The sequence below is a fragment of the Lithobates pipiens genome, unplaced genomic scaffold, assembly GCF_037356315.1.
Source record: "Lithobates pipiens isolate NorthernLeopardFrog02 unplaced genomic scaffold, aLitPip1_a1.2 Scaffold_18, whole genome shotgun sequence".
NCBI classification, from domain to species: Eukaryota; Metazoa; Chordata; class Amphibia; order Anura; family Ranidae; genus Lithobates; species Lithobates pipiens.
Window position 1 is genome coordinate 2,809,208 of NW_027507758.1, and position 137,482 is coordinate 2,946,689.

Below are 137,482 nucleotides of genomic sequence, written 5' to 3' on the forward strand. Positions count from 1 at the left end.
TCCCTGAGGTTAAGGGATTCATCATTTCCACCTAAAGAGAGAAAAAATGGTCAGATCGTTTATTAATGTTAGACAGAATCTGTGGACATTTAAATGTTCTTCTTTTACATATAAAAGTGAATGTCATCTGCATCATTAGAATCTTATGTTACATGATTTGTTCTATGTTTACCATCCATGGACAATATGGTGGTTCTCCAGTCCCTGGAGGTCCTTAGTTTCAGAACAAGGAATCTGATGGGGACACCTGCTGTGGAGGGATCTGATGGGGACACCTGCTGTGGAGGGATCTGATGGGGACACCTGCTGTGGAGGGATCTGATGGGGACACCTGCTGTGGGGGGAATCTGATGGGGACACCTGCTGTGGGGGGAATCTGATGGGGGCACCTGCTGTGGGGGGAATCTGATGGAGGAATTTGATGGGGACACCTGCTGTGGAGGGATCTGATGGGGACACCTGCTGTGGGGGAATCTGATGGGGACACAGCATATATCTCCTCTAATAGTACATACAGTATATATCTCCTCTATCTGGTATTCTCAGAGTGGATTGGAGATTTTGCTCTCTAATCATATAGTTGGTTAATTATATTTATTATTGTATAGAGATATTTAAGAAAAAAATTACCTTTTTTTTTAAAACTTTACATATTAACTAAATTATACACCACAAATTTTAAGGTCATTAATTAATCAATCTAAACTATAATCAGCCAACTAATTGCTTATGAAAATAATCATTAGTTGAAGCCCCACTGTGTGTATATTATATCACAACGCATGTCACCCCCTCCCCCCCACATATATATACTGTATATACTGGAGTATAAGCCGAGGTATCTGATTTTACGACAAAAAACTAGGAAAACGTATTGACTTGAGTATAAGCCGAGATGAACAATGCCCATTTGCAGCAATAGGTCCCCCGAAACTTCAAACTCGGCAGTTAAGGGTCCCTAGAAGCCCCCTATCTGCAGCCAACATTTGGGGTCTCTGGAAATGACATTGCTGCAGATGGACACAGTTGACCAACTTTGGTGCCCCGTTAGGAGCCCCAGCTTTGTTGCACGTTGTAGTGCTTGTTCCACTGTGTTTGCACACCAAATTTGGGGCTTCTAGCACCAAGTGGCCCCCGAGATATGGGGCCCCAAAGTAGGTTTGGAAAATGTCATTCTCTGCTGCAGAAAAGTGCTAGACTGGAGTAATCCGAGGCTCGGCTTATACTCGAGTATATACGGTATATATATATATATATACATATATATATATATATATATATACACACACATATATCACTCCGCATGTCACCCCTCCCCCCCACACATTATATATATATTAAAATTTATAAATAAATATTACTAACCAATAGCGAAGCTCGGTGGGAATTTCAGGTGCTGGAACATCCAGAGTCCCAGCATGACAATTATATTTCCTTCTTTGTTGGTGTTCAGAAGGTTCCGTATCTGACAAACGTTCATCATCCGAAACAGACACATTATTCTGTTATCAAATAATGAGCAAAAACTGCAGAGAATACAAAACTCCGTCCTTCTACCTCCAATCTCTATCGCAGTCTGAGGACCAACTGACACTGCTGCCAGATATCATCACTTGACTCCTCCCCCTGCTGCCGATGACATCACCTGACTCCTCCCACCACTGCCTTATATGGACGTGCTAACCGTTTATGCAAATGAGGCACCTGGGGTTGCGTTGCCATGGCAACAACTGACCTCACTCTATGTGACTGCATTGTAATAATTATATATATATATCACCCCAATAATAACATATATATATATATATATATATATATATATATATATATATCACCCCAATAATAATAATATATATCACCCTAATATTTGTATATATATATCACCCCAATAATTATATATATATCACCCCAATAATAATAATATATATCACCCTAATATTTATATATATATATATATATATACCACCCCAATAATTATATATATATATATATATATATATATATATCACCCTAATAGCAATAATATATATATCTATAAATATATATATATATATATATATATATATATAAGCGGGGGATGGGGGAGGCGGTGAAATATGTTATGAATGGTGATGAGTTGTTTCATTTATTGATCATATTTGGGTTGGAGGTTTGGATGTTATAGCGCCCCCTGTACCCCATTAAATCTAAGATTTATATTGCTAGGGGGAGGGTACAATTACTATCATATCACAATGATTGGGAGGGGGAGGGGGGTCACTTATTTCTGGTATATATTATATATCCAGTACCAGCCAATAATCCTCCTCCATTACCCGACCATTCCTCACTATACACACCTCTGATTGCCAATAGATCTATCAATCCCCCACCATACAATATATGTTATATCACTTTATTACCCCCCATAAGAAAGAAACATCTGTCTGTATAATCACTGGGGGGGGACACCAATGTTGGTGGTTATAATTGCTACCAGTGACCCCAATGTTGGGAATTATAATTTCTACCAGTGACCCCAATGTTGGGGTTTATAATTTCTACCAGTGACCCCAATGTTGGGGTTTATAATTGCTACCAGTGACCCCAATGTTGGGGGTTATAATTGCTACCAGTGACCCCAATGTTGGGGGTTATAATTGCTACCAGTGACACCAATGTTGGGGGTTATAATTGCTACCAGTGACCCCAATGTTGGGGGTTATAATTGCCACCAGTGACCCCAATGTTGGGGGTTATAATTGCTACCAGTGACCCCAATGCTGGCGTTATATTTGCTGCCAGTGACCCCAATGTTAGGGGTTATAATTGGTACCAATGACCCCAATGTTGGGGGTTATTATTGCTTACAGTGACCCCAATGTTGGGAGTTATAAGTGGTACCAATGACCCCAAAATTTGTGGTTATAATTACTGTCAGTGACCCCAAAGTTGGGGGTTATAATTGGTGCCAGTGATCCCAATGTTGGGGATTATAGTTTCTGCCAGTGACCCCAGTGGGGCAGTTATAATTGCTACTGGTGACCCCAATGTTGAAGTTATAATTGCTGCCAGTGATCCCAATGTTGTTGGTAATAATTGCTGCCAGTGACCCCAAATGATGGGAGATTTAATTGCTACCAGTGACCCCATCGTTGGGGGTTATAATTGTTTCCAGTCACCCCAATTTTGGGGGTTATATTTGCTACCAGTGATTCCAAAGTTGGGGTTTATAATATCTGCCAGTGACCCCAATGTTGGTTGTTTTTTATTGCTACCAGTGACTCCAATGTTGGGGGCTATAATTGCTACCAGTGACCACAATGTTGGGGGTTATAATTGCTACTGGTGACACCAAATATTTGAGTTAAATTTGCTTCCAGTGACCCCAATTTGGGGGTTATAATTGCTGACAGTGACCACAATGTTGGGGGTTATAGTTGCTACCAGTGACCCCAATGTTGGGGGTTATAGTTGCTACCAGTGACCCCAATGTTGGGGGTTATAGTTGCTATCAGCGACCCCAATGTTGGGGGTTATAATTGCTACCAGTGATCCCAATGTTGGGAGTTATAAATGGTACCTGTGACTCCAATTTTGGGGGTTATAATTTCTTCCAGTAACCCCTATGATGTGGGTTATAATTGCTACCAGTGACCCCAATTTGGGTGTTATAATTGCTACCAGTGATCCCAATGTTGGGGGTTAAAAGTTCTACTAGTGGCCCCAATATAATTGGCGCCAGTGACCCCAATGTTGGGGTTTATAATTGCTACCAGTGACCCCAATGTGGGGGGTTATAATATCTGCCAGTGACCCCAATGTTGGGGATAATAATAGGTGCCAGTGACCCAGATGTTGGGGGTTATAATTGCTACAAGTTACCCCAATGTTGCGGGTTATAATGGCTACCAGTTACCCCAATGTTTGGGATTATAATTGTGGCCATTGACCCCAAAGATTTGAGTTATGATTGCTTCCAGTGACCCCAACGTTGGGGGTAATAATTGCTACCACTGACCCCAACATTGGGGGTAATAATTGCTACCAGTGACCCCAATGTAGGGGTGTATAATTGCCGCCTTTGACTCCTCTGTTGGGGGGTTATAATTGCTACCAGTTACGCCAATATATAAATACCAGACTGGTTTAACTTTCCTTTGTGTTTTATTCAGTTTGTTTGTGAGTAGGTAGGTACATTTCTAAAAGACAATGTCATATTGACGAGGGACACCTACCTCCTCGAGGGGGATAAGAAATACAAGATAATAATGTTATTGTGGTAACATCAAATTCTATGGAGATCCCTAGAAAATAATTCCGTTATCCGAAAATAAATCTTCATGAAATAAAAAATGATAAAAGAGGAGAATGAAGAATAATTGTAAAGATTGTTCTGGAGATCCGACTTCTAACAACTAGAATATAATTCCTGAGAAGAGGAGAAATGATGAAGAAAGAAGAAAAGAATCTGAAGATGGGAGAATGAGCAGCGTGAGGAATGTGCTGTCCAATGGGAACGCTCGATTTACCGCGCCGATCGCTTCCGTCTCCTTCACAGCGTCGGTTCTGGTCCTTCGGAGCGGCGCACAGACCGGCGGAATTCCCGATACGAGTCGCTTCCGTCGGAAATATTTCCAGCATGTTCTATTTCTAGATCCCTCAGAAGAAAAAGAGTCAGATGAGGCCCAAACACCTTCCGATTATCCGACGGAAAGATTCCGTCCGACCTTTTCTGTCGGAAAGTCCGGTCATGTGTACCGGGCATTACAGCAAACAACCCGCTACATAGTGCGAGGTTCAACCTCTTTTCTTCTCATTTTAATGAGTGGCCACGAGTCTTGTTATACTGCTGAGGTCACCAGTCCAGTATATATATATTGTGGGGTCACCAGTCCGATGTTCATATATTCTGGGGTCACCAGTCCGGTATTTATATATTGTGGGGTCACCAGTCTTGTATGTGTGGGGTCACCAGTCTTGTATTTATATATTGTGGGGTCACCAGCCTGGTATTTATATATTGTGGGGTCACCAGTCTTGTATTTATATATTGTGGGGTCACCAGCCTGGTATTTATATATTGTGGGGTCACCAGTCTGGTATTTATATATTGTGGGTTCACCAGTCTTGTATTTATATATTGTGGGGTCACCAGTCCGGTATTTATATATTGTGGGGTCACCAGTCCAGTATCTACATATTGTGGGGTCACCAGTCCGATATTGATATATTGTGGGCTCACCAGTCTTGTATTTATATATTGTGGGGTCACCAGTCCGGTATTTATATATTGTGGGGTCACCAGTCCAGTATCTACATATTGTGGGGTCACCCGTCCGGTATTTATATATTATGGGGTCACCAGTATGGTATTTATATCTTGTGGGGTCACTAGTCCGATATTTATATATTGTGGGGTCACCAGTCTTGTTTTTTTATATTGCGGGGTCACCAATCCGATATTTATATATTGTGGGTTCACCAGTCTGGTATTTATATATTGTGGGGTCACCAGTCTTGTATTTATATATTGTGTGGTTACCAGTCTTGTATTTATATATTGTGGGGTCACCAGCCTTGTATTTATATACTGTGGGGTCACCAGTCCGGTATTTATATTTTCTGGGGTCACCAGTATGGTTTTTCTATATTGTGGGGTCACCGGTCTGGTATTTATATATTGTGGGGTCACTAGTCTTGTATTTATATTTTGTTGGGTCACCAGTCCGAAATTTATATATTGTGGGGCCACCAGTCTGGTTTTTATATATTGTGGGGTCACCAGTATGGTATTTATATACTGTGGGGTCACCAGTCCGGTGTTTATATTTTGTGGGGTCACCAGTTCGGTATTTATATATTGTGTGGTTGCCAGTCCTGAATTTATATATTGTGGGGTCTCCAGTCTTGTATTTATATATTGTGGGGTCACCAGTCTTGTATTTATATATTGTGGGGTCACCAGTATGGTATTTATATATTGTGGGGTCACCAGTCTGGTATTTATATATTGTGGGGTCACCAATATGGTATTTATATACTGTCGGGTCACCAGTCTTGTATTTATATATTGTGTGGTTACCAGTCTTGTATTTATATATTGTGGGGTCACCAGCCTTGTATTTATATATTGTGGGGTCACCAGTATGGTATTTATATACTGTGGGGTCACCAGTCCGGTATTTATATTTTGTGGGGTCACCAGTCTGGTATTTATATATTGTGGGGTCACCAGTCCTCTATATATTGTGGGGTCACCAGTCCAGTTTTTATATATTGTGGGGTCACCAGTCCAGTATTTATATATTGGGGGTCACCAGTCCGGTATTTATATATTGGGGGTCACCAGTCTGGTATTTATATATTGGGGGTCACCAGTATGGTATTTATATACTGTGGGGTCACCAGTCCGGTATTTATATTTTGTGGGGTCACCAGTCCAGTATTTATATATTGTGGAGTCACCAGTCCAGTATTTATATACTGTGTGGTCACCAGTCCAGTTTTTATATATTGTGGGGTCACCAGTCCAGTATTTATATATTGGGGGTCACCAGTCCGGTATTTATATATTGGGGGTCACCAGTCCGGTATTTATATATTGGGGGTCACCAGTCCGGTATTTATATATTGGGGGTCACCAGTCCAGTATTTATATGAATTGTGGGGTCACCAGTCCGATATTTATATATTGTGGGGTCACCAGTCCGGTATTTATATATTGTGGGGTCACCAGTCCAGTATTTATATGAATTGTGGGGTCACCAGTCCGATATTTATATATTGTGGGGTCACCAGTCCGGTATTTGTATATTGTGGGGTCACCAGTCCGGTATTTATATAAATTTTGGGGTCACCAGTCCTTCTCCATCCTAGATTCCCCCAGAGGTTCCCCTCCCCCAGTCTATAGATTACATTCAGATTTTTGCCCCCCAAATATATTATTTTACATCTCTCTACATTGATCCTCATTTGCCATGTAGTTGCCCCTCCCCCCATTGATTTGTTCAGATCTTCTTGGAAGGTTTCCACATCCTGTGGAGAAGTTACATAGTTTCATAGTTACATAGTTAGTCAGGTTGAAAAAAGACACAAGTCCATCCAGTTCAACCAAAAAAAAAAAAAATATACTATACATACATATACACATATACATACATACACATATACATATATATATATATATATATATATACATATATACATATATACACACACATACATATACCAGCCCATATACCCAATTCTATACCCACAGTTGATCCAGAGGAAGGCAAAAAACCCCAGCAGAGCCATGATCCAATTTGCTAAAGCAGGGGAAAAAATTCCTTCCTGATCCCCCGAGAGGCAATCGGATTTTCCCCGGATCAACTTTACCTATAAATGTACCCAGTTATATTCTGTACACTTAGGAAACGATCCAGGCCTTTCTTAAAGCAATCCACTGATCTGGCCATAACCACCTCTGCAGGGAGTCTATTCCACATTTTCACAGCTCTTACTGTGAAGAAACCTTTCCGTATTTGGAGATGAAATCTCTTCTCCTCTAGATGTAAAGAGCGCCCCCTTGTCCTCTTTGTTGACTTTAAAGTGAATAACTCGACACCAAGTTCCCTATATGGACCCCTTATATATTTGTACATGTTGATCAAATCCCCCCTTAATCTCCTCTTATCAAGAGAGAATAAATTCAGTTCCTCTAATCTTTCCTCATAGCTGAGCTCCTCCATGCCACTTATCAGTTTGGTTGCCCTTCTCTGCACTTTCTCCAGTTCCCCGATATCCTTTTTGAGAACTGGAGCCCAAAACTGAACTGCTTATTCCAGGTGAGGTCTTACTAATGATTTGAACAGGGGCAAAATTATGTCTCTCTCTCTGGAGTCCATACCTCTCTTAATACAGGAAAGGACTTTGCTCGCTTTGGAAACCGCAGCTTGGCATTGCATGCTATTATTGAGCTTATGATCTACCAAAACCCCCAGATCCTTCTCCACTATGGATTCCCCCAGTTGTACTCCCCCTAGCGTGTATGATGCATATTCTTAGCCCCCAAGTGCATAACCTTACATTTCTCAACATTAAACCTCATCTGCCACATAGTCGCCCAATTAGACAGAGCATTGAGGTCTGCTTGTAAATTGGAGACATCCTGTAAGGAGGTTATTCCCCCGCATAGCTCGGTGTCATCTGCAAAGACGGAAATGTTACTCTTGATCCCAGACCCAAATATCATTTATAAAGATATTAAAAAGTAAGGGTCCCAGCACTGAACCTTGGGGTACACCACTCATAACCTTAGACCATTCAGAGTAAGAATCATTAACCACGACTCTCTGAATTCTGTCTTTTAGCCAGTTTTCTATCCATTTACAAACTGATGTTTCCAAACCAGTAGACTTTACCTTACACATGAGCCGTGTGTGCGGAACTGTATCGAATGCTTTTGCAAAATCCAAATATATCACGTCCACTGCCACCCCTCTGTCCAAGTATACCACGTCCACTGCCACCCCTCTGTCCAAGTATACCACGTCCGTCACCACCCCTCTGTCCAAGTATACCACGTCTACTGCCACCCCTCTGTCCAAGTATACCACGTCCACTGCCACCCCTCTGTCCAAGTATACCACGTCCACCGTCACCCCTCTGGCCAAGTATACCACGTCCACCGCCACCCCTCTGTCCAAGGTTTTACTTACCACCTCATAAAAAGAAATCAGGTTTGTCTGACAACTTCTGTCTTTCATGAATCCATGCTGTCTGTTGCTCAAAATATTTTTTTCCTGCAAGAACTCATCTATGTGGTCTTTTATTAATCCCTCCAGTATCTTCCCAACTATAGAAGTTAAACTAACGGGTCTATAATTACTTGGTAAAGACTTTGTTCCCTTTTTAAATATGGGCACCACATTGGCCCTGCGCCAATCCAGTGGTACTATTCCTGTCATTAATGAGTCCCTAAAAATTAGATACAATGGCTTTGAAATTACAGAGCTCAATTCTTTTAGGATCCGTGGGTGGATGCCATCAGGTCCAGGTGCTTTCTCCACCTTTATTCTGTCCAAATATTTCTGGACCATATCACTTATGAGCCATTGTGGATTAGGGGCTGCGTCAGTACCACCCCCATTGTGGACATGCGCTCCCCCATGCTCCTTTGTATACACAGAGCTGAAGAAAGTATTTAATAAGTTAGCCTTCTCTTTGTCCCCAGTCACCCACTTCAGATTATTTTGCAAAGGGCCTACATGCTCCGACTTGACCTTTTTACTATTAATATATTTGAAGAATTTTTTGGGGTTTGTCCTACTGTCTTTTGCAATTTGTCTTTCATTTTGAATTTTTGCATCCTTGATTTCCTTTTTACATATTTTGTTAAATTCCTTGTAACATTTAAATGACACTAGTGTTCCTTCATTTTTATATTTTTTGAAAGCTCTTTTTTTATAGTTTATAGCTTTTTTAACTTTGGCCGTGAGCCACATCGGCTTTATTTTTAACCTTTTAAACTTATTGCCCATGGGAATATACTTTGCCGTGAGATCACAAACAAGCTTTTTGAAGAATTCCCATTTCTGTTCTGTGCCCATTGGTGCCAATATTCTCTCCCAGTCTAAGTCCTGGAGAGCAGCCCTCATCCTTGGAAAATTTGCTCTCTTGAAATTAAGTGTTTTTATCTTTCCCGTATGTGATTTTTGCTTACAGCTAACATCAAATGAAATCATGTTATGGTCACTGCTACCCAGATGTTCCTTTATCTGAACATTAGTAATACGTTCTGCATGGTTTGAGATTACCAGGTCCAACAGAGCATCATTCCTAGTTGGGGCCTCAATAAACTGTACCATAAAATTGTCCTGTAATAGGTTTACAAACTTTTGCCCTTTAACTGTCCCAGCAGTGCCATTACCCCAGTCAATTTCTGGGTAGTTAAAATCCCCCATTATTATCACTGTCCCAGCCCTTGCAGCCCTTTCTATCTGTGCAAGGAGCTGAGTCTCCACCTCCTCATTAACATTGGGTGGTCTATAACAAACTCCAATGATGAACTTTGAACTACGCGCATCTGTATGCAGTTCTACCCATAATGCCTCAGACTCATCACACTCTCCGCCCACCAGGTCCTCTTTCTCACTTGCTTTGAGATTATTTCTCACATACAGACAGACCCCTCCACCTTTCCTTTTTACTCTGTCTTTCCGAAAGAGTGCATAGCCAGGAATATTAATAGCCCAGTCATGTGAGGAATGAAGCCAAGTTTCAGCAATACCGATTACATCATAGCTCTCCTGATGCACCAGAGCTTCCAACTCGCCTATTTTGCTTGGCAGACTTCTGGCATTGGCAAACAAACATTTTAATGTATTAATATATTTTGACCGGTCACACACTATCCTCTTGGGTGTTCCAAGATTACAACTAGGACTTGCTACTATATTTACCTTGGGTTTATGTGCTTCGGTTACCCCACCACTAATGCCCCTAATATTACCCTCTGGAATATGCTCCACGCTGACTATCTCTGTCTCTGAACCCACCCCCCCATCACCTAGTTTAAAAAACCCTCTAACTTTTTGGCCATCCTCAATCCCAGCTGATCTGCACCCTCCTCATTTAGGTGCAGTCCATCCCTTCTATAGTACCGGTTGTCGACTGAGAAGTCGTCCCAGTCCTCCAGGAACCCAAACCCCTCCTTACTACACCAGCTTTTGAGCCACTTGTTTACTTCCCTAATCTCCCTCTTCCTTTCTGGTGTGGCTCGATGTACTGGTAGTATTCCTGAGAATACTACCTTGGAGGTCCTTTTCCTCAACTTAGCTCCCAAGTCCCTAAAATCATTCTTTAGGACACTCCATCTGCCTCTGACTTTGTCATTGGTGCCAACGTGCACCATGACAGCTGGGTCTTCCCCAGCCCCTCTCAGTAATCTGTCCACCAGATCCGTGATGTGCCGAACCCGAGCGCCCGGCAGACAACATACATTGCCCGGCTTGGCTTCGTATCTTCCACAAATACAGAGATTGGACTGTTTCCCCCATCCCCCTCCTCCAGGTCATTTCTGTATAAATGAACCCCTTCAATACCGGCATTTATACTCCTTCCTTACCAGACCAATGTTCAGCTTTCAGCGCTCTCACACTTTGAATGACAATTACTCAGTCAGGTAACACTGTACCCAAACAACATTTTTATCATTTTTGTTCATAAATTTGGGCCAAAATTTCTACTTCTTCATCTCTTTGGTAAAAATAACCAAATCAGTGGATATTATTTTGTCTCTGTGAAAGTTATCGAGTCCACAAGCTGTGGTGCCAATCACTGAACATTGATCACATCTGATCACATCTGATGCACTGACGGCCGATCTCATTTCCTGAGGCTCTGAAATGTCAGGAAAGTACAAATACCCCCCAAATATCCCCTTTATGAAACGTAGACAGTCCAAGGTACTTAGTAGGAGGCATGGGGAGGTTTTTGAATTTGTAATTTTTTCCCACAATTCTTGGGAAAAATAAAAAATTTTTTTTTTTTTTTTTTTTTACACAATTGTCATATTATCAGGTTATTTCTCAGGCACAGCATATGCATACAACAAATTACACCCCAAAATACATTCTGCTCCTCCTCCTGAGTATAGCGATACCACATGTTTGAGACTTTTACACAGGTGGCCACATACAGAGGACCAACATTGAGGGAGCACCTTCAGGTGTTCTAGGAGCATAAATGACACCTCTAATTTCCTAACGACCTATTACATTTGTGAAGGCCCCAGAGCACCAGGACAATGGAATTGCCCACAAAATGACCCCATTTTGGAAAGCAGACACCCCAGTGTATATTCTATGAGGCATGGGCTGCAAATAGGTACTCGGGTACTCAGATGGGCTGTGATAGGTACTCGGGTACTCAGATGGGCTGTGATGGGTGATGACGGGTACTTTGATGGGTGGTGACAGGTCCTCTTTATTGGGGGGGGGGGGGTAATCAGTGTGTGAATTGTGTACACTGGGCAGTAACGAGATGTAACCGCAATCTCCTCCTCACACGCGATCAGTGTGTGTGGAGGAGAACCCGGGAACATCTCGTTACCGTGGTTTGTTTACATTCTGTGACCGGTTGTGATTGGACACAGCCGGTCACGTGGTAAAGAACCAATTTCATGGGCTCTTTACTGAGATGGGGGTTGGGCTGTCAGGGTGACAAGCCGCATTCCCAATCGCTGCTCTGCACACGCCCTAGGGGCAGTACATGTGACCGGCTGTGATTGGACACGGCCGGTCAGATGTATCAGGGGGTGTGGATGGGGATGGAAACCACACAGATCGGGGATGGGCTGTGTCCAAGGGACACACCTCATTCACGATCGCCGAGCTGCGGGCCCCCGCAGGAGCGACAACATACCGAGGCTGTCATATGACTATGGCCGGGTACTGAAGTGGTTAAATAGGATTGGTCCCAGCACAGAACCCTGGGGGACCCCACTACCCTCCCCCGACTATTCCGAGTACCCCCCATTTATCACCACCCTCTGAACTCACCCTTGTAGCCAGTTTCCATTCCATGTACTCACCCCATGGTCCATGCCAACCGACCTTTATCTAGATACACCACGTCTACGGGCCTTCCTTTATCTAGATACACCACGTCTTCGGACTTTCCTTTATCGAGATACACCACGTCTACGGGCCTTCCTTTATCCAGATACACCACATCTATGGGCCTTCCTTTATTTAGATACACCACATCTACGAGCCTTCCTTTATCCAGATACACCACATCTACGGGCCTTCCTTTATCTAGATACACCACGTCTACGTGCCTTCCTTTATCTAGATACACCACATCTACCGGCCTTCCTTTATCCAGATACACCACGTCTACGGGCCTTCCTTTATCCAGATACACCACATCTACGGGCCTTCCTTTATCTAGATACACCACGTCTACGGGCCTTCCTTTATCTAGATACACCACGTCTACAGGCCTTCCTTTATCTAGATACACCACATCTACGGGCCTTCCTTTATCCAGATACACCACATCTACGGGCCTTCCTTTATCTAGATACACCACGTCTACGAGCCTTCCTTTATCTAGATACACCACGTCTACGGGCCTTCCTTGATCTAGATACACCACGTCTACGGGCCTTCCTTTATCTAGATACACCACGTCTACGGGCCTTTCTTTATCCAGATACACCACGTCTACGGGCCTTCCTTTATCCAGATACACCACATCTACGGGCCTTCCTTTATCCAGATACATCACGTCTACGGGCCTTCCTTTATCCAGATACACCACGTCTACGGGCCTTCCTTTATCCAGATACACCACGTCTACGGGCCTTCCTTTATCCAGATACACCATGTCTACGGGCCTTCCTTTACCTAGATACGCCACGTCTACGGGCCTTCCTTTACCTAGATACACCACGTCTACGGGCCTTCCTTTATTTAGATACACCACATCTACGGGCCTTCCTTTATCCAGATACACCACATCTACCGGCCTTCCTTTATCCAGATACACCACGTCTACGGGCCTTCCTTTATCCAGATACACCACATCTACGGGCCTTCCTTTATTCAGATACACCACGTCTACGGGCCTTCCTTTACCTAGATACACCACGTCTACGGGCCTTCCTTTATCCAGATACACCACGTCTACGGGCCTTCCTTTATCCAGATACACCACGTCTACGGGGCTTCCTTTACCTAGATACACCACGTCTACGGGCCTTCCTTTATCCAGATACACCACGTCTACGGGCCTTCCTTTATCTAGATACACCATGTCTACGGGCCTTCCTTTACCTAGATACGCCACGTCTATGGGCCTTCCTTTACCTAGATACGCCACATCTACGGGCCTTCCTTTATCTATATACACCATGTCTGCGGGCCTTCCTTTATCCAGATACACCACGTCTACGGTGATTGGCTGCTAGGATGAAGAGCGGTCCTAGCAACCAATCACTTGCTTGGTAACCTTGGGCAGCTACCGCCCTCCATCCACAACGCTCCTCCCTCCCACTGTCAGCTTTGTGAGGAATACTGAGTGATGATTGGTGGAAGAAAAGGCTCCTAAATGGTGGGACAGCCGAGACTCCTCCCACAGTCTGCCATCTAGTAATGCCGGATAGAGGAGTCACACCACAGGGGAGGAGTTACACGACTGGGGAGGAGTCACACCACAGCTGGGGTGTAGTCGCGCGGTGGCGGGAGGAGTCACGTGGTGGTGGGAGGGGTCATGGGGAGGTGGGAGGAGCATTGGTATGGTGGGAGGAGTCACTGGATGGTGGGAGGAGGCCCACCCCCCAACACCGGCAACCAATAGCGCAAAGCCCCTCCCAGACTGAGGTGGCCACACCCTTTCTATAGTGCAATATGAAATAATCATATATAAAATAAAAATAACCAAAAATACCACGACTCTATTGGGGGCACCTGATGTAAGGGACATTGTTATGGCGCCACCTGATATAAGGGGCACTGTTATGGGGGCACCTGATGTAAGGGGCACTGTTATGGGGCACCTGATGTAAGGGGCACTGTTATGGGGGCACCTGATGTAAGGGGCACTGTTATGGGGGTACCTGATGTAAGGGGCACTGTTATGGGGGTACCTGATGTAAGGGGCACTGTTATGGGGCACCTGATGTAAGGGGCACTGTTATGGGGGCACCTGATGTAAGGGGCACTGTTATGGGGGCACCTGATGTAAGGGGCACTGTTATGGGGGTACCTGATGTAAGGGGCACTGTTATGGGGGTACCTGATGTAAGGGGCACTGTTATGGGGGTACCTGATGTAAGGGGCACTGTTATGGGGCACCTGATGTAAGGGGCACTGTTATGGGGCACCTGATGTAAGGGGCACTGTTATGGGGGCACCTGATGTAAGGGGCATTGTTATGGCGCCACCTGATGTAAGGGGCACTCTTATGGGGGCACTTGATGTAAGGAGCACTCTTATGGGGGCACCTGATATAAGGGGCACTGTTATGGGGGCACCTGATGTAAGGAGCACTCTTATGGGGGCACCTGATGTAAGGAGCACTCTTATGGGGGCACCTGATGTAAGGGGCACTTTTATGGGGGCACCTGATGTAAGGGGCACTCTTATGGGGGCACCTGATGTAAGGGGCACTCTTATGGGGGCACCTGATGTAAGGTGGTTCTATTACTTACAATGTGGATGTGATTGGCTGACGTTTGTGTTCTTTCTTTGTCTTCCATCTTGTTTCGGGTACAGATAGTTGTTGGTGGAAGGACGGAATAAAAGGGTCCAGCCAGTGAAGGGGGAAGAGCTCAGAGTAATGGAGAAGAGGAGTGTCCTGCAAGGCAGAATCCGGGGCTCAGAGAAGACCGCTCACCATCAACATCTCCAAGGCCAACACACCACTGGAAGCTCTGAGGATCAGCACTAAACAGCTGCCCCGCTAGGAGGTAAAGCCTAGCGGGGCAGCCAAGCTGTACACTCACTACTTTACATTGTAGACAAGTGTAATTTCTTCAGTGTTGTCACATGAAAAGAGAGAAGAAAAGATTTACACAAACGTGAGGGGTGTACTTACTTTTGTCACATACTGTATATTTACCTAGAAAAATGGTGAGGTGTTCTATACTTATTTTACCCGCTGCTACCCACCTCAATACCGGGCACTTACACCCCCTTCCTGTACACACCAATTTTCAGCTTTCAGCGCTCTCACAGTTTGAATGACAATTACTCAGTCATGCAACACTGTACCCATATGAAACTTGCGTCCTTTTTCCTCACAAATAGACCTTTCTTTTGGTGGTATTTAATCACTTAACAACCGCCCATTGCCGATTAACGGCTTCAGGGCGGTTGTTTAACTCTGAGAGGCCGTTAATTAACGGCCTCCCAGAATTCTGCTCTCACGCGCCCCCTGGGGCGCGCACACGAGATCATCTGTGACCGCCGGGTCCACTGCATCACGGATCACGGTAAACGGCTGCTCGTCGCGGCCGTTTACCACGTGATCGCTCCGTCAAATGACGGAGTGATCACTTGTAAACAAACCGGTGTCATGTTATGACGCCAGTTCCTCCCTCCCCCTCTGTGTACCGATCGGTGGGGGAAGAGATCGGTGTCAGCAGCGCTGTGGGCTGCATCTGCAGTGCCCACATCGCTGCTCACCAAAATGAACCCCTCAGTTCCCTGCAAATACACTGCAATACTCTGCAATACCAGCCATTACTCTGCAGTACCCCTCATTATCCTGCAGTACCTCCCGATACTCTGCAGTACCCCCCATTACTCTGCAGTACCCCCCATTACTCTGCAATACCCTGCCATTACTCTGCGATACCCTGCCATTACTCTGCAATACCCTGCCATTACTCTGCAGTACCCCCCATTACTCTGCAATACCCTACCATTACTCTGCAGTACCCCCCATTACTCTGCAGTACTCCCATTACTCTGCAGTACCCTGCCATTACTCTGCAGTACCCTGCCATTACTCTGCAGTACCCCCCAATACTCTGCAGTACCCCCCATTACTCTGCAGTACCCTGCCATTACTCTGCAGTACCCCCAATACTCTGCAATACCCCCCAATACTCGGTAATACCCCCCAATACTCTGCAATACCCGCCAATACTCTGCAATACCCCCCAATACTCTGCAATACCCGCCAATACCCCGCCAATACTCTGCAATACCCTGCCATAAATTGCCATACTCAGCCATACTTGGAGATACCCTGCAATACCCAGCCATACTTAGAGATACCCAGCCATACTCGGTGATACCCTGCAATACCCAGCCATAGACGCCCCCCCACCCCTCACCGCCCTCCGGTGCTTCTACCAACTCGCCAATACGATCAAAGCCAGAATCTTTTTTTTATTTTTTATTTCAGGCTTCCCAGCCTAGAGGTGAGATGTGGGGTCATATTGACCCCCAGATTTCACTGTAAAGAGGACCTGTCATCCCATATTCCTATTACAAGGGATGTTTACATTCCTTGTAATAGGAATAAAAGTGATCAAAAATTTATTTTTGGGGAAAAAAATGTCAAACTAAAATAAATAAAGTAAAATGAACAATAAAAAAAAAAAAATTTTTTAAAGCGCCCCTGTCCCCATGTGCTCGCATGCAGGAGCGAACGCATACGTAAGCCCCGCCCACATATGAAAACGGTGTTCAAACCACACATGTGAGGTATCGCCGTGAACGTTAGAGCGAGAGCAATAATTCTAGCCCTAGACCTCCTCTGTAACTCAAAACATGTAACCAGTAAAAAAAAATTTAAGTGTCGCCTATGGGGATTTTTAAGCAGCGACGTTTGGCGCCATTCCACGGGCATGTGCAATTTTGAAGAGTGACATGTTCGATATCTATTTACTCAGCATAACTTCATCTTTCACATTATGCAAAAATTGGGCTAACTTTACTCTTTTTTTTTTTATTTTTTTTTTAAGCCCAACCTGTTTTTTCCCCCAAAAAAACGCGTTCGAAAAATTGCTGCGCAAATACCGTGTGAGATAAAAATTTGCAACGACCACCATTGTATTCTCCAGGGTCTTTGCTAAAAAAAATATATATATATAATGTTTTGGGATTCTATGTAATTTTCTAGCAAATAAATGATGATTTTTACATGTAGGAGAGAAATGTCAGAATTGGCCTGGGTGCTCCAGAACGCCTGAAGGTGCTCCCTGCATGTTGGGCCTCTGTATGTGGCCACGCTGTGTAAAAGTCTCACACATGTGGTATCGCCGTACTCGGGAGTAATAGCAGAATGTGTTTTGGGGTGTAATTTGTGGTATGCATATGCTGTGTGTGTGAGAAATAACCTGATAATATGACAATTTTGTGGGGAAAAAAAAAAAGGAAAAAAAAATCTTGATTTTGCAAAGAATTGTGGGAAAAAATGAAAACTTCAAAAAACTCATCATGCCTCTTACTAAATACCTTGGAATGTCTTCTTTCCAAAAAGGGGTCATTTGGGGGGTGTTTGTACTTTTCTGGCATGTTGGGGTCTCAAGAATTGAAATAGGCCGTCAGTACTTCAGGTGTGATCAATTTTCAGATATTAGCACCACAGCTTGTGGACTCTATAACTTTCACAAAGATCAAATAATATCCACCAATTTGTACTTATTTTTACCAAAGATATGTAGTAGTATAAATTTTGGCCAAAATTCATGAAGAAAAAATTACTAATCTGCTAAATTTTATAACCGAAACGAAGAAAAATTCATTTTTTTCACAGAATTTTCGGTCTTTTTTCTTTTATAGCACAAAAAAAAAAAAAAAAACGAGCGGTGATTAAATACCACCAAAAGAAAGCTCCATTTGTGTGAAAAAAAGGACAAAAATTTCATATGGGTACAGCGTTGCATGACTGAGTAATTGTCATTCAAAATGTGAGAGCACCAAAAGCTGAAAATTGGTCTGGTTATTAAGGGTGTTTAAGTGCCCGGTGGTCAAGTGGTTAATCACTAGTGGGGGGTTTTTATTTTTGTGCTATAAATTTTGTGAAAAAAAATGCTTTTCTTTGTTTCTGTCATAAAATTTTGCTAATTAGCAATTTTTCTTCATAAATTTTGACAAAAACTTACAGTATTTTTATTATATATTATATTTGTTTTTTCATTGTACATATTTTTTATTTTATATATATATATATATATAAAATTAAAAGTACAATTAAAAAAAAAAAATACTATGAGACAAAGAAATTGCAGCCTCTACCATATCCTTTGCACACAGGCATGCTCAAGAGAAATAAATGTGGCCCCCTGAAAACGCTGTGTGCCTGGCTTTCTCTGGCGCTCGATCCCCTGAGCTGGGAGTGAAGGTGGAGATCAGAAGATTGGGTCTGGAGGAGATGGAGCCTCATCAATAAACATTCAGTACATGATGAAGGATTCTCAGAGCACTGCGGAGGTTTTCCCCCCGAGTCCCACCTCTGATCAGTCACATGTCTGCACCTCAGGGGCGGAGCTCTGAGAAGGAACTTTACATTTCGGAGGGAAGGAGCCCGGAGCTCCACCTGGTGTCTGAAAAGCAGAATACAATATATTAATATACAATGTTTCTCATTTACCTGAATGTAAAGGCAAAATGGAAGCGTTTTTATTAGGCCCTTTTCACACTACAGCAACTTGAAAGTCGTGCCATTTTACCGCGATTCCGCAGACCGTGATTTTGACGCAATTTCAGGGAATGCCTGTGGACCTCAACTCACATCAGAGTCAGACCAAAGTAGTGCAGGGACTACTTTGAAGTCGCTGTGACTTGAAGTCGCACAGATATGAGCGGTACTCATTGGAAATCATGGGGGAGGTACGACCTGTCATGTGACTTTGCAGTCCCAAGTCGCACAAGTGTGAAAGGGGCCAAAGTTGTGATAATGACAGGAAAACGATTCTATAAATCCATAGATTCCTTTTATTAGGTGTACAATGTATTCCTGGGTGGGGGGCTTCCAATTCCAGACGGGGCCCCCAGAGTCTTACCACAGTATAAGGGCCCCTTCACAGGGGTGGAGCCCACAGTACTCTGAGTAATCAGCGATACCAGCGACTCTCTGCCTGTGTTCAATGCGATGTATCAATAGGAAACCTGAGTCTGGGGGACGACGTACCTCCATCGTAATGAAATAAATTCACATCAGAGCCCCTCCCCTTCACATCAGAGCCCCTCCCCCTTCACATCAGAGCCCCTCCCCCATATCAGAGCCCCCTTCACATTAGAGGTCCCCAGAGGCGGACTGAAAACTCACGGGGCCCCTGGCCAATAGGAGAAGATTATGGGGCCCCGGGCAATAGAAGATTATGGGGACCACAGGCAATAGATTATGGGGCCACACAGTATACACACACATAATATACACACATAGAATACACATACACACACACTGAAAAGGCACTGGAGAGGTGGGGCGGCTATAATCTTGGGATTTTTTTTTTTAAAACACAGATTTTTACATACTGTCCCTGGTTTTATTGAGGCTGGCAACCTTGATGGGGCCCCCTAGTGGCATGGGGCCCTCGGGCAGTGCCCGAATGGTCAGTCCACCCCTGGAGGTCCCCTCACCATATCAGAGCCCCCCTTCACATCAGAGGTCCCACTTTACATTAGAGGTACCACCATCATATCAGAGCCCCCCCTTTACATCAGAGGTACCACCATCATATCAGAGCCCCTCCCTTTACATCAGAGGTACCACCATCATATCAGAGCCCCCCCTATACATCAGAGGTACCACCATCATATCAGAGCGCCCCCTTTACATCAGAGGTACCACCATCATATCAGAGCCCCCCCTTTACATCAGAGGTACCACCATCATATCAGAGCCCCTCCCTTTACATCAGAGGTACCACCATCATATCAGAGCCCCTCCTATACATCAGAGGTACCACCATCATATCAGAGCCCCCCTTTACATCAGAGGTACCACCATCATATCAGAGCCCCCCCTATACATCAGAGGTACCACCATCATATCAGAGCCCCCCCTATACATCAGAGGTACCACCATCATATCAGAGCCCCCCCTATACATCAGAGGTACCACCATCATATCAGAGCGCCCCCTTTACATCAGAGGTACCACCATCATATCAGAGCGCCCCCTTTACATCAGAGGTACCACCATCATATCAGAGCCCCCCCTTTACATCAGAGGTACCACCATCATATCAGAGCCCCCCCTTTACATCAGAGGTACCACCATCATATCAGAGCCCCCCCCCTATACATCAGAGGTACCACCATCATATCAGAGCCCCCCTTTACATCAGAGGTACCACCATCATATCAGAGCCCCCCTTTACATCAGAGGTACCACCATCATATCAGAGCCCCCCTTTACATCAGAGGTACCACCATCATATCAGAGCCCCCCTTTACATCAGAGGTACCACCATCATATCAGAGCCCCTCTTTACATCAGAGGTACCACCATCATATCAGAGCCCCCCCCTTTACATCAGAGGTACCACCCTATCAGAGCCCCCCCCTTTACATCAGAGGTACCACCCTATCAGAGCCCCTCCCTTTACATCAGAGGTCCACCCACCATATCACAGCCCCCCTTTACATCAGAGGTGCCACCATCATATCAGAGCCCCCCTTTACATCAGAGGTACCACCATCATATCAGAGCCCCCCCCTTTACATCAGAGGTACCCCCATCATATCAGAGCCCCCCCTTTACATCAGAGGTACCCCATCATATCAGAGCCCCCCCCTTTACATCAGAGGTACCACCATCATATCAGAGCCCCCCCCTTTACATCAGAGGTACCACCATCATATCAGAGCCCCCCCTTTATTTCAGAGGGAGGGCTCTGATATGTGTACACAGAACACACAGATTACGAAAATATCCGAGGATGAGCGCAGCGTAGTGTGGGTGTGGACTGAGCGGGGAGGAGGGAACATCTCACACTGGCATCACGTGCACATCACATGGCTTTGTTCTGCCGTAGACGTGCACAGCTAGAGCCATTAGCCTGTGATGTCAGCAGTAGGCGTGGCCTGAGCGGATATATATATATAGCTGAGCGGGGAGGGCGGAGTATCAGTGTGTGAGGAGCGCAGAGGAGGAAACATCTCCAGCACAGAGCTCCGGGGGGAGGAGCCATTGTCCGGACTACAGCCGGGTCACGTGGTGTCTGTGTGTCCGGGGAACCCGCTGCCTCTGCTCAGGATCTGAGGAACTACAACTCCCAGCAGTCTGTATTCACATGAGGAACTACAACTCCCAGCATGCACTGTGTAAGTAATGGGGGTTCAGCTCCCAGCCTGGAATAAGATGTTACAGGTCTACATATCCCAGCAGGATTTCTTCTATAGATGTACTACAAGTGCCAGCAATCTCTACATACCCCAGCCTGCTCCCCTCCCCAGGGGTAATTGCACCCCGCACTCATCTCCCACGAGCGGTGGTGGGTCTCCTCCCCTGCAGGCCCAACCGGCCCACCCACATCCTGGGGGGGGAGGAGACCCACCACCGCTCGTGGGAGATGAGTGTGGGGTGCAATTACCCCTGGGGAAGGGAGCAGGCTGGGGTATGTAGAGATTGCTGGGCCGGTTGGGCCTGTGGGGGAGGGGAAAAGGGTAGTGGGAGATGAGGGGTGGAAGGGGTGCAGTTCCCCCTGAGGAGGGGGAGGGGAGCAGACTGGGGTATGTAGAGATCACTGGGACCTGTAATATCTCCATAGAGAAAATCATGCTGGGATATGTAGTCCCCCACAGCATCTTATTCCAGGCTGGAAGCTGAACCCCCATCACTTACACAGTGCGTGCTGGGAGTTGTAGTTCCTCAGAGGCAGCAGGTTAACGCAGACGCGCCGTGACCCGCCCCCAGTACAGACAATGGCTCCTCCCACCAGAGCTCTGTGTGGGGGATGGTCCCTCCTCACCCGCTATCCACACACTGACACCCACATCCCCACTCACCTACCACCGAGGGTGTGGCTCCAATGGCCCGTCCTCCCCCCCTTAACTGTAACTACTGGCAACCAATTGCAATTTCTGCTTGAACTGATACAGTAAACTGATTTTAAGTCTAGCTGCTATTTATTGTATGTCTCAGAGCAGGTGGAGAGTGAAATTGCATGAGCGGGGGCCCCAAGAAAAATTTTGCCCGGGTCCAATCAATATTAAAGACGGCCCTGACCACATAGAGGGCCTCCTTACCGGACAACCTGCCCAAAGATGCAAACAAGCTCCCAAATAGACAAATCTAGGGCTGCAACCAACGATTATTTTCATAATCGATTAGTTGGTCGATTATCGCTTCGATGAATCAACTAATCGGTTAATAGATTCTTTCATTCAGCGAATGTACAAGGATTTTTTCGCATGAATATTCTTGTCTGAAAATTGATCCGTGGTCAATTTATGCAGTTTGCTTTTTGCTGTGCATGTTGATTTTTGCGCACGTGATTTGGCTGCGATTTGCGTTTGCTTTTTTTTTTTGGCCAATTTGTTGTTCGGATGATTTAACCACTTGCCGCCCGCCCTATAGCAGATACACGGCGGCATAGTGGTTTCAAAATCCTGACCGGACGTCATATGACGTGATCAGGGGCGCGCATCGCGGCGATCGTTGTTGCGGGGTGTCAGTCTGACACCCGGCAACTACGATCTTGGTAAAGAGTCTCCGACGGAGACTCTTTATCACGTGATCAGCTGTCCAATCACGGCTGATCACAGTGTAAATAGGAGAAGCCGGAGGTTGGCTTTTCCTCACTCGCGTCTGTCAGACGTGAGTAGAGGAGAGCCAATCGGCTGCTCCTCTGACAGGGGGGGTCTGTGCTGATCGATTATCAGTGGAGCCCCCCCCCCCCCAGGATGCCCACACTGGACCACCAGGGACGCAACCAGACCACCAGGGATGCCCAGCACAACGTAATCCTCCCTAGACCTCCAGGGATGCCAGTCAGTGCCCACAATGGATGCCTTTTTCTATATATATCTTTTGTCTACCCATAATGAATGTCAATCAGTGCCCACAATGGGCATCACTGATTGGCATGCATTATTGTTTGGCACTGATTGGCATCCATTAGTACAGTATAACATAATACAATGCTGCCTATCAGTGCCCACCTGTGCCACCTATCAGTTCCCATCTGTGCCACCTATCATTGCCCATCCATGCCCATCTGTGCCGCCTATCCATGCCGCCCATCCATGCCAATCCGTGCCAGCTATCAGTGCCAATTTGTGCCACCTATCAGTGCAACCCATCAGTGCCGCCTATCAGTGCCACATATCAGTGTCCATCAATGCCACTTCATTGGTGCCACCTCATTGGTGCCCATCAGTGAAGGAGAAAAACTTATTTACAAAGTTTTGAAACTGAAACAAAAAAAACATTTTTTTTTCAAAATTTTCGGTATTTTTGTATTTATATATATTTATATATTTGTTTAGCAAAAAATAAAAACCGTAGAGGTGATCAAATACCACCAAAAGAAAGCTCCATTTGTGGGAAAAAAAATGATAAAAATTTCATTTGGGTACAGTGTAGCACGACCGCGCAATTGTCATTCAAAGTGCGACATAGATGAAAGCTCCAAATTGGTCTGGGCAGGAAGGTGTTGAAGTGCCCCCCCCCCCCAGTATTGAAGTGGTTAAAAAACACAAATTGCTGCAAAAAACGCACTACATGCTTTACTGCAGCTTCTCCGTTGAATTATATTGAACCAAACAAGCACTGTTTCGCGTTTGAAAAAGGTCCTGGACCCTTCCCAGCAGCTGAAAAAAAAAGCATAGATGTGAACGTTAAATGAAGTGTAGTGCGTTTCTGCAAAAAGCATCAAAAAAACACACGGGGGGGGCAGATCTAAGACGTCTAGTAACATAATGTGGTTAAAAAAAAAAAATAAAATAGCCCTTCATAGTACAAAAAAAAAAAAAGCAAATAATCGCTACTGTAAATATATCTCTTTATATATCTTTAGGGGATTGCGCCTCCCACTCACTATTTATACTACCCCCTTCTCAATAGATTATGCTTAATAATACTTATATTTACTAAATAATCATTGTGCCCCCATATTATCCAAAATATATACACAAGACATTCATTTATAATTGCAAAAAATGTAGCGTCCTTATTGTGCGATATTTTAATTCGATTGCCCCAACTGTGCCGTCTTAATCACCGATCATCTTCTAATCAAAAGTCCACTAAAATAACCGAATCTGTGCCACCGTCACCCAGCAGAACGGCCACTCACCAGATCTCCCCAATCAGTAAGCCTTCGGTTCATTCAACGGATAAACCAATCCACAACGCATTCCTCCCGTTAGCAATTCCTCAACGTCCATATATTCATACAAAATTAAATGGAACCAATATATAGTGTAAAACCGTTTTAACTTTAATGGAAAAAAATCAATAATAAAAAAAACGTATTGCACTCACATTTCAATGTGTCTTATCGGCAGACACCAAGCCTTTCCAGCAATGAGAAAACCGTTCTAAAAATCGGGCAAGCCACCGATGTTCCGCAAGTGGCGATAGTCTCCCTCCACTGGGCCGACCTGTTCCTGGCTTGTATCCAAGGACCGTATGTCTCCCACAACTCCTACGCGTTTCGCATTTGAGCGTCGTCAGGAAGCTCCTGTAAGGGGTTAATTTTTTTTTTTTTTTTTTACTGTGCCTAGAGGCGATTCAGTTCGTATTGTGCGCTATACAAGTATTTCATTCATTCATTCATTCAGTGAAAGTAATAGTTACAGTAGCGATTATTTGCTCTTTGTACTATGAAGGGCTAATTTTAGTTTTTTTTAAAGAGGAAGTAAACCCTGATGGGTTTACTTCCTCTTTCATTCCCTGCAAAGGCAAAGCATCATGGACTACTATGCATCGCATCGCATCGCATAGTAGCCCATTATGTGTCACTTACCTGACACAGGAGCCAGCGAAGTCACCGCTGTCCCCTGTAGTCCGGCGTCTCCATCTTCTCGGTGGGTCTCGCAGCTCCGCCGCTATCATTCGGCGAAGCTGCGATGACGTCACTCCCGCGCATGCGCACGGGAGCCGACACGTGCGGCATCTTCGTTATAGAGGATGCCACGCTCAGTGCGCCTGCGCGCCGCTGTCTACGGCGCATGCGCCGTAGACAGCGGTGCCCGTCTTCGGGCAAATATCTCCTAAACCGTGTAGGTTTAGGAGATATTTCTTGGACCTACAGGTAAGCCTTAATCTAGGCTTACCTGTAAGTCAAAGTGGTTTGTAAGGGTTTACAACCACTTTAACCCCATTATGTTACTGGCCGATTAATCGATTTATGAAAATAGTAATCGATTAATTTCATAATCGATTAGTTGTCGATTAATCGATTCGTGGTTTCGGCCCTAGACAAATCCTCAGCCGAATACACACATGGAATCAGATGATGGTTGGTCGAAAATAAGCAGCAAAAACAGACTTCCGTGACTCTCATCCGTATCAATATTTGTTAACCCAGAAGAGAGATATAGCAGACCATGGCATAATATCGTCTAGCTGGTTTAATTTATATATAAAAGAACGCACTTACAAAATAATCGATTCCATGCAATTTAAAATGAAACCGGGCCAGCAACACAAACTCCCGTCCTCGTCAACGGCGCGGTGAATCACATTGTAAGTGCAATTATGTTGCTTAGTGGATTTTTTTTTTTTTTTTTTGACAGTATTACGCTATATCTCATATTTTCTCTTCTTGGGTCAAATACGTGTATGGGAGTCATAAGGCGTTTGAGATCCCAAGTTTCCAGAATTTGGCTGCTGTCATATCCATTTGGGAATTAAAGGCCCCCCCCCTGGGCTGGGTTTAAGCCAATTGCACGTTTGGCTTACGTTCTGGCAAGCAGAAAATTCATAAGGTGGTGGATATCACTGGTGTTTTTTGTTTGGAAGTTCGGAAAGTTTAAAAAAAAAATAATAATTATTGCTGCAGACTTTTAATCGGGACTGCATATATATATATATATATATATATATATATATATATATATATATATATATATTTTTTTTTTTTTTTCTCTCAGTTATATTGAGGAATTTAATTATCGTATTTTTAATTATTTTTTTTTATTTTTTTTGTTTTTTTCTCACTTATATTGAGGAATTTATTTATCGTATTTTAAATTTATTTTTTTTATTTTTTTGTTTTTTCTCACTTATAATGAGGAATTTAATTATCATATTTTTAATTATTTTTTTTTTTGTTCACCTATTTTTCACAATATCACTTTGGTTTAGATCAAACATATCGGTCTCATGTCTTTAGCGCAGATTCTTCACCTTTATTTCTATAATGCCGACAATTTACGCATTTATATTTTGCACATTCATATCAGCCCTTACAATCTAAAACCGGCCACAGAAGGATTGAACCTCGACTGGTTCAACAGGGGCAGGGCTGAGATTCGATCCATCCACGGGCAGGCTGGTTGTACTGAAATCGATCTACTTCAGTACACTGCAGCCTGCGAGATTTTTTTTTTTTTTCATGCGATCGTAGCCAGTGGCTATGGTTGCCAGCAGTGATCATTCTGTTCTGCTAGCGGGATAAGCTCCCCACTAGCAGAACACAAAAGCACTATGGGAGGGATCCCCCCCCCCCTTCTCTGTGTTGATGGGGAAATCGAGTAATTTTCTTTCTGCCCACCCAATTTTTTTTGTTTTTTCTCACTTATATTGAGGAATTTAATTATTGTATTTTTTATTAGTTTTTTTTTCACCTATTTTTCACAATATCACTTTGGTTTAGATCAAACATATCGGTTTCATGTCTTTAGCGCAGATTCTTCCCTTTATTTCTATAATGCTGACAATTTACGCATTTATATTTTGCATATTTTTTTTTTTTTCTTCTCACTTATATTGAGGAATTTAATTATCGTATTTTTAATTGTTTTGTTTTTTTAACCTATTTTTCACAATATCACTTTTGGTTTAGATCAAACATATAGATTTCATGTCTTTAGCGCAGCTTCTTCCCTTTATGTCATTTTGTGTATATCTCACAATAAGCTGCTTGCTGGTCACTCTTTTCAAAAATCACTTTTTATAGGGATTGTTTCTAAGCGCAGTTTTTTTCCCCCTTTATACGGCGTTATAGAAATACCTGTGATAAATAAAATACATTTATGTTTTAGGGAAATCACGTAAATTGAAAGGTTGTGACTGGGTCTCTTTAGCCCTTGTACACGCGGTCGGAGAATCCGTCGGAATGTGTCCTATCGGACCGTGTCATCGGATAATCCGACTGTGCGTGGTCTGCATCGGACTGATTCCGTCGGAATATCCGTCGGACCCAATTTTCCAACTTGTTGGAAATATTTCCCGACCAACTGGGCCGATCGGACATACTCCGATCATGTGTAGAGAATTCCGATCGGACAAAGTGCCACGCATGCTCAGATCAAATTCCTACATCTAAGCTATTGGCTACTAGCCTGAACGTAGTCCCATCGTAACGAAATTACGTCACCGCGTTCTGAATGATCGGATTTTTTCGCCAACTTTGTCCGACCGTGTGTATGCAACAGTTTCGGACACAATCCGACGGATTTGGTTGTCCAAATCTCCGACCGCGTGTACAAGGGCTTATAGGATATTTAGTGAGAGCAATAAAGAGTAACAATCCTATGTGGGGACAAACCTGCAACTAAACATATGTATATATAGAGTTAGGGCCGCACTTCACAGAGGCGCCTTGGCGGGGCGCTGCACTTTCCACATAGATTTGGAAATTAGCGCAACAAAAGTCTCTGAATTGTTAGACGGGACAATTCGTTTTTTTTTTTTTTTTTTTTTGCTGGATAGTTTGCACAATACAGGAAAAGAATTTCCAGATTTACCATCTCCTTCCACGTGCAACCATAAAAAGACAGAGCGGGGTGCCCAGGCCTAGTGCTTCATCCTAAAACCATCGCTTTATTCATAGAAAAACTGGTAATTATTATACTAAATAATAATACGCATCGCTGATCTACTAACAGACGTATCAGCCTGGATGTCACCCCGCTTCCTCAAACTTACTCTTAATCTAAAACCGAGCTCTTAATATTTCCTCCCCCGCGTGCCCCTTCCCCCAACTTCTCTGTCAAGATCAATGGCACATCTATCAGTCCGTCCCCACATGCCAGGGTGCCAGGGGTGACCTTAGACTCCGAACTGTCCTTTCAGGCCCACATACAAGCCCTGTCCATATCATGCCGCCTTACCCTCTGCAACATCTCCAGAATACGCCCCTTTTTAACTAATGACACCACCAAGCTTCTAATTCACTCCCTGGTCATCTCTCGCCTCGACTACTGCAACTCCCTCCTCGTTGGATCACCTTTACACAGACCATCCCCCCTCCAGTCTATAATGAATCCTGCTGCCAGACTCATCCACCTTACCAGCCATTCAGTGTCCTCCACCCCTCTCTGCCAATCCCTGCACTGGCCTCCATTCAGTGTCCTCCACCCCTCTCTACCAATCCCTCCACTGGCTTCCATTCAGTGTCCTCCACCCCTCTCTACCAATCCCTGCACTGCTGTCTCCATTCAGTGTCTTCCACCGCTCTCTGCCAATCCCTGCACTGGCCTCCATTCAGTGTCCTCCACCCCTCTCTGCCAATCCCTGCACTGGCTTCCACTCACCCAACGAATACAATTTCTAACAATAATTTACAAAGCCGTCCATAACTCTGCCCTCGGCTACATCACTGACCTAGTCCCCAAATACCAACCAAACCGCCCTCTACGGTCATCCCAAGACCTCCTACTCTCTAGCTCCCTCGTCACCTCCTCCCCCACGCTCGCCTCCAGGATTTCTCCAGAGCTTCTCCCATCCTTTGGAACTCCCTACCCCAATCTGTCAGACTGGCCCCTAATCTATCCATCTTTAGACGATCCCTGAAAGCCCTTCTCTTCAAAGAAGCCGATCCTGCTTCTAACTAACACTGTTTTACTTCCTCCATCAGCTCATCCCCCCCCACAGCTATTACCTTTTGTATCAATTGACCCTTCCTTTTTAGATTGTAAGCTCTAATGAGCCGGGCCCTCTCATTCCTCTTGTACCAAATTGTAATGTAAATGTAATGTCTGCCCTCATGTTGTAAAGCACTGAGCAAACTGTTGGCGCTATATAAATCCTGTATACCAATAATAATAATAGGATACAACAACAACACCGTTGCCTAGGATACCCCAACAACAACGCCGTTGCCTAGGATACAACAACAATGCCGTTGCCTAGGATACAACAACAGCAATGCCGTTGCCTAGGATACAACAACAACGCCGTTGCCTAGGAAACAACACCGTTGCCTAGGATACCCTAACAACAACGCCGTTGCCTAGGATACAACAACAACAACACCATTGCCTAGGATACAACAACAACAACGCTGTTGCCTAGGATACCCCAACAACAACGCTGTTGCCTAGGATACCCCAACAACAACGCCGTTGCCTAGGATACAACAACAACAACGCCGTTGCCTAGGAGACAACAACAACCTAGGATACAACAACAACAACACCGTTGCCTAGGATACAACAACAACAACAACGCCGTTGCCTAGGAGACAACAAAAACCTAGGATACAACAACGCCGTTGCCTAGGAGACAACAACAACAATGCCGTTGCCTAGGAGACAACAACGCCATTGCCTAGGAGACAACAACAACAACGCCATTGCCTAGGAGACAACAACAACAACGCAGTTGCCTAGGAGACAACAACAACTCCGTTGCCTAGGAGACAACAACAACTCCGTTGCCTAGGAGACAACAACAACTCCGTTGCCTAGGAGACAACGGCAACAGAGTTGTTGTTGTCTCCTAGGCAACGGCGTTGTTGTTGTTGTCTCCTAGGCAACAGAGTTGTTGTTGTCTCCTAGGCAACGGCGTTGTTGTTGTTGTCTCCTAGGCAACGGCGTTGTTGTTGTTGTCTCCTTGGCAACGGCGTTGTTGTTGTTGTCTCCTGGGCAATGGCGTTGTTGTCTCCTAGGCAACGGCGTTGTTGTTGTTGTCTCCTAGGCAACGGCGTTGTTGTTGTTGTCTCCTTGGCAACGGCGTTGTTGTCTCCTAGGCAACGGTGTTGTTGCTGTTGTCTCCTAGGCAACGGCGTTGCTGTTGTCTCCTAGGCAACGGCGTTGTTGTTGTCTCCTAGGCAACAGCGTTGTTGTTGTTGTCTCCTTGGCAACGGCATTGTTGTTGTTGTCTCCTAGGCAACGGCGTTGTTGTTGTTGTCTCCTAGGCAACGGCGTTGTTGTTGTTGTCTCCTTGGCAACGGCGTTGTTGTTGTTGTCTCCTAGGCAACGGTGTTGTTGCTGTTGTCTCCTAGGCAACGGCGTTGTTGTTGTCTCCTAGGCAACGGCGTTGTTGTTGTTGTCTCCTAGGCAACGGCGTTGTTGTTGTCTCCTAGGCAACGGCGTTGTTGTTGTTGTCTCCTTGGCAATGGCGTTGTTGTCTCCTAGGCAACGGCGTTGTTGTGGTTGTCTCCTAGGCAACGGCGTTGTTGTTGTTGTCTCCTAGGCAACAGAGTTGTTGTTGTCTCCTAGGCAACGGCGTTGTTGTTGTTGTCTCCTAGGCAACGGCGTTGTTGTTGTTGTCTCCTTGGCAACGGCGTTGTTGTTGTTGTCTCCTAGGCAATGGCGTTGTTGTCTCCTAGGCAACGGCGTTGTTGTTGTTGTCTCCTAGGCAACGGCGTTGTTGTTGTTGTCTCCTTGGCAACGGCGTTGTTGTTGTTGTCTCCTAGGCAACGGTGTTGTTGCTGTTGTCTCCTAGGCAACGGCGTTGCTGTTGTCTCCTAGGCAACGGCGTTGTTGTTGTCTCCTAGGCAACGGCGTTGTTGTTGTTGTCTCCTAGGCAACGGCGTTGTTGTTGTTGTCTCCTAGGCAACGGCGTTGTTGTTGTTGTCTCCTAGACAACAGAGTTGTTGTTGTCTCCTAGGCAACGGCGTTGTTGTTGTTGTCTCCTAGGCAACAGCGTTGTTGTTGTTGTCTCCTTGGCAACGGCGTTGTTGTTGTTGTCTCCTAGGCAACGGCGTTGTTGTTGTTGTCTCCTAGGCAACGGCGTTGTTGTTGTTGTCTCCTTGGCAACGGCGTTGTTGTTGTCTCCTAGGCAACGGTGTTGTTGTTGTTGTCTCCTAGGCAACGGCGTTGTTGTTGTTGTCTCCTAGGCAACGGCGTTGTTGTTGTTGTCTCCTTGGCAACGGCGTTGTTGTTGTTGTCTCCTAGGCAACGGTGTTGTTGTTGTTGTCTCCTAGGCAACGGCGTTGTTGTTGTTGTCTCCTTGGCAATGGCGTTGTTGTCTCCTAGGCAACGGCGTTGTTGTTGTTGTCTCCTAGGCAACGGCGTTGTTGTTGTTGTCTCCTAGGCAACGGCGTTGTTGTTGTTGTCTCCTAGGCAACGGTGTTGTTGCTGTTGTCTCCTAGGCAACGGCGTTGCTGTTGTCTCCTAGGCAACGGCGTTGTTGTTGTTGTCTCCTAGGCAACGGCGTTGTTGTTGTCTCCTAGGCAACGGCGTTGTTGTTGTCTCCTAGGCAACGGTGTTGTTGTCTCCTAGGCAACAGAGTTGTTGTTGTCTCCTAGGCAACGGCGTTGTTGTTGTTGTCTCCTAGGCAACGGCGTTGTTGTTGTTGTCTCCTTGGCAACGGCGTTGTTGTTGTCTCCTAGGCAACGGCGTTGTTGTTGTTGTCTCCTTGGCAACGGCGTTGTTGTTGTTGTTTCCTAGGCAATGGCGTTGTTGTCTCCTAGGCAACGGCGTTGTTGTTGTTGTCTCCTAGGCAACGGCGTTGTTGTTGTCTCCTAGGCAACGGCGTTGTTGTTGTCTCCTAGGCAACGGTGTTGTTGTCTCCTAGGCAACAGAGTTGTTGTTGTCTCCTAGGCAACGGCGTTGTTGTTGTTGTCTCCTAGGCAACGGCGTTGTTGTTGTTGTCTCCTTGGCAACGGCGTTGTTGTTGTCTCCTAGGCAACGGCGTTGTTGTTGTTGTCTCCTTGGCAACGGCGTTGTTGTTGTTGTTTCCTAGGCAATGGCGTTGTTGTCTCCTAGGCAACGGCGTTGTTGTTGTTGTCTCCTAGGCAACGGCGTTGTTGTTGTTGTCTCCTTGGCAACGGCGTTGTTGTTGTTGTCTCCTAGGCAATGGCGTTGTTGTCTCCTAGGCAACGGCGTTGTTGTTGTTGTCTCCTAGGCAACGGCGTTGTTGTTGTTGTCTCCTTGGCAACGGCGTTGTTGTTGTTGTCTCCTAGGCAACGGTGTTGTTGCTGTTGTCTCCTAGGCAACGGCGTTGCTGTTGTCTCCTAGGCAACGGCGTTGTTGTTGTTGTCTCCTAGGCAACGGCGTTGTTGTTGTTGTCTGCTAGGCAACGGCGTTCTTGTTGTTGTCTCCTAGGCAACGGCGTTGTTGTTGTTGTCTCCTAGGCAACAGAGTTGTTGTTGTTGTCTCCTTGGCAACGGCGTTGTTGTTGTTGTCTCCTAGGCAACGGTGTTGTTGCTGTTGTCTCCTAGGCAACGGCGTTGCTGTTGTCTCCTAGGCAACGGCGTTGTTGTTGTTGTCTCCTAGGCAACGGCGTTGTTGTTGTTGTCTGCTAGGCAACGGCGTTCTTGTTGTTGTCTCCTAGGCAACGGCGTTGTTGTTGTTGTCTCCTAGGCAACAGAGTTGTTGTTGTCTCCTAGGCAATGGCGTTGTTGTTGTTGTCTCCTAGGCAACAGCGTTGTTGTCTCCTTGGCAACGGCGTTGTTGTTGTTGTCTCCTAGGCAACGGCGTTGTTGTTGTTGTCTCCTAGGCAACGGCGTTGTTGTTGTTGTCTCCTAGGCAACGGCGTTGTTGTTGTTGTCTCCTTGGCAACGGCGTTGTTGTTGTCTCCTAGGCAACGGTGTTGTTGTTGTTGTCTCCTAGGCAACGGCGTTGTTGTTGTTGTCTCCTAGGCAACGGCGTTGTTGTTGTTGTCTCCTAGGCAATGGCGTTGTTGTCTCCTAGGCAACGGCGTTGTTGTTGTTGTCTCCTAGGCAACGGCGTTGTTGTTGTTGTCTCCTTGGCAACGGCGTTGTTGTTGTTGTCTCCTAGGCAACGGTGTTGTTGCTGTTGTCTCCTAGGCAACGGCGTTGCTGTTGTCTCCTAGGCAACGGCGTTGTTGTTGTTGTCTCCTAGGCAACGGCGTTGTTGTTGTTGTCTGCTAGGCAACGACGTTCTTGTTGTTGTCTCCTAGGCAACGGCGTTGTTGTTGTTGTCTCCTAGGCAACAGAGTTGTTGTTGTCTCCTAGGCAATGGCGTTGTTGTTGTTGTCTCCTAGGCAACAGCGTTGTTGTCTCCTTGGCAACGGCGTTGTTGTTGTTGTCTCCTAGGCAACGGCGTTGTTGTTGTTGTCTCCTAGGCAACGGCGTTGTTGTTGTTGTCTCCTAGGCAACGGTGTTGTTGCTGTTGTCTCCTAGGCAACGGCGTTGTTGTTGTCTCCTAGGCAACAGCGTTGTTGTTGTTGTCTCCTTGGCAACGGCATTGTTGTTGTTGTCTCCTAGGCAACGGCGTTGTTGTTGTTGTCTCCTAGGCAACGGCGTTGTTGTTGTTGTCTCCTTGGCAACGGCGTTGTTGTTGTTGTCTCCTAGGCAACGGTGTTGTTGCTGTTGTCTCCTAGGCAACGGCGTTGTTGTTGTCTCCTAGGCAACGGCGTTGTTGTTGTTGTCTCCTAGGCAACGGCGTTGTTGTTGTCTCCTAGGCAACGGCGTTGTTGTTGTTGTCTCCTTGGCAATGGCGTTGTTGTCTCCTAGGCAACGGCGTTGTTGTGGTTGTCTCCTAGGCAACGGCGTTGTTGTTGTTGTCTCCTAGGCAACAGAGTTGTTGTTGTCTCCTAGGCAACGGCGTTGTTGTTGTTGTCTCCTAGGCAACGGCGTTGTTGTTGTTGTCTCCTTGGCAACGGCGTTGTTGTTGTTGTCTCCTAGGCAATGGCGTTGTTGTCTCCTAGGCAACGGCGTTGTTGTTGTTGTCTCCTAGGCAACGGCGTTGTTGTTGTTGTCTCCTTGGCAACGGCGTTGTTGTTGTTGTCTCCTAGGCAACGGTGTTGTTGCTGTTGTCTCCTAGGCAACGGCGTTGCTGTTGTCTCCTAGGCAACGGCGTTGTTGTTGTCTCCTAGGCAACGGCGTTGTTGTTGTTGTCTCCTAGGCAACGGCGTTGTTGTTGTTGTCTCCTAGACAACAGAGTTGTTGTTGTCTCCTAGGCAACGGCGTTGTTGTTGTTGTCTCCTAGGCAACAGCGTTGTTGTTGTTGTCTCCTTGGCAACGGCGTTGTTGTTGTTGTCTCCTAGGCAACGGCGTTGTTGTTGTTGTCTCCTAGGCAACGGCGTTGTTGTTGTTGTCTCCTTGGCAACGGCGTTGTTGTTGTCTCCTAGGCAACGGTGTTGTTGTTGTTGTCTCCTAGGCAACGGCGTTGTTGTTGTTGTCTCCTAGGCAACGGCGTTGTTGTTGTTGTCTCCTTGGCAATGGCGTTGTTGTCTCCTAGGCAACGGCGTTGTTGTTGTTGTCTCCTAGGCAACGGCGTTGTTGTTGTTGTCTCCTAGGCAACGGCGTTGTTGTTGTTGTCTCCTAGGCAACGGTGTTGTTGCTGTTGTCTCCTAGGCAACGGCGTTGCTGTTGTCTCCTAGGCAACGGCGTTGTTGTTGTTGTCTCCTAGGCAACGGCGTTGTTGTTGTCTCCTAGGCAACGGCGTTGTTGTTGTCTCCTAGGCAACGGTGTTGTTGTCTCCTAGGCAACAGAGTTGTTGTTGTCTCCTAGGCAACGGCGTTGTTGTTGTTGTCTCCTAGGCAACGGCGTTGTTGTTGTTGTCTCCTTGGCAACGGCGTTGTTGTTGTCTCCTAGGCAACGGCGTTGTTGTTGTTGTCTCCTTGGCAACGGCGTTGTTGTTGTTGTTTCCTAGGCAATGGCGTTGTTGTCTCCTAGGCAACGGCGTTGTTGTTGTTGTCTCCTAGGCAACGGCGTTGTTGTTGTCTCCTAGGCAACGGCGTTGTTGTTGTCTCCTAGGCAACGGTGTTGTTGTCTCCTAGGCAACAGAGTTGTTGTTGTCTCCTAGGCAACGGCGTTGTTGTTGTTGTCTCCTAGGCAACGGCGTTGTTGTTGTTGTCTCCTTGGCAACGGCGTTGTTGTTGTCTCCTAGGCAACGGCGTTGTTGTTGTTGTCTCCTTGGCAACGGCGTTGTTGTTGTTGTTTCCTAGGCAATGGCGTTGTTGTCTCCTAGGCAACGGCGTTGTTGTTGTTGTCTCCTAGGCAACGGCGTTGTTGTTGTTGTCTCCTTGGCAACGGCGTTGTTGTTGTTGTCTCCTAGGCAATGGCGTTGTTGTCTCCTAGGCAACGGCGTTGTTGTTGTTGTCTCCTAGGCAACGGCGTTGTTGTTGTTGTCTCCTTGGCAACGGCGTTGTTGTTGTTGTCTCCTAGGCAACGGTGTTGTTGCTGTTGTCTCCTAGGCAACGGCGTTGCTGTTGTCTCCTAGGCAACGGCGTTGTTGTTGTTGTCTCCTAGGCAACGGCGTTGTTGTTGTTGTCTCCTAGGCAACGGCGTTCTTGTTGTTGTCTCCTAGGCAACGGCGTTGTTGTTGTTGTCTCCTAGGCAACAGAGTTGTTGTTGTCTCCTAGGCAATGGCGTTGTTGTTGTTGTCTCCTAGGCAACAGCGTTGTTGTCTCCTTGGCAACGGCGTTGTTGTTGTTGTCTCCTAGGCAACGGCGTTGTTGTTGTTGTCTCCTAGGCAACGGCGTTGTTGTTGTTGTCTCCTTGGCAACGGCGTTGTTGTTGTTGTCTCCTAGGCAACGGTGTTGTTGCTGTTGTCTCCTAGGCAACGGCGTTGTTGTTGTCTCCTAGGCAACGGCGTTGTTGTTGTTGTCTCCTAGGCAACAGAGTTGTTGTTGTCTCCTAGGCAACGGCGTTGTTGTTGTTGTCTCCTTGGCAACGGCGTTGTTGTTGTTGTCTCCTAGGCAATGGCGTTGTTGTCTCCTAGGCAACGGCGTTGTTGTTGTTGTCTCCTAGGCAACGGCGTTGTTGTTGTTGTCTCCTTGGCAACGGCGTTGTTGTTGTTGTCTCCTAGGCAACGGTGTTGTTGCTGTTGTCTCCTAGGCAACGGCGTTGCTGTTGTCTCCTAGGCAACGGCGTTGTTGTTGTCTCCTAGGCAACGGCGTTGTTGTTGTTGTCTCCTAGGCAACAGAGTTGTTGTTGTCTCCTAGGCAACGGCGTTGTTGTTGTTGTCTCCTAGGCAACGGCGTTGTTGTTGTTGTCTCCTTGGCAACGGCGTTGTTGTTGTTGTCTCCTAGGCAATGGCGTTGTTGTCTCCTAGGCAACGGCGTTGTTGTTGTTGTCTCCTTGGCAACGGCGTTGTTGTTGTTGTCTCCTAGGCAACGGTGTTGTTGCTGTTGTCTCCTAGGCAACGGCGTTGCTGTTGTCTCCTAGGCAACGGCGTTGTTGTTGTCTCCTAGGCAACGGCGTTGTTGTTGTTGTCTCCTAGGCAACAGCGTTGTTGTTGTCTCCTAGGCAACGGCATTGTTGTTGTTGTCTCCTAGACAACAGAGTTGTTGTTGTCTCCTAGGCAACGGCGTTGTTGTTGTTGTCTCCTAGGCAACAGCGTTGTTGTTGTTGTTGTCTCCTTGGCAACGGCGTTGTTGTTGTTGTCTCCTAGGCAACGGCGTTGTTGTTGTTGTCTCCTAGGCAACGGCGTTGTTGTTGTTGTCTCCTTGGCAACGGCGTTGTTGTTGTTGTCTCCTAGGCAACGGTGTTGTTGCTGTTGTCTCCTAGGCAACGGCGTTGTTGTTGTCTCCTAGGCAACGGCGTTGTTGTTGTTGTCTCCTAGGCAACGGCGTTGTTGTTGTTGTCTCCTTGGCAATGGCGTTGTTGTCTCCTAGGCAACGGCGTTGTTGTGGTTGTCTCCTAGGCAACGGCGTTGTTGTTGTCTCCTAGGCAACAGAGTTGTTGTTGTCTCCTAGGCAACGGCGTTGTTGTTGTTGTCTCCTAGGCAACGGCGTTGTTGTTGTTGTCTCCTTGGCAACGGCGTTGTTGTTGTTGTCTCCTAGGCAATGGCGTTGTTGTCTCCTAGGCAACGGCGTTGTTGTTGTTGTCTCCTAGGCAACGGCGTTGTTGTTGTTGTCTCCTTGGCAACGGCGTTGTTGTTGTTGTCTCCTAGGCAACGGTGTTGTTGCTGTTGTCTCCTAGGCAACGGCGTTGCTGTTGTCTCCTAGGCAACGGCGTTGTTGTTGTTGTCTCCTAGGCAACGGCGTTGTTGTTGTTGTCTCCTAGGCAACGGCGTTGTTGTTGTTGTCTCCTAGACAACAGAGTTGTTGTTGTCTCCTAGACAACAGAGTTGTTGTTGTCTCCTAGGCAACGGCGTTGTTGTTGTTGTCTCCTAGGCAACGGCGTTGTTGTTGTTGTCTCCTTGGCAACGGCGTTGTTGTTGTTGTCTCCTAGGCAACGGTGTTGTTGCTGTTGTCTCCTAGGCAACGGCGTTGTTGTTGTCTCCTAGGCAACGGCGTTGTTGTTGTTGTCTCCTAGGCAACGGCGTTGTTGTTGTTGTCTCCTAGGCAACGGCGTTGTTGTTGTTGTCTCCTTGGCAATGGCGTTGTTGTCTCCTAGGCAACGGCGTTGTTGTTGTTGTCTCCTAGGCAACGGCGTTGTTGTTGTTGTCTCCTTGGCAACGGCGTTGTTGTTGTTGTCTCCTAGGCAACGGTGTTGTTGCTGTTGTCTCCTAGGCAACGGCGTTGCTGTTGTCTCCTAGGCAACGGCGTTGTTGTTGTTGTCTCCTAGGCAACGGCGTTGTTGTTGTTGTCTCCTAGGCAACAGAGTTGTTGTTGTCTCCTAGGCAACGGCGTTGTTGTTGTCTCCTAGGCAACGGCGTTGTTGTTGTTGTCTCCTAGGCAACAGCGTTGTTGTCTCCTTGGCAACGGCGTTGTTGTTGTTGTCTCCTAGGCAACGGCGTTGTTGTTGTTGTCTCCTAGGCAACGGCGTTGTTGTTGTTGTCTCCTTGGCAACGGCGTTGTTGTTGTTGTCTCCTAGGCAACGGTGTTGTTGCTGTTGTCTCCTAGGCAACGGCGTTGTTGTTGTCTCCTAGGCAACGGCGTTGTTGTTGTTGTCTCCTCGGCAACAGAGTTGTTGTCTCCTAGGCAACGGCGTTGTTGTTGTTGTCTCCTTGGCAACGGCGTTGTTGTTGTTGTCTCCTATGCAATGGCGTTGTTGTCTCCTAGGCAACGGCGTTGTTGTTGTTGTCTCCTAGGCAACGGCGTTGTTGTTGTTGTCTCCTTGGCAACGGCGTTGTTGTTGTTGTCTCCTAGGCAACGGTGTTGTTGCTGTTGTCTCCTAGGCAACGGCGTTGCTGTTGTCTCCTAGGCAACGGCGTTGTTGTTGTCTCCTAGGCAACGGCGTTGTTGTTGTTGTCTCCTAGGCAACAGAGTTGTTGTTGTCTCCTAGGCAACGGCGTTGTTGTTGTTGTCTCCTAGGCAACGGCGTTGTTGTTGTTGTCTCCTTGGCAACGGCGTTGTTGTTGTTGTCTCCTAGGCAATGGCGTTGTTGTCTCCTAGGCAACGGCGTTGTTGTTGTTGTCTCCTTGGCAACGGCGTTGTTGTTGTTGTCTCCTAGGCAACGGTGTTGTTGCTGTTGTCTCCTAGGCAACGGCGTTGCTGTTGTCTCCTAGGCAACGGCGTTGTTGTTGTCTCCTAGGCAACGGCGTTGTTGTTGTTGTCTCCTAGGCAACGGCGTTGTTGTTGTCTCCTAGGCAACGGCATTGTTGTTGTTGTCTCCTAGACAACAGAGTTGTTGTTGTCTCCTAGGCAACGGCGTTGTTGTTGTTGTCTCCTAGGCAACAGCGTTGTTGTTGTTGTCTCCTTGGCAACGGCGTTGTTGTTGTTGTCTCCTAGGCAACGGCGTTGTTGTTGTTGTCTCCTAGGCAACGGCGTTGTTGTTGTCTCCTTGGCAACGGCGTTGTTGTTGTTGTCTCCTAGGCAACGGTGTTGTTGCTGTTGTCTCCTAGGCAACGGCGTTGTTGTTGTCTCCTAGGCAACGGCGTTGTTGTTGTTGTCTCCTAGGCAACGGCGTTGTTGTTGTTGTCTCCTTGGCAATGGCGTTGTTGTCTCCTAGGCAACGGCGTTGTTGTGGTTGTCTCCTAGGCAACGGCGTTGTTGTTGTTGTCTCCTAGGCAACAGAGTTGTTGTTGTCTCCTAGGCAACGGCGTTGTTGTTGTTGTCTCCTAGGCAACGGCGTTGTTGTTGTTGTCTCCTTGGCAACGGCGTTGTTGTTGTTGTCTCCTAGGCAATGGCGTTGTTGTCTCCTAGGCAACGGCGTTGTTGTTGTTGTCTCCTAGGCAACGGCGTTGTTGTTGTTGTCTCCTTGGCAACGGCGTTGTTATTGTTGTCTCCTAGGCAACGGTGTTGTTGCTGTTGTCTCCTAGGCAAAGGCGTTGCTGTTGTCTCCTAGGCAACGGCGTTGTTGTTGTTGTCTCCTAGGCAACGGCGTTGTTGTTGTTGTCTCCTAGGCAACGGCGTTGTTGTTGTTGTCTCCTAGACAACAGAGTTGTTGTTGTCTCCTAGGCAACGGCGTTGTTGTTGTTGTCTCCTAGGCAACAGCGTTGTTGTTGTTGTCTCCTTGGCAACGGCGTTGTTGTTGTTGTCTCCTAGGCAACGGCGTTGTTGTTGTTGTCTCCTAGGCAACAGCGTTGTTGTTGTTGTCTCCTTGGCAACGGCGTTGTTGTTGTTGTCTCCTAGGCAACGGTGTTGTTGCTGTTGTCTCCTAGGCAACGGCGTTGTTGTTGTCTCCTAGGCAACGGCGTTGTTGTTGTTGTCTCCTAGGCAACGGCGTTGTTGTTGTTGTCTCCTAGGCAACGGCGTTGTTGTTGTTGTCTCCTTGGCAATGGCGTTGTTGTCTCCTAGGCAACGGCGTTGTTGTTGTTGTCTCCTAGGCAACGGCGTTGTTGTTGTTGTCTCCTAGGCAACGGCGTTGTTGTTGTTGTCTCCTAGGCAACGGTGTTGTTGCTGTTGTCTCCTAGGCAACGGCGTTGCTGTTGTCTCCTAGGCAACGGCGTTGTTGTTGTTGTCTCCTAGGCAACGGCGTTGTTGTTGTCTCCTAGGCAACGGCGTTGTTGTTGTCTCCTAGGCAACGGTGTTGTTGTCTCCTAGGCAACAGAGTTGTTGTTGTCTCCTAGGCAACGGCGTTGTTGTTGTTGTCTCCTAGGCAACGGCGTTGTTGTTGTTGTCTCCTTGGCAACGGCGTTGTTGTTGTTGTCTCCTAGGCAACGGTGTTGTTGCTGTTGTCTCCTAGGCAACGGCGTTGCTGTTGTCTCCTAGGCAACGGCGTTGTTGTTGTCTCCTAGGCAACGGCGTTGTTGTTGTTGTCTCCTAGGCAACGGCGTTGTTGTTGTTGTCTCCTAGGCAACGGCGTTGTTGTTGTTGTCTCCTAGACAACAGAGTTGTTGTTGTCTCCTAGGCAACGGCGTTGTTGTTGTTGTCTCCTAGGCAACAGCGTTGTTGTTGTTGTCTCCTTGGCAACGGCGTTGTTGTTGTTGTCTCCTAGGCAACGGCGTTGTTGTTGTTGTCTCCTAGGCAACGGCGTTGTTGTTGTTGTCTCCTTGGCAACGGCGTTGTTGTTGTCTCCTAGGCAACGGTGTTGTTGTTGTTGTCTCCTAGGCAACGGCGTTGTTGTTGTTGTCTCCTAGGCAACGGCGTTGTTGTTGTTGTCTCCTTGGCAACGGCGTTGTTGTTGTTGTCTCCTAGGCAACGGTGTTGTTGTTGTTGTCTCCTAGGCAACGGCGTTGTTGTTGTTGTCTCCTTGGCAATGGCGTTGTTGTTGTCTCCTAGGCAACGGCGTTGTTGTTGTCTCCTAGGCAACGGTGTTGTTGTCTCCTAGGCAACAGAGTTGTTGTTGTCTCCTAGGCAACGGCGTTGTTGTTGTTGTCTCCTAGGCAACGGCGTTGTTGTTGTTGTCTCCTTGGCAACGGCGTTGTTGTTGTCTCCTAGGCAACGGCGTTGTTGTTGTTGTCTCCTTGGCAACGGCGTTGTTGTTGTTGTTTCCTAGGCAATGGCGTTGTTGTCTCCTAGGCAATGGCGTTGTTGTTGTTGTCTCCTAGGCAACGGCGTTGTTGTTGTCTCCTAGGCAACGGCGTTGTTGTTGTCTCCTAGGCAACGGTGTTGTTGTCTCCTAGGCAACAGAGTTGTTGTTGTCTCCTAGGCAACGGCGTTGTTGTTGTTGTCTCCTAGGCAACGGCGTTGTTGTTGTTGTCTCCTTGGCAACGGCGTTGTTGTTGTCTCCTAGGCAACGGCGTTGTTGTTGTTGTCTCCTTGGCAACGGCGTTGTTGTTGTTGTTTCCTAGGCAATGGCGTTGTTGTCTCCTAGGCAACGGCGTTGTTGTTGTTGTCTCCTAGGCAACGGCGTTGTTGTTGTTGTCTCCTAGGCAACGGCGTTGTTGTTGTTGTCTCCTAGGCAACGGCGTTGTTGTTGTCTCCTAGGCAACGGCGTTGTTGTTGTTGTCTCCTAGGCAACGGCGTTGTTGTTGTTGTCTCCTTGGCAACGGCGTTGTTGTTGTTGTCTCCTAGGCAACGGCGTTGTTGTTGTTGTCTCCTTGGCAACGGCGTTGTTGTTGTTGTTTCCTAGGCAATGGCGTTGTTGTCTCCTAGGCAACGGCGTTGTTGTTGTTGTCTCCAAGGCAACGGCGTTGTTGTTTTTGTCTCCTTGGCAACGGCGTTGTTGTTGTTGTCTCCTAGGCAATGGCGTTGTTGTCTCCTAGGCAACGGCGTTGTTGTTGTTGTCTCCTAGGCAACGGCGTTGTTGTTGTTGTCTCCTTGGCAACGGCGTTGTTGTTGTTGTCTCCTAGGCAACGGTGTTGTTGCTGTTGTCTCCTAGGCAACGGCGTTGCTGTTGTCTCCTAGGCAACGGCGTTGTTGTTGTTGTCTCCTAGGCAACGGCGTTGTTGTTGTTGTCTCCTAGGCAACGGCGTTGTTGTTGTTGTCTCCTAGGCAACAGAGTTGTTGTTGTCTCCTAGGCAACGGCGTTGTTGTTGTTGTCTCCTAGGCAACAGCGTTGTTGTCTCCTTGGCAACGGCGTTGTTGTTGTTGTCTCCTAGGCAACGGCGTTGTTGTTGTCTCCTAGGCAACGGCGTTGTTGTTGTTGTCTCCTTGGCAACGGCGTTGTTGTTGTTGTCTCCTAGGCAACGGTGTTGTTGCTGTTGTCTCCTAGGCAACGGCATTGTTGTTGTCTCCTAGGCAACGGCGTTGTTGTTGTCTCCTAGGCAACGGCATTGTTGTTGTTGTCTCCTAGACAACAGAGTTGTTGTTGTCTCCTAGGCAACGGCGTTGTTGTTGTTGTCTCCTAGGCAACAGCGTTGTTGTTGTTGTCTCCTTGGCAACGGCGTTGTTGTTGTTGTCTCCTAGGCAACGGCGTTGTTGTTGTTGTCTCCTAGGCAACGGCGTTGTTGTTGTTGTCTCCTTGGCAACGGCGTTGTTGTTGTTGTCTCCTAGGCAACGGTGTTGTTGCTGTTGTCTCCTAGGCAACGGCGTTGTTGTTGTCTCCTAGGCAACGGCGTTGTTGTTGTTGTCTCCTAGGCAACGGCGTTGTTGTTGTTGTCTCCTTGGCAATGGCGTTGTTGTCTCCTAGGCAACGGCGTTGTTGTGGTTGTCTCCTAGGCAACGGCGTTGTTGTTGTTGTCTCCTAGGCAACAGAGTTGTTGTTGTCTCCTAGGCAACGGCGTTGTTGTTGTTGTTGTCTCCTAGGCAACGGCGTTGTTGTTGTCTCCTTGGCAACGGCGTTGTTGTTGTTGTCTCCTAGGCAATGGCGTTGTTGTCTCCTAGGCAACGGCGTTGTTGTTGTTGTCTCCTAGGCAACGGCGTTGTTGTTGTTGTCTCCTTGGCAACGGCGTTGTTATTGTTGTCTCCTAGGCAACGGTGTTGTTGCTGTTGTCTCCTAGGCAACGGCGTTGCTGTTGTCTCCTAGGCAACGGCGTTGTCTTTGTTGTCTCCTAGGCAACGGCGTTGTTGTTGTTGTCTCCTAGGCAACGGCGTTGTTGTTGTTGTCTCCTAGACAACAGAGTTGTTGTTGTCTCCTAGGCAACGGCGTTGTTGTTGTTGTCTCCTAGGCAACAGCGTTGTTGTTGTTGTCTCCTTGGCAACGGCGTTGTTGTTGTTGTCTCCTAGGCAACGGCGTTGTTGTTGTTGTCTCCTAGGCAACAGCGTTGTTGTTGTTGTCTCCTTGGCAACGGCGTTGTTGTTGTTGTCTCCTAGGCAACGGTGTTGTTGCTGTTGTCTCCTAGGCAACGGCGTTGTTGTTGTTGTCTCCTAGGCAACTGCGTTGTTGTTGTTGTCTCCTAGGCAACGGCGTTGTTGTTGTTGTCTCCTAGGCAACGGCGTTGTTGTTGTTGTCTCCTTGGCAATGGCGTTGTTGTCTCCTAGGCAACGGCGTTGTTGTTGTTGTCTCCTAGGCAACGGCGTTGTTGTTGTTGTCTCCTAGGCAACGGCGTTGTTGTTGTTGTCTCCTAGGCAACGGCGTTGTTGTTGTTGTCTCCTAGGCAACGGTGTTGTTGCTGTTGTCTCCTAGGCAACGGCGTTGCTGTTGTCTCCTAGGCAACGGCGTTGTTGTTGTTGTCTCCTAGGCAACGGCGTTGTTGTTGTCTCCTAGGCAACGGCGTTGTTGTTGTCTCCTAGGCAACGGTGTTGTTGTCTCCTAGGCAACAGAGTTGTTGTTGTCTCCTAGGCAACGGCGTTGTTGTTGTTGTCTCCTAGGCAACGGTGTTGTTGCTGTTGTCTCCTAGGCAACGGCGTTGCTGTTGTCTCCTAGGCAACGGCGTTGTTGTTGTTGTCTCCTTGGCAATGGCGTTGTTGTCTCCTAGGCAACGGCGTTGTTGTTGTCTCCTAGGCAACGGCGTTGTTGTTGTTGTCTCCTAGGCAACGGCATTGTTGTTGTTGTCTCCTAGGCAACGGCGTTGTTGTTGTCTCCTAGGCAACGGCGTTGTTGTTGTTGTCTCCTAGGCAACGGCGTTGTTGTTGTTGTCTCCTTGGCAACGGCGTTGTTGTTGTTGTCTCCTAGGCAACGGCGTTGTTGTTGTTGTCTCCTTGGCAACGGCGTTGTTGTTGTTGTTTCCTAGGCAATGGCGTTGTTGTCTCCTAGGCAACGGCGTTGTTGTTGTTGTCTCCAAGGCAACGGCGTTGTTGTTTTTGTCTCCTTGGCAACGGCGTTGTTGTTGTTGTCTCCTAGGCAATGGCGTTGTTGTCTCCTAGGCAACGGCGTTGTTGTTGTTGTCTCCTAGGCAACGGCGTTGTTGTTGTTGTCTCCTTGGCAACGGCGTTGTTGTTGTTGTCTCCTAGGCAACGGTGTTGTTGCTGTTGTCTCCTAGGCAACGGCGTTGCTGTTGTCTCCTAGGCAACGGCGTTGTTGTTGTTGTCTCCTAGGCAACGGCGTTGTTGTTGTTGTCTCCTAGGCAACGGCGTTGTTGTTGTTGTCTCCTAGGCAACAGAGTTGTTGTTGTCTCCTAGGCAACGGCGTTGTTGTTGTTGTCTCCTAGGCAACAGCGTTGTTGTCTCCTTGGCAACGGCGTTGTTGTTGTTGTCTCCTAGGCAACGGCGTTGTTGTTGTCTCCTAGGCAACGGCGTTGTTGTTGTTGTCTCCTTGGCAACGGCGTTGTTGTTGTTGTCTCCTAGGCAACGGTGTTGTTGCTGTTGTCTCCTAGGCAACGGCATTGTTGTTGTCTCCTAGGCAACGGCGTTGTTGTTGTTGTCTCCTAGGCAACAGAGTTGTTGTCTCCTAGGCAACGGCGTTGTTGTTGTTGTCTCCTAGGCAACGGCGTTGTTGTTGTTGTCTCCTTGGCAACGGCGTTGTTGTCTCCTAGGCAACGGCGTTGTTGTTGTTGTCTCCTAGGCAACGGCGTTGTTGTTGTTGTCTCCTTGGCAACGGCGTTGTTGTTGTTGTCTCCTAGGCAACGGTGTTGTTGCTGTTGTCTCCTAGGCAACGGCGTTGTTGTTGTTGTCTCCTAGGCAACGGCGTTGTTGTTGTCTCCTAGGCAACGGCGTTGTTGTTGTCTCCTAGGCAACGGCGTTGTTGTTGTCTCCTAGGCAACGGTGTTGTTGTTGTTGTCTCCTAGGCAACAGAGTTGTTGTTGTCTCCTAGGCAACGGCGTTGTTGTTGTTGTCTCCTAGGCAACGGCGTTGTTGTTGTCTCCTTGGCAACGGCGTTGTTGTTGTTGTCTCCTAGGCAACGGCGTTGTTGTTGTTGTCTCCTTGGCAATGGCGTTGTTGTTGTTGTCTCCTAGGCAATGGCGTTGTTGTCTCCTAGGCAACGGCGTTGTTGTTGTTGTCTCCTAGGCAACGGCGTTGTTGTTGTTGTCTCCTAGGCAATGGCGTTGTTGTCTCCTAGGCAACGGCGTTGTTGTTGTTGTCTCCTAGGCAACGGCGTTGTTGTTGTTGTCTCCTTGGCAACGGCGTTGTTGTTGTTGTCTCCTAGGCAACGGTGTTGTTGCTGTTGTCTCCTAGGCAACGGTGTTGTTGCTGTTGTCTCCTAGGCAACGGCGTTGCTGTTGTCTCCTAGGCAACGGCGTTGTTGTTGTTGTCTCCTAGGCAACAGCGTTGTTGTTGTCTCCTAGGCAACGGCGTTGTTGTTGTTGTCTCCTAGGCAACAGAGTTGTTGTTGTCTCCTAGGCAACGGCGTTGTTGTTGTTGTCTCCTAGGCAACAGCGTTGTTGTTGTTGTCTCCTAGGCAACAGCGTTGTTGTTGTTGTCTCCTTGGCAACAGCGTTGTTGTTGTTGTCTCCTAGGCAACGGCGTTGTTGTTGTTGTCTCCTAGGCAACGGCGTTGTTGTTGTTGTCTCCTTGGCAACGGCGTTGTTGTTGTTGTCTCCTAGGCAACGGTGTTGTTGCTGTTGTCTCCTAGGCAACGGCGTTGTTGTTGTCTCCTAGGCAACGGCGTTGTTGTTGTTGTCTCCTAGGCAACAGAGTTGTTGTCTCCTAGGCAACAGCGTTGTTGTTGTTGTCTCCTAGGCAACGGCGTTGTTGTCTCCTAGGCAACGGCGTTGTTGTTGTTGTCTCCTAGGCAACGGCGTTGTTGTTGTCTCCTAGGCAACGGCGTTGTTGTTGTCTCCTAGGCAACGGCGTTGTTGTTGTTGTCTCCTAGGCAACAGAGTTGTTGTTGTTGTCTCCTAGGCAACGGCGTTGTTGTTGTTGTCTCCTAGGCAACAGAGTTGTTGTTGTTGTCTCCTAGGCAACGGCGTTGTTGTTGTCTCCTAGGCAACGGCGTTGTTGTCTCCTAGGCAACGGCGTTGTTGTTGTTGTCTCCTAGGCAACGGCGTTGTTGTTGTTGTCTCCTTGGCAACGGCGTTGTTGTTGTTGTCTCCTAGGCAACGGTGTTGTTGCTGTTGTCTCCTAGGCAAAGGTGTTGTTGCTGTTGTCTCCTAGGCAACGGCGTTGCTGTTGTCTCCTAGGCAACGGCGTTGTTGTTGTCTCCTAGGCAACGGCGTTGTTGTTGTTGTCTCCTAGGCAACGGCGTTGTTGTTGTTGTCTCCTAGGCAACGGCGTTGTTGTTGTTGTCTCCTAGACAACAGAGTTGTTGTTGTCTCCTAGGCAACGGCGTTGTTGTTGTTGTCTCCTAGGCAACAGCGTTGTTGTTGTTGTCTCCTTGGCAACGGCGTTGTTGTTGTTGTCTCCTAGGCAACGGCGTTGTTGTTGTCTCCTAGGCAACGGCGTTGTTGTTGTTGTCTCCTAGGCAACGGCGTTGTTGTTGTTGTCTCCTAGGCAACGGCGTTGTTGTTGTTGTCTCCTAGACAACAGAGTTGTTGTTGTCTCCTAGGCAACGGCGTTGTTGTTGTTGTCTCCTAGGCAACAGCGTTGTTGTTGTTGTCTCCTTGGCAACGGCGTTGTTGTTGTCTCCTAGGCAACGGCGTTGTTGTTGTCTCCTAGGCAACGGCGTTGTTGTTGTTGTCTCCTTGGCAACGGCGTTGTTGTTGTTGTCTCCTAGGCAACGGTGTTGTTGCTGTTGTCTCCTAGGCAACGGCGTTGTTGTTGTCTCCTAGGCAACGGCGTTGTTGTTGTTGTCTCCTAGGCAACGGCGTTGTTGTTGTTGTCTCCTAGGCAACGGCGTTGTTGTTGTTGTCTCCTTGGCAATGGCGTTGTTGTCTCCTAGGCAACGGCGTTGTTGTTGTTGTCTCCTAGGCAACGGCGTTGTTGTTGTTGTCTCCTAGGCAACGGCGTTGTTGTTGTTGTCTCCTAGGCAACGGCGTTGTTGTTGTCTCCTAGGCAACGGCGTTGTTGTTGTCTCCTAGGTAACGGTGTTGTTGTCTCCTAGGCAACAGAGTTGTTGTTGTCTCCTAGGCAACGGCGTTGTTGTTGTTGTCTCCTAGGCAACGGCGTTGTTGTTGTTGTCTCCTTGGCAACGGCGTTGTTGTTGTTGTCTCCTAGGCAACGGCGTTGTTGTTGTTGTCTCCTAGGCAACAGCGTTGTTGTTGTTGTCTCCTTGGCAACGGCGTTGTTGTTGTTGTCTCCTAGGCAACGGCGTTGTTGTTGTTGTCTCCTAGGCAACGGCGTTGTTGTTGTTGTCTCCTTGGCAACGGCGTTGTTGTTGTTGTCTCCTAGGCAACGGTGTTGTTGCTGTTGTCTCCTAGGCAACGGCGTTGTTGTTGTCTCCTAGGCAACGGCGTTGTTGTTGTTGTCTCCTAGGCAACGGCGTTGTTGTTGTTGTCTCCTTGGCAATGGCGTTGTTGTCTCCTAGGCAACGGCGTTGTTGTGGTTGTCTCCTAGGCAACGGCGTTGTTGTTGTTGTCTCCTAGGCAACAGAGTTGTTGTTGTCTCCTAGGCAACGGCGTTGTTGTTGTTGTCTCCTAGGCAACGGCGTTGTTGTTGTTGTCTCCTTGGCAACGGCGTTGTTATTGTTGTCTCCTAGGCAACGGTGTTGTTGCTGTTGTCTCCTAGGCAACGGCGTTGCTGTTGTCTCCTAGGCAACGGCGTTGTTGTTGTTGTCTCCTAGGCAACGGCGTTGTTGTTGTTGTCTCCTAGGCAACGGCGTTGTTGTTGTTGTCTCCTAGACAACAGAGTTGTTGTTGTCTCCTAGGCAACGGCGTTGTTGTTGTTGTCTCCTAGGCAACAGCGTTGTTGTTGTTGTCTCCTTGGCAACGGCGTTGTTGTTGTTGTCTCCTAGGCAACGGCGTTGTTGTTGTTGTCTCCTAGGCAACAGCGTTGTTGTTGTTGTCTCCTTGGCAACGGCGTTGTTGCTGTTGTCTCCTAGGCAACGGTGTTGTTGCTGTTGTCTCCTAGGCAACGGCGTTGTTGTTGTCTCCTAGGCAACGGCGTTGTTGTTGTTGTCTCCTAGGCAACGGCGTTGTTGTTGTTGTCTCCTAGGCAACGGCGTTGTTGTTGTTGTCTCCTTGGCAATGGCGTTGTTGTCTCCTAGGCAACGGCGTTGTTGTTGTTGTCTCCTAGGCAACGGCGTTGTTGTTGTCTCCTAGGCAACGGCGTTGTTGTTGTCTCCTAGGCAACGGTGTTGTTGTCTCCTAGGCAACAGAGTTGTTGTTGTCTCCTAGGCAACGGCGTTGTTGTTGTTGTCTCCTAGGCAACGGCGTTGTTGTTGTTGTCTCCTAGGCAACGGTGTTGTTGCTGTTGTCTCCTAGGCAACGGCGTTGCTGTTGTCTCCTAGGCAACGGCGTTGTTGTTGTTGTCTCCTAGGCAACGGCGTTGTTGTTGTCTCCTAGGCAACGGCGTTGTTGTCTCCTAGGCAACGGTGTTGTTGTCTCCTAGGCAACAGAGTTGTTGTTGTCTCCTAGGCAACGGCGTTGTTGTTGTTGTCTCCTAGGCAACGGTGTTGTTGCTGTTGTCTCCTAGGCAACGGCGTTGCTGTTGTCTCCTAGGCAACGGCGTTGTTGTTGTTGTCTCCTTGGCAATGGCGTTGTTGTCTCCTAGGCAACGGCGTTGTTGTTGTTGTCTCCTAGGCAACGGCGTTGTTGTTGTTGTCTCCTAGGCAACGGCGTTGTTGTTGTTGTCTCCTAGGCAACGGCGTTGTTGTTGTCTCCTAGGCAACGGCGTTGTTGTTGTTGTCTCCTAGGCAACGGCGTTGTTGTTGTTGTCTCCTTGGCAACGGCGTTGTTGTTGTTGTCTCCTAGGCAACGGCGTTGTTGTTGTTGTCTCCTTGGCAACGGCGTTGTTGTTGTTGTTTCCTAGGCAATGGCGTTGTTGTCTCCTAGGCAACGGCGTTGTTGTTGTTGTCTCCAAGGCAACGGCGTTGTTGTTTTTGTCTCCTTGGCAACGGCGTTGTTGTTGTTGTCTCCTAGGCAATGGCGTTGTTGTCTCCTAGGCAACGGCGTTGTTGTTGTTGTCTCCTAGGCAACGGCGTTGTTGTTGTTGTCTCCTTGGCAACGGCGTTGTTGTTGTTGTCTCCTAGGCAACGGTGTTGTTGCTGTTGTCTCCTAGGCAACGGCGTTGCTGTTGTCTCCTAGGCAACGGCGTTGTTGTTGTTGTCTCCTAGGCAACGGCGTTGTTGTTGTTGTCTCCTAGGCAACGGCGTTGTTGTTGTTGTCTCCTAGGCAACGGCGTTGTTGTTGTTGTCTCCTAGGCAACAGAGTTGTTGTTGTCTCCTAGGCAACGGCGTTGTTGTTGTTGTCTCCTAGGCAACAGCGTTGTTGTCTCCTTGGCAACGGCGTTGTTGTTGTTGTCTCCTAGGCAACGGCGTTGTTGTTGTTGTCTCCTAGGCAACGGCGTTGTTGTTGTTGTCTCCTTGGCAACGGCGTTGTTGTTGTTGTCTCCTAGGCAACGGTGTTGTTGCTGTTGTCTCCTAGGCAACGGCATTGTTGTTGTCTCCTAGGCAACGGCGTTGTTGTTGTTGTCTCCTAGGCAACAGAGTTGTTGTCTCCTAGGCAACGGCGTTGTTGTTGTTGTCTCCTAGGCAACGGCGTTGTTGTTGTTGTCTCCTTGGCAACGGCGTTGTTGTCTCCTAGGCAACGGCGTTGTTGTTGTTGTCTCCTAGGCAACGGCGTTGTTGTTGTTGTCTCCTTGGCAGCGGCGTTGTTGTTGTTGTCTCCTAGGCAACGGTGTTGTTGCTGTTGTCTCCTAGGCAACGGCGTTGCTGTTGTCTCCTAGGCAACGGCGTTGTTGTTGTTGTCTCCTAGGCAACGGCGTTGTTGTTGTCTCCTAGGCAACGGCGTTGTTGTTGTCTCCTAGGCAACGGTGTTGTTGTTGTTGTCTCCTAGGCAACAGAGTTGTTGTTGTCTCCTAGGCAACGGCGTTGTTGTTGTTGTCTCCTAGGCAACGGCGTTGTTGTTGTCTCCTTGGCAACGGCGTTGTTGTTGTTGTCTCCTAGGCAACGGCGTTGTTGTTGTTGTCTCCTTGGCAATGGCGTTGTTGTTGTTGTCTCCTAGGCAATGGCGTTGTTGTCTCCTAGGCAACGGCGTTGTTGTTGTTGTCTCCTAGGCAACGGCGTTGTTGTTGTCTCCTTGGCAACGGCGTTGTTGTTGTTGTCTCCTAGGCAATGGCGTTGTTGTCTCCTAGGCAACGGCGTTGTTGTTGTTGTCTCCTAGGCAACGGCGTTGTTGTTGTTGTCTCCTTGGCAACGGCGTTGTTGTTGTTGTCTCCTAGGCAACGGTGTTGTTGCTGTTGTCTCCTAGGCAACGGTGTTGTTGCTGTTGTCTCCTAGGCAACGGCGTTGCTGTTGTCTCCTAGGCAACGGCGTTGTTGTTGTCTCCTAGGCAACGGCGTTGTTGTTGTCTCCTAGGCAACGGCGTTGTTGTTGTTGTCTCCTAGGCAACGGCGTTGTTGTTGTTGTCTCCTAGACAACAGAGTTGTTGTTGTCTCCTAGGCAACGGCGTTGTTGTTGTTGTCTCCTAGGCAACAGCGTTGTTGTTGTTGTCTCCTTGGCAACGGCGTTGTTGTTGTTGTCTCCTAGGCAACGGCGTTGTTGTTGTCTCCTAGGCAACGGCGTTGTTGTTGTTGTCTCCTAGGCAACGGCGTTGTTGTTGTTGTCTCCTAGGCAACGGCGTTGTTGTTGTTGTCTCCTAGACAACAGAGTTGTTGTTGTCTCCTAGGCAACGGCGTTGTTGTTGTTGTCTCCTAGGCAACAGCGTTGTTGTTGTTGTCTCCTTGGCAACGGCGTTGTTGTTGTTGTCTCCTAGGCAACGGCGTTGTTGTTGTCTCCTAGGCAACGGCGTTGTTGTTGTCTCCTAGGCAACGGCGTTGTTGTTGTTGTCTCCTAGGCAACGGCGTTGTTGTTGTTGTCTCCTAGGCAACGGCGTTGTTGTTGTTGTCTCCTTGGCAATGGCGTTGTTGTCTCCTAGGCAACGGCGTTGTTGTTGTTGTCTCCTAGGCAACGGCGTTGTTGTTGTTGTCTCCTAGGCAACGGCGTTGTTGTTGTTGTCTCCTAGGCAACGGCGTTGTTGTTGTCTCCTAGGCAACGGCGTTGTTGTTGTCTCCTAGGTAACGGTGTTGTTGTCTCCTAGGCAACAGAGTTGTTGTTGTCTCCTAGGCAACGGCGTTGTTGTTGTTGTCTCCTAGGCAACGGCGTTGTTGTTGTTGTCTCCTTGGCAACGGCGTTGTTGTTGTTGTCTCCTAGGCAACGGCGTTGTTGTTGTTGTCTCCTTGGCAACGGCGTTGTTGTTGTTGTTTCCTAGGCAATGGCGTTGTTGTCTCCTAGGCAACGGCGTTGTTGTTGTTGTCTCCAAGGCAACGGCGTTGTTGTTGTTGTCTCCTTGGCAACGGCGTTGTTGTTGTTGTCTCCTAGGCAACGGTGTTGTTGCTGTTGTCTCCTAGGCAACGGCGTTGCTGTTGTCTCCTAGGCAACGGCGTTGTTGTTGTTGTCTCCTAGGCAACGGCGTTGTTGTTGTTGTCTCCTAGGCAACAGAGTTGTTGTTGTCTCCTAGGCAACGGCGTTGTTGTTGTTGTCTCCTAGGCAACAGCGTTGTTGTTGTTGTCTCCTTGGCAACGGCGTTGTTGTTGTTGTCTCCTAGGCAACGGCGTTGTTGTTGTTGTCTCCTAGGCAACGGCGTTGTTGTTGTTGTCTCCTAGGCAACGGCGTTGTTGTTGTTGTCTCCTTGGCAACGGCGTTGTTGTTGTTGTCTCCTAGGCAACGGTGTTGTTGCTGTTGTCTCCTAGGCAACGGCGTTGTTGTTGTCTCCTAGGCAACGGCGTTGTTGTTGTTGTCTCCTAGGCAACAGAGTTGTTGTCTCCTAGGCAACGGCGTTGTTGTTGTTGTCTCCTAGGCAACGGCGTTGTTGTTGTTGTCTCCTTGGCAACGGCGTTGTTGTCTCCTAGGCAACGGCGTTGTTGTTGTTGTCTCCTAGGCAACGGCGTTGTTGTTGTTGTCTCCTTGGCAACGGCGTTGTTGTTGTTGTCTCCTAGGCAACGGTGTTGTTGCTGTTGTCTCCTAGGCAACGGCGTTGCTGTTGTCTCCTAGGCAACGGCGTTGTTGTTGTTGTCTCCTAGGCAACGGCGTTGTTGTTGTCTCCTAGGCAACGGCGTTGTTGTTGTCTCCTAGGCAACGGTGTTGTTGTTGTTGTCTCCTAGGCAACAGAGTTGTTGTTGTCTCCTAGGCAACGGCGTTGTTGTTGTTGTCTCCTAGGCAACGGCGTTGTTGTTGTCTCCTTGGCAACGGCGTTGTTGTTGTTGTCTCCTAGGCAACGGCGTTGTTGTTGTTGTCTCCTTGGCAATGGCGTTGTTGTTGTTGTCTCCTAGGCAATGGCGTTGTTGTCTCCTAGGCAACGGCGTTGTTGTTGTTGTCTCCTAGGCAACGGCGTTGTTGTTGTTGTCTCCTTGGCAACGGCGTTGTTGTTGTCTCCTAGGCAATGGCGTTGTTGTCTCCTAGGCAACGGCGTTGTTGTTGTTGTCTCCTAGGCAACGGCGTTGTTGTTGTTGTCTCCTTGGCAACGGCGTTGTTGTTGTCTCCTAGGCAACGGTGTTGTTGCTGTTGTCTCCTTGGCAACGGCGTTGCTGTTGTCTCCTAGGCAACGGCGTTGCTGTTGTCTCCTAGGCAACGGCGTTGTTGTTGTTGTCTCCTAGGCAACGGCGTTGTTGTTGTCTCCTAGGCAACGGCGTTGTTGTTGTTGTCTCCTAGGCAACAGAGTTGTTGTTGTCTCCTAGGCAACGGCGTTGTTGTTGTTGTCTCCTAGGCAACAGCGTTGTTGTTGTTGTCTCCTAGGCAACAGCGTTGTTGTTGTTGTCTCCTTGGCAACAGCGTTGTTGTTGTTGTCTCCTAGGCAACGGCGTTGTTGTTGTTGTCTCCTAGGCAACGGCGTTGTTGTTGTTGTCTCCTTGGCAACGGCGTTGTTGTTGTTGTCTCCTAGGCAACGGTGTTGTTGCTGTTGTCTCCTAGGCAACGGCGTTGTTGTTGTCTCCTAGGCAACGGCGTTGTTGTTGTTGTCTCCTAGGCAACAGAGTTGTTGTCTCCTAGGCAACAGCGTTGTTGTTGTTGTCTCCTAGGCAACGGCGTTGTTGTCTCCTAGGCAACGGCGTTGTTGTTGTTGTCTCCTAGGCAACGGCGTTGTTGTTGTCTCCTAGGCAACGGCGTTGTTGTTGTCTCCTAGGCAACGGTGTTGTTGTTGTTGTCTCCTAGGCAACAGAATTGTTGTTGTCTCCTAGGCAACGGCGTTGTTGTTGTTGTCTCCTAGGCAACGGCGTTGTTGTTGTTGTCTCCTAGGCAACGGCGTTGTTGTTGTTGTCTCCTTGGCAACGGCGTTGTTGTTGTTGTCTCCTAGGCAACGGTGTTGTTGCTGTTGTCTCCTAGGCAACGGCGTTGCTGTTGTCTCCTAGGCAACGGCGTTGTTGTTGTTGTCTCCTAGGCAACGGCGTTGTTGTTGTCTCCTAGGCAACGGCGTTGTTGTTGTTGTCTCCTAGGCAGCGGCGTTGTTGTTGTTGTCTCCTAGGCAACAGAGTTGTTGTTGTTGTTGTCTCCTAGGCAACGGCGTTGTTGTTGTTGTCTCCTAGGCAACAGAGTTGTTGTTGTTGTCTCCTAGGCAACGGCGTTGTTGTTGTCTCCTAGGCAACGGCGTTGTTGTTGTCTCCTAGGCAACGGCGTTGTTGTTGTTGTCTCCCAGGCAACGGCGTTGTTGTCTCCTTGGCAATGGCGTTGTATCCTAGGCAACGGTGTTGTTGTTGTTGTCTCCTAGGAAACGGCGTTGTTGTTGTCTCCTTGGCAAGGCGTTGTTGTTGTCTCCTAGGCAACGGCGCTGTTGTTGTTGTCTCCTAGGCAACGGCGTTGTTGTTGTTGTCTCCTAGGCAACGGCGTTGTTGTTGTTGTCTCCTAGGCAACGGCATTGTTGTTGTTGTCTCCTAGGCAACGGCATTGTTGTTGTCTGCTAGGCAACGGTGTTGTTGTTGTCTCCTAGGCAACGGTGTTGTTGTTGTTTTCTAGGCAACGGCGTTGTTGTTGTTGTATCCTAGGCAACGGCGTTGTTGTTGTTGTATCCTAGGCAACGGCGTTGTTGTTGTTGTTTTCTAGGCAACGGCGTTGTTGTTGTTGTATCCTAGGCAACGGCGTTGTTGTTGTTGTCTCCTAGGCAACGGCGTTGCTGTTGTATCCTAGGCAATGGTGGTGTTGTTGTTGTATCCTAGGTTGTTGTTGTCTCCTAGGGCAACGGCGTTGTTGTTGTCTCCTAGGCAACTGCGTTGTTGTTGTCTCCTAGGCAACGGCGTTGTTGTGGTATCCTAGGCAACGGCGTTGTTGTGGTATCCTAGGCAACGGCGTTGTTGTTGTAGTATCCTAGGCAACGGCGTTGTTGTTGTATCCTAAGCAACGGCGTTGTTGTTGTTGTCTCCTAGGCAATGGCGTTGTTGTATCCTAGGTTGCTGTTGTCTCCTAGGCAACGGCGTTGTTGTTGTTGTATCCTAGGCAACGGCGTTGTTGTTGTTGTATCCTAGGTTGTTGTTGTCTCCTAGGCAACGGCGTTGTTGTTGTCTCCTAGGCAACGGCGTTGTTGTTGTTGTATCCTAGGCAACGGCGTTGTTGTTGTTGTATCCTAGGCAATGGCGTTGTTGTTGTCTCCTAGGCATCGGCGTTGTTGTTGTTGTCTCCTAGGCAATGGCGTTGTTGTTGTTGTCTCCTAGGCAACGGCGTTGTTGTTGTTGTCTCCTAGGCAACGGCGTTGTTGTCTCCTAGGCAACGGCGTTGTTGTTGTTGTCTCCTAGGCAACGGCGTTGTTGTATCCTAGGTTGTTGTTGTCTCCTAGGCAACGGCGTTGTTGTTGTCTCCTAGGCAATGGCGTTGTTGCCTCCTAGGCAACGGCGTTGTTGTCTCCTAGGCAACGGCGTTGTTGTCTCCTAGGCAACGGCGTTGTTGTTGGGGTATCCTAGGCAACGGCGTTGTTGTTGTTGTTTCCTAGGCAACGGCGTTGTTGTTGTTGTCTCCTTGGCAACGGCGTTGTTGTTGTCTCCTAGGCAACGGCGTTGTTGTTGTTGTCTCCTTGGCAACGGCGTTGTTGTTGTTGTTTCCTAGGCAATGGCGTTGTTGTCTCCTAGGCAACGGCGTTGTTGTTGTTGTCTCCTAGGCAACGGCGTTGTTGTTGTCTCCTAGGCAACGGCGTTGTTGTTGTCTCCTAGGCAACGGTGTTGTTGTCTCCTAGGCAACAGAGTTGTTGTTGTCTCCTAGGCAACGGCGTTGTTGTTGTTGTCTCCTAGGCAACGGCGTTGTTGTTGTTGTCTCCTTGGCAACGGCGTTGTTGTTGTCTCCTAGGCAACGGCGTTGTTGTTGTTGTCTCCTTGGCAACGGCGTTGTTGTTGTTGTTTCCTAGGCAATGACGTTGTTGTCTCCTAGGCAACGGCGTTGTTGTTGTTGTCTCCTAGGCAACGGCGTTGTTGTTGTTGTCTCCTTGGCAACGGCGTTGTTGTTGTTGTCTCCTAGGCAATGGCGTTGTTGTCTCCTAGGCAACGGCGTTGTTGTTGTTGTCTCCTAGGCAACGGCGTTGTTGTTGTTGTCTCCTTGGCAACGGCGTTGTTGTTGTTGTCTCCTAGGCAACGGTGTTGTTGCTGTTGTCTCCTAGGCAACGGCGTTGCTGTTGTCTCCTAGGCAACGGCGTTGTTGTTGTTGTCTCCTAGGCAACGGCGTTGTTGTTGTTGTCTCCTAGGCAACGGCGTTCTTGTTGTTGTCTCCTAGGCAACGGCGTTGTTGTTGTTGTCTCCTAGGCAACAGAGTTGTTGTTGTCTCCTAGGCAATGGCGTTGTTGTTGTTGTCTCCTAGGCAACAGCGTTGTTGTCTCCTTGGCAACGGCGTTGTTGTTGTTGTCTCCTAGGCAACGGCGTTGTTGTTGTTGTCTCCTAGGCAACGGCGTTGTTGTTGTTGTCTCCTTGGCAACGGCGTTGTTGTTGTTGTCTCCTAGGCAACGGTGTTGTTGCTGTTGTCTCCTAGGCAACGGCGTTGTTGTTGTCTCCTAGGCAACGGCGTTGTTGTTGTTGTCTCCTAGGCAACAGAGTTGTTGTCTCCTAGGCAACGGCGTTGTTGTTGTTGTCTCCTTGGCAACGGCGTTGTTGTTGTTGTCTCCTAGGCAATGGCGTTGTTGTCTCCTAGGCAACGGCGTTGTTGTTGTTGTCTCCTAGGCAACGGCGTTGTTGTTGTTGTCTCCTTGGCAACGGCGTTGTTGTTGTTGTCTCCTAGGCAACGGTGTTGTTGCTGTTGTCTCCTAGGCAACGGCGTTGCTGTTGTCTCCTAGGCAACGGCGTTGTTGTTGTCTCCTAGGCAACGGCGTTGTTGTTGTTGTCTCCTAGGCAACAGAGTTGTTGTTGTCTCCTAGGCAACGGCGTTGTTGTTGTTGTCTCCTAGGCAACGGCGTTGTTGTTGTTGTCTCCTTGGCAACGGCGTTGTTGTTGTTGTCTCCTAGGCAATGGCGTTGTTGTCTCCTAGGCAACGGCGTTGTTGTTGTTGTCTCCTTGGCAACGGCGTTGTTGTTGTTGTCTCCTAGGCAACGGTGTTGTTGCTGTTGTCTCCTAGGCAACGGCGTTGCTGTTGTCTCCTAGGCAACGGCGTTGTTGTTGTCTCCTAGGCAACGGCGTTGTTGTTGTTGTCTCCTAGGCAACAGCGTTGTTGTTGTCTCCTAGGCAACGGCATTGTTGTTGTTGTCTCCTAGACAACAGAGTTGTTGTTGTCTCCTAGGCAACGGCGTTGTTGTTGTTGTCTCCTAGGCAACAGCGTTGTTGTTGTTGTTGTCTCCTTGGCAACGGCGTTGTTGTTGTTGTCTCCTAGGCAACGGCGTTGTTGTTGTTGTCTCCTAGGCAACGGCGTTGTTGTTGTTGTCTCCTTGGCAACGGCGTTGTTGTTGTTGTCTCCTAGGCAACGGTGTTGTTGCTGTTGTCTCCTAGGCAACGGCGTTGTTGTTGTCTCCTAGGCAACGGCGTTGTTGTTGTTGTCTCCTAGGCAACGGCGTTGTTGTTGTTGTCTCCTTGGCAATGGCGTTGTTGTCTCCTAGGCAACGGCGTTGTTGTGGTTGTCTCCTAGGCAACGGCGTTGTTGTTGTTGTCTCCTAGGCAACAGAGTTGTTGTTGTCTCCTAGGCAACGGCGTTGTTGTTGTTGTCTCCTAGGCAACGGCGTTGTTGTTGTTGTCTCCTTGGCAACGGCGTTGTTGTTGTTGTCTCCTAGGCAATGGCGTTGTTGTCTCCTAGGCAACGGCGTTGTTGTTGTTGTCTCCTAGGCAACGGCGTTGTTGTTGTTGTCTCCTTGGCAACGGCGTTGTTGTTGTTGTCTCCTAGGCAACGGTGTTGTTGCTGTTGTCTCCTAGGCAACGGCGTTGCTGTTGTCTCCTAGGCAACGGCGTTGTTGTTGTTGTCTCCTAGGCAACGGCGTTGTTGTTGTTGTCTCCTAGGCAACGGCGTTGTTGTTGTTGTCTCCTAGACAACAGAGTTGTTGTTGTCTCCTAGACAACAGAGTTGTTGTTGTCTCCTAGGCAACGGCGTTGTTGTTGTTGTCTCCTAGGCAACGGCGTTGTTGTTGTTGTCTCCTTGGCAACGGCGTTGTTGTTGTTGTCTCCTAGGCAACGGTGTTGTTGCTGTTGTCTCCTAGGCAACGGCGTTGTTGTTGTCTCCTAGGCAACGGCGTTGTTGTTGTTGTCTCCTAGGCAACGGCGTTGTTGTTGTTGTCTCCTAGGCAACGGCGTTGTTGTTGTTGTCTCCTTGGCAATGGCGTTGTTGTCTCCTAGGCAACGGCGTTGTTGTTGTTGTCTCCTAGGCAACGGCGTTGTTGTTGTTGTCTCCTTGGCAACGGCGTTGTTGTTGTTGTCTCCTAGGCAACGGTGTTGTTGCTGTTGTCTCCTAGGCAACGGCGTTGCTGTTGTCTCCTAGGCAACGGCGTTGTTGTTGTTGTCTCCTAGGCAACGGCGTTGTTGTTGTTGTCTCCTAGGCAACAGAGTTGTTGTTGTCTCCTAGGCAACGGCGTTGTTGTTGTCTCCTAGGCAACGGCGTTGTTGTTGTTGTCTCCTAGGCAACAGCGTTGTTGTCTCCTTGGCAACGGCGTTGTTGTTGTTGTCTCCTAGGCAACGGCGTTGTTGTTGTTGTCTCCTAGGCAACGGCGTTGTTGTTGTTGTCTCCTTGGCAACGGCGTTGTTGTTGTTGTCTCCTAGGCAACGGTGTTGTTGCTGTTGTCTCCTAGGCAACGGCGTTGTTGTTGTCTCCTAGGCAACGGCGTTGTTGTTGTTGTCTCCTAGGCAACAGAGTTGTTGTCTCCTAGGCAACGGCGTTGTTGTTGTTGTCTCCTTGGCAACGGCGTTGTTGTTGTTGTCTCCTATGCAATGGCGTTGTTGTCTCCTAGGCAACGGCGTTGTTGTTGTTGTCTCCTAGGCAACGGCGTTGTTGTTGTTGTCTCCTTGGCAACGGCGTTGTTGTTGTTGTCTCCTAGGCAACGGTGTTGTTGCTGTTGTCTCCTAGGCAACGGCGTTGCTGTTGTCTCCTAGGCAACGGCGTTGTTGTTGTCTCCTAGGCAACGGCGTTGTTGTTGTTGTCTCCTAGGCAACAGAGTTGTTGTTGTCTCCTAGGCAACGGCGTTGTTGTTGTTGTCTCCTAGGCAACGGCGTTGTTGTTGTTGTCTCCTTGGCAACGGCGTTGTTGTTGTTGTCTCCTAGGCAATGGCGTTGTTGTCTCCTAGGCAACGGCGTTGTTGTTGTTGTCTCCTTGGCAACGGCGTTGTTGTTGTTGTCTCCTAGGCAACGGTGTTGTTGCTGTTGTCTCCTAGGCAACGGCGTTGCTGTTGTCTCCTAGGCAACGGCGTTGTTGTTGTCTCCTAGGCAACGGCGTTGTTGTTGTTGTCTCCTAGGCAACGGCGTTGTTGTTGTCTCCTAGGCAACGGCATTGTTGTTGTTGTCTCCTAGACAACAGAGTTGTTGTTGTCTCCTAGGCAACGGCGTTGTTGTTGTTGTCTCCTAGGCAACAGCGTTGTTGTTGTTGTCTCCTTGGCAACGGCGTTGTTGTTGTTGTCTCCTAGGCAACGGCGTTGTTGTTGTTGTCTCCTAGGCAACGGCGTTGTTGTTGTTGTCTCCTTGGCAACGGCGTTGTTGTTGTTGTCTCCTAGGCAACGGTGTTGTTGCTGTTGTCTCCTAGGCAACGGCGTTGTTGTTGTCTCCTAGGCAACGGCGTTGTTGTTGTTGTCTCCTAGGCAACAGAGTTGTTGTCTCCTAGGCAACGGCGTTGTTGTTGTTGTCTCCTTGGCAACGGCGTTGTTGTTGTTGTCTCCTATGCAATGGCGTTGTTGTCTCCTAGGCAACGGCGTTGTTGTTGTTGTCTCCTAGGCAACGGCGTTGTTGTTGTTGTCTCCTTGGCAACGGCGTTGTTGTTGTTGTCTCCTAGGCAACGGTGTTGTTGCTGTTGTCTCCTAGGCAACGGCGTTGCTGTTGTCTCCTAGGCAACGGCGTTGTTGTTGTCTCCTAGGCAACGGCGTTGTTGTTGTTGTCTCCTAGGCAACAGAGTTGTTGTTGTCTCCTAGGCAACGGCGTTGTTGTTGTTGTCTCCTAGGCAACGGCGTTGTTGTTGTTGTCTCCTTGGCAACGGCGTTGTTGTTGTTGTCTCCTAGGCAATGGCGTTGTTGTCTCCTAGGCAACGGCGTTGTTGTTGTTGTCTCCTTGGCAACGGCGTTGTTGTTGTTGTCTCCTAGGCAACGGTGTTGTTGCTGTTGTCTCCTAGGCAACGGCGTTGCTGTTGTCTCCTAGGCAACGGCGTTGTTGTTGTCTCCTAGGCAACGGCGTTGTTGTTGTTGTCTCCTAGGCAACGGCGTTGTTGTTGTCTCCTAGGCAACGGCATTGTTGTTGTTGTCTCCTAGACAACAGAGTTGTTGTTGTCTCCTAGGCAACGGCGTTGTTGTTGTTGTCTCCTAGGCAACAGCGTTGTTGTTGTTGTCTCCTTGGCAACGGCGTTGTTGTTGTTGTCTCCTAGGCAACGGCGTTGTTGTTGTTGTCTCCTAGGCAACGGCGTTGTTGTTGTTGTCTCCTTGGCAACGGCGTTGTTGTTGTTGTCTCCTAGGCAACGGTGTTGTTGCTGTTGTCTCCTAGGCAACGGCGTTGTTGTTGTCTCCTAGGCAACGGCGTTGTTGTTGTTGTCTCCTAGGCAACGGCGTTGTTGTTGTCTCCTTGGCAATGGCGTTGTTGTCTCCTAGGCAACGGCGTTGTTGTGGTTGTCTCCTAGGCAACGGCGTTGTTGTTGTTGTCTCCTAGGCAACAGAGTTGTTGTTGTCTCCTAGGCAACGGCGTTGTTGTTGTTGTCTCCTAGGCAACGGCGTTGTTGTTGTTGTCTCCTTGGCAACGGCGTTGTTGTTGTTGTCTCCTAGGCAATGGCGTTGTTGTCTCCTAGGCAACGGCGTTGTTGTTGTTGTCTCCTAGGCAACGGCGTTGTTGTTGTTGTCTCCTTGGCAACGGCGTTGTTATTGTTGTCTCCTAGGCAACGGTGTTGTTGCTGTTGTCTCCTAGGCAACGGCGTTGCTGTTGTCTCCTAGGCAACGGCGTTGTTGTTGTTGTCTCCTAGGCAACGGCGTTGTTGTTGTTGTCTCCTAGGCAACGGCGTTGTTGTTGTTGTCTCCTAGACAACAGAGTTGTTGTTGTCTCCTAGGCAACGGCGTTGTTGTTGTTGTCTCCTAGGCAACAGCGTTGTTGTTGTTGTCTCCTTGGCAACGGCGTTGTTGTTGTTGTCTCCTAGGCAACGGCGTTGTTGTTGTTGTCTCCTAGGCAACAGCGTTGTTGTTGTTGTCTCCTTGGCAACGGCGTTGTTGCTGTTGTCTCCTAGGCAACGGTGTTGTTGCTGTTGTCTCCTAGGCAACGGCGTTGTTGTTGTTGTCTCCTAGGCAACGGCGTTGTTGTTGTTGTCTCCTAGGCAACGGCGTTGTTGTTGTTGTCTCCTTGGCAATGGCGTTGTTGTCTCCTAGGCAACGGCGTTGTTGTTGTTGTCTCCTAGGCAACGGCGTTGTTGTTGTTGTCTCCTAGGCAACGGCGTTGTTGTTGTTGTCTCCTAGGCAACGGTGTTGTTGCTGTTGTCTCCTAGGCAACGGCGTTGCTGTTGTCTCCTAGGCAACGGCGTTGTTGTTGTTGTCTCCTAGGCAACGGCGTTGTTGTTGTCTCCTAGGCAACGGCGTTGTTGTTGTCTCCTAGGCAACGGTGTTGTTGTCTCCTAGGCAACAGAGTTGTTGTTGTCTCCTAGGCAACGGCGTTGTTGTTGTTGTCTCCTAGGCAACGGCGTTGTTGTTGTTGTCTCCTTGGCAACGGCGTTGTTGTTGTTGTCTCCTAGGCAACGGTGTTGTTGCTGTTGTCTCCTAGGCAACGGCGTTGCTGTTGTCTCCTAGGCAACGGCGTTGTTGTTGTCTCCTAGGCAACGGCGTTGTTGTTGTTGTCTCCTAGGCAACGGCGTTGTTGTTGTTGTCTCCTAGGCAACGGCGTTGTTGTTGTTGTCTCCTAGACAACAGAGTTGTTGTTGTCTCCTAGGCAACGGCGTTGTTGTTGTTGTCTCCTAGGCAACAGCGTTGTTGTTGTTGTCTCCTTGGCAACGGCGTTGTTGTTGTTGTCTCCTAGGCAACGGCGTTGTTGTTGTTGTCTCCTAGGCAACGGCGTTGTTGTTGTTGTCTCCTTGGCAACGGCGTTGTTGTTGTCTCCTAGGCAACGGTGTTGTTGTTGTTGTCTCCTAGGCAACGGCGTTGTTGTTGTTGTCTCCTAGGCAACGGCGTTGTTGTTGTTGTCTCCTTGGCAACGGCGTTGTTGTTGTTGTCTCCTAGGCAACGGTGTTGTTGTTGTTGTCTCCTAGGCAACGGCGTTGTTGTTGTTGTCTCCTTGGCAACGGCGTTGTTGTTGTTGTCTCCTAGGCAACGGTGTTGTTGCTGTTGTCTCCTAGGCAACGGCGTTGCTGTTGTCTCCTAGGCAACGGCGTTGTTGTTGTCTCCTAGGCAACGGCGTTGTTGTTGTTGTCTCCTAGGCAACAGCGTTGTTGTTGTCTCCTAGGCAACGGCATTGTTGTTGTTGTCTCCTAGACAACAGAGTTGTTGTTGTCTCCTAGGCAACGGCGTTGTTGTTGTTGTCTCCTAGGCAACAGCGTTGTTGTTGTTGTTGTCTCCTTGGCAACGGCGTTGTTGTTGTTGTCTCCTAGGCAACGGCGTTGTTGTTGTTGTCTCCTAGGCAACGGCGTTGTTGTTGTTGTCTCCTTGGCAACGGCGTTGTTGTTGTTGTCTCCTAGGCAACGGTGTTGTTGCTGTTGTCTCCTAGGCAACGGCGTTGTTGTTGTCTCCTAGGCAACGGCGTTGTTGTTGTTGTCTCCTAGGCAACGGCGTTGTTGTTGTCTCCTTGGCAATGGCGTTGTTGTCTCCTAGGCAACGGCGTTGTTGTGGTTGTCTCCTAGGCAACGGCGTTGTTGTTGTTGTCTCCTAGGCAACAGAGTTGTTGTTGTCTCCTAGGCAACGGCGTTGTTGTTGTTGTCTCCTAGGCAACGGCGTTGTTGTTGTTGTCTCCTTGGCAACGGCGTTGTTGTTGTTGTCTCCTAGGCAATGGCGTTGTTGTCTCCTAGGCAACGGCGTTGTTGTTGTTGTCTCCTAGGCAACGGCGTTGTTGTTGTTGTCTCCTTGGCAACGGCGTTGTTGTTGTTGTCTCCTAGGCAACGGTGTTGTTGCTGTTGTCTCCTAGGCAACGGCGTTGCTGTTGTCTCCTAGGCAACGGCGTTGTTGTTGTTGTCTCCTAGGCAACGGCGTTGTTGTTGTTGTCTCCTAGGCAACGGCGTTGTTGTTGTTGTCTCCTAGACAACAGAGTTGTTGTTGTCTCCTAGACAACAGAGTTGTTGTTGTCTCCTAGGCAACGGCGTTGTGTCTCCTAGGCAACGGCGTTGTGTTGTTGTCTCCTTGGCAACGGCGTTGTTGTTGTTGTCTCCTAGGCAACGGTGTTGTTGCCTGTTTGTCTCCTAGGCAACGGCGTTGTTGTTTGTCTCCTAGGCAACGGCGTTGTTGTTGTTGTCTCCTAGGCAACGGCGTTGTTGTTGTTTGTCTCCTAGGCAACGGCGTTGTTGTTGTTGTCTCCTTGGCAATGGCGTTGTTGTCTCCTAGGCAACGGCGTTGTTGTTGTTGTCTCCTAGGCAACGGCGTTGTTGTTGTTGTCTCCTTGGCAACGGCGTTGTTGTTGTTGTCTCCTAGGCAACGGTGTTGTTGCTGTTGTCTCCTAGGCAACGGCGTTGCTGTTGTCTCCTAGGCAACGGCGTTGTTGTTGTTGTCTCCTAGGCAACGGCGTTGTTGTTGTTGTCTCCTAGGCAACAGAGTTGTTGTTGTCTCCTAGGCAACGGCGTTGTTGTTGTCTCCTAGGCAACGGCGTTGTTGTTGTTGTCTCCTAGGCAACAGCGTTGTTGTCTCCTTGGCAACGGCGTTGTTGTTGTTGTCTCCTAGGCAACGGCGTTGTTGTTGTTTGTCTCCTAGGCAACGGCGTTGTTGTTGTTGTCTCCTTGGCAACGGCGTTGTTGTTGTTGTCTCCTAGGCAACGGTGTTGTTGCTGTTGTCTCCTAGGCAACGGCGTTGTTGTTGTCTCCTAGGCAACGGCGTTGTTGTTGTTGTCTCCTAGGCAACAGAGTTGTTGTCTCCTAGGCAACGGCGTTGTTGTTGTTGTCTCCTTGGCAACGGCGTTGTTGTTGTTGTCTCCTATGCAATGGCGTTGTTGTCTCCTAGGCAACGGCGTTGTTGTTGTTGTCTCCTAGGCAACGGCGTTGTTGTTGTTGTCTCCTTGGCAACGGCGTTGTTGTTGTTGTCTCCTAGGCAACGGTGTTGTTGCTGTTGTCTCCTAGGCAACGGCGTTGCTGTTGTCTCCTAGGCAACGGGTCGTTGTTGTTGTCTCCTAGGCAACGGCGTTGTTGTTGTTGTCTCCTAGGCAACAGAGTTGTTGTTGTCTCCTAGGCAACGGCGTTGTTGTTGTTGTCTCCTAGGCAACGGCGTTGTTGTTGTTGTCTCCTTGGCAACGGCTTGTTGTTGTTGTCTCCTAGGCAATGGCGTTGTTGTCTCCTAGGCAACGGCGTTGTTGTTGTTGTCTCCTTGGCAACGGCGTTGTTGTTGTTGTCTCCTAGGCAACGGTGTTGTTGCTGTTGTCTCCTAGGCAACGGCGTTGCTGTTGTCTCCTAGGCAACGGCGTTGTTGTTGTCTCCTAGGCAACGGCGTTGTTGTTTGTTGTCTCCTAGGCAACGGCGTTGTTGTTGTCTCCTAGGCAACGGCATTGTTGTTGTTGTCTCCTAGACAACAGAGTTGTTGTTGTCTCCTAGGCAACGGCGTTGTTGTTGTTGTCTCCTAGGCAACAGCGTTGTTGTTGTTGTCTCCTTGGCAACGGCGTTGTTGTTGTTGTCTCCTAGGCAACGGCGTTGTTGTTGTTGTCTCCTAGGCAACGGCGTTGTTGTTGTTGTCTCCTTGGCAACGGCGTTGTTGTTGTTGTCTCCTAGGCAACGGTGTTGTTGCTGTTGTCTCCTAGGCAACGGCGTTGTTGTTGTCTCCTAGGCAACGGCGTTGTTGTTGTTGTCTCCTAGGCAACAGAGTTGTTGTCTCCTAGGCAACGGCGTTGTTGTTGTTGTCTCCTTGGCAACGGCGTTGTTGTTGTTGTCTCCTATGCAATGGCGTTGTTGTCTCCTAGGCAACGGCGTTGTTGTTGTTGTCTCCTAGGCAACGGCGTTGTTGTTGTTGTCTCCTTGGCAACGGCGTTGTTGTTGTTGTCTCCTAGGCAACGGTGTTGTTGCTGTTGTCTCCTAGGCAACGGCGTTGCTGTTGTCTCCTAGGCAACGGCGTTGTTGTTGTCTCCTAGGCAACGGCGTTGTTGTTGTTGTCTCCTAGGCAACAGAGTTGTTGTTGTCTCCTAGGCAACGGCGTTGTTGTTGTTGTCTCCTAGGCAACGGCCGTTGTTGTTGTTGTCTCCTTGGCAACGGCGTTGTTGTTGTTGTCTCCTAGGCAATGGCGTTGTTGTCTCCTAGGCAACGGCGTTGTTGTTGTTGTCTCCTTGGCAACGGCGTTGTTGTTGTTGTCTCCTAGGCAACGGTGTTGTTGCTGTTGTCTCCTAGGCAACGGCGTTGCTGTTGTCTCCTAGGCAACGGCGTTGTTGTTGTCTCCTAGGCAACGGCGTTGTTGTTGTTGTCTCCTAGGCAACGGCGTTGTTGTTGTCTCCTAGGCAACGGCATTGTTGTTGTTGTCTCCTAGACAACAGAGTTGTTGTTGTCTCCTAGGCAACGGCGTTGTTGTTGTTGTCTCCTAGGCAACAGCGTTGTTGTTGTTGTCTCCTTGGCAACGGCGTTGTTGTTGTTGTCTCCTAGGCAACGGCGTTGTTGTTGTTGTCTCCTAGGCAACGGCGTTGTTGTTGTTGTCTCCTTGGCAACGGCGTTGTTGTTGTTGTCTCCTAGGCAACGGTGTTGTTGCTGTTGTCTCCTAGGCAACGGCGTTGTTGTTGTCTCCTAGGCAACGGCGTTGTTGTTGTTGTCTCCTAGGCAACGGCGTTGTTGTTGTTGTCTCCTTGGCAATGGCGTTGTTGTCTCCTAGGCAACGGCGTTGTTGTGGTTGTCTCCTAGGCAACGGCGTTGTTGTTGTTGTCTCCTAGGCAACAGAGTTGTTGTTGTCTCCTAGGCAACGGCGTTGTTGTTGTTGTCTCCTAGGCAACGGCGTTGTTGTTGTTGTCTCCTTGGCAACGGCGTTGTTGTTGTTGTCTCCTAGGCAATGGCGTTGTTGTCTCCTAGGCAACGGCGTTGTTGTTGTTGTCTCCTAGGCAACGGCGTTGTTGTTGTTGTCTCCTTGGCAACGGCGTTGTTATTGTTGTCTCCTAGGCAACGGTGTTGTTGCTGTTGTCTCCTAGGCAAAGGCGTTGCTGTTGTCTCCTAGGCAACGGCGTTGTTGTTGTCTCCTAGGCAACGGCGTTGTTGTTGTTGTCTCCTAGGCAACGGCGTTGTTGTTGTTGTCTCCTAGACAACAGAGTTGTTGTTGTCTCCTAGGCAACAGCGTTGTTGTTGTTGTCTCCTAGGCAACGGCGTTGTTGTTGTTGTCTCCTTGGCAACGGCGTTGTTGTTGTTGTCTCCTAGGCAACGGCGTTGTTGTTGTTGTCTCCTAGGCAACAGCGTTGTTGTTGTTGTCTCCTTGGCAACGGCGTTGTTGTTGTTGTCTCCTAGGCAACGGTGTTGTTGCTGTTGTCTCCTAGGCAACGGCGTTGTTGTTGTCTCCTAGGCAACGGCGTTGTTGTTGTTGTCTCCTAGGCAACGGCGTTGTTGTTGTTGTCTCCTAGGCAACGGCGTTGTTGTTGTTGTCTCCTTGGCAATGGCGTTGTTGTCTCCTAGGCAACGGCGTTGTTGTTGTTGTCTCCTAGGCAACGGCGTTGTTGTTGTTGTCTCCTAGGCAACGGCGTTGTTGTTGTTGTCTCCTAGGCAACGGTGTTGTTGCTGTTGTCTCCTAGGCAACGGCGTTGCTGTTGTCTCCTAGGCAACGGCGTTGTTGTTGTTGTCTCCTAGGCAACGGCGTTGTTGTTGTCTCCTAGGCAACGGCGTTGTTGTTGTCTCCTAGGCAACGGTGTTGTTGTCTCCTAGGCAACAGAGTTGTTGTTGTCTCCTAGGCAACGGCGTTGTTGTTGTTGTCTCCTAGGCAACGGCGTTGTTGTTGTTGTCTCCTTGGCAACGGCGTTGTTGTTGTTGTCTCCTAGGCAACGGTGTTGTTGCTGTTGTCTCCTAGGCAACGGCGTTGCTGTTGTCTCCTAGGCAACGGCGTTGTTGTTGTCTCCTAGGCAACGGCGTTGTTGTTGTTGTCTCCTAGGCAACGGCGTTGTTGTTGTTGTCTCCTAGGCAACGGCGTTGTTGTTGTTGTCTCCTAGACAACAGAGTTGTTGTTGTCTCCTAGGCAACGGCGTTGTTGTTGTTGTCTCCTAGGCAACAGCGTTGTTGTTGTTGTCTCCTTGGCAACGGCGTTGTTGTTGTTGTCTCCTAGGCAACGGCGTTGTTGTTGTTGTCTCCTAGGCAACGGCGTTGTTGTTGTTGTCTCCTTGGCAACGGCGTTGTTGTTGTCTCCTAGGCAACGGTGTTGTTGTTGTTGTCTCCTAGGCAACGGCGTTGTTGTTGTTGTCTCCTAGGCAACGGCGTTGTTGTTGTTGTCTCCTTGGCAACGGCGTTGTTGTTGTTGTCTCCTAGGCAACGGTGTTGTTGTTGTTGTCTCCTAGGCAACGGCGTTGTTGTTGTTGTCTCCTTGGCAATGGCGTTGTTGTTGTCTCCTAGGCAACGGCGTTGTTGTTGTCTCCTAGGCAACGGTGTTGTTGTCTCCTAGGCAACAGAGTTGTTGTTGTCTCCTAGGCAACGGCGTTGTTGTTGTTGTCTCCTAGGCAACGGCGTTGTTGTTGTTGTCTCCTTGGCAACGGCGTTGTTGTTGTCTCCTAGGCAACGGCGTTGTTGTTGTTGTCTCCTTGGCAACGGCGTTGTTGTTGTTGTTTCCTAGGCAATGGCGTTGTTGTCTCCTAGGCAACGGCGTTGTTGTTGTTGTCTCCTAGGCAACGGCGTTGTTGTTGTCTCCTAGGCAACGGCGTTGTTGTTGTCTCCTAGGCAACGGTGTTGTTGTCTCCTAGGCAACAGAGTTGTTGTTGTCTCCTAGGCAACGGCGTTGTTGTTGTTGTCTCCTAGGCAACGGCGTTGTTGTTGTTGTCTCCTTGGCAACGGCGTTGTTGTTGTCTCCTAGGCAACGGCGTTGTTGTTGTTGTCTCCTTGGCAACGGCGTTGTTGTTGTTGTTTCCTAGGCAATGGCGTTGTTGTCTCCTAGGCAACGGCGTTGTTGTTGTTGTCTCCTAGGCAACGGCGTTGTTGTTGTTGTCTCCTAGGCAACGGCGTTGTTGTTGTTGTCTCCTAGGCAACGGCGTTGTTGTTGTCTCCTAGGCAACGGCGTTGTTGTTGTTGTCTCCTAGGCAACGGCGTTGTTGTTGTTGTCTCCTTGGCAACGGCGTTGTTGTTGTTGTCTCCTAGGCAACGGCGTTGTTGTTGTTGTCTCCTTGGCAACGGCGTTGTTGTTGTTGTTTCCTAGGCAATGGCGTTGTTGTCTCCTAGGCAACGGCGTTGTTGTTGTTGTCTCCAAGGCAACGGCGTTGTTGTTTTTGTCTCCTTGGCAACGGCGTTGTTGTTGTTGTCTCCTAGGCAATGGCGTTGTTGTCTCCTAGGCAACGGCGTTGTTGTTGTTGTCTCCTAGGCAACGGCGTTGTTGTTGTTGTCTCCTTGGCAACGGCATTGTTGTTGTTGTCTCCTAGGCAACGGTGTTGTTGCTGTTGTCTCCTAGGCAACGGCGTTGCTGTTGTCTCCTAGGCAACGGCGTTGTTGTTGTTGTCTCCTAGGCAACGGCGTTGTTGTTGTTGTCTCCTAGGCAACGGCGTTGTTGTTGTTGTCTCCTAGGCAACAGAGTTGTTGTTGTCTCCTAGGCAACGGCGTTGTTGTTGTTGTCTCCTAGGCAACAGCGTTGTTGTCTCCTTGGCAACGGCGTTGTTGTTGTTGTCTCCTAGGCAACGGCGTTGTTGTTGTCTCCTAGGCAACGGCGTTGTTGTTGTTGTCTCCTTGGCAACGGCGTTGTTGTTGTTGTCTCCTAGGCAACGGTGTTGTTGCTGTTGTCTCCTAGGCAACGGCATTGTTGTTGTCTCCTAGGCAACGGCGTTGTTGTTGTCTCCTAGGCAACGGCATTGTTGTTGTTGTCTCCTAGACAACAGAGTTGTTGTTGTCTCCTAGGCAACGGCGTTGTTGTTGTTGTCTCCTAGGCAACAGCGTTGTTGTTGTTGTCTCCTTGGCAACGGCGTTGTTGTTGTTGTCTCCTAGGCAACGGCGTTGTTGTTGTTGTCTCCTAGGCAACGGCGTTGTTGTTGTTGTCTCCTTGGCAACGGCGTTGTTGTTGTTGTCTCCTAGGCAACGGTGTTGTTGCTGTTGTCTCCTAGGCAACGGCGTTGTTGTTGTCTCCTAGGCAACGGCGTTGTTGTTGTTGTCTCCTAGGCAACGGCGTTGTTGTTGTTGTCTCCTTGGCAATGGCGTTGTTGTCTCCTAGGCAACGGCGTTGTTGTGGTTGTCTCCTAGGCAACGGCGTTGTTGTTGTTGTCTCCTAGGCAACAGAGTTGTTGTTGTCTCCTAGGCAACGGCGTTGTTGTTGTTGTCTCCTAGGCAACGGCGTTGTTGTTGTCTCCTTGGCAACGGCGTTGTTGTTGTTGTCTCCTAGGCAATGGCGTTGTTGTCTCCTAGGCAACGGCGTTGTTGTTGTTGTCTCCTTGGCAACGGCGTTGTTATTGTTGTCTCCTAGGCAACGGTGTTGTTGCTGTTGTCTCCTAGGCAACGGCGTTGCTGTTGTCTCCTAGGCAACGGCGTTGTCTTTGTTGTCTCCTAGGCAACGGCGTTGTTGTTGTTGTCTCCTAGGCAACGGCGTTGTTGTTGTTGTCTCCTAGACAACAGAGTTGTTGTTGTCTCCTAGGCAACGGCGTTGTTGTTGTTGTCTCCTAGGCAACAGCGTTGTTGTTGTTGTCTCCTTGGCAACGGCGTTGTTGTTGTTGTCTCCTAGGCAACGGCGTTGTTGTTGTTGTCTCCTAGGCAACAGCGTTGTTGTTGTTGTCTCCTTGGCAACGGCGTTGTTGTTGTTGTCTCCTAGGCAACGGTGTTGTTGCTGTTGTCTCCTAGGCAACGGCGTTGTTGTTGTCTCCTAGGCAACGGTGTTGTTGCTGTTGTCTCCTAGGCAACGGCGTTGCTGTTGTCTCCTAGGCAACGGCGTTGTTGTTGTTGTCTCCTAGGCAACGGCGTTGTTGTTGTCTCCTAGGCAACGGCGTTGTTGTTGTCTCCTAGGCAACGGTGTTGTTGTCTCCTAGGCAACAGAGTTGTTGTTGTCTCCTAGGCAACGGCGTTGTTGTTGTTGTCTCCTAGGCAACGGTGTTGTTGCTGTTGTCTCCTAGGCAACGGCGTTGCTGTTGTCTCCTAGGCAACGGCGTTGTTGTTGTTGTCTCCTTGGCAATGGCGTTGTTGTCTCCTAGGCAACGGCGTTGTTGTTGTTGTCTCCTAGGCAACGGCGTTGTTGTTGTTGTCTCCTAGGCAACGGCGTTGTTGTTGTTGTCTCCTAGGCAACGGCGTTGTTGTTGTCTCCTAGGCAACGGCGTTGTTGTTGTTGTCTCCTAGGCAACGGCGTTGTTGTTGTTGTCTCCTTGGCAACGGCGTTGTTGTTGTTGTCTCCTAGGCAACGGTGTTGTTGCTGTTGTCTCCTAGGCAACGGCATTGTTGTTGTCTCCTAGGCAACGGCGTTGTTGTTGTTGTCTCCTAGGCAACAGAGTTGTTGTCTCCTAGGCAACGGCGTTGTTGTTGTTGTCTCCTAGGCAACGGCGTTGTTGTTGTTGTCTCCTTGGCAACGGCGTTGTTGTCTCCTAGGCAACGGCGTTGTTGTTGTTGTCTCCTAGGCAACGGCGTTGTTGTTGTTGTCTCCTTGGCAACGGCGTTGTTGTTGTTGTCTCCTAGGCAACGGTGTTGTTGCTGTTGTCTCCTAGGCAACGGCGTTGCTGTTGTCTCCTAGGCAACGGCGTTGTTGTTGTTGTCTCCTAGGCAACGGCGTTGTTGTTGTCTCCTAGGCAACGGCGTTGTTGTTGTCTCCTAGGCAACGGCGTTGTTGTTGTCTCCTAGGCAACGGTGTTGTTGTTGTTGTCTCCTAGGCAACAGAGTTGTTGTTGTCTCCTAGGCAACGGCGTTGTTGTTGTTGTCTCCTAGGCAACGGCGTTGTTGTTGTCTCCTTGGCAACGGCGTTGTTGTTGTTGTCTCCTAGGCAATGGCGTTGTTGTCTCCTAGGCAACGGCGTTGTTGTTGTTGTCTCCTAGGCAACGGCGTTGTTGTTGTTGTCTCCTTGGCAACGGCGTTGTTGTTGTTGTCTCCTAGGCAACGGTGTTGTTGCTGTTGTCTCCTAGGCAACGGTGTTGTTGCTGTTGTCTCCTAGGCAACGGCGTTGCTGTTGTCTCCTAGGCAACGGCGTTGTTGTTGTCTCCTAGGCAACGGCGTTGTTGTTGTCTCCTAGGCAACGGCGTTGTTGTTGTTGTCTCCTAGGCAACGGCGTTGTTGTTGTTGTCTCCTAGACAACAGAGTTGTTGTTGTCTCCTAGGCAACGGCGTTGTTGTTGTTGTCTCCTAGGCAACAGCGTTGTTGTTGTTGTCTCCTTGGCAACGGCGTTGTTGTTGTTGTCTCCTAGGCAACGGCGTTGTTGTTGTTGTCTCCTAGGCAACGGCGTTGTTGTTGTTGTCTCCTAGGCAACGGCGTTGTTGTTGTCTCCTAGGCAACGGCGTTGTTGTTGTCTCCTAGGTAACGGTGTTGTTGTCTCCTAGGCAACAGAGTTGTTGTTGTCTCCTAGGCAACGGCGTTGTTGTTGTTGTCTCCTAGGCAACGGCGTTGTTGTTGTTGTCTCCTTGGCAACGGCGTTGTTGTTGTTGTCTCCTAGGCAACGGCGTTGTTGTTGTTGTCTCCTTGGCAACGGCGTTGTTGTTGTTGTTTCCTAGGCAATGGCGTTGTTGTCTCCTAGGCAACGGCGTTGTTGTTGTTGTCTCCAAGGCAACGGCGTTGTTGTTGTTGTCTCCTTGGCAACGGCGTTGTTGTTGTTGTCTCCTAGGCAACGGTGTTGTTGCTGTTGTCTCCTAGGCAACGGCGTTGCTGTTGTCTCCTAGGCAACGGCGTTGTTGTTGTTGTCTCCTAGGCAACGGCGTTGTTGTTGTTGTCTCCTAGGCAACAGAGTTGTTGTTGTCTCCTAGGCAACGGCGTTGTTGTTGTTGTCTCCTAGGCAACAGCGTTGTTGTTGTTGTCTCCTTGGCAACGGCGTTGTTGTTGTTGTCTCCTAGGCAACGGCGTTGTTGTTGTTGTCTCCTAGGCAACGGCGTTGTTGTTGTTGTCTCCTAGGCAACGGCGTTGTTGTTGTTGTCTCCTTGGCAACGGCGTTGTTGTTGTTGTCTCCTAGGCAACGGTGTTGTTGCTGTTGTCTCCTAGGCAACGGCGTTGTTGTTGTCTCCTAGGCAACGGCGTTGTTGTTGTTGTCTCCTAGGCAACAGAGTTGTTGTCTCCTAGGCAACGGCGTTGTTGTTGTTGTCTCCTAGGCAACGGCGTTGTTGTTGTTGTCTCCTTGGCAACGGCGTTGTTGTCTCCTAGGCAACGGCGTTGTTGTTGTTGTCTCCTAGGCAACGGCGTTGTTGTTGTTGTCTCCTTGGCAACGGCGTTGTTGTTGTTGTCTCCTAGGCAACGGTGTTGTTGCTGTTGTCTCCTAGGCAACGGCGTTGCTGTTGTCTCCTAGGCAACGGCGTTGTTGTTGTTGTCTCCTAGGCAACGGCGTTGTTGTTGTCTCCTAGGCAACGGCGTTGTTGTTGTCTCCTAGGCAACGGTGTTGTTGTTGTTGTCTCCTAGGCAACAGAGTTGTTGTTGTCTCCTAGGCAACGGCGTTGTTGTTGTTGTCTCCTAGGCAACGGCGTTGTTGTTGTCTCCTTGGCAACGGCGTTGTTGTTGTTGTCTCCTAGGCAACGGCGTTGTTGTTGTTGTCTCCTTGGCAATGGCGTTGTTGTTGTTGTCTCCTAGGCAATGGCGTTGTTGTCTCCTAGGCAACGGCGTTGTTGTTGTTGTCTCCTAGGCAACGGCGTTGTTGTTGTTGTCTCCTTGGCAACGGCGTTGTTGTTGTCTCCTAGGCAATGGCGTTGTTGTCTCCTAGGCAACGGCGTTGTTGTTGTTGTCTCCTAGGCAACGGCGTTGTTGTTGTTGTCTCCTTGGCAACGGCGTTGTTGTTGTCTCCTAGGCAACGGTGTTGTTGCTGTTGTCTCCTTGGCAACGGCGTTGCTGTTGTCTCCTAGGCAACGGCGTTGCTGTTGTCTCCTAGGCAACGGCGTTGTTGTTGTTGTCTCCTAGGCAACGGCGTTGTTGTTGTCTCCTAGGCAACGGCGTTGTTGTTGTTGTCTCCTAGGCAACAGAGTTGTTGTTGTCTCCTAGGCAACGGCGTTGTTGTTGTTGTCTCCTAGGCAACAGCGTTGTTGTTGTTGTCTCCTAGGCAACAGCGTTGTTGTTGTTGTCTCCTTGGCAACAGCGTTGTTGTTGTTGTCTCCTAGGCAACGGCGTTGTTGTTGTTGTCTCCTAGGCAACGGCGTTGTTGTTGTTGTCTCCTTGGCAACGGCGTTGTTGTTGTTGTCTCCTAGGCAACGGTGTTGTTGCTGTTGTCTCCTAGGCAACGGCGTTGTTGTTGTCTCCTAGGCAACGGCGTTGTTGTTGTTGTCTCCTAGGCAACAGAGTTGTTGTCTCCTAGGCAACAGCGTTGTTGTTGTTGTCTCCTAGGCAACGGCGTTGTTGTCTCCTAGGCAACGGCGTTGTTGTTGTTGTCTCCTAGGCAACGGCGTTGTTGTTGTCTCCTAGGCAACGGCGTTGTTGTTGTCTCCTAGGCAACGGTGTTGTTGTTGTTGTCTCCTAGGCAACAGAATTGTTGTTGTCTCCTAGGCAACGGCGTTGTTGTTGTTGTCTCCTAGGCAACGGCGTTGTTGTTGTTGTCTCCTAGGCAACGGCGTTGTTGTTGTTGTCTCCTTGGCAACGGCGTTGTTGTTGTTGTCTCCTAGGCAACGGTGTTGTTGCTGTTGTCTCCTAGGCAACGGCGTTGCTGTTGTCTCCTAGGCAACGGCGTTGTTGTTGTTGTCTCCTAGGCAACGGCGTTGTTGTTGTCTCCTAGGCAACGGCGTTGTTGTTGTTGTCTCCTAGGCAGCGGCGTTGTTGTTGTTGTCTCCTAGGCAACAGAGTTGTTGTTGTTGTTGTCTCCTAGGCAACGGCGTTGTTGTTGTTGTCTCCTAGGCAACAGAGTTGTTGTTGTTGTCTCCTAGGCAACGGCGTTGTTGTTGTCTCCTAGGCAACGGCGTTGTTGTTGTCTCCTAGGCAACGGCGTTGTTGTTGTTGTCTCCCAGGCAACGGCGTTGTTGTCTCCTTGGCAATGGCGTTGTATCCTAGGCAACGGTGTTGTTGTTGTTGTCTCCTAGGAAACGGCGTTGTTGTTGTCTCCTTGGCAAGGCGTTGTTGTTGTCTCCTAGGCAACGGCGCTGTTGTTGTTGTCTCCTAGGCAACGGCGTTGTTGTTGTTGTCTCCTAGGCAACGGCGTTGTTGTTGTTGTCTCCTAGGCAACGGCATTGTTGTTGTTGTCTCCTAGGCAACGGCATTGTTGTTGTCTGCTAGGCAACGGTGTTGTTGTTGTCTCCTAGGCAACGGTGTTGTTGTTGTTTTCTAGGCAACGGCGTTGTTGTTGTTGTATCCTAGGCAACGGCGTTGTTGTTGTTGTATCCTAGGCAACGGCGTTGTTGTTGTTGTTTTCTAGGCAACGGCGTTGTTGTTGTTGTATCCTAGGCAACGGCGTTGTTGTTGTTGTCTCCTAGGCAACGGCGTTGCTGTTGTATCCTAGGCAATGGTGGTGTTGTTGTTGTATCCTAGGTTGTTGTTGTCTCCTAGGGCAACGGCGTTGTTGTTGTCTCCTAGGCAACTGCGTTGTTGTTGTCTCCTAGGCAACGGCGTTGTTGTGGTATCCTAGGCAACGGCGTTGTTGTGGTATCCTAGGCAACGGCGTTGTTGTTGTAGTATCCTAGGCAACGGCGTTGTTGTTGTATCCTAAGCAACGGCGTTGTTGTTGTTGTCTCCTAGGCAATGGCGTTGTTGTATCCTAGGTTGCTGTTGTCTCCTAGGCAACGGCGTTGTTGTTGTTGTATCCTAGGCAACGGCGTTGTTGTTGTTGTATCCTAGGTTGTTGTTGTCTCCTAGGCAACGGCGTTGTTGTTGTCTCCTAGGCAACGGCGTTGTTGTTGTTGTATCCTAGGCAACGGCGTTGTTGTTGTTGTATCCTAGGCAATGGCGTTGTTGTTGTCTCCTAGGCATCGGCGTTGTTGTTGTTGTCTCCTAGGCAATGGCGTTGTTGTTGTTGTCTCCTAGGCAACGGCGTTGTTGTTGTTGTCTCCTAGGCAACGGCGTTGTTGTCTCCTAGGCAACGGCGTTGTTGTTGTTGTCTCCTAGGCAACGGCGTTGTTGTATCCTAGGTTGTTGTTGTCTCCTAGGCAACGGCGTTGTTGTTGTCTCCTAGGCAATGGCGTTGTTGCCTCCTAGGCAACGGCGTTGTTGTCTCCTAGGCAACGGCGTTGTTGTCTCCTAGGCAACGGCGTTGTTGTTGGGGTATCCTAGGCAACGGCGTTGTTGTTGTTGTTTCCTAGGCAACGGCGTTGTTGTTGTTGTCTCCTTGGCAACGGCGTTGTTGTTGTCTCCTAGGCAACGGCGTTGTTGTTGTTGTCTCCTTGGCAACGGCGTTGTTGTTGTTGTTTCCTAGGCAATGGCGTTGTTGTCTCCTAGGCAACGGCGTTGTTGTTGTTGTCTCCTAGGCAACGGCGTTGTTGTTGTCTCCTAGGCAACGGCGTTGTTGTTGTCTCCTAGGCAACGGTGTTGTTGTCTCCTAGGCAACAGAGTTGTTGTTGTCTCCTAGGCAACGGCGTTGTTGTTGTTGTCTCCTAGGCAACGGCGTTGTTGTTGTTGTCTCCTTGGCAACGGCGTTGTTGTTGTCTCCTAGGCAACGGCGTTGTTGTTGTTGTCTCCTTGGCAACGGCGTTGTTGTTGTTGTTTCCTAGGCAATGACGTTGTTGTCTCCTAGGCAACGGCGTTGTTGTTGTTGTCTCCTAGGCAACGGCGTTGTTGTTGTTGTCTCCTTGGCAACGGCGTTGTTGTTGTTGTCTCCTAGGCAATGGCGTTGTTGTCTCCTAGGCAACGGCGTTGTTGTTGTTGTCTCCTAGGCAACGGCGTTGTTGTTGTTGTCTCCTTGGCAACGGCGTTGTTGTTGTTGTCTCCTAGGCAACGGTGTTGTTGCTGTTGTCTCCTAGGCAACGGCGTTGCTGTTGTCTCCTAGGCAACGGCGTTGTTGTTGTTGTCTCCTAGGCAACGGCGTTGTTGTTGTTGTCTCCTAGGCAACGGCGTTCTTGTTGTTGTCTCCTAGGCAACGGCGTTGTTGTTGTTGTCTCCTAGGCAACAGAGTTGTTGTTGTCTCCTAGGCAATGGCGTTGTTGTTGTTGTCTCCTAGGCAACAGCGTTGTTGTCTCCTTGGCAACGGCGTTGTTGTTGTTGTCTCCTAGGCAACGGCGTTGTTGTTGTTGTCTCCTAGGCAACGGCGTTGTTGTTGTTGTCTCCTTGGCAACGGCGTTGTTGTTGTTGTCTCCTAGGCAACGGTGTTGTTGCTGTTGTCTCCTAGGCAACGGCGTTGTTGTTGTCTCCTAGGCAACGGCGTTGTTGTTGTTGTCTCCTAGGCAACAGAGTTGTTGTCTCCTAGGCAACGGCGTTGTTGTTGTTGTCTCCTTGGCAACGGCGTTGTTGTTGTTGTCTCCTAGGCAATGGCGTTGTTGTCTCCTAGGCAACGGCGTTGTTGTTGTTGTCTCCTAGGCAACGGCGTTGTTGTTGTTGTCTCCTTGGCAACGGCGTTGTTGTTGTTGTCTCCTAGGCAACGGTGTTGTTGCTGTTGTCTCCTAGGCAACGGCGTTGCTGTTGTCTCCTAGGCAACGGCGTTGTTGTTGTCTCCTAGGCAACGGCGTTGTTGTTGTTGTCTCCTAGGCAACAGAGTTGTTGTTGTCTCCTAGGCAACGGCGTTGTTGTTGTTGTCTCCTAGGCAACGGCGTTGTTGTTGTTGTCTCCTTGGCAACGGCGTTGTTGTTGTTGTCTCCTAGGCAATGGCGTTGTTGTCTCCTAGGCAACGGCGTTGTTGTTGTTGTCTCCTTGGCAACGGCGTTGTTGTTGTTGTCTCCTAGGCAACGGTGTTGTTGCTGTTGTCTCCTAGGCAACGGCGTTGCTGTTGTCTCCTAGGCAACGGCGTTGTTGTTGTCTCCTAGGCAACGGCGTTGTTGTTGTTGTCTCCTAGGCAACAGCGTTGTTGTTGTCTCCTAGGCAACGGCATTGTTGTTGTTGTCTCCTAGACAACAGAGTTGTTGTTGTCTCCTAGGCAACGGCGTTGTTGTTGTTGTCTCCTAGGCAACAGCGTTGTTGTTGTTGTTGTCTCCTTGGCAACGGCGTTGTTGTTGTTGTCTCCTAGGCAACGGCGTTGTTGTTGTTGTCTCCTAGGCAACGGCGTTGTTGTTGTTGTCTCCTTGGCAACGGCGTTGTTGTTGTTGTCTCCTAGGCAACGGTGTTGTTGCTGTTGTCTCCTAGGCAACGGCGTTGTTGTTGTCTCCTAGGCAACGGCGTTGTTGTTGTTGTCTCCTAGGCAACGGCGTTGTTGTTGTTGTCTCCTTGGCAATGGCGTTGTTGTCTCCTAGGCAACGGCGTTGTTGTGGTTGTCTCCTAGGCAACGGCGTTGTTGTTGTTGTCTCCTAGGCAACAGAGTTGTTGTTGTCTCCTAGGCAACGGCGTTGTTGTTGTTGTCTCCTAGGCAACGGCGTTGTTGTTGTTGTCTCCTTGGCAACGGCGTTGTTGTTGTTGTCTCCTAGGCAATGGCGTTGTTGTCTCCTAGGCAACGGCGTTGTTGTTGTTGTCTCCTAGGCAACGGCGTTGTTGTTGTTGTCTCCTTGGCAACGGCGTTGTTGTTGTTGTCTCCTAGGCAACGGTGTTGTTGCTGTTGTCTCCTAGGCAACGGCGTTGCTGTTGTCTCCTAGGCAACGGCGTTGTTGTTGTTGTCTCCTAGGCAACGGCGTTGTTGTTGTTGTCTCCTAGGCAACGGCGTTGTTGTTGTTGTCTCCTAGACAACAGAGTTGTTGTTGTCTCCTAGACAACAGAGTTGTTGTTGTCTCCTAGGCAACGGCGTTGTTGTTGTTGTCTCCTAGGCAACGGCGTTGTTGTTGTTGTCTCCTTGGCAACGGCGTTGTTGTTGTTGTCTCCTAGGCAACGGTGTTGTTGCTGTTGTCTCCTAGGCAACGGCGTTGTTGTTGTCTCCTAGGCAACGGCGTTGTTGTTGTTGTCTCCTAGGCAACGGCGTTGTTGTTGTTGTCTCCTAGGCAACGGCGTTGTTGTTGTTGTCTCCTTGGCAATGGCGTTGTTGTCTCCTAGGCAACGGCGTTGTTGTTGTTGTCTCCTAGGCAACGGCGTTGTTGTTGTTGTCTCCTTGGCAACGGCGTTGTTGTTGTTGTCTCCTAGGCAACGGTGTTGTTGCTGTTGTCTCCTAGGCAACGGCGTTGCTGTTGTCTCCTAGGCAACGGCGTTGTTGTTGTTGTCTCCTAGGCAACGGCGTTGTTGTTGTTGTCTCCTAGGCAACAGAGTTGTTGTTGTCTCCTAGGCAACGGCGTTGTTGTTGTCTCCTAGGCAACGGCGTTGTTGTTGTTGTCTCCTAGGCAACAGCGTTGTTGTCTCCTTGGCAACGGCGTTGTTGTTGTTGTCTCCTAGGCAACGGCGTTGTTGTTGTTGTCTCCTAGGCAACGGCGTTGTTGTTGTTGTCTCCTTGGCAACGGCGTTGTTGTTGTTGTCTCCTAGGCAACGGTGTTGTTGCTGTTGTCTCCTAGGCAACGGCGTTGTTGTTGTCTCCTAGGCAACGGCGTTGTTGTTGTTGTCTCCTAGGCAACAGAGTTGTTGTCTCCTAGGCAACGGCGTTGTTGTTGTTGTCTCCTTGGCAACGGCGTTGTTGTTGTTGTCTCCTATGCAATGGCGTTGTTGTCTCCTAGGCAACGGCGTTGTTGTTGTTGTCTCCTAGGCAACGGCGTTGTTGTTGTTGTCTCCTTGGCAACGGCGTTGTTGTTGTTGTCTCCTAGGCAACGGTGTTGTTGCTGTTGTCTCCTAGGCAACGGCGTTGCTGTTGTCTCCTAGGCAACGGCGTTGTTGTTGTCTCCTAGGCAACGGCGTTGTTGTTGTTGTCTCCTAGGCAACAGAGTTGTTGTTGTCTCCTAGGCAACGGCGTTGTTGTTGTTGTCTCCTAGGCAACGGCGTTGTTGTTGTTGTCTCCTTGGCAACGGCGTTGTTGTTGTTGTCTCCTAGGCAATGGCGTTGTTGTCTCCTAGGCAACGGCGTTGTTGTTGTTGTCTCCTTGGCAACGGCGTTGTTGTTGTTGTCTCCTAGGCAACGGTGTTGTTGCTGTTGTCTCCTAGGCAACGGCGTTGCTGTTGTCTCCTAGGCAACGGCGTTGTTGTTGTCTCCTAGGCAACGGCGTTGTTGTTGTTGTCTCCTAGGCAACGGCGTTGTTGTTGTCTCCTAGGCAACGGCATTGTTGTTGTTGTCTCCTAGACAACAGAGTTGTTGTTGTCTCCTAGGCAACGGCGTTGTTGTTGTTGTCTCCTAGGCAACAGCGTTGTTGTTGTTGTCTCCTTGGCAACGGCGTTGTTGTTGTTGTCTCCTAGGCAACGGCGTTGTTGTTGTTGTCTCCTAGGCAACGGCGTTGTTGTTGTTGTCTCCTTGGCAACGGCGTTGTTGTTGTTGTCTCCTAGGCAACGGTGTTGTTGCTGTTGTCTCCTAGGCAACGGCGTTGTTGTTGTCTCCTAGGCAACGGCGTTGTTGTTGTTGTCTCCTAGGCAACAGAGTTGTTGTCTCCTAGGCAACGGCGTTGTTGTTGTTGTCTCCTTGGCAACGGCGTTGTTGTTGTTGTCTCCTATGCAATGGCGTTGTTGTCTCCTAGGCAACGGCGTTGTTGTTGTTGTCTCCTAGGCAACGGCGTTGTTGTTGTTGTCTCCTTGGCAACGGCGTTGTTGTTGTTGTCTCCTAGGCAACGGTGTTGTTGCTGTTGTCTCCTAGGCAACGGCGTTGCTGTTGTCTCCTAGGCAACGGCGTTGTTGTTGTCTCCTAGGCAACGGCGTTGTTGTTGTTGTCTCCTAGGCAACAGAGTTGTTGTTGTCTCCTAGGCAACGGCGTTGTTGTTGTTGTCTCCTAGGCAACGGCGTTGTTGTTGTTGTCTCCTTGGCAACGGCGTTGTTGTTGTTGTCTCCTAGGCAATGGCGTTGTTGTCTCCTAGGCAACGGCGTTGTTGTTGTTGTCTCCTTGGCAACGGCGTTGTTGTTGTTGTCTCCTAGGCAACGGTGTTGTTGCTGTTGTCTCCTAGGCAACGGCGTTGCTGTTGTCTCCTAGGCAACGGCGTTGTTGTTGTCTCCTAGGCAACGGCGTTGTTGTTGTTGTCTCCTAGGCAACGGCGTTGTTGTTGTCTCCTAGGCAACGGCATTGTTGTTGTTGTCTCCTAGACAACAGAGTTGTTGTTGTCTCCTAGGCAACGGCGTTGTTGTTGTTGTCTCCTAGGCAACAGCGTTGTTGTTGTTGTCTCCTTGGCAACGGCGTTGTTGTTGTTGTCTCCTAGGCAACGGCGTTGTTGTTGTTGTCTCCTAGGCAACGGCGTTGTTGTTGTTGTCTCCTTGGCAACGGCGTTGTTGTTGTTGTCTCCTAGGCAACGGTGTTGTTGCTGTTGTCTCCTAGGCAACGGCGTTGTTGTTGTCTCCTAGGCAACGGCGTTGTTGTTGTTGTCTCCTAGGCAACGGCGTTGTTGTTGTCTCCTTGGCAATGGCGTTGTTGTCTCCTAGGCAACGGCGTTGTTGTGGTTGTCTCCTAGGCAACGGCGTTGTTGTTGTTGTCTCCTAGGCAACAGAGTTGTTGTTGTCTCCTAGGCAACGGCGTTGTTGTTGTTGTCTCCTAGGCAACGGCGTTGTTGTTGTTGTCTCCTTGGCAACGGCGTTGTTGTTGTTGTCTCCTAGGCAATGGCGTTGTTGTCTCCTAGGCAACGGCGTTGTTGTTGTTGTCTCCTAGGCAACGGCGTTGTTGTTGTTGTCTCCTTGGCAACGGCGTTGTTATTGTTGTCTCCTAGGCAACGGTGTTGTTGCTGTTGTCTCCTAGGCAACGGCGTTGCTGTTGTCTCCTAGGCAACGGCGTTGTTGTTGTTGTCTCCTAGGCAACGGCGTTGTTGTTGTTGTCTCCTAGGCAACGGCGTTGTTGTTGTTGTCTCCTAGACAACAGAGTTGTTGTTGTCTCCTAGGCAACGGCGTTGTTGTTGTTGTCTCCTAGGCAACAGCGTTGTTGTTGTTGTCTCCTTGGCAACGGCGTTGTTGTTGTTGTCTCCTAGGCAACGGCGTTGTTGTTGTTGTCTCCTAGGCAACAGCGTTGTTGTTGTTGTCTCCTTGGCAACGGCGTTGTTGCTGTTGTCTCCTAGGCAACGGTGTTGTTGCTGTTGTCTCCTAGGCAACGGCGTTGTTGTTGTTGTCTCCTAGGCAACGGCGTTGTTGTTGTTGTCTCCTAGGCAACGGCGTTGTTGTTGTTGTCTCCTTGGCAATGGCGTTGTTGTCTCCTAGGCAACGGCGTTGTTGTTGTTGTCTCCTAGGCAACGGCGTTGTTGTTGTTGTCTCCTAGGCAACGGCGTTGTTGTTGTTGTCTCCTAGGCAACGGTGTTGTTGCTGTTGTCTCCTAGGCAACGGCGTTGCTGTTGTCTCCTAGGCAACGGCGTTGTTGTTGTTGTCTCCTAGGCAACGGCGTTGTTGTTGTCTCCTAGGCAACGGCGTTGTTGTTGTCTCCTAGGCAACGGTGTTGTTGTCTCCTAGGCAACAGAGTTGTTGTTGTCTCCTAGGCAACGGCGTTGTTGTTGTTGTCTCCTAGGCAACGGCGTTGTTGTTGTTGTCTCCTTGGCAACGGCGTTGTTGTTGTTGTCTCCTAGGCAACGGTGTTGTTGCTGTTGTCTCCTAGGCAACGGCGTTGCTGTTGTCTCCTAGGCAACGGCGTTGTTGTTGTCTCCTAGGCAACGGCGTTGTTGTTGTTGTCTCCTAGGCAACGGCGTTGTTGTTGTTGTCTCCTAGGCAACGGCGTTGTTGTTGTTGTCTCCTAGACAACAGAGTTGTTGTTGTCTCCTAGGCAACGGCGTTGTTGTTGTTGTCTCCTAGGCAACAGCGTTGTTGTTGTTGTCTCCTTGGCAACGGCGTTGTTGTTGTTGTCTCCTAGGCAACGGCGTTGTTGTTGTTGTCTCCTAGGCAACGGCGTTGTTGTTGTTGTCTCCTTGGCAACGGCGTTGTTGTTGTCTCCTAGGCAACGGTGTTGTTGTTGTTGTCTCCTAGGCAACGGCGTTGTTGTTGTTGTCTCCTAGGCAACGGCGTTGTTGTTGTTGTCTCCTTGGCAACGGCGTTGTTGTTGTTGTCTCCTAGGCAACGGTGTTGTTGTTGTTGTCTCCTAGGCAACGGCGTTGTTGTTGTTGTCTCCTTGGCAACGGCGTTGTTGTTGTTGTCTCCTAGGCAACGGTGTTGTTGCTGTTGTCTCCTAGGCAACGGCGTTGCTGTTGTCTCCTAGGCAACGGCGTTGTTGTTGTCTCCTAGGCAACGGCGTTGTTGTTGTTGTCTCCTAGGCAACAGCGTTGTTGTTGTCTCCTAGGCAACGGCATTGTTGTTGTTGTCTCCTAGACAACAGAGTTGTTGTTGTCTCCTAGGCAACGGCGTTGTTGTTGTTGTCTCCTAGGCAACAGCGTTGTTGTTGTTGTTGTCTCCTTGGCAACGGCGTTGTTGTTGTTGTCTCCTAGGCAACGGCGTTGTTGTTGTTGTCTCCTAGGCAACGGCGTTGTTGTTGTTGTCTCCTTGGCAACGGCGTTGTTGTTGTTGTCTCCTAGGCAACGGTGTTGTTGCTGTTGTCTCCTAGGCAACGGCGTTGTTGTTGTCTCCTAGGCAACGGCGTTGTTGTTGTTGTCTCCTAGGCAACGGCGTTGTTGTTGTCTCCTTGGCAATGGCGTTGTTGTCTCCTAGGCAACGGCGTTGTTGTGGTTGTCTCCTAGGCAACGGCGTTGTTGTTGTTGTCTCCTAGGCAACAGAGTTGTTGTTGTCTCCTAGGCAACGGCGTTGTTGTTGTTGTCTCCTAGGCAACGGCGTTGTTGTTGTTGTCTCCTTGGCAACGGCGTTGTTGTTGTTGTCTCCTAGGCAATGGCGTTGTTGTCTCCTAGGCAACGGCGTTGTTGTTGTTGTCTCCTAGGCAACGGCGTTGTTGTTGTTGTCTCCTTGGCAACGGCGTTGTTGTTGTTGTCTCCTAGGCAACGGTGTTGTTGCTGTTGTCTCCTAGGCAACGGCGTTGCTGTTGTCTCCTAGGCAACGGCGTTGTTGTTGTTGTCTCCTAGGCAACGGCGTTGTTGTTGTTGTCTCCTAGGCAACGGCGTTGTTGTTGTTGTCTCCTAGACAACAGAGTTGTTGTTGTCTCCTAGACAACAGAGTTGTTGTTGTCTCCTAGGCAACGGCGTTGTTGTTGTTGTCTCCTAGGCAACGGCGTTGTTGTTGTTGTCTCCTTGGCAACGGCGTTGTTGTTGTTGTCTCCTAGGCAACGGTGTTGTTGCTGTTGTCTCCTAGGCAACGGCGTTGTTGTTGTCTCCTAGGCAACGGCGTTGTTGTTGTTGTCTCCTAGGCAACGGCGTTGTTGTTGTTGTCTCCTAGGCAACGGCGTTGTTGTTGTTGTCTCCTTGGCAATGGCGTTGTTGTCTCCTAGGCAACGGCGTTGTTGTTGTTGTCTCCTAGGCAACGGCGTTGTTGTTGTTGTCTCCTTGGCAACGGCGTTGTTGTTGTTGTCTCCTAGGCAACGGTGTTGTTGCTGTTGTCTCCTAGGCAACGGCGTTGCTGTTGTCTCCTAGGCAACGGCGTTGTTGTTGTTGTCTCCTAGGCAACGGCGTTGTTGTTGTTGTCTCCTAGGCAACAGAGTTGTTGTTGTCTCCTAGGCAACGGCGTTGTTGTTGTCTCCTAGGCAACGGCGTTGTTGTTGTTGTCTCCTAGGCAACAGCGTTGTTGTCTCCTTGGCAACGGCGTTGTTGTTGTTGTCTCCTAGGCAACGGCGTTGTTGTTGTTGTCTCCTAGGCAACGGCGTTGTTGTTGTTGTCTCCTTGGCAACGGCGTTGTTGTTGTTGTCTCCTAGGCAACGGTGTTGTTGCTGTTGTCTCCTAGGCAACGGCGTTGTTGTTGTCTCCTAGGCAACGGCGTTGTTGTTGTTGTCTCCTAGGCAACAGAGTTGTTGTCTCCTAGGCAACGGCGTTGTTGTTGTTGTCTCCTTGGCAACGGCGTTGTTGTTGTTGTCTCCTATGCAATGGCGTTGTTGTCTCCTAGGCAACGGCGTTGTTGTTGTTGTCTCCTAGGCAACGGCGTTGTTGTTGTTGTCTCCTTGGCAACGGCGTTGTTGTTGTTGTCTCCTAGGCAACGGTGTTGTTGCTGTTGTCTCCTAGGCAACGGCGTTGCTGTTGTCTCCTAGGCAACGGCGTTGTTGTTGTCTCCTAGGCAACGGCGTTGTTGTTGTTGTCTCCTAGGCAACAGAGTTGTTGTTGTCTCCTAGGCAACGGCGTTGTTGTTGTTGTCTCCTAGGCAACGGCGTTGTTGTTGTTGTCTCCTTGGCAACGGCGTTGTTGTTGTTGTCTCCTAGGCAATGGCGTTGTTGTCTCCTAGGCAACGGCGTTGTTGTTGTTGTCTCCTTGGCAACGGCGTTGTTGTTGTTGTCTCCTAGGCAACGGTGTTGTTGCTGTTGTCTCCTAGGCAACGGCGTTGCTGTTGTCTCCTAGGCAACGGCGTTGTTGTTGTCTCCTAGGCAACGGCGTTGTTGTTGTTGTCTCCTAGGCAACGGCGTTGTTGTTGTCTCCTAGGCAACGGCATTGTTGTTGTTGTCTCCTAGACAACAGAGTTGTTGTTGTCTCCTAGGCAACGGCGTTGTTGTTGTTGTCTCCTAGGCAACAGCGTTGTTGTTGTTGTCTCCTTGGCAACGGCGTTGTTGTTGTTGTCTCCTAGGCAACGGCGTTGTTGTTGTTGTCTCCTAGGCAACGGCGTTGTTGTTGTTGTCTCCTTGGCAACGGCGTTGTTGTTGTTGTCTCCTAGGCAACGGTGTTGTTGCTGTTGTCTCCTAGGCAACGGCGTTGTTGTTGTCTCCTAGGCAACGGCGTTGTTGTTGTTGTCTCCTAGGCAACAGAGTTGTTGTCTCCTAGGCAACGGCGTTGTTGTTGTTGTCTCCTTGGCAACGGCGTTGTTGTTGTTGTCTCCTATGCAATGGCGTTGTTGTCTCCTAGGCAACGGCGTTGTTGTTGTTGTCTCCTAGGCAACGGCGTTGTTGTTGTTGTCTCCTTGGCAACGGCGTTGTTGTTGTTGTCTCCTAGGCAACGGTGTTGTTGCTGTTGTCTCCTAGGCAACGGCGTTGCTGTTGTCTCCTAGGCAACGGCGTTGTTGTTGTCTCCTAGGCAACGGCGTTGTTGTTGTTGTCTCCTAGGCAACAGAGTTGTTGTTGTCTCCTAGGCAACGGCGTTGTTGTTGTTGTCTCCTAGGCAACGGCGTTGTTGTTGTTGTCTCCTTGGCAACGGCGTTGTTGTTGTTGTCTCCTAGGCAATGGCGTTGTTGTCTCCTAGGCAACGGCGTTGTTGTTGTTGTCTCCTTGGCAACGGCGTTGTTGTTGTTGTCTCCTAGGCAACGGTGTTGTTGCTGTTGTCTCCTAGGCAACGGCGTTGCTGTTGTCTCCTAGGCAACGGCGTTGTTGTTGTCTCCTAGGCAACGGCGTTGTTGTTGTTGTCTCCTAGGCAACGGCGTTGTTGTTGTCTCCTAGGCAACGGCATTGTTGTTGTTGTCTCCTAGACAACAGAGTTGTTGTTGTCTCCTAGGCAACGGCGTTGTTGTTGTTGTCTCCTAGGCAACAGCGTTGTTGTTGTTGTCTCCTTGGCAACGGCGTTGTTGTTGTTGTCTCCTAGGCAACGGCGTTGTTGTTGTTGTCTCCTAGGCAACGGCGTTGTTGTTGTTGTCTCCTTGGCAACGGCGTTGTTGTTGTTGTCTCCTAGGCAACGGTGTTGTTGCTGTTGTCTCCTAGGCAACGGCGTTGTTGTTGTCTCCTAGGCAACGGCGTTGTTGTTGTTGTCTCCTAGGCAACGGCGTTGTTGTTGTTGTCTCCTTGGCAATGGCGTTGTTGTCTCCTAGGCAACGGCGTTGTTGTGGTTGTCTCCTAGGCAACGGCGTTGTTGTTGTTGTCTCCTAGGCAACAGAGTTGTTGTTGTCTCCTAGGCAACGGCGTTGTTGTTGTTGTCTCCTAGGCAACGGCGTTGTTGTTGTTGTCTCCTTGGCAACGGCGTTGTTGTTGTTGTCTCCTAGGCAATGGCGTTGTTGTCTCCTAGGCAACGGCGTTGTTGTTGTTGTCTCCTAGGCAACGGCGTTGTTGTTGTTGTCTCCTTGGCAACGGCGTTGTTATTGTTGTCTCCTAGGCAACGGTGTTGTTGCTGTTGTCTCCTAGGCAAAGGCGTTGCTGTTGTCTCCTAGGCAACGGCGTTGTTGTTGTCTCCTAGGCAACGGCGTTGTTGTTGTTGTCTCCTAGGCAACGGCGTTGTTGTTGTTGTCTCCTAGACAACAGAGTTGTTGTTGTCTCCTAGGCAACAGCGTTGTTGTTGTTGTCTCCTAGGCAACGGCGTTGTTGTTGTTGTCTCCTTGGCAACGGCGTTGTTGTTGTTGTCTCCTAGGCAACGGCGTTGTTGTTGTTGTCTCCTAGGCAACAGCGTTGTTGTTGTTGTCTCCTTGGCAACGGCGTTGTTGTTGTTGTCTCCTAGGCAACGGTGTTGTTGCTGTTGTCTCCTAGGCAACGGCGTTGTTGTTGTCTCCTAGGCAACGGCGTTGTTGTTGTTGTCTCCTAGGCAACGGCGTTGTTGTTGTTGTCTCCTAGGCAACGGCGTTGTTGTTGTTGTCTCCTTGGCAATGGCGTTGTTGTCTCCTAGGCAACGGCGTTGTTGTTGTTGTCTCCTAGGCAACGGCGTTGTTGTTGTTGTCTCCTAGGCAACGGCGTTGTTGTTGTTGTCTCCTAGGCAACGGTGTTGTTGCTGTTGTCTCCTAGGCAACGGCGTTGCTGTTGTCTCCTAGGCAACGGCGTTGTTGTTGTTGTCTCCTAGGCAACGGCGTTGTTGTTGTCTCCTAGGCAACGGCGTTGTTGTTGTCTCCTAGGCAACGGTGTTGTTGTCTCCTAGGCAACAGAGTTGTTGTTGTCTCCTAGGCAACGGCGTTGTTGTTGTTGTCTCCTAGGCAACGGCGTTGTTGTTGTTGTCTCCTTGGCAACGGCGTTGTTGTTGTTGTCTCCTAGGCAACGGTGTTGTTGCTGTTGTCTCCTAGGCAACGGCGTTGCTGTTGTCTCCTAGGCAACGGCGTTGTTGTTGTCTCCTAGGCAACGGCGTTGTTGTTGTTGTCTCCTAGGCAACGGCGTTGTTGTTGTTGTCTCCTAGGCAACGGCGTTGTTGTTGTTGTCTCCTAGACAACAGAGTTGTTGTTGTCTCCTAGGCAACGGCGTTGTTGTTGTTGTCTCCTAGGCAACAGCGTTGTTGTTGTTGTCTCCTTGGCAACGGCGTTGTTGTTGTTGTCTCCTAGGCAACGGCGTTGTTGTTGTTGTCTCCTAGGCAACGGCGTTGTTGTTGTTGTCTCCTTGGCAACGGCGTTGTTGTTGTCTCCTAGGCAACGGTGTTGTTGTTGTTGTCTCCTAGGCAACGGCGTTGTTGTTGTTGTCTCCTAGGCAACGGCGTTGTTGTTGTTGTCTCCTTGGCAACGGCGTTGTTGTTGTTGTCTCCTAGGCAACGGTGTTGTTGTTGTTGTCTCCTAGGCAACGGCGTTGTTGTTGTTGTCTCCTTGGCAATGGCGTTGTTGTTGTCTCCTAGGCAACGGCGTTGTTGTTGTCTCCTAGGCAACGGTGTTGTTGTCTCCTAGGCAACAGAGTTGTTGTTGTCTCCTAGGCAACGGCGTTGTTGTTGTTGTCTCCTAGGCAACGGCGTTGTTGTTGTTGTCTCCTTGGCAACGGCGTTGTTGTTGTCTCCTAGGCAACGGCGTTGTTGTTGTTGTCTCCTTGGCAACGGCGTTGTTGTTGTTGTTTCCTAGGCAATGGCGTTGTTGTCTCCTAGGCAACGGCGTTGTTGTTGTTGTCTCCTAGGCAACGGCGTTGTTGTTGTCTCCTAGGCAACGGCGTTGTTGTTGTCTCCTAGGCAACGGTGTTGTTGTCTCCTAGGCAACAGAGTTGTTGTTGTCTCCTAGGCAACGGCGTTGTTGTTGTTGTCTCCTAGGCAACGGCGTTGTTGTTGTTGTCTCCTTGGCAACGGCGTTGTTGTTGTCTCCTAGGCAACGGCGTTGTTGTTGTTGTCTCCTTGGCAACGGCGTTGTTGTTGTTGTTTCCTAGGCAATGGCGTTGTTGTCTCCTAGGCAACGGCGTTGTTGTTGTTGTCTCCTAGGCAACGGCGTTGTTGTTGTTGTCTCCTAGGCAACGGCGTTGTTGTTGTTGTCTCCTAGGCAACGGCGTTGTTGTTGTCTCCTAGGCAACGGCGTTGTTGTTGTTGTCTCCTAGGCAACGGCGTTGTTGTTGTTGTCTCCTTGGCAACGGCGTTGTTGTTGTTGTCTCCTAGGCAACGGCGTTGTTGTTGTTGTCTCCTTGGCAACGGCGTTGTTGTTGTTGTTTCCTAGGCAATGGCGTTGTTGTCTCCTAGGCAACGGCGTTGTTGTTGTTGTCTCCAAGGCAACGGCGTTGTTGTTTTTGTCTCCTTGGCAACGGCGTTGTTGTTGTTGTCTCCTAGGCAATGGCGTTGTTGTCTCCTAGGCAACGGCGTTGTTGTTGTTGTCTCCTAGGCAACGGCGTTGTTGTTGTTGTCTCCTTGGCAACGGCATTGTTGTTGTTGTCTCCTAGGCAACGGTGTTGTTGCTGTTGTCTCCTAGGCAACGGCGTTGCTGTTGTCTCCTAGGCAACGGCGTTGTTGTTGTTGTCTCCTAGGCAACGGCGTTGTTGTTGTTGTCTCCTAGGCAACGGCGTTGTTGTTGTTGTCTCCTAGGCAACAGAGTTGTTGTTGTCTCCTAGGCAACGGCGTTGTTGTTGTTGTCTCCTAGGCAACAGCGTTGTTGTCTCCTTGGCAACGGCGTTGTTGTTGTTGTCTCCTAGGCAACGGCGTTGTTGTTGTCTCCTAGGCAACGGCGTTGTTGTTGTTGTCTCCTTGGCAACGGCGTTGTTGTTGTTGTCTCCTAGGCAACGGTGTTGTTGCTGTTGTCTCCTAGGCAACGGCATTGTTGTTGTCTCCTAGGCAACGGCGTTGTTGTTGTCTCCTAGGCAACGGCATTGTTGTTGTTGTCTCCTAGACAACAGAGTTGTTGTTGTCTCCTAGGCAACGGCGTTGTTGTTGTTGTCTCCTAGGCAACAGCGTTGTTGTTGTTGTCTCCTTGGCAACGGCGTTGTTGTTGTTGTCTCCTAGGCAACGGCGTTGTTGTTGTTGTCTCCTAGGCAACGGCGTTGTTGTTGTTGTCTCCTTGGCAACGGCGTTGTTGTTGTTGTCTCCTAGGCAACGGTGTTGTTGCTGTTGTCTCCTAGGCAACGGCGTTGTTGTTGTCTCCTAGGCAACGGCGTTGTTGTTGTTGTCTCCTAGGCAACGGCGTTGTTGTTGTTGTCTCCTTGGCAATGGCGTTGTTGTCTCCTAGGCAACGGCGTTGTTGTGGTTGTCTCCTAGGCAACGGCGTTGTTGTTGTTGTCTCCTAGGCAACAGAGTTGTTGTTGTCTCCTAGGCAACGGCGTTGTTGTTGTTGTCTCCTAGGCAACGGCGTTGTTGTTGTCTCCTTGGCAACGGCGTTGTTGTTGTTGTCTCCTAGGCAATGGCGTTGTTGTCTCCTAGGCAACGGCGTTGTTGTTGTTGTCTCCTTGGCAACGGCGTTGTTATTGTTGTCTCCTAGGCAACGGTGTTGTTGCTGTTGTCTCCTAGGCAACGGCGTTGCTGTTGTCTCCTAGGCAACGGCGTTGTCTTTGTTGTCTCCTAGGCAACGGCGTTGTTGTTGTTGTCTCCTAGGCAACGGCGTTGTTGTTGTTGTCTCCTAGACAACAGAGTTGTTGTTGTCTCCTAGGCAACGGCGTTGTTGTTGTTGTCTCCTAGGCAACAGCGTTGTTGTTGTTGTCTCCTTGGCAACGGCGTTGTTGTTGTTGTCTCCTAGGCAACGGCGTTGTTGTTGTTGTCTCCTAGGCAACAGCGTTGTTGTTGTTGTCTCCTTGGCAACGGCGTTGTTGTTGTTGTCTCCTAGGCAACGGTGTTGTTGCTGTTGTCTCCTAGGCAACGGCGTTGTTGTTGTCTCCTAGGCAACGGTGTTGTTGCTGTTGTCTCCTAGGCAACGGCGTTGCTGTTGTCTCCTAGGCAACGGCGTTGTTGTTGTTGTCTCCTAGGCAACGGCGTTGTTGTTGTCTCCTAGGCAACGGCGTTGTTGTTGTCTCCTAGGCAACGGTGTTGTTGTCTCCTAGGCAACAGAGTTGTTGTTGTCTCCTAGGCAACGGCGTTGTTGTTGTTGTCTCCTAGGCAACGGTGTTGTTGCTGTTGTCTCCTAGGCAACGGCGTTGCTGTTGTCTCCTAGGCAACGGCGTTGTTGTTGTTGTCTCCTTGGCAATGGCGTTGTTGTCTCCTAGGCAACGGCGTTGTTGTTGTTGTCTCCTAGGCAACGGCGTTGTTGTTGTTGTCTCCTAGGCAACGGCGTTGTTGTTGTTGTCTCCTAGGCAACGGCGTTGTTGTTGTCTCCTAGGCAACGGCGTTGTTGTTGTTGTCTCCTAGGCAACGGCGTTGTTGTTGTTGTCTCCTTGGCAACGGCGTTGTTGTTGTTGTCTCCTAGGCAACGGTGTTGTTGCTGTTGTCTCCTAGGCAACGGCATTGTTGTTGTCTCCTAGGCAACGGCGTTGTTGTTGTTGTCTCCTAGGCAACAGAGTTGTTGTCTCCTAGGCAACGGCGTTGTTGTTGTTGTCTCCTAGGCAACGGCGTTGTTGTTGTTGTCTCCTTGGCAACGGCGTTGTTGTCTCCTAGGCAACGGCGTTGTTGTTGTTGTCTCCTAGGCAACGGCGTTGTTGTTGTTGTCTCCTTGGCAACGGCGTTGTTGTTGTTGTCTCCTAGGCAACGGTGTTGTTGCTGTTGTCTCCTAGGCAACGGCGTTGCTGTTGTCTCCTAGGCAACGGCGTTGTTGTTGTTGTCTCCTAGGCAACGGCGTTGTTGTTGTCTCCTAGGCAACGGCGTTGTTGTTGTCTCCTAGGCAACGGCGTTGTTGTTGTCTCCTAGGCAACGGTGTTGTTGTTGTTGTCTCCTAGGCAACAGAGTTGTTGTTGTCTCCTAGGCAACGGCGTTGTTGTTGTTGTCTCCTAGGCAACGGCGTTGTTGTTGTCTCCTTGGCAACGGCGTTGTTGTTGTTGTCTCCTAGGCAACGGCGTTGTTGTTGTTGTCTCCTTGGCAATGGCGTTGTTGTTGTTGTCTCCTAGGCAATGGCGTTGTTGTCTCCTAGGCAACGGCGTTGTTGTTGTTGTCTCCTAGGCAACGGCGTTGTTGTTGTTGTCTCCTAGGCAATGGCGTTGTTGTCTCCTAGGCAACGGCGTTGTTGTTGTTGTCTCCTAGGCAACGGCGTTGTTGTTGTTGTCTCCTTGGCAACGGCGTTGTTGTTGTTGTCTCCTAGGCAACGGTGTTGTTGCTGTTGTCTCCTAGGCAACGGTGTTGTTGCTGTTGTCTCCTAGGCAACGGCGTTGCTGTTGTCTCCTAGGCAACGGCGTTGTTGTTGTTGTCTCCTAGGCAACAGCGTTGTTGTTGTCTCCTAGGCAACGGCGTTGTTGTTGTTGTCTCCTAGGCAACAGAGTTGTTGTTGTCTCCTAGGCAACGGCGTTGTTGTTGTTGTCTCCTAGGCAACAGCGTTGTTGTTGTTGTCTCCTAGGCAACAGCGTTGTTGTTGTTGTCTCCTTGGCAACAGCGTTGTTGTTGTTGTCTCCTAGGCAACGGCGTTGTTGTTGTTGTCTCCTAGGCAACGGCGTTGTTGTTGTTGTCTCCTTGGCAACGGCGTTGTTGTTGTTGTCTCCTAGGCAACGGTGTTGTTGCTGTTGTCTCCTAGGCAACGGCGTTGTTGTTGTCTCCTAGGCAACGGCGTTGTTGTTGTTGTCTCCTAGGCAACAGAGTTGTTGTCTCCTAGGCAACAGCGTTGTTGTTGTTGTCTCCTAGGCAACGGCGTTGTTGTCTCCTAGGCAACGGCGTTGTTGTTGTTGTCTCCTAGGCAACGGCGTTGTTGTTGTCTCCTAGGCAACGGCGTTGTTGTTGTCTCCTAGGCAACGGCATTGTTGTTGTTGTCTCCTAGGCAACAGAGTTGTTGTTGTTGTCTCCTAGGCAACGGCGTTGTTGTTGTTGTCTCCTAGGCAACAGAGTTGTTGTTGTTGTCTCCTAGGCAACGGCGTTGTTGTTGTCTCCTAGGCAACGGCGTTGTTGTCTCCTAGGCAACGGCGTTGTTGTTGTTGTCTCCTAGGCAACGGCGTTGTTGTTGTTGTCTCCTTGGCAACGGCGTTGTTGTTGTTGTCTCCTAGGCAACGGTGTTGTTGCTGTTGTCTCCTAGGCAAAGGTGTTGTTGCTGTTGTCTCCTAGGCAACGGCGTTGCTGTTGTCTCCTAGGCAACGGCGTTGTTGTTGTCTCCTAGGCAACGGCGTTGTTGTTGTTGTCTCCTAGGCAACGGCGTTGTTGTTGTTGTCTCCTAGGCAACGGCGTTGTTGTTGTTGTCTCCTAGACAACAGAGTTGTTGTTGTCTCCTAGGCAACGGCGTTGTTGTTGTTGTCTCCTAGGCAACAGCGTTGTTGTTGTTGTCTCCTTGGCAACGGCGTTGTTGTTGTTGTCTCCTAGGCAACGGCGTTGTTGTTGTCTCCTAGGCAACGGCGTTGTTGTTGTTGTCTCCTAGGCAACGGTGTTGTTGCTGTTGTCTCCTAGGCAACGGCGTTGCTGTTGTCTCCTAGGCAACGGCGTTGTTGTTGTTGTCTCCTAGGCAACGGCGTTGTTGTTGTTGTCTCCTAGGCAACGGCGTTGTTGTTGTTGTCTCCTAGACAACAGAGTTGTTGTTGTCTCCTAGACAACAGAGTTGTTGTTGTCTCCTAGGCAACGGCGTTGTTGTTGTTGTCTCCTAGGCAACGGCGTTGTTGTTGTTGTCTCCTTGGCAACGGCGTTGTTGTTGTTGTCTCCTAGGCAACGGTGTTGTTGCTGTTGTCTCCTAGGCAACGGCGTTGTTGTTGTCTCCTAGGCAACGGCGTTGTTGTTGTTGTCTCCTAGGCAACGGCGTTGTTGTTGTTGTCTCCTAGGCAACGGCGTTGTTGTTGTTGTCTCCTTGGCAATGGCGTTGTTGTCTCCTAGGCAACGGCGTTGTTGTTGTTGTCTCCTAGGCAACGGCGTTGTTGTTGTTGTCTCCTTGGCAACGGCGTTGTTGTTGTTGTCTCCTAGGCAACGGTGTTGTTGCTGTTGTCTCCTAGGCAACGGCGTTGCTGTTGTCTCCTAGGCAACGGCGTTGTTGTTGTTGTCTCCTAGGCAACGGCGTTGTTGTTGTTGTCTCCTAGGCAACAGAGTTGTTGTTGTCTCCTAGGCAACGGCGTTGTTGTTGTCTCCTAGGCAACGGCGTTGTTGTTGTTGTCTCCTAGGCAACAGCGTTGTTGTCTCCTTGGCAACGGCGTTGTTGTTGTTGTCTCCTAGGCAACGGCGTTGTTGTTGTTGTCTCCTAGGCAACGGCGTTGTTGTTGTTGTCTCCTTGGCAACGGCGTTGTTGTTGTTGTCTCCTAGGCAACGGTGTTGTTGCTGTTGTCTCCTAGGCAACGGCGTTGTTGTTGTCTCCTAGGCAACGGCGTTGTTGTTGTTGTCTCCTAGGCAACAGAGTTGTTGTCTCCTAGGCAACGGCGTTGTTGTTGTTGTCTCCTTGGCAACGGCGTTGTTGTTGTTGTCTCCTATGCAATGGCGTTGTTGTCTCCTAGGCAACGGCGTTGTTGTTGTTGTCTCCTAGGCAACGGCGTTGTTGTTGTTGTCTCCTTGGCAACGGCGTTGTTGTTGTTGTCTCCTAGGCAACGGTGTTGTTGCTGTTGTCTCCTAGGCAACGGCGTTGCTGTTGTCTCCTAGGCAACGGCGTTGTTGTTGTCTCCTAGGCAACGGCGTTGTTGTTGTTGTCTCCTAGGCAACAGAGTTGTTGTTGTCTCCTAGGCAACGGCGTTGTTGTTGTTGTCTCCTAGGCAACGGCGTTGTTGTTGTTGTCTCCTTGGCAACGGCGTTGTTGTTGTTGTCTCCTAGGCAATGGCGTTGTTGTCTCCTAGGCAACGGCGTTGTTGTTGTTGTCTCCTTGGCAACGGCGTTGTTGTTGTTGTCTCCTAGGCAACGGTGTTGTTGCTGTTGTCTCCTAGGCAACGGTGTTGTTGCTGTTGTCTCCTAGGCAACGGCGTTGCTGTTGTCTCCTAGGCAACGGCGTTGTTGTTGTCTCCTAGGCAACGGCGTTGTTGTTGTTGTCTCCTAGGCAACGGCGTTGTTGTTGTCTCCTAGGCAACGGCATTGTTGTTGTTGTCTCCTAGACAACAGAGTTGTTGTTGTCTCCTAGGCAACGGCGTTGTTGTTGTTGTCTCCTAGGCAACAGCGTTGTTGTTGTTGTCTCCTTGGCAACGGCGTTGTTGTTGTTGTCTCCTAGGCAACGGCGTTGTTGTTGTTGTCTCCTAGGCAACGGCGTTGTTGTTGTTGTCTCCTTGGCAACGGCGTTGTTGTTGTTGTCTCCTAGGCAACGGTGTTGTTGCTGTTGTCTCCTAGGCAACGGCGTTGTTGTTGTCTCCTAGGCAACGGCGTTGTTGTTGTTGTCTCCTAGGCAACGGCGTTGTTGTTGTTGTCTCCTTGGCAATGGCGTTGTTGTCTCCTAGGCAACGGCGTTGTTGTGGTTGTCTCCTAGGCAACGGCGTTGTTGTTGTTGTCTCCTAGGCAACAGAGTTGTTGTTGTCTCCTAGGCAACGGCGTTGTTGTTGTTGTCTCCTAGGCAACGGCGTTGTTGTTGTTGTCTCCTTGGCAACGGCGTTGTTGTTGTTGTCTCCTAGGCAATGGCGTTGTTGTCTCCTAGGCAACGGCGTTGTTGTTGTTGTCTCCTAGGCAACGGCGTTGTTGTTGTTGTCTCCTTGGCAACGGCGTTGTTATTGTTGTCTCCTAGGCAACGGTGTTGTTGCTGTTGTCTCCTAGGCAAAGGCGTTGCTGTTGTCTCCTAGGCAACGGCGTTGTTGTTGTCTCCTAGGCAACGGCGTTGTTGTTGTTGTCTCCTAGGCAACGGCGTTGTTGTTGTTGTCTCCTAGACAACAGAGTTGTTGTTGTCTCCTAGGCAACGGCGTTGTTGTTGTTGTCTCCTAGGCAACAGCGTTGTTGTTGTTGTCTCCTTGGCAACGGCGTTGTTGTTGTTGTCTCCTAGGCAACGGCGTTGTTGTTGTTGTCTCCTAGGCAACAGCGTTGTTGTTGTTGTCTCCTTGGCAACGGCGTTGTTGTTTTTGTCTCCTAGGCAACGGTGTTGTTGCTGTTGTCTCCTAGGCAACGGCGTTGTTGTTGTCTCCTAGGCAACGGCGTTGTTGTTGTTGTCTCCTAGGCAACGGCGTTGTTGTTGTTGTCTCCTAGGCAACGGCGTTGTTGTTGTTGTCTCCTTGGCAATGGCGTTGTTGTCTCCTAGGCAACGGCGTTGTTGTTGTTGTCTCCTAGGCAACGGCGTTGTTGTTGTTGTCTCCTAGGCAACGGCGTTGTTGTTGTTGTCTCCTAGGCAACGGTGTTGTTGCTGTTGTCTCCTAGGCAACGGCGTTGCTGTTGTCTCCTAGGCAACGGCGTTGTTGTTGTTGTCTCCTAGGCAACGGCGTTGTTGTTGTCTCCTAGGCAACGGCGTTGTTGTTGTCTCCTAGGCAACGGTGTTGTTGTCTCCTAGGCAACAGAGTTGTTGTTGTCTCCTAGGCAACGGCGTTGTTGTTGTTGTCTCCTAGGCAACGGCGTTGTTGTTGTTGTCTCCTTGGCAACGGCGTTGTTGTTGTTGTCTCCTAGGCAACGGTGTTGTTGCTGTTGTCTCCTAGGCAACGGCGTTGCTGTTGTCTCCTAGGCAACGGCGTTGTTGTTGTCTCCTAGGCAACGGCGTTGTTGTTGTTGTCTCCTAGGCAACGGCGTTGTTGTTGTTGTCTCCTAGGCAACGGCGTTGTTGTTGTTGTCTCCTAGACAACAGAGTTGTTGTTGTCTCCTAGGCAACGGCGTTGTTGTTGTTGTCTCCTAGGCAACAGCGTTGTTGTTGTTGTCTCCTTGGCAACGGCGTTGTTGTTGTTGTCTCCTAGGCAACGGCGTTGTTGTTGTTGTCTCCTAGGCAACGGCGTTGTTGTTGTTGTCTCCTTGGCAACGGCGTTGTTGTTGTCTCCTAGGCAACGGTGTTGTTGTTGTTGTCTCCTAGGCAACGGCGTTGTTGTTGTTGTCTCCTAGGCAACGGCGTTGTTGTTGTTGTCTCCTTGGCAACGGCGTTGTTGTTGTTGTCTCCTAGGCAACGGTGTTGTTGTTGTTGTCTCCTAGGCAACGGCGTTGTTGTTGTTGTCTCCTTGGCAATGGCGTTGTTGTTGTCTCCTAGGCAACGGCGTTGTTGTTGTCTCCTAGGCAACGGTGTTGTTGTCTCCTAGGCAACAGAGTTGTTGTTGTCTCCTAGGCAACGGCGTTGTTGTTGTTGTCTCCTAGGCAACGGCGTTGTTGTTGTTGTCTCCTTGGCAACGGCGTTGTTGTTGTCTCCTAGGCAACGGCGTTGTTGTTGTTGTCTCCTTGGCAACGGCGTTGTTGTTGTTGTTTCCTAGGCAATGGCGTTGTTGTCTCCTAGGCAACGGCGTTGTTGTTGTTGTCTCCTAGGCAACGGCGTTGTTGTTGTTGTCTCCTAGGCAACGGCGTTGTTGTTGTTGTCTCCTAGGCAACGGCGTTGTTGTTGTCTCCTAGGCAACGGCGTTGTTGTTGTTGTCTCCTAGGCAACGGCGTTGTTGTTGTTGTCTCCTTGGCAACGGCGTTGTTGTTGTTGTCTCCTAGGCAACGGCGTTGTTGTTGTTGTCTCCTTGGCAACGGCGTTGTTGTTGTTGTTTCCTAGGCAATGGCGTTGTTGTCTCCTAGGCAACGGCGTTGTTGTTGTTGTCTCCAAGGCAACGGCGTTGTTGTTTTTGTCTCCTTGGCAACGGCGTTGTTGTTGTTGTCTCCTAGGCAATGGCGTTGTTGTCTCCTAGGCAACGGCGTTGTTGTTGTTGTCTCCTAGGCAACGGCGTTGTTGTTGTTGTCTCCTTGGCAACGGCGTTGTTGTTGTTGTCTCCTAGGCAACGGTGTTGTTGCTGTTGTCTCCTAGGCAACGGCGTTGCTGTTGTCTCCTAGGCAACGGCGTTGTTGTTGTTGTCTCCTAGGCAACGGCGTTGTTGTTGTTGTCTCCTAGGCAACGGCGTTGTTGTTGTTGTCTCCTAGGCAACAGAGTTGTTGTTGTCTCCTAGGCAACGGCGTTGTTGTTGTTGTCTCCTAGGCAACAGCGTTGTTGTCTCCTTGGCAACGGCGTTGTTGTTGTTGTCTCCTAGGCAACGGCGTTGTTGTTGTCTCCTAGGCAACGGCGTTGTTGTTGTTGTCTCCTTGGCAACGGCGTTGTTGTTGTTGTCTCCTAGGCAACGGTGTTGTTGCTGTTGTCTCCTAGGCAACGGCATTGTTGTTGTCTCCTAGGCAACGGCGTTGTTGTTGTCTCCTAGGCAACGGCATTGTTGTTGTTGTCTCCTAGACAACAGAGTTGTTGTTGTCTCCTAGGCAACGGCGTTGTTGTTGTTGTCTCCTAGGCAACGGCGTTGTTGTTGTTGTCTCCTTGGCAACGGCGTTGTTGTTGTTGTCTCCTAGGCAACGGCGTTGTTGTTGTTGTCTCCTTGGCAACGGCGTTGTTGTTGTTGTTTCCTAGGCAATGGCGTTGTTGTCTCCTAGGCAACGGCGTTGTTGTTGTTGTCTCCAAGGCAACGGCGTTGTTGTTTTTGTCTCCTTGGCAACGGCGTTGTTGTTGTTGTCTCCTAGGCAATGGCGTTGTTGTCTCCTAGGCAACGGCGTTGTTGTTGTTGTCTCCTAGGCAACGGCGTTGTTGTTGTTGTCTCCTTGGCAACGGCGTTGTTGTTGTTGTCTCCTAGGCAACGGTGTTGTTGCTGTTGTCTCCTAGGCAACGGCGTTGCTGTTGTCTCCTAGGCAACGGCGTTGTTGTTGTTGTCTCCTAGGCAACGGCGTTGTTGTTGTTGTCTCCTAGGCAACGGCGTTGTTGTTGTTGTCTCCTAGGCAACAGAGTTGTTGTTGTCTCCTAGGCAACGGCGTTGTTGTTGTTGTCTCCTAGGCAACAGCGTTGTTGTCTCCTTGGCAACGGCGTTGTTGTTGTTGTCTCCTAGGCAACGGCGTTGTTGTTGTCTCCTAGGCAACGGCGTTGTTGTTGTTGTCTCCTTGGCAACGGCGTTGTTGTTGTTGTCTCCTAGGCAACGGTGTTGTTGCTGTTGTCTCCTAGGCAACGGCATTGTTGTTGTCTCCTAGGCAACGGCGTTGTTGTTGTCTCCTAGGCAACGGCATTGTTGTTGTTGTCTCCTAGACAACAGAGTTGTTGTTGTCTCCTAGGCAACGGCGTTGTTGTTGTTGTCTCCTAGGCAACAGCGTTGTTGTTGTTGTCTCCTTGGCAACGGCGTTGTTGTTGTTGTCTCCTAGGCAACGGCGTTGTTGTTGTTGTCTCCTAGGCAACGGCGTTGTTGTTGTTGTCTCCTTGGCAACGGCGTTGTTGTTGTTGTCTCCTAGGCAACGGTGTTGTTGCTGTTGTCTCCTAGGCAACGGCGTTGTTGTTGTTGTCTCCTAGGCAACGGCGTTGTTGTTGTTGTCTCCTTGGCAATGGCGTTGTAGTCTCCTAGGCAACGGCGTTGTTGTGGTTGTCTCCTAGGCAACGGCGTTGTTGTTGTTGTCTCCTAGGCAACAGAGTTGTTGTTGTCTCCTAGGCAACGGCGTTGTTGTTGTTGTCTCCTAGGCAACGGCGTTGTTGTTGTCTCCTTGGCAACGGCGTTGTTGTTGTTGTCTCCTAGGCAATGGCGTTGTTGTCTCCTAGGCAACGGCGTTGTTGTTGTTGTCTCCTAGGCAACGGCGTTGTTGTTGTTGTCTCCTAGACAACAGAGTTGTTGTTGTCTCCTAGGCAACGGCGTTGTTGTTGTTGTCTCCTAGGCAACAGCGTTGTTGTTGTTGTCTCCTTGGCAACGGCGTTGTTGTTGTTGTCTCCTAGGCAACGGCGTTGTTGTTGTTGTCTCCTAGGCAACGGCGTTGTTGTTGTTGTCTCCTTGGCAACGGCGTTGTTGTTGTCTCCTAGGCAACGGTGTTGTTGTTGTTGTCTCCTAGGCAACGGCGTTGTTGTTGTTGTCTCCTAGGCAACGGCGTTGTTGTTGTTGTCTCCTTGGCAACGGCGTTGTTGTTGTTGTCTCCTAGGCAACGGTGTTGTTGTTGTTGTCTCCTAGGCAACGGCGTTGTTGTTGTTGTCTCCTTGGCAATGGCGTTGTTGTTGTCTCCTAGGCAACGGCGTTGTTGTTGTCTCCTAGGCAACGGTGTTGTTGTCTCCTAGGCAACAGAGTTGTTGTTGTCTCCTAGGCAACGGCGTTGTTGTTGTTGTCTCCTAGGCAACGGCGTTGTTGTTGTTGTCTCCTTGGCAACGGCGTTGTTGTTGTCTCCTAGGCAACGGCGTTGTTGTTGTTGTCTCCTTGGCAACGGCGTTGTTGTTGTTGTTTCCTAGGCAATGGCGTTGTTGTCTCCTAGGCAACGGCGTTGTTGTTGTTGTCTCCTAGGCAACGGCGTTGTTGTTGTCTCCTAGGCAACGGCGTTGTTGTTGTCTCCTAGGCAACGGTGTTGTTGTCTCCTAGGCAACAGAGTTGTTGTTGTCTCCTAGGCAACGGCGTTGTTGTTGTCTCCTAGGCAACGGCGTTGTTGTTGTTGTCTCCTTGGCAACGGCGTTGTTGTTGTCTCCTAGGCAACGGCGTTGTTGTTGTTGTCTCCTTGGCAACGGCGTTGTTGTTGTTGTTTCCTAGGCAATGGCGTTGTTGTCTCCTAGGCAACGGCGTTGTTGTTGTTGTCTCCTAGGCAACGGCGTTGTTGTTGTTGTCTCCTAGGCAACGGCGTTGTTGTTGTTGTCTCCTAGGCAACGGCGTTGTTGTTGTCTCCTAGGCAACGGCGTTGTTGTTGTTGTCTCCTAGGCAACGGCGTTGTTGTTGTTGTCTCCTTGGCAACGGCGTTGTTGTTGTTGTCTCCTAGGCAACGGCGTTGTTGTTGTTGTCTCCTTGGCAACGGCGTTGTTGTTGTTGTTTCCTAGGCAATGGCGTTGTTGTCTCCTAGGCAACGGCGTTGTTGTTGTTGTCTCCAAGGCAACGGCGTTGTTGTTTTTGTCTCCTTGGCAACGGCGTTGTTGTTGTTGTCTCCTAGGCAATGGCGTTGTTGTCTCCTAGGCAACGGCGTTGTTGTTGTTGTCTCCTAGGCAACGGCGTTGTTGTTGTTGTCTCCTTGGCAACGGCGTTGTTGTTGTTGTCTCCTAGGCAACGGTGTTGTTGCTGTTGTCTCCTAGGCAACGGCGTTGCTGTTGTCTCCTAGGCAACGGCGTTGTTGTTGTTGTCTCCTAGGCAACGGCGTTGTTGTTGTTGTCTCCTAGGCAACGGCGTTGTTGTTGTTGTCTCCTAGGCAACAGAGTTGTTGTTGTCTCCTAGGCAACGGCGTTGTTGTTGTTGTCTCCTAGGCAACAGCGTTGTTGTCTCCTTGGCAACGGCGTTGTTGTTGTTGTCTCCTAGGCAACGGCGTTGTTGTTGTCTCCTAGGCAACGGCGTTGTTGTTGTTGTCTCCTTGGCAACGGCGTTGTTGTTGTTGTCTCCTAGGCAACGGTGTTGTTGCTGTTGTCTCCTAGGCAACGGCATTGTTGTTGTCTCCTAGGCAACGGCGTTGTTGTTGTCTCCTAGGCAACGGCATTGTTGTTGTTGTCTCCTAGACAACAGAGTTGTTGTTGTCTCCTAGGCAACGGCGTTGTTGTTGTTGTCTCCTAGGCAACAGCGTTGTTGTTGTTGTCTCCTTGGCAACGGCGTTGTTGTTGTTGTCTCCTAGGCAACGGCGTTGTTGTTGTTGTCTCCTAGGCAACGGCGTTGTTGTTGTTGTCTCCTTGGCAACGGCGTTGTTGTTGTTGTCTCCTAGGCAACGGTGTTGTTGCTGTTGTCTCCTAGGCAACGGCGTTGTTGTTGTCTCCTAGGCAACGGCGTTGTTGTTGTTGTCTCCTAGGCAACGGCGTTGTTGTTGTTGTCTCCTTGGCAATGGCGTTGTTGTCTCCTAGGCAACGGCGTTGTTGTGGTTGTCTCCTAGGCAACGGCGTTGTTGTTGTTGTCTCCTAGGCAACAGAGTTGTTGTTGTCTCCTAGGCAACGGCGTTGTTGTTGTTGTTGTCTCCTAGGCAACGGCGTTGTTGTTGTCTCCTTGGCAACGGCGTTGTTGTTGTTGTCTCCTAGGCAATGGCGTTGTTGTCTCCTAGGCAACGGCGTTGTTGTTGTTGTCTCCTAGGCAACGGCGTTGTTGTTGTTGTCTCCTTGGCAACGGCGTTGTTATTGTTGTCTCCTAGGCAACGGTGTTGTTGCTGTTGTCTCCTAGGCAACGGCGTTGCTGTTGTCTCCTAGGCAACGGCGTTGTCTTTGTTGTCTCCTAGGCAACGGCGTTGTTGTTGTTGTCTCCTAGGCAACGGCGTTGTTGTTGTTGTCTCCTAGACAACAGAGTTGTTGTTGTCTCCTAGGCAACGGCGTTGTTGTTGTTGTCTCCTAGGCAACAGCGTTGTTGTTGTTGTCTCCTTGGCAACGGCGTTGTTGTTGTTGTCTCCTAGGCAACGGCGTTGTTGTTGTTGTCTCCTAGGCAACAGCGTTGTTGTTGTTGTCTCCTTGGCAACGGCGTTGTTGTTGTTGTCTCCTAGGCAACGGTGTTGTTGCTGTTGTCTCCTAGGCAACGGCGTTGTTGTTGTTGTCTCCTAGGCAACGGCGTTGTTGTTGTTGTCTCCTAGGCAACGGCGTTGTTGTTGTTGTCTCCTAGGCAACGGCGTTGTTGTTGTTGTCTCCTTGGCAATGGCGTTGTTGTCTCCTAGGCAACGGCGTTGTTGTTGTTGTCTCCTAGGCAACGGCGTTGTTGTTGTTGTCTCCTAGGCAACGGCGTTGTTGTTGTTGTCTCCTAGGCAACGGCGTTGTTGTTGTTGTCTCCTAGGCAACGGTGTTGTTGCTGTTGTCTCCTAGGCAACGGCGTTGCTGTTGTCTCCTAGGCAACGGCGTTGTTGTTGTTGTCTCCTAGGCAACGGCGTTGTTGTTGTCTCCTAGGCAACGGCGTTGTTGTTGTCTCCTAGGCAACGGTGTTGTTGTCTCCTAGGCAACAGAGTTGTTGTTGTCTCCTAGGCAACGGCGTTGTTGTTGTTGTCTCCTAGGCAACGGTGTTGTTGCTGTTGTCTCCTAGGCAACGGCGTTGCTGTTGTTGTCTCCTAGGCAACGGTGTTGTTGCTGTTGTCTCCTAGGCAACGGCGTTGCTGTTGTCTCCTAGGCAACGGCGTTGTTGTTGTTGTCTCCTTGGCAATGGCGTTGTTGTCTCCTAGGCAACGGCGTTGTTGTTGTTGTCTCCTAGGCAACGGCGTTGTTGTTGTTGTCTCCTAGGCAACGGCGTTGTTGTTGTTGTCTCCTTGGCAACGGCGTTGTTGTTGTCTCCTAGGCAACGGCGTTGTTGTTGTTGTCTCCTTGGCAACGGCGTTGTTGTTGTTGTTTCCTAGGCAATGGCGTTGTTGTCTCCTAGGCAACGGCGTTGTTGTTGTTGTCTCCAAGGCAACGGCGTTGTTGTTTTTGTCTCCTTGGCAACGGCGTTGTTGTTGTTGTCTCCTAGGCAATGGCGTTGTTGTCTCCTAGGCAACGGCGTTGTTGTTGTTGTCTCCTAGGCAACGGCGTTGTTGTTGTTGTCTCCTTGGCAACGGCGTTGTTGTTGTTGTCTCCTAGGCAACGGTGTTGTTGCTGTTGTCTCCTAGGCAACGGCGTTGCTGTTGTCTCCTAGGCAACGGCGTTGTTGTTGTTGTCTCCTAGGCAACGGCGTTGTTGTTGTTGTCTCCTAGGCAACGGCGTTGTTGTTGTTGTCTCCTAGGCAACAGAGTTGTTGTTGTCTCCTAGGCAACGGCGTTGTTGTTGTCTCCTAGGCAACAGCGTTGTTGTCTCCTTGGCAACGGCGTTGTTGTTGTTGTCTCCTAGGCAACGGCGTTGTTGTTGTCTCCTAGGCAACGGCGTTGTTGTTGTTGTCTCCTTGGCAACGGCGTTGTTGTTGTTGTCTCCTAGGCAACGGTGTTGTTGCTGTTGTCTCCTAGGCAACGGCATTGTTGTTGTCTCCTAGGCAACGGCGTTGTTGTTGTTGTCTCCTAGGCAACAGAGTTGTTGTCTCCTAGGCAACGGCGTTGTTGTTGTTGTCTCCTAGGCAACGGCGTTGTTGTTGTTGTCTCCTTGGCAACGGCGTTGTTGTCTCCTAGGCAACGGCGTTGTTGTTGTTGTCTCCTAGGCAACGGCGTTGTTGTTGTTGTCTCCTTGGCAACGGCGTTGTTGTTGTTGTCTCCTAGGCAACGGTGTTGTTGCTGTTGTCTCCTAGGCAACGGCGTTGCTGTTGTCTCCTAGGCAACGGCGTTGTTGTTGTTGTCTCCTAGGCAACGGCGTTGTTGTTGTCTCCTAGGCAACGGCGTTGTTGTTGTCTCCTAGGCAACGGCGTTGTTGTTGTCTCCTAGGCAACGGTGTTGTTGTTGTTGTCTCCTAGGCAACAGAGTTGTTGTTGTCTCCTAGGCAACGGCGTTGTTGTTGTTGTCTCCTAGGCAACGGCGTTGTTGTTGTCTCCTTGGCAACGGCGTTGTTGTTGTTGTCTCCTAGGCAACGGCGTTGTTGTTGTTGTCTCCTTGGCAATGGCGTTGTTGTTGTTGTCTCCTAGGCAATGGCGTTGTTGTCTCCTAGGCAACGGCGTTGTTGTTGTTGTCTCCTAGGCAACGGCGTTGTTGTTGTTGTCTCCTAGGCAATGGCGTTGTTGTCTCCTAGGCAACAGCGTTGTTGTTGTTGTCTCCTTGGCAACAGCGTTGTTGTTGTTGTCTCCTAGGCAACGGCGTTGTTGTTGTTGTCTCCTAGGCAACGGCGTTGTTGTTGTTGTCTCCTTGGCAACGGCGTTGTTGTTGTTGTCTCCTAGGCAACGGTGTTGTTGCTGTTGTCTCCTAGGCAACGGCGTTGTTGTTGTCTCCTAGGCAACGGCGTTGTTGTTGTTGTCTCCTAGGCAACAGAGTTGTTGTCTCCTAGGCAACAGCGTTGTTGTTGTTGTCTCCTAGGCAACGGCGTTGTTGTTGTTGTCTCCTAGGCAACGGCGTTGTTGTTGTCTCCTAGGCAACGGCGTTGTTGTTGTCTCCTAGGCAACGGCGTTGATGTTGTTGTCTCCTAGGCAACAGAGTTGTTGTTGTTGTCTCCTAGGCAACGGCGTTGTTGTTGTTGTCTCCTAGGCAACAGAGTTGTTGTTGTTGTCTCCTAGGCAACGGCGTTGTTGTTGTCTCCTAGGCAACGGCGTTGTTGTCTCCTAGGCAACGGCGTTGTTGTTGTTGTCTCCTAGGCAACGGCGTTGTTGTTGTTGTCTCCTTGGCAACGGCGTTGTTGTTGTTGTCTCCTAGGCAACGGTGTTGTTGCTGTTGTCTCCTAGGCAAAGGTGTTGTTGCTGTTGTCTCCTAGGCAACGGCGTTGCTGTTGTCTCCTAGGCAACGGCGTTGTTGTTGTCTCCTAGGCAACGGCGTTGTTGTTGTTGTCTCCTAGGCAACGGCGTTGTTGTTGTTGTCTCCTAGGCAACGGCGTTGTTGTTGTTGTCTCCTAGACAACAGAGTTGTTGTTGTCTCCTAGGCAACGGCGTTGTTGTTGTTGTCTCCTAGGCAACAGCGTTGTTGTTGTTGTCTCCTTGGCAACGGCGTTGTTGTTGTTGTCTCCTAGGCAACGGCGTTGTTGTTGTCTCCTAGGCAACGGCGTTGTTGTTGTTGTCTCCTAGGCAACGGCGTTGTTGTTGTTGTCTCCTAGGCAACGGCGTTGTTGTTGTTGTCTCCTAGACAACAGAGTTGTTGTTGTCTCCTAGGCAACGGCGTTGTTGTTGTTGTCTCCTAGGCAACAGCGTTGTTGTTGTTGTCTCCTTGGCAACGGCGTTGTTGTTGTCTCCTAGGCAACGGCGTTGTTGTTGTCTCCTAGGCAACGGCGTTGTTGTTGTTGTCTCCTTGGCAACGGCGTTGTTGTTGTTGTCTCCTAGGCAACGGTGTTGTTGCTGTTGTCTCCTAGGCAACGGCGTTGTTGTTGTCTCCTAGGCAACGGCGTTGTTGTTGTTGTCTCCTAGGCAACGGCGTTGTTGTTGTTGTCTCCTAGGCAACGGCGTTGTTGTTGTTGTCTCCTTGGCAATGGCGTTGTTGTCTCCTAGGCAACGGCGTTGTTGTTGTTGTCTCCTAGGCAACGGCGTTGTTGTTGTTGTCTCCTAGGCAACGGCGTTGTTGTTGTTGTCTCCTAGGCAACGGCGTTGTTGTTGTCTCCTAGGCAACGGCGTTGTTGTTGTCTCCTAGGTAACGGTGTTGTTGTCTCCTAGGCAACAGAGTTGTTGTTGTCTCCTAGGCAACGGCGTTGTTGTTGTTGTCTCCTAGGCAACGGCGTTGTTGTTGTTGTCTCCTTGGCAACGGCGTTGTTGTTGTTGTCTCCTAGGCAACGGCGTTGTTGTTGTTGTCTCCTAGGCAACAGCGTTGTTGTTGTTGTCTCCTTGGCAACGGCGTTGTTGTTGTTGTCTCCTAGGCAACGGCGTTGTTGTTGTTGTCTCCTAGGCAACGGCGTTGTTGTTGTTGTCTCCTTGGCAACGGCGTTGTTGTTGTTGTCTCCTAGGCAACGGTGTTGTTGCTGTTGTCTCCTAGGCAACGGCGTTGTTGTTGTCTCCTAGGCAACGGCGTTGTTGTTGTTGTCTCCTAGGCAACGGCGTTGTTGTTGTTGTCTCCTTGGCAATGGCGTTGTTGTCTCCTAGGCAACGGCGTTGTTGTTGTTGTCTCCTAGGCAACGGCGTTGTTGTTGTCTCCTAGGCAACGGCGTTGTTGTTGTTGTCTCCTAGGCAACGGCGTTGTTGTTGTTGTCTCCTTGGCAACGGCGTTGTTGTTGTCTCCTAGGCAACGGCGTTGTTGTTGTTGTCTCCTTGGCAACGGCGTTGTTGTTGTTGTTTCCTAGGCAATGGCGTTGTTGTCTCCTAGGCAACGGCGTTGTTGTTGTTGTCTCCAAGGCAACGGCGTTGTTGTTTTTGTCTCCTTGGCAACGGCGTTGTTGTTGTTGTCTCCTAGGCAATGGCGTTGTTGTCTCCTAGGCAACGGCGTTGTTGTTGTTGTCTCCTAGGCAACGGCGTTGTTGTTGTTGTCTCCTTGGCAACGGCGTTGTTGTTGTTGTCTCCTAGGCAACGGTGTTGTTGCTGTTGTCTCCTAGGCAACGGCGTTGCTGTTGTCTCCTAGGCAACGGCGTTGTTGTTGTTGTCTCCTAGGCAACGGCGTTGTTGTTGTTGTCTCCTAGGCAACGGCGTTGTTGTTGTTGTCTCCTAGGCAACAGAGTTGTTGTTGTCTCCTAGGCAACGGCGTTGTTGTTGTTGTCTCCTAGGCAACAGCGTTGTTGTCTCCTTGGCAACGGCGTTGTTGTTGTTGTCTCCTAGGCAACGGCGTTGTTGTTGTCTCCTAGGCAACGGCGTTGTTGTTGTTGTCTCCTTGGCAACGGCGTTGTTGTTGTTGTCTCCTAGGCAACGGTGTTGTTGCTGTTGTCTCCTAGGCAACGGCATTGTTGTTGTCTCCTAGGCAACGGCGTTGTTGTTGTTGTCTCCTAGGCAACAGAGTTGTTGTCTCCTAGGCAACGGCGTTGTTGTTGTTGTCTCCTAGGCAACGGCGTTGTTGTTGTTGTCTCCTTGGCAACGGCGTTGTTGTCTCCTAGGCAACGGCGTTGTTGTTGTTGTCTCCTAGGCAACGGCGTTGTTGTTGTTGTCTCCTTGGCAACGGCGTTGTTGTTGTTGTCTCCTAGGCAACGGTGTTGTTGCTGTTGTCTCCTAGGCAACGGCGTTGCTGTTGTCTCCTAGGCAACGGCGTTGTTGTTGTTGTCTCCTAGGCAACGGCGTTGTTGTTGTCTCCTAGGCAACGGCGTTGTTGTTGTCTCCTAGGCAACGGCGTTGTTGTTGTCTCCTAGGCAACGGTGTTGTTGTTGTTGTCTCCTAGGCAACAGAGTTGTTGTTGTCTCCTAGGCAACGGCGTTGTTGTTGTTGTCTCCTAGGCAACGGCGTTGTTGTTGTCTCCTTGGCAACGGCGTTGTTGTTGTTGTCTCCTAGGCAACGGCGTTGTTGTTGTTGTCTCCTTGGCAATGGCGTTGTTGTTGTTGTCTCCTAGGCAATGGCGTTGTTGTCTCCTAGGCAACGGCGTTGTTGTTGTTGTCTCCTAGGCAACGGCGTTGTTGTTGTTGTCTCCTAGGCAATGGCGTTGTTGTCTCCTAGGCAACGGCGTTGTTGTTGTTGTCTCCTAGGCAACGGCGTTGTTGTTGTTGTCTCCTTGGCAACGGCGTTGTTGTTGTTGTCTCCTAGGCAACGGTGTTGTTGCTGTTGTCTCCTAGGCAACGGTGTTGTTGCTGTTGTCTCCTAGGCAACGGCGTTGCTGTTGTCTCCTAGGCAACGGCGTTGTTGTTGTTGTCTCCTAGGCAACAGCGTTGTTGTTGTCTCCTAGGCAACGGCGTTGTTGTTGTTGTCTCCTAGGCAACAGCGTTGTTGTTGTTGTCTCCTAGGCAACAGCGTTGTTGTTGTTGTCTCCTTGGCAACAGCGTTGTTGTTGTTGTCTCCTAGGCAACGGCGTTGTTGTTGTCTCCTAGGCAACGGCGTTGTTGTTGTTGTCTCCTTGGCAACGGCGTTGTTGTTGTTGTCTCCTAGGCAACGGTGTTGTTGCTGTTGTCTCCTAGGCAACGGCGTTGTTGTTGTCTCCTAGGCAACGGCGTTGTTGTTGTTGTCTCCTAGGCAACAGAGTTGTTGTCTCCTAGGCAACAGCGTTGTTGTTGTTGTCTCCTAGGCAACGGCGTTGTTGTCTCCTAGGCAACGGCGTTGTTGTTGTTGTCTCCTAGGCAACGGCGTTGTTGTTGTCTCCTAGGCAACGGCGTTGTTGTTGTCTCCTAGGCAACGGCGTTGTTGTTGTTGTCTCCTAGGCAACAGAGTTGTTGTTGTTGTCTCCTAGGCAACGGCGTTGTTGTTGTTGTCTCCTAGGCAACAGAGTTGTTGTTGTTGTCTCCTAGGCAACGGCGTTGTTGTTGTCTCCTAGGCAACGGCGTTGTTGTCTCCTAGGCAACGGCGTTGTTGTTGTTGTCTCCTAGGCAACGGCGTTGTTGTTGTTGTCTCCTTGGCAACGGCGTTGTTGTTGTTGTCTCCTAGGCAACGGTGTTGTTGCTGTTGTCTCCTAGGCAAAGGTGTTGTTGCTGTTGTCTCCTAGGCAACGGCGTTGCTGTTGTCTCCTAGGCAACGGCGTTGTTGTTGTCTCCTAGGCAACGGCGTTGTTGTTGTTGTCTCCTAGGCAACGGCGTTGTTGTTGTTGTCTCCTAGGCAACGGCGTTGTTGTTGTTGTCTCCTAGACAACAGAGTTGTTGTTGTCTCCTAGGCAACGGCGTTGTTGTTGTTGTCTCCTAGGCAACAGCGTTGTTGTTGTTGTCTCCTTGGCAACGGCGTTGTTGTTGTTGTCTCCTAGGCAACGGCGTTGTTGTTGTCTCCTAGGCAACGGCGTTGTTGTTGTTGTCTCCTAGGCAACGGCGTTGTTGTTGTTGTCTCCTAGGCAACGGCGTTGTTGTTGTTGTCTCCTAGACAACAGAGTTGTTGTTGTCTCCTAGGCAACGGCGTTGTTGTTGTTGTCTCCTAGGCAACAGCGTTGTTGTTGTTGTCTCCTTGGCAACGGCGTTGTTGTTGTCTCCTAGGCAACGGCGTTGTTGTTGTCTCCTAGGCAACGGCGTTGTTGTTGTTGTCTCCTTGGCAACGGCGTTGTTGTTGTTGTCTCCTAGGCAACGGTGTTGTTGCTGTTGTCTCCTAGGCAACGGCGTTGTTGTTGTCTCCTAGGCAACGGCGTTGTTGTTGTTGTCTCCTAGGCAACGGCGTTGTTGTTGTCTCCTAGGCAACGGCGTTGTTGTTGTTGTCTCCTTGGCAATGGCGTTGTTGTCTCCTAGGCAACGGCGTTGTTGTTGTTGTCTCCTAGGCAACGGCGTTGTTGTTGTTGTCTCCTAGGCAACGGCGTTGTTGTTGTTGTCTCCTAGGCAACGGCGTTGTTGTTGTCTCCTAGGCAACGGCGTTGTTGTTGTCTCCTAGGTAACGGTGTTGTTGTCTCCTAGGCAACAGAGTTGTTGTTGTCTCCTAGGCAACGGCGTTGTTGTTGTTGTCTCCTAGGCAACGGCGTTGTTGTTGTTGTCTCCTTGGCAACGGCGTTGTTGTTGTTGTCTCCTAGGCAACGGCGTTGTTGTTGTTGTCTCCTAGGCAACAGCGTTGTTGTTGTTGTCTCCTTGGCAACGGCGTTGTTGTTGTTGTCTCCTAGGCAACGGCGTTGTTGTTGTTGTCTCCTAGGCAACGGCGTTGTTGTTGTTGTCTCCTTGGCAACGGCGTTGTTGTTGTTGTCTCCTAGGCAACGGCGTTGTTGTTGTCTCCTAGGCAACGGCGTTGTTGTTGTTGTCTCCTAGGCAACGGCGTTGTTGTTGTTGTCTCCTTGGCAATGGCGTTGTTGTCTCCTAGGCAACGGCGTTGTTGTGGTTGTCTCCTAGGCAACGGCGTTGTTGTTGTTGTCTCCTAGGCAACAGAGTTGTTGTTGTCTCCTAGGCAACGGCGTTGTTGTTGTTGTCTCCTAGGCAACGGCGTTGTTGTTGTTGTCTCCTTGGCAACGGCGTTGTTGTTGTTGTCTCCTAGGCAATGGCGTTGTTGTCTCCTAGGCAACGGCGTTGTTGTTGTTGTCTCCTAGGCAACGGCGTTGTTGTTGTTGTCTCCTTGGCAACGGCGTTGTTATTGTTGTCTCCTAGGCAACGGTGTTGTTGCTGTTGTCTCCTAGGCAACGGCGTTGCTGTTGTCTCCTAGGCAACGGCGTTGTTGTTGTTGTCTCCTAGGCAACGGCGTTGTTGTTGTTGTCTCCTAGGCAACGGCGTTGTTGTTGTTGTCTCCTAGACAACAGAGTTGTTGTTGTCTCCTAGGCAACGGCGTTGTTGTTGTTGTCTCCTAGGCAACAGCGTTGTTGTTGTTGTCTCCTTGGCAACGGCGTTGTTGTTGTTGTCTCCTAGGCAACGGCGTTGTTGTTGTTGTCTCCTAGGCAACAGCGTTGTTGTTGTTGTCTCCTTGGCAACGGCGTTGTTGCTGTTGTCTCCTAGGCAACGGTGTTGTTGCTGTTGTCTCCTAGGCAACGGCGTTGTTGTTGTCTCCTAGGCAACGGCGTTGTTGTTGTTGTCTCCTAGGCAACGGCGTTGTTGTTGTTGTCTCCTAGGCAACGGCGTTGTTGTTGTTGTCTCCTTGGCAATGGCGTTGTTGTCTCCTAGGCAACGGCGTTGTTGTTGTTGTCTCCTAGGCAACGGCGTTGTTGTTGTTGTCTCCTAGGCAACGGCGTTGTTGTTGTTGTCTCCTAGGCAACGGCGTTGTTGTTGTTGTCTCCTAGGCAACGGTGTTGTTGCTGTTGTCTCCTAGGCAACGGCGTTGCTGTTGTCTCCTAGGCAACGGCGTTGTTGTTGTTGTCTCCTAGGCAACGGCGTTGTTGTTGTCTCCTAGGCAACGGCGTTGTTGTTGTCTCCTAGGCAACGGTGTTGTTGTCTCCTAGGCAACAGAGTTGTTGTTGTCTCCTAGGCAACGGCGTTGTTGTTGTTGTCTCCTAGGCAACGGTGTTGTTGCTGTTGTCTCCTAGGCAACGGCGTTGCTGTTGTCTCCTAGGCAACGGCGTTGTTGTTGTTGTCTCCTTGGCAATGGCGTTGTTGTCTCCTAGGCAACGGCGTTGTTGTTGTTGTCTCCTAGGCAACGGCGTTGTTGTTGTTGTCTCCTAGGCAACGGCGTTGTTGTTGTTGTCTCCTAGGCAACGGCGTTGTTGTTGTCTCCTAGGCAACGGCGTTGTTGTTGTTGTCTCCTAGGCAACGGCGTTGTTGTTGTTGTCTCCTTGGCAACGGCGTTGTTGTTGTTGTCTCCTAGGCAACGGCGTTGTTGTTGTTGTCTCCTTGGCAACGGCGTTGTTGTTGTTGTTTCCTAGGCAATGGCGTTGTTGTCTCCTAGGCAACGGCGTTGTTGTTGTTGTCTCCAAGGCAACGGCGTTGTTGTTTTTGTCTCCTTGGCAACGGCGTTGTTGTTGTTGTCTCCTAGGCAATGGCGTTGTTGTCTCCTAGGCAACGGCGTTGTTGTTGTTGTCTCCTAGGCAACGGCGTTGTTGTTGTTGTCTCCTTGGCAACGGCGTTGTTGTTGTTGTCTCCTAGGCAACGGTGTTGTTGCTGTTGTCTCCTAGGCAACGGCGTTGCTGTTGTCTCCTAGGCAACGGCGTTGTTGTTGTTGTCTCCTAGGCAACGGCGTTGTTGTCTCCTAGGCAACGGCGTTGTTGTTGTTGTCTCCTAGGCAACGGCGTTGTTGTTGTTGTCTCCTTGGCAACGGCGTTGTTGTTGTTGTCTCCTAGGCAACGGTGTTGTTGCTGTTGTCTCCTAGGCAACGGCGTTGCTGTTGTCTCCTAGGCAACGGCGTTGTTGTTGTTGTCTCCTAGGCAACGGCGTTGTTGTTGTCTCCTAGGCAACGGCGTTGTTGTTGTCTCCTAGGCAACGGCGTTGTTGTTGTCTCCTAGGCAACGGTGTTGTTGTTGTTGTCTCCTAGGCAACAGAGTTGTTGTTGTCTCCTAGGCAACGGCGTTGTTGTTGTTGTCTCCTAGGCAACGGCGTTGTTGTTGTCTCCTTGGCAACGGCGTTGTTGTTGTTGTCTCCTAGGCAACGGCGTTGTTGTTGTTGTCTCCTTGGCAATGGCGTTGTTGTTGTTGTCTCCTAGGCAATGGCGTTGTTGTCTCCTAGGCAACGGCGTTGTTGTTGTCTCCTAGGCAACGGCGTTGTTGTTGTTGTCTCCTAGGCAATGGCGTTGTTGTCTCCTAGGCAACGGCGTTGTTGTTGTTGTCTCCTAGGCAACGGCGTTGTTGTTGGGGTCTCCTTGGCAACGGCGTTGTTGTTGTTGTCTCCTAGGCAACGGTGTTGTTGCTGTTGTCTCCTAGGCAACGGTGTTGTTGCTGTTGTCTCCTAGGCAACGGCGTTGCTGTTGTCTCCTAGGCAACGGCGTTGTTGTTGTTGTCTCCTAGGCAACAGCGTTGTTGTTGTCTCCTAGGCAACGGCGTTGTTGTTGTTGTCTCCTAGGCAACAGCGTTGTTGTTGTTGTCTCCTAGGCAACAGCGTTGTTGTTGTTGTCTCCTTGGCAACAGCGTTGTTGTTGTTGTCTCCTAGGCAACGGCGTTGTTGTTGTTGTCTCCTAGGCAACGGCGTTGTTGTTGTTGTCTCCTTGGCAACGGCGTTGTTGTTGTTGTCTCCTAGGCAACGGTGTTGTTGCTGTTGTCTCCTAGGCAACGGCGTTGTTGTTGTCTCCTAGGCAACGGCGTTGTTGTTGTTGTCTCCTAGGCAACAGAGTTGTTGTCTCCTAGGCAACAGCGTTGTTGTTGTTGTCTCCTAGGCAACGGCGTTGTTGTCTCCTAGGCAACGGCGTTGTTGTTGTTGTCTCCTAGGCAACGGCGTTGTTGTTGTCTCCTAGGCAACGGCGTTGTTGTTGTCTCCTAGGCAACGGCGTTGTTGTTGTTGTCTCCTAGGCAACAGAGTTGTTGTTGTTGTCTCCTAGGCAACGGCGTTGTTGTTGTTGTCTCCTAGGCAACAGAGTTGTTGTTGTTGTCTCCTAGGCAACGGCGTTGTTGTTGTCTCCTAGGCAACGGCGTTGTTGTCTCCTAGGCAACGGCGTTGTTGTTGTTGTCTCCTAGGCAACGGCGTTGTTGTTGTTGTCTCCTTGGCAACGGCGTTGTTGTTGTTGTCTCCTAGGCAACGGTGTTGTTGCTGTTGTCTCCTAGGCAAAGGTGTTGTTGCTGTTGTCTCCTAGGCAACGGCGTTGCTGTTGTCTCCTAGGCAACGGCGTTGTTGTTGTCTCCTAGGCAACGGCGTTGTTGTTGTTGTCTCCTAGGCAACGGCGTTGTTGTTGTTGTCTCCTAGGCAACGGCGTTGTTGTTGTTGTCTCCTAGACAACAGAGTTGTTGTTGTCTCCTAGGCAACGGCGTTGTTGTTGTTGTCTCCTAGGCAACAGCGTTGTTGTTGTTGTCTCCTTGGCAACGGCGTTGTTGTTGTTGTCTCCTAGGCAACGGCGTTGTTGTTGTCTCCTAGGCAACGGCGTTGTTGTTGTTGTCTCCTAGGCAACGGCGTTGTTGTTGTTGTCTCCTAGGCAACGGCGTTGTTGTTGTTGTCTCCTAGACAACAGAGTTGTTGTTGTCTCCTAGGCAACGGCGTTGTTGTTGTTGTCTCCTAGGCAACAGCGTTGTTGTTGTTGTCTCCTTGGCAACGGCGTTGTTGTTGTCTCCTAGGCAACGGCGTTGTTGTTGTCTCCTAGGCAACGGCGTTGTTGTTGTTGTCTCCTTGGCAACGGCGTTGTTGTTGTTGTCTCCTAGGCAACGGTGTTGTTGCTGTTGTCTCCTAGGCAACGGCGTTGTTGTTGTCTCCTAGGCAACGGCGTTGTTGTTGTTGTCTCCTAGGCAACGGCGTTGTTGTTGTTGTCTCCTAGGCAACGGCGTTGTTGTTGTTGTCTCCTTGGCAATGGCGTTGTTGTCTCCTAGGCAACGGCGTTGTTGTTGTTGTCTCCTAGGCAACGGCGTTGTTGTTGTTGTCTCCTAGGCAACGGCGTTGTTGTTGTTGTCTCCTAGGCAACGGCGTTGTTGTTGTCTCCTAGGCAACGGCGTTGTTGTTGTCTCCTAGGTAACGGTGTTGTTGTCTCCTAGGCAACAGAGTTGTTGTTGTCTCCTAGGCAACGGCGTTGTTGTTGTTGTCTCCTAGGCAACGGCGTTGTTGTTGTTGTCTCCTTGGCAACGGCGTTGTTGTTGTTGTCTCCTAGGCAACGGCGTTGTTGTTGTTGTCTCCTAGGCAACAGCGTTGTTGTTGTTGTCTCCTTGGCAACGGCGTTGTTGTTGTTGTCTCCTAGGCAACGGCGTTGTTGTTGTTGTCTCCTAGGCAACGGCGTTGTTGTTGTTGTCTCCTTGGCAACGGCGTTGTTGTTGTTGTCTCCTAGGCAACGGTGTTGTTGCTGTTGTCTCCTAGGCAACGGCGTTGTTGTTGTCTCCTAGGCAACGGCGTTGTTGTTGTTGTCTCCTAGGCAACGGCGTTGTTGTTGTTGTCTCCTTGGCAATGGCGTTGTTGTCTCCTAGGCAACGGCGTTGTTGTGGTTGTCTCCTAGGCAACGGCGTTGTTGTTGTTGTCTCCTAGGCAACAGAGTTGTTGTTGTCTCCTAGGCAACGGCGTTGTTGTTGTTGTCTCCTAGGCAACGGCGTTGTTGTTGTTGTCTCCTTGGCAACGGCGTTGTTGTTGTTGTCTCCTAGGCAATGGCGTTGTTGTCTCCTAGGCAACGGCGTTGTTGTTGTTGTCTCCTAGGCAACGGCGTTGTTGTTGTTGTCTCCTTGGCAACGGCGTTGTTATTGTTGTCTCCTAGGCAACGGTGTTGTTGCTGTTGTCTCCTAGGCAACGGCGTTGCTGTTGTCTCCTAGGCAACGGCGTTGTTGTTGTTGTCTCCTAGGCAACGGCGTTGTTGTTGTTGTCTCCTAGGCAACGGCGTTGTTGTTGTTGTCTCCTAGACAACAGAGTTGTTGTTGTCTCCTAGGCAACGGCGTTGTTGTTGTTGTCTCCTAGGCAACAGCGTTGTTGTTGTTGTCTCCTTGGCAACGGCGTTGTTGTTGTTGTCTCCTAGGCAACGGCGTTGTTGTTGTTGTCTCCTAGGCAACAGCGTTGTTGTTGTTGTCTCCTTGGCAACGGCGTTGTTGCTGTTGTCTCCTAGGCAACGGTGTTGTTGCTGTTGTCTCCTAGGCAACGGCGTTGTTGTTGTCTCCTAGGCAACGGCGTTGTTGTTGTTGTCTCCTAGGCAACGGCGTTGTTGTTGTTGTCTCCTAGGCAACGGCGTTGTTGTTGTTGTCTCCTTGGCAATGGCGTTGTTGTCTCCTAGGCAACGGCGTTGTTGTTGTTGTCTCCTAGGCAACGGCGTTGTTGTTGTTGTCTCCTAGGCAACGGCGTTGTTGTTGTTGTCTCCTAGGCAACGGCGTTGTTGTTGTTGTCTCCTAGGCAACGGTGTTGTTGCTGTTGTCTCCTAGGCAACGGCGTTGCTGTTGTCTCCTAGGCAACGGCGTTGTTGTTGTTGTCTCCTAGGCAACGGCGTTGTTGTTGTCTCCTAGGCAACGGCGTTGTTGTTGTCTCCTAGGCAACGGTGTTGTTGTCTCCTAGGCAACAGAGTTGTTGTTGTCTCCTAGGCAACGGCGTTGTTGTTGTTGTCTCCTAGGCAACGGTGTTGTTGCTGTTGTCTCCTAGGCAACGGCGTTGCTGTTGTCTCCTAGGCAACGGCGTTGTTGTTGTTGTCTCCTTGGCAATGGCGTTGTTGTCTCCTAGGCAACGGCGTTGTTGTTGTTGTCTCCTAGGCAACGGCGTTGTTGTTGTTGTCTCCTAGGCAACGGCGTTGTTGTTGTTGTCTCCTAGGCAACGGCGTTGTTGTTGTCTCCTAGGCAACGGCGTTGTTGTTGTTGTCTCCTAGGCAACGGCGTTGTTGTTGTTGTCTCCTTGGCAACGGCGTTGTTGTTGTTGTCTCCTAGGCAACGGCGTTGTTGTTGTTGTCTCCTTGGCAACGGCGTTGTTGTTGTTGTTTCCTAGGCAATGGCGTTGTTGTCTCCTAGGCAACGGCGTTGTTGTTGTTGTCTCCAAGGCAACGGCGTTGTTGTTTTTGTCTCCTTGGCAACGGCGTTGTTGTTGTTGTCTCCTAGGCAATGGCGTTGTTGTCTCCTAGGCAACGGCGTTGTTGTTGTTGTCTCCTAGGCAACGGCGTTGTTGTTGTTGTCTCCTTGGCAACGGCGTTGTTGTTGTTGTCTCCTAGGCAACGGTGTTGTTGCTGTTGTCTCCTAGGCAACGGCGTTGCTGTTGTCTCCTAGGCAACGGCGTTGTTGTTGTTGTCTCCTAGGCAACGGCGTTGTTGTTGTTGTCTCCTAGGCAACGGCGTTGTTGTTGTTGTCTCCTAGGCAACGGCGTTGTTGTTGTTGTCTCCTAGGCAACAGAGTTGTTGTTGTCTCCTAGGCAACGGCGTTGTTGTTGTTGTCTCCTAGGCAACAGCGTTGTTGTCTCCTTGGCAACGGCGTTGTTGTTGTTGTCTCCTAGGCAACGGCGTTGTTGTTGTTGTCTCCTAGGCAACGGCGTTGTTGTTGTTGTCTCCTTGGCAACGGTGTTGTTGCTGTTGTCTCCTAGGCAACGGCATTGTTGTTGTCTCCTAGGCAACGGCGTTGTTGTTGTTGTCTCCTAGGCAACAGAGTTGTTGTCTCCTAGGCAACGGCGTTGTTGTTGTTGTCTCCTAGGCAACGGCGTTGTTGTTGTTGTCTCCTTGGCAACGGCGTTGTTGTCTCCTAGGCAACGGCGTTGTTGTTGTTGTCTCCTAGGCAACGGCGTTGTTGTTGTTGTCTCCTTGGCAACGGCGTTGTTGTTGTTGTCTCCTAGGCAACGGTGTTGTTGCTGTTGTCTCCTAGGCAACGGCGTTGCTGTTGTCTCCTAGGCAACGGCGTTGTTGTTGTCTCCTAGGCAACGGTGTTGTTGTTGTTGTCTCCTAGGCAACAGAGTTGTTGTTGTCTCCTAGGCAACGGCGTTGTTGTTGTTGTCTCCTAGGCAACGGCGTTGTTGTTGTCTCCTTGGCAACGGCGTTGTTGTTGTTGTCTCCTAGGCAACGGCGTTGTTGTTGTTGTCTCCTTGGCAATGGCGTTGTTGTTGTTGTCTCCTAGGCAATGGCGTTGTTGTCTCCTAGGCAACGGCGTTGTTGTTGTTGTCTCCTAGGCAACGGCGTTGTTGTTGTCTCCTTGGCAACGGCGTTGTTGTTGTTGTCTCCTAGGCAATGGCGTTGTTGTCTCCTAGGCAACGGCGTTGTTGTTGTTGTCTCCTAGGCAACGGCGTTGTTGTTGTTGTCTCCTTGGCAACGGCGTTGTTGTTGTTGTCTCCTAGGCAACGGTGTTGTTGCTGTTGTCTCCTAGGCAACGGTGTTGTTGCTGTTGTCTCCTAGGCAACGGCGTTGCTGTTGTCTCCTAGGCAACGGCGTTGTTGTTGTCTCCTAGGCAACGGCGTTGTTGTTGTCTCCTAGGCAACGGCGTTGTTGTTGTTGTCTCCTAGGCAACGGCGTTGTTGTTGTTGTCTCCTAGACAACAGAGTTGTTGTTGTCTCCTAGGCAACGGCGTTGTTGTTGTTGTCTCCTAGGCAACAGCGTTGTTGTTGTTGTCTCCTTGGCAACGGCGTTGTTGTTGTTGTCTCCTAGGCAACGGCGTTGTTGTTGTCTCCTAGGCAACGGCGTTGTTGTTGTTGTCTCCTAGGCAACGGCGTTGTTGTTGTTGTCTCCTAGGCAACGGCGTTGTTGTTGTTGTCTCCTAGACAACAGAGTTGTTGTTGTCTCCTAGGCAACGGCGTTGTTGTTGTTGTCTCCTAGGCAACAGCGTTGTTGTTGTTGTCTCCTTGGCAACGGCGTTGTTGTTGTTGTCTCCTAGGCAACGGCGTTGTTGTTGTCTCCTAGGCAACGGCGTTGTTGTTGTCTCCTAGGCAACGGCGTTGTTGTTGTTGTCTCCTAGGCAACGGCGTTGTTGTTGTTGTCTCCTAGGCAACGGCGTTGTTGTTGTTGTCTCCTTGGCAATGGCGTTGTTGTCTCCTAGGCAACGGCGTTGTTGTTGTTGTCTCCTAGGCAACGGCGTTGTTGTTGTTGTCTCCTAGGCAACGGCGTTGTTGTTGTTGTCTCCTAGGCAACGGCGTTGTTGTTGTCTCCTAGGCAACGGCGTTGTTGTTGTCTCCTAGGTAACGGTGTTGTTGTCTCCTAGGCAACAGAGTTGTTGTTGTCTCCTAGGCAACGGCGTTGTTGTTGTTGTCTCCTAGGCAACGGCGTTGTTGTTGTTGTCTCCTTGGCAACGGCGTTGTTGTTGTTGTCTCCTAGGCAACGGCGTTGTTGTTGTTGTCTCCTTGGCAACGGCGTTGTTGTTGTTGTTTCCTAGGCAATGGCGTTGTTGTCTCCTAGGCAACGGCGTTGTTGTTGTTGTCTCCAAGGCAACGGCGTTGTTGTTGTTGTCTCCTTGGCAACGGCGTTGTTGTTGTTGTCTCCTAGGCAACGGTGTTGTTGCTGTTGTCTCCTAGGCAACGGCGTTGCTGTTGTCTCCTAGGCAACGGCGTTGTTGTTGTTGTCTCCTAGGCAACGGCGTTGTTGTTGTTGTCTCCTAGGCAACAGAGTTGTTGTTGTCTCCTAGGCAACGGCGTTGTTGTTGTTGTCTCCTAGGCAACAGCGTTGTTGTTGTTGTCTCCTTGGCAACGGCGTTGTTGTTGTTGTCTCCTAGGCAACGGCGTTGTTGTTGTTGTCTCCTAGGCAACGGCGTTGTTGTTGTTGTCTCCTAGGCAACGGCGTTGTTGTTGTTGTCTCCTTGGCAACGGCGTTGTTGTTGTTGTCTCCTAGGCAACGGTGTTGTTGCTGTTGTCTCCTAGGCAACGGCGTTGTTGTTGTCTCCTAGGCAACGGCGTTGTTGTTGTTGTCTCCTAGGCAACAGAGTTGTTGTCTCCTAGGCAACGGCGTTGTTGTTGTTGTCTCCTAGGCAACGGCGTTGTTGTTGTTGTCTCCTTGGCAACGGCGTTGTTGTCTCCTAGGCAACGGCGTTGTTGTTGTTGTCTCCTAGGCAACGGCGTTGTTGTTGTCTCCTTGGCAACGGCGTTGTTGTTGTTGTCTCCTAGGCAACGGTGTTGTTGCTGTTGTCTCCTAGGCAACGGCGTTGCTGTTGTCTCCTAGGCAACGGCGTTGTTGTTGTTGTCTCCTAGGCAACGGCGTTGTTGTTGTCTCCTAGGCAACGGCGTTGTTGTTGTCTCCTAGGCAACGGTGTTGTTGTTGTTGTCTCCTAGGCAACAGAGTTGTTGTTGTCTCCTAGGCAACGGCGTTGTTGTTGTTGTCTCCTAGGCAACGGCGTTGTTGTTGTCTCCTTGGCAACGGCGTTGTTGTTGTTGTCTCCTAGGCAACGGCGTTGTTGTTGTTGTCTCCTTGGCAATGGCGTTGTTGTTGTTGTCTCCTAGGCAATGGCGTTGTTGTCTCCTAGGCAACGGCGTTGTTGTTGTTGTCTCCTAGGCAACGGCGTTGTTGTTGTTGTCTCCTTGGCAACGGCGTTGTTGTTGTCTCCTAGGCAATGGCGTTGTTGTCTCCTAGGCAACGGCGTTGTTGTTGTTGTCTCCTAGGCAACGGCGTTGTTGTTGTTGTCTCCTTGGCAACGGCGTTGTTGTTGTCTCCTAGGCAACGGTGTTGTTGCTGTTGTCTCCTTGGCAACGGCGTTGCTGTTGTCTCCTAGGCAACGGCGTTGCTGTTGTCTCCTAGGCAACGGCGTTGTTGTTGTTGTCTCCTAGGCAACGGCGTTGTTGTTGTCTCCTAGGCAACAGCGTTGTTGTTGTTGTCTCCTAGGCAACAGAGTTGTTGTTGTCTCCTAGGCAACGGCGTTGTTGTTGTTGTCTCCTAGGCAACAGCGTTGTTGTTGTTGTCTCCTAGGCAACAGCGTTGTTGTTGTTGTCTCCTTGGCAACAGCGTTGTTGTTGTTGTCTCCTAGGCAACGGCGTTGTTGTTGTTGTCTCCTAGGCAACGGCGTTGTTGTTGTTGTCTCCTTGGCAACGGCGTTGTTGTTGTTGTCTCCTAGGCAACGGTGTTGTTGCTGTTGTCTCCTAGGCAACGGCGTTGTTGTTGTCTCCTAGGCAACGGCGTTGTTGTTGTTGTCTCCTAGGCAACAGAGTTGTTGTCTCCTAGGCAACAGCGTTGTTGTTGTTGTCTCCTAGGCAACGGCGTTGTTGTCTCCTAGGCAACGGCGTTGTTGTTGTTGTCTCCTAGGCAACGGCGTTGTTGTTGTCTCCTAGGCAACGGCGTTGTTGTTGTCTCCTAGGCAACGGTGTTGTTGTTGTTGTCTCCTAGGCAACAGAATTGTTGTTGTCTCCTAGGCAACGGCGTTGTTGTTGTTGTCTCCTAGGCAACGGCGTTGTTGTTGTTGTCTCCTAGGCAACGGCGTTGTTGTTGTTGTCTCCTTGGCAACGGCGTTGTTGTTGTTGTCTCCTAGGCAACGGTGTTGTTGCTGTTGTCTCCTAGGCAACGGCGTTGCTGTTGTCTCCTAGGCAACGGCGTTGTTGTTGTTGTCTCCTAGGCAACGGCGTTGTTGTTGTCTCCTAGGCAACGGCGTTGTTGTTGTTGTCTCCTAGGCAGCGGCGTTGTTGTTGTTGTCTCCTAGGCAACAGAGTTGTTGTTGTTGTTGTCTCCTAGGCAACGGCGTTGTTGTTGTTGTCTCCTAGGCAACAGAGTTGTTGTTGTTGTCTCCTAGGCAACGGCGTTGTTGTTGTCTCCTAGGCAACGGCGTTGTTGTTGTCTCCTAGGCAACGGCGTTGTTGTTGTTGTCTCCCAGGCAACGGCGTTGTTGTCTCCTTGGCAATGGCGTTGTATCCTAGGCAACGGTGTTGTTGTTGTTGTCTCCTAGGAAACGGCGTTGTTGTTGTCTCCTTGGCAAGGCGTTGTTGTTGTCTCCTAGGCAACGGCGCTGTTGTTGTTGTCTCCTAGGCAACGGCGTTGTTGTTGTTGTCTCCTAGGCAACGGCGTTGTTGTCTGCTAGGCAACGGCGTTGTTGTTGTCTCCTAGGCAACGGCGTTGTTGTTGTCTCCTAGGCAACGGCGTTGTTGTTGTTGTCTCCTAGGCAACGGCATTGTTGTTGTTGTCTCCTAGGCAACGGCATTGTTGTTGTCTGCTAGGCAACGGTGTTGTTGTTGTCTCCTAGGCAACGGTGTTGTTGTTGTTTTCTAGGCAACGGCGTTGTTGTTGTTGTATCCTAGGCAACGGCGTTGTTGTTGTTGTATCCTAGGCAACGGCGTTGTTGTTGTTGTTTTCTAGGCAACGGCGTTGTTGTTGTTGTATCCTAGGCAACGGCGTTGTTGTTGTTGTCTCCTAGGCAACGGCGTTGCTGTTGTATCCTAGGCAATGGTGGTGTTGTTGTTGTATCCTAGGTTGTTGTTGTCTCCTAGGGCAACGGCGTTGTTGTTGTCTCCTAGGCAACTGCGTTGTTGTTGTCTCCTAGGCAACGGCGTTGTTGTGGTATCCTAGGCAACGGCGTTGTTGTGGTATCCTAGGCAACGGCGTTGTTGTTGTAGTATCCTAGGCAACGGCGTTGTTGTTGTATCCTAAGCAACGGCGTTGTTGTTGTTGTCTCCTAGGCAATGGCGTTGTTGTATCCTAGGTTGCTGTTGTCTCCTAGGCAACGGCGTTGTTGTTGTTGTATCCTAGGCAACGGCGTTGTTGTTGTTGTATCCTAGGTTGTTGTTGTCTCCTAGGCAACGGCGTTGTTGTTGTCTCCTAGGCAACGGCGTTGTTGTTGTTGTATCCTAGGCAACGGCGTTGTTGTTGTTGTATCCTAGGCAATGGCGTTGTTGTTGTCTCCTAGGCATCGGCGTTGTTGTTGTTGTCTCCTAGGCAATGGCGTTGTTGTTGTTGTCTCCTAGGCAACGGCGTTGTTGTTGTTGTCTCCTAGGCAACGGCGTTGTTGTCTCCTAGGCAACGGCGTTGTTGTTGTTGTCTCCTAGGCAACGGCGTTGTTGTATCCTAGGTTGTTGTTGTCTCCTAGGCAACGGCGTTGTTGTTGTCTCCTAGGCAATGGCGTTGTTGCCTCCTAGGCAACGGCGTTGTTGTCTCCTAGGCAACGGCGTTGTTGTCTCCTTGGCAACGGCGTTGTTGTTGTCTCCTAGGCAACGGCGTTGTTGTTGTTGTCTCCTTGGCAACGGCGTTGTTGTTGTTGTTTCCTAGGCAATGGCGTTGTTGTCTCCTAGGCAACGGCGTTGTTGTTGTTGTCTCCTAGGCAACGGCGTTGTTGTTGTCTCCTAGGCAACGGCGTTGTTGTTGTCTCCTAGGCAACGGTGTTGTTGTCTCCTAGGCAACAGAGTTGTTGTTGTCTCCTAGGCAACGGCGTTGTTGTTGTTGTCTCCTAGGCAACGGCGTTGTTGTTGTTGTCTCCTTGGCAACGGCGTTGTTGTTGTCTCCTAGGCAACGGCGTTGTTGTTGTTGTCTCCTTGGCAACGGCGTTGTTGTTGTTGTTTCCTAGGCAATGGCGTTGTTGTCTCCTAGGCAACGGCGTTGTTGTTGTTGTCTCCTAGGCAACGGCGTTGTTGTTGTTGTCTCCTTGGCAACGGCGTTGTTGTTGTTGTCTCCTAGGCAATGGCGTTGTTGTCTCCTAGGCAACGGCGTTGTTGTTGTTGTCTCCTAGGCAACGGCGTTGTTGTTGTTGTCTCCTTGGAAACGGCGTTGTTGTTGTTGTCTCCTAGGCAACGGTGTTGTTGCTGTTGTCTCCTAGGCAACGGCGTTGCTGTTGTCTCCTAGGCAACGGCGTTGTTGTTGTTGTCTCCTAGGCAACGGCGTTGTTGTTGTTGTCTCCTAGGCAACGGCGTTCTTGTTGTTGTCTCCTAGGCAACGGCGTTGTTGTTGTTGTCTCCTAGGCAACAGAGTTGTTGTTGTCTCCTAGGCAATGGCGTTGTTGTTGTTGTCTCCTAGGCAACAGCGTTGTTGTCTCCTTGGCAACGGCGTTGTTGTTGTTGTCTCCTAGGCAACGGCGTTGTTGTTGTTGTCTCCTAGGCAACGGCGTTGTTGTTGTTGTCTCCTTGGCAACGGCGTTGTTGTTGTTGTCTCCTAGGCAACGGTGTTGTTGCTGTTGTCTCCTAGGCAACGGCGTTGTTGTTGTCTCCTAGGCAACGGCGTTGTTGTTGTTGTCTCCTAGGCAACAGAGTTGTTGTCTCCTAGGCAACGGCGTTGTTGTTGTTGTCTCCTTGGCAACGGCGTTGTTGTTGTTGTCTCCTAGGCAATGGCGTTGTTGTCTCCTAGGCAACGGCGTTGTTGTTGTTGTCTCCTAGGCAACGGCGTTGTTGTTGTTGTCTCCTTGGCAACGGCGTTGTTGTTGTTGTCTCCTAGGCAACGGTGTTGTTGCTGTTGTCTCCTAGGCAACGGCGTTGCTGTTGTCTCCTAGGCAACGGCGTTGTTGTTGTCTCCTAGGCAACGGCGTTGTTGTTGTTGTCTCCTAGGCAACAGAGTTGTTGTTGTCTCCTAGGCAACGGCGTTGTTGTTGTTGTCTCCTAGGCAACGGCGTTGTTGTTGTTGTCTCCTTGGCAACGGCGTTGTTGTTGTTGTCTCCTAGGCAATGGCGTTGTTGTCTCCTAGGCAACGGCGTTGTTGTTGTTGTCTCCTTGGCAACGGCGTTGTTGTTGTTGTCTCCTAGGCAACGGTGTTGTTGCTGTTGTCTCCTAGGCAACGGCGTTGCTGTTGTCTCCTAGGCAACGGCGTTGTTGTTGTCTCCTAGGCAACGGCGTTGTTGTTGTTGTCTCCTAGGCAACAGCGTTGTTGTTGTCTCCTAGGCAACGGCATTGTTGTTGTTGTCTCCTAGACAACAGAGTTGTTGTTGTCTCCTAGGCAACGGCGTTGTTGTTGTTGTCTCCTAGGCAACAGCGTTGTTGTTGTTGTTGTCTCCTTGGCAACGGCGTTGTTGTTGTTGTCTCCTAGGCAACGGCGTTGTTGTTGTTGTCTCCTAGGCAACGGCGTTGTTGTTGTTGTCTCCTTGGCAACGGCGTTGTTGTTGTTGTCTCCTAGGCAACGGTGTTGTTGCTGTTGTCTCCTAGGCAACGGCGTTGTTGTTGTCTCCTAGGCAACGGCGTTGTTGTTGTTGTCTCCTAGGCAACGGCGTTGTTGTTGTTGTCTCCTTGGCAATGGCGTTGTTGTCTCCTAGGCAACGGCGTTGTTGTGGTTGTCTCCTAGGCAACGGCGTTGTTGTTGTTGTCTCCTAGGCAACAGAGTTGTTGTTGTCTCCTAGGCAACGGCGTTGTTGTTGTTGTCTCCTAGGCAACGGCGTTGTTGTTGTTGTCTCCTTGGCAACGGCGTTGTTGTTGTTGTCTCCTAGGCAATGGCGTTGTTGTCTCCTAGGCAACGGCGTTGTTGTTGTTGTCTCCTAGGCAACGGCGTTGTTGTTGTTGTCTCCTTGGCAACGGCGTTGTTGTTGTTGTCTCCTAGGCAACGGTGTTGTTGCTGTTGTCTCCTAGGCAACGGCGTTGCTGTTGTCTCCTAGGCAACGGCGTTGTTGTTGTTGTCTCCTAGGCAACGGCGTTGTTGTTGTTGTCTCCTAGGCAACGGCGTTGTTGTTGTTGTCTCCTAGACAACAGAGTTGTTGTTGTCTCCTAGACAACAGAGTTGTTGTTGTCTCCTAGGCAACGGCGTTGTTGTTGTTGTCTCCTAGGCAACGGCGTTGTTGTTGTTGTCTCCTTGGCAACGGCGTTGTTGTTGTTGTCTCCTAGGCAACGGTGTTGTTGCTGTTGTCTCCTAGGCAACGGCGTTGTTGTTGTCTCCTAGGCAACGGCGTTGTTGTTGTTGTCTCCTAGGCAACGGCGTTGTTGTTGTTGTCTCCTAGGCAACGGCGTTGTTGTTGTTGTCTCCTTGGCAATGGCGTTGTTGTCTCCTAGGCAACGGCGTTGTTGTTGTTGTCTCCTAGGCAACGGCGTTGTTGTTGTTGTCTCCTTGGCAACGGCGTTGTTGTTGTTGTCTCCTAGGCAACGGTGTTGTTGCTGTTGTCTCCTAGGCAACGGCGTTGCTGTTGTCTCCTAGGCAACGGCGTTGTTGTTGTTGTCTCCTAGGCAACGGCGTTGTTGTTGTTGTCTCCTAGGCAACAGAGTTGTTGTTGTCTCCTAGGCAACGGCGTTGTTGTTGTCTCCTAGGCAACGGCGTTGTTGTTGTTGTCTCCTAGGCAACAGCGTTGTTGTCTCCTTGGCAACGGCGTTGTTGTTGTTGTCTCCTAGGCAACGGCGTTGTTGTTGTTGTCTCCTAGGCAACGGCGTTGTTGTTGTTGTCTCCTTGGCAACGGCGTTGTTGTTGTTGTCTCCTAGGCAACGGTGTTGTTGCTGTTGTCTCCTAGGCAACGGCGTTGTTGTTGTCTCCTAGGCAACGGCGTTGTTGTTGTTGTCTCCTAGGCAACAGAGTTGTTGTCTCCAAGGCAACGGCGTTGTTGTTGTTGTCTCCTTGGCAACGGCGTTGTTGTTGTTGTCTCCTATGCAATGGCGTTGTCTCCTAGGCAACGGCGTTGTTGTTGTTGTCTCCTAGGCAACGGCGTTGTTGTTGTTGTCTCCTTGGCAACGGCGTTGTTGTTGTTGTCTCCTAGGCAACGGTGTTGTTGCTGTTGTCTCCTAGGCAACGGCGTTGCTGTTGTCTCCTAGGCAACGGCGTTGTTGTTGTCTCCTAGGCAACGGCGTTGTTGTTGTTGTCTCCTAGGCAACAGAGTTGTTGTTGTCTCCTAGGCAACGGCGTTGTTGTTGTTGTCTCCTAGGCAACGGCGTTGTTGTTGTTGTCTCCTAGGCAACGGCGTTGTTGTTGTTGTCTCCTTGGCAACGGCGTTGTTGTTGTTGTCTCCTAGGCAACGGTGTTGTTGCTGTTGTCTCCTAGGCAACGGCGTTGTTGTTGTCTCCTAGGCAACGGCGTTGTTGTTGTTGTCTCCTAGGCAACAGAGTTGTTGTCTCCTAGGCAACGGCGTTGTTGTTGTTGTCTCCTTGGCAACGGCGTTGTTGTTGTTGTCTCCTATGCAATGGCGTTGTTGTCTCCTAGGCAACGGCGTTGTTGTTGTTGTCTCCTAGGCAACGGCGTTGTTGTTGTTGTCTCCTTGGCAACGGCGTTGTTGTTGTTGTCTCCTAGGCAACGGTGTTGTTGCTGTTGTCTCCTAGGCAACGGCGTTGCTGTTGTCTCCTAGGCAACGGCGTTGTTGTTGTCTCCTAGGCAACGGCGTTGTTGTTGTTGTCTCCTAGGCAACAGAGTTGTTGTTGTCTCCTAGGCAACGGCGTTGTTGTTGTTGTCTCCTAGGCAACGGCGTTGTTGTTGTTGTCTCCTTGGCAACGGCGTTGTTGTTGTTGTCTCCTAGGCAATGGCGTTGTTGTCTCCTAGGCAACGGCGTTGTTGTTGTTGTCTCCTTGGCAACGGCGTTGTTGTTGTTGTCTCCTAGGCAACGGTGTTGTTGCTGTTGTCTCCTAGGCAACGGCGTTGCTGTTGTCTCCTAGGCAACGGCGTTGTTGTTGTCTCCTAGGCAACGGCGTTGTTGTTGTTGTCTCCTAGGCAACGGCGTTGTTGTTGTCTCCTAGGCAACGGCATTGTTGTTGTTGTCTCCTAGACAACAGAGTTGTTGTTGTCTCCTAGGCAACGGCGTTGTTGTTGTTGTCTCCTAGGCAACAGCGTTGTTGTTGTTGTCTCCTTGGCAACGGCGTTGTTGTTGTTGTCTCCTAGGCAACGGCGTTGTTGTTGTTGTCTCCTAGGCAACGGCGTTGTTGTTGTTGTCTCCTTGGCAACGGCGTTGTTGTTGTTGTCTCCTAGGCAACGGTGTTGTTGCTGTTGTCTCCTAGGCAACGGCGTTGTTGTTGTCTCCTAGGCAACGGCGTTGTTGTTGTTGTCTCCTAGGCAACGGCGTTGTTGTTGTTGTCTCCTTGGCAATGGCGTTGTTGTCTCCTAGGCAACGGCGTTGTTGTGGTTGTCTCCTAGGCAACGGCGTTGTTGTTGTTGTCTCCTAGGCAACAGAGTTGTTGTTGTCTCCTAGGCAACGGCGTTGTTGTTGTTGTCTCCTAGGCAACGGCGTTGTTGTTGTTGTCTCCTTGGCAACGGTGTTGTTGTTGTTGTCTCCTAGGCAATGGCGTTGTTGTCTCCTAGGCAACGGCGTTGTTGTTGTTGTCTCCTAGGCAACGGCGTTGTTGTTGTTGTCTCCTTGGCAACGGCGTTGTTATTGTTGTCTCCTAGGCAACGGTGTTGTTGCTGTTGTCTCCTAGGCAAAGGCGTTGCTGTTGTCTCCTAGGCAACGGCGTTGTTGTTGTCTCCTAGGCAACGGCGTTGTTGTTGTTGTCTCCTAGGCAACGGCGTTGTTGTTGTTGTCTCCTAGACAACAGAGTTGTTGTTGTCTCCTAGGCAACGGCGTTGTTGTTGTTGTCTCCTAGGCAACAGCGTTGTTGTTGTTGTCTCCTTGGCAACGGCGTTGTTGTTGTTGTCTCCTAGGCAACGGTGTTGTTGTTGTTGTCTCCTAGGCAACAGCGTTGTTGTTGTTGTCTCCTTGGCAACGGCGTTGTTGTTGTTGTCTCCTAGGCAACGGTGTTGTTGCTGTTGTCTCCTAGGCAACGGCGTTGTTGTTGTCTCCTAGGCAACGGCGTTGTTGTTGTTGTCTCCTAGGCAACGGCGTTGTTGTTGTTGTCTCCTAGGCAACGGCGTTGTTGTTGTTGTCTCCTTGGCAATGGCGTTGTTGTCTCCTAGGCAACGGCGTTGTTGTTGTTGTCTCCTAGGCAACGGCGTTGTTGTTGTTGTCTCCTAGGCAACGGCGTTGTTGTTGTTGTCTCCTAGGCAACGGTGTTGTTGCTGTTGTCTCCTAGGCAACGGCGTTGCTGTTGTCTCCTAGGCAACGGCGTTGTTGTTGTTGTCTCCTAGGCAACGGCGTTGTTGTTGTCTCCTAGGCAACGGCGTTGTTGTTGTCTCCTAGGCAACGGTGTTGTTGTCTCCTAGGCAACAGAGTTGTTGTTGTCTCCTAGGCAACGGCGTTGTTGTTGTTGTCTCCTAGGCAACAGCGTTGTTGTTGTTGTTGTCTCCTTGGCAACGGCGTTGTTGTTGTTGTCTCCTAGGCAACGGCGTTGTTGTTGTTGTCTCCTAGGCAACGGCGTTGTTGTTGTTGTCTCCTTGGCAACGGCGTTGTTGTTGTTGTCTCCTAGGCAACGGTGTTGTTGCTGTTGTCTCCTAGGCAACGGCGTTGTTGTTGTCTCCTAGGCAACGGCGTTGTTGTTGTTGTCTCCTAGGCAACGGCGTTGTTGTTGTTGTCTCCTTGGCAATGGCGTTGTTGTCTCCTAGGCAACGGCGTTGTTGTGGTTGTCTCCTAGGCAACGGCGTTGTTGTTGTTGTCTCCTAGGCAACAGAGTTGTTGTTGTCTCCTAGGCAACGGCGTTGTTGTTGTTGTCTCCTAGGCAACGGCGTTGTTGTTGTTGTCTCCTTGGCAACGGCGTTGTTGTTGTTGTCTCCTAGGCAATGGCGTTGTTGTCTCCTAGGCAACGGCGTTGTTGTTGTTGTCTCCTAGGCAACGGCGTTGTTGTTGTTGTCTCCTTGGCAACGGCGTTGTTGTTGTTGTCTCCTAGGCAACGGTGTTGTTGCTGTTGTCTCCTAGGCAACGGCGTTGCTGTTGTCTCCTAGGCAACGGCGTTGTTGTTGTTGTCTCCTAGGCAACGGCGTTGTTGTTGTTGTCTCCTAGGCAACGGCGTTGTTGTTGTTGTCTCCTAGACAACAGAGTTGTTGTTGTCTCCTAGACAACAGAGTTGTTGTTGTCTCCTAGGCAACGGCGTTGTTGTTGTTGTCTCCTAGGCAACGGCGTTGTTGTTGTTGTCTCCTTGGCAACGGCGTTGTTGTTGTTGTCTCCTAGGCAACGGTGTTGTTGCTGTTGTCTCCTAGGCAACGGCGTTGTTGTTGTCTCCTAGGCAACGGCGTTGTTGTTGTTGTCTCCTAGGCAACGGCGTTGTTGTTGTTGTCTCCTAGGCAACGGCGTTGTTGTTGTTGTCTCCTTGGCAATGGCGTTGTTGTCTCCTAGGCAACGGCGTTGTTGTTGTTGTCTCCTAGGCAACGGCGTTGTTGTTGTTGTCTCCTTGGCAACGGCGTTGTTGTTGTTGTCTCCTAGGCAACGGTGTTGTTGCTGTTGTCTCCTAGGCAACGGCGTTGCTGTTGTCTCCTAGGCAACGGCGTTGTTGTTGTTGTCTCCTAGGCAACGGCGTTGTTGTTGTTGTCTCCTAGGCAACAGAGTTGTTGTTGTCTCCTAGGCAACGGCGTTGTTGTTGTTGTCTCCTTGGCAACGGCGTTGTTGTTGTTGTCTCCTAGGCAACGGTGTTGTTGCTGTTGTCTCCTAGGCAACGGCGTTGTTGTTGTCTCCTAGGCAACGGCGTTGTTGTTGTTGTCTCCTAGGCAACGGCGTTGTTGTTGTTGTCTCCTAGGCAACGGCGTTGTTGTTGTTGTCTCCTTGGCAATGGCGTTGTTGTCTCCTAGGCAACGGCGTTGTTGTTGTTGTCTCCTAGGCAACGGCGTTGTTGTTGTTGTCTCCTTGGCAACGGCGTTGTTGTTGTTGTCTCCTAGGCAACGGTGTTGTTGCTGTTGTCTCCTAGGCAACGGCGTTGCTGTTGTCTCCTAGGCAACGGCGTTGTTGTTGTTGTCTCCTAGGCAACGGCGTTGTTGTTGTTGTCTCCTAGGCAACAGAGTTGTTGTTGTCTCCTAGGCAACGGCGTTGTTGTTGTCTCCTAGGCAACGGCGTTGTTGTTGTTGTCTCCTAGGCAACAGCGTTGTTGTCTCCTTGGCAACGGCGTTGTTGTTGTTGTCTCCTAGGCAACGGCGTTGTTGTTGTTGTCTCCTAGGCAACGGCGTTGTTGTTGTTGTCTCCTTGGCAACGGCGTTGTTGTTGTTGTCTCCTAGGCAACGGTGTTGTTGCTGTTGTCTCCTAGGCAACGGCGTTGTTGTTGTCTCCTAGGCAACGGCGTTGTTGTTGTTGTCTCCTAGGCAACAGAGTTGTTGTCTCCTAGGCAACGGCGTTGTTGTTGTTGTCTCCTTGGCAACGGCGTTGTTGTTGTTGTCTCCTATGCAATGGCGTTGTTGTCTCCTAGGCAACGGCGTTGTTGTTGTTGTCTCCTAGGCAACGGCGTTGTTGTTGTTGTCTCCTTGGCAACGGCGTTGTTGTTGTTGTCTCCTAGGCAACGGTGTTGTTGCTGTTGTCTCCTAGGCAACGGCGTTGCTGTTGTCTCCTAGGCAACGGCGTTGTTGTTGTCTCCTAGGCAACGGCGTTGTTGTTGTTGTCTCCTAGGCAACAGAGTTGTTGTTGTCTCCTAGGCAACGGCGTTGTTGTTGTTGTCTCCTAGGCAACGGCGTTGTTGTTGTTGTCTCCTAGGCAACGGCGTTGTTGTTGTTGTCTCCTTGGCAACGGCGTTGTTGTTGTTGTCTCCTAGGCAACGGTGTTGTTGCTGTTGTCTCCTAGGCAACGGCGTTGTTGTTGTCTCCTAGGCAACGGCGTTGTTGTTGTTGTCTCCTAGGCAACAGAGTTGTTGTCTCCTAGGCAACGGCGTTGTTGTTGTTGTCTCCTTGGCAACGGCGTTGTTGTTGTTGTCTCCTATGCAATGGCGTTGTTGTCTCCTAGGCAACGGCGTTGTTGTTGTTGTCTCCTAGGCAACGGCGTTGTTGTTGTTGTCTCCTTGGCAACGGCGTTGTTGTTGTTGTCTCCTAGGCAACGGTGTTGTTGCTGTTGTCTCCTAGGCAACGGCGTTGCTGTTGTCTCCTAGGCAACGGCGTTGTTGTTGTCTCCTAGGCAACGGCGTTGTTGTTGTTGTCTCCTAGGCAACAGAGTTGTTGTTGTCTCCTAGGCAACGGCGTTGTTGTTGTTGTCTCCTAGGCAACGGCGTTGTTGTTGTTGTCTCCTTGGCAACGGCGTTGTTGTTGTTGTCTCCTAGGCAATGGCGTTGTTGTCTCCTAGGCAACGGCGTTGTTGTTGTTGTCTCCTTGGCAACGGCGTTGTTGTTGTTGTCTCCTAGGCAACGGTGTTGTTGCTGTTGTCTCCTAGGCAACGGCGTTGCTGTTGTCTCCTAGGCAACGGCGTTGTTGTTGTCTCCTAGGCAACGGCGTTGTTGTTGTTGTCTCCTAGGCAACGGCGTTGTTGTTGTCTCCTAGGCAACGGCATTGTTGTTGTTGTCTCCTAGACAACAGAGTTGTTGTTGTCTCCTAGGCAACGGCGTTGTTGTTGTTGTCTCCTAGGCAACAGCGTTGTTGTTGTTGTCTCCTTGGCAACGGCGTTGTTGTTGTTGTCTCCTAGGCAACGGCGTTGTTGTTGTTGTCTCCTAGGCAACGGCGTTGTTGTTGTTGTCTCCTTGGCAACGGCGTTGTTGTTGTTGTCTCCTAGGCAACGGTGTTGTTGCTGTTGTCTCCTAGGCAACGGCGTTGTTGTTGTCTCCTAGGCAACGGCGTTGTTGTTGTTGTCTCCTAGGCAACGGCGTTGTTGTTGTTGTCTCCTTGGCAATGGCGTTGTTGTCTCCTAGGCAACGGCGTTGTTGTGGTTGTCTCCTAGGCAACGGCGTTGTTGTTGTTGTCTCCTAGGCAACAGAGTTGTTGTTGTCTCCTAGGCAACGGCGTTGTTGTTGTTGTCTCCTAGGCAACGGCGTTGTTGTTGTTGTCTCCTTGGCAACGGCGTTGTTGTTGTTGTCTCCTAGGCAATGGCGTTGTTGTCTCCTAGGCAACGGCGTTGTTGTTGTTGTCTCCTAGGCAACGGCGTTGTTGTTGTTGTCTCCTTGGCAACGGCGTTGTTATTGTTGTCTCCTAGGCAACGGTGTTGTTGCTGTTGTCTCCTAGGCAAAGGCGTTGCTGTTGTCTCCTAGGCAACGGCGTTGTTGTTGTCTCCTAGGCAACGGCGTTGTTGTTGTTGTCTCCTAGGCAACGGCGTTGTTGTTGTTGTCTCCTAGACAACAGAGTTGTTGTTGTCTCCTAGGCAACGGCGTTGTTGTTGTTGTCTCCTAGGCAACAGCGTTGTTGTTGTTGTCTCCTTGGCAACGGCGTTGTTGTTGTTGTCTCCTAGGCAACGGCGTTGTTGTTGTTGTCTCCTAGGCAACAGCGTTGTTGTTGTTGTCTCCTTGGCAACGGCGTTGTTGTTGTTGTCTCCTAGGCAACGGTGTTGTTGCTGTTGTCTCCTAGGCAACGGCGTTGTTGTTGTCTCCTAGGCAACGGCGTTGTTGTTGTTGTCTCCTAGGCAACGGCGTTGTTGTTGTTGTCTCCTAGGCAACGGCGTTGTTGTTGTTGTCTCCTTGGCAATGGCGTTGTTGTCTCCTAGGCAACGGCGTTGTTGTTGTTGTCTCCTAGGCAACGGCGTTGTTGTTGTTGTCTCCTAGGCAACGGCGTTGTTGTTGTTGTCTCCTAGGCAACGGTGTTGTTGCTGTTGTCTCCTAGGCAACGGCGTTGCTGTTGTCTCCTAGGCAACGGCGTTGTTGTTGTTGTCTCCTAGGCAACGGCGTTGTTGTTGTCTCCTAGGCAACGGCGTTGTTGTTGTCTCCTAGGCAACGGTGTTGTTGTCTCCTAGGCAACAGAGTTGTTGTTGTCTCCTAGGCAACGGCGTTGTTGTTGTTGTCTCCTAGGCAACAGCGTTGTTGTTGTCTCCTAGGCAACGGCATTGTTGTTGTTGTCTCCTAGACAACAGAGTTGTTGTTGTCTCCTAGGCAACGGCGTTGTTGTTGTTGTCTCCTAGGCAACAGCGTTGTTGTTGTTGTTGTCTCCTTGGCAACGGCGTTGTTGTTGTTGTCTCCTAGGCAACGGCGTTGTTGTTGTTGTCTCCTAGGCAACGGCGTTGTTGTTGTTGTCTCCTTGGCAACGGCGTTGTTGTTGTTGTCTCCTAGGCAACGGTGTTGTTGCTGTTGTCTCCTAGGCAACGGCGTTGTTGTTGTCTCCTAGGCAACGGCGTTGTTGTTGTTGTCTCCTAGGCAACGGCGTTGTTGTTGTTGTCTCCTTGGCAATGGCGTTGTTGTCTCCTAGGCAACGGCGTTGTTGTGGTTGTCTCCTAGGCAACGGCGTTGTTGTTGTTGTCTCCTAGGCAACAGAGTTGTTGTTGTCTCCTAGGCAACGGCGTTGTTGTTGTTGTCTCCTAGGCAACGGCGTTGTTGTTGTTGTCTCCTTGGCAACGGCGTTGTTGTTGTTGTCTCCTAGGCAATGGCGTTGTTGTCTCCTAGGCAACGGCGTTGTTGTTGTTGTCTCCTAGGCAACGGCGTTGTTGTTGTTGTCTCCTTGGCAACGGCGTTGTTGTTGTTGTCTCCTAGGCAACGGTGTTGTTGCTGTTGTCTCCTAGGCAACGGCGTTGCTGTTGTCTCCTAGGCAACGGCGTTGTTGTTGTTGTCTCCTAGGCAACGGCGTTGTTGTTGTTGTCTCCTAGGCAACGGCGTTGTTGTTGTTGTCTCCTAGACAACAGAGTTGTTGTTGTCTCCTAGACAACAGAGTTGTTGTTGTCTCCTAGGCAACGGCGTTGTTGTTGTTGTCTCCTAGGCAACGGCGTTGTTGTTGTTGTCTCCTTGGCAACGGCGTTGTTGTTGTTGTCTCCTAGGCAACGGTGTTGTTGCTGTTGTCTCCTAGGCAACGGCGTTGTTGTTGTCTCCTAGGCAACGGCGTTGTTGTTGTTGTCTCCTAGGCAACGGCGTTGTTGTTGTTGTCTCCTAGGCAACGGCGTTGTTGTTGTTGTCTCCTTGGCAATGGCGTTGTTGTCTCCTAGGCAACGGCGTTGTTGTTGTTGTCTCCTAGGCAACGGCGTTGTTGTTGTTGTCTCCTTGGCAACGGCGTTGTTGTTGTTGTCTCCTAGGGAACGGTGTTGTTGCTGTTGTCTCCTAGGCAACGGCGTTGCTGTTGTCTCCTAGGCAACGGCGTTGTTGTTGTTGTCTCCTAGGCAACGGCGTTGTTGTTGTTGTCTCCTAGGCAACAGAGTTGTTGTTGTCTCCTAGGCAACGGCGTTGTTGTTGTCTCCTAGGCAACGGCGTTGTTGTTGTTGTCTCCTAGGCAACAGCGTTGTTGTCTCCTTGGCAACGGCGTTGTTGTTGTTGTCTCCTAGGCAACGGCGTTGTTGTTGTTGTCTCCTAGGCAACGGCGTTGTTGTTGTTGTCTCCTTGGCAACGGCGTTGTTGTTGTTGTCTCCTAGGCAACGGTGTTGTTGCTGTTGTCTCCTAGGCAACGGCGTTGTTGTTGTCTCCTAGGCAACGGCGTTGTTGTTGTTGTCTCCTAGGCAACAGAGTTGTTGTCTCCTAGGCAACGGCGTTGTTGTTGTTGTCTCCTTGGCAACGGCGTTGTTGTTGTTGTCTCCTAGGCAACGGCGTTGTTGTTGTTGTCTCCTAGGCAACGGCGTTGTTGTTGTTGTCTCCTTGGCAACGGCGTTGTTGTTGTTGTCTCCTAGGCAACGGTGTTGTTGCTGTTGTCTCCTAGGCAACGGCGTTGTTGTTGTCTCCTAGGCAACGGCGTTGTTGTTGTTGTCTCCTAGGCAACGGCGTTGTTGTTGTTGTCTCCTTGGCAATGGCGTTGTTGTCTCCTAGGCAACGGCGTTGTTGTGGTTGTCTCCTAGGCAACGGCGTTGTTGTTGTTGTCTCCTAGGCAACAGAGTTGTTGTTGTCTCCTAGGCAACGGCGTTGTTGTTGTTGTCTCCTAGGCAACGGCGTTGTTGTTGTTGTCTCCTTGGCAACGGCGTTGTTGTTGTTGTCTCCTAGGCAATGGCGTTGTTGTCTCCTAGGCAACGGCGTTGTTGTTGTTGTCTCCTAGGCAACGGCGTTGTTGTTGTTGTCTCCTTGGCAACGGCGTTGTTATTGTTGTCTCCTAGGCAACGGTGTTGTTGCTGTTGTCTCCTAGGCAAAGGCGTTGCTGTTGTCTCCTAGGCAACGGCGTTGTTGTTGTCTCCTAGGCAACGGCGTTGTTGTTGTTGTCTCCTAGGCAACGGCGTTGTTGTTGTTGTCTCCTAGACAACAGAGTTGTTGTTGTCTCCTAGGCAACGGCGTTGTTGTTGTTGTCTCCTAGGCAACAGCGTTGTTGTTGTTGTCTCCTTGGCAACGGCGTTGTTGTTGTTGTCTCCTAGGCAACGGCGTTGTTGTTGTTGTCTCCTAGGCAACAGCGTTGTTGTTGTTGTCTCCTTGGCAACGGCGTTGTTGTTGTTGTCTCCTAGGCAACGGTGTTGTTGCTGTTGTCTCCTAGGCAACGGCGTTGTTGTTGTCTCCTAGGCAACGGCGTTGTTGTTGTTGTCTCCTAGGCAACGGCGTTGTTGTTGTTGTCTCCTAGGCAACGGCGTTGTTGTTGTTGTCTCCTTGGCAATGGCGTTGTTGTCTCCTAGGCAACGGCGTTGTTGTTGTTGTCTCCTAGGCAACGGCGTTGTTGTTGTTGTCTCCTAGGCAACGGCGTTGTTGTTGTTGTCTCCTAGGCAACGGTGTTGTTGCTGTTGTCTCCTAGGCAACGGCGTTGTTGTTGTCTCCTAGGCAACGGTGTTGTTGCTGTTGTCTCCTAGGCAACGGCGTTGCTGTTGTCTCCTAGGCAACGGCGTTGTTGTTGTTGTCTCCTAGGCAACGGCGTTGTTGTTGTCTCCTAGGCAACGGCGTTGTTGTTGTCTCCTAGGCAACGGTGTTGTTGTCTCCTAGGCAACAGAGTTGTTGTTGTCTCCTAGGCAACGGCGTTGTTGTTGTTGTCTCCTAGGCAACAGCGTTGTTGTTGTCTCCTAGGCAACGGCATTGTTGTTGTTGTCTCCTAGACAACAGAGTTGTTGTTGTCTCCTAGGCAACGGCGTTGTTGTTGTTGTCTCCTAGGCAACAGCGTTGTTGTTGTTGTTGTCTCCTTGGCAACGGCGTTGTTGTTGTTGTCTCCTAGGCAACGGCGTTGTTGTTGTTGTCTCCTAGGCAACGGTGTTGTTGTTGTTGTCTCCTTGGCAACGGCGTTGTTGTTGTTGTCTCCTAGGCAACGGTGTTGTTGCTGTTGTCTCCTAGGCAACGGCGTTGTTGTTGTCTCCTAGGCAACGGCGTTGTTGTTGTTGTCTCCTAGGCAACGGCGTTGTTGTTGTTGTCTCCTTGGCAATGGCGTTGTTGTCTCCTAGGCAACGGCGTTGTTGTGGTTGTCTCCTAGGCAACGGCGTTGTTGTTGTTGTCTCCTAGGCAACAGAGTTGTTGTTGTCTCCTAGGCAACGGCGTTGTTGTTGTTGTCTCCTAGGCAACGGCGTTGTTGTTGTTGTCTCCTTGGCAACGGCGTTGTTGTTGTTGTCTCCTAGGCAATGGCGTTGTTGTCTCCTAGGCAACGGCGTTGTTGTTGTTGTCTCCTAGGCAACGGCGTTGTTGTTGTTGTCTCCTTGGCAACGGCGTTGTTGTTGTTGTCTCCTAGGCAACGGTGTTGTTGCTGTTGTCTCCTAGGCAACGGCGTTGCTGTTGTCTCCTAGGCAACGGCGTTGTTGTTGTTGTCTCTTAGGCAACGGCGTTGTTGTTGTTGTCTCCTAGGCAACGGCGTTGTTGTTGTTGTCTCCTAGACAACAGAGTTGTTGTTGTCTCCTAGACAACAGAGTTGTTGTTGTCTCCTAGGCAACGGCGTTGTTGTTGTTGTCTCCTAGGCAACGGCGTTGTTGTTGTTGTCTCCTTGGCAACGGCGTTGTTGTTGTTGTCTCCTAGGCAACGGTGTTGTTGCTGTTGTCTCCTAGGCAACGGCGTTGTTGTTGTCTCCTAGGCAACGGCGTTGTTGTTGTTGTCTCCTAGGCAACGGCGTTGTTGTTGTTGTCTCCTAGGCAACGGCGTTGTTGTTGTTGTCTCCTTGGCAATGGCGTTGTTGTCTCCTAGGCAACGGCGTTGTTGTTGTTGTCTCCTAGGCAACGGCGTTGTTGTTGTTGTCTCCTTGGCAACGGCGTTGTTGTTGTTGTCTCCTAGGCAACGGTGTTGTTGCTGTTGTCTCCTAGGCAACGGCGTTGCTGTTGTCTCCTAGGCAACGGCGTTGTTGTTGTTGTCTCCTAGGCAACGGCGTTGTTGTTGTTGTCTCCTAGGCAACAGAGTTGTTGTTGTCTCCTAGGCAACGGCGTTGTTGTTGTCTCCTAGGCAACGGCGTTGTTGTTGTTGTCTCCTAGGCAACAGCGTTGTTGTCTCCTTGGCAACGGCGTTGTTGTTGTTGTCTCCTAGGCAACGGCGTTGTTGTTGTTGTCTCCTAGGC